This window comes from Crinia signifera, chromosome 3 (assembly GCF_055691185.1).
Source record: "Crinia signifera chromosome 3, ASM5569118v1, whole genome shotgun sequence".
NCBI classification, from domain to species: domain Eukaryota; kingdom Metazoa; phylum Chordata; class Amphibia; order Anura; family Myobatrachidae; genus Crinia; species Crinia signifera.
The window spans coordinates 299,391,066-299,535,244 of record NC_139219.1 but is presented as its reverse complement, the minus strand read 5'-3'; the positions used below and the strand labels follow the sequence as shown (position 1 = coordinate 299,535,244).

General features: G+C 45.4%; 1 long non-coding RNA gene across 1 annotated transcript; it reads right to left on the bottom strand.

The window, feature by feature from the left end:
• Positions 1–42,715: 42,715 nt before the first annotated feature.
• LOC146062771 (uncharacterized) lies at positions 42,716–108,567 on the bottom strand. The gene is made up of 3 exons (XR_014471509.1): positions 108,288–108,567; positions 105,031–105,181; positions 42,716–43,047 (listed from the first exon to the last, which is right to left on the bottom strand). It is a non-coding gene; the product is annotated as an uncharacterized LOC146062771 (long non-coding RNA).
• Between the last annotated feature and the right edge of the window lie 35,612 nt (positions 108,568–144,179).

Sequence of the window (144,179 nt, the reverse complement as noted above, 5' to 3'; positions counted from 1 at the left end):
TCGGAAATATACGCGCCAACCAGAATAAGGCCCAAAGAAAGGGATGGATTTAGAACATTGAGTGCAAGTGTCTGATGTTTTAAATCTGTGCATACATCCAAGGCCCACTCCCAATGGTTGTTGCTGATGGACGCATATTGGGATTGCATGGAAGTCATTGGCAGGCATGTCAGTGGGTGTGTTAGGAGATGTTTAAAGGCGTAGTTCCATCGGCACTAGCGACCACGTAACATTGGATATATTCTAAACAACTATGGTATAGGTTTGCTCTAATGTCAGTGGGCACGGCCAATGGGGGTTATTCTTGTTCATTCAGTCCTCCGTGCATTCACGCGGAGAACTGATGTTGTGCATATACGCATGCGCAGGAGTGTTTCTGCCCATGTGCAGACGTAGGGAGCGTGCATCCACAGCAAACTTTCGGTTCAGCGGGTGAACGCACCCTACACAGTGTGCGGGAGGCGCCGGGCATCTCCATTACCATCTGGAAACGCCCAGCGAACCCTGGGCATTTTCATGGTAATGAGGCGGTGACACGGGTGCGAGGGGCGGGCAGCTGACGTAACCCGTGGATGTCAGCTGCCCACCCATATCCATCCCAGCATGCACACATATGGAAGTGACTTGAAAGTCACATTTATATGTGTCTACCTTCCACATAAGGTGAAAGATGTGGGAGGTTACCCGCAGCATACGAGTGGATGTTTATGCTAAACATCCATTTGCAGCCTGTGCGGGCCAACCCGCGCTGCGAGGGGAAGGCGGGTGTTCGGACATTCGCAGGGTGGGGTTTGGTGGATTTGCATGGGTGCAAATTCGCAGCATTGCGATTCAACCAGAATAACACCAGTTATCCGCAGCGGATTAGAGTGACAGCCAGGGGGTGTCTAAGTAGAATGGCTGATTGGCAGCAGCATTAGCGTAAATTTGCATACAATTGAATCAGGCCCTATCTGTGTGTGTAATATGTACACTTTATAAATAAAATCTAATAACAATGTAGGTAAGTTATGGACATTCTTTCATACTACTGATCTATAATAACATGTTATCACATGCTCTCGATGAGCAGGGCCCTCTTCCATCAGGTGCTTTCCTGCAGTCCTGCCACACTGATACCTATTCCAGTGTCCTCTGCTGATGCAGCTTTGTGTATGTACCTTGTACTTGTTCTATATTGTATTCAACTGTAACTGTTTTGTTTATTGATTTATGTGCTCTGTAACTGGGCGCTGCAGATCCCTTATGGCGCCAAATAAATAAAGGATAATAATAATAATAATAATAATAATAATAATAATAATAATACATTAAACTTGCATGTAATAAAAATGTTTGTTGATCGGTTATGATTGTTTGTGAAAGATAATGTCAGTGTAAAGCGAAGATACTAATGCAAGAGATACAACGTGTACAACAACAGATCGGACCTTTGTGTAATGTTTATTTTTTTTTACAGCGAAAAACATGATTCAAAAAGACAATTCGGTCAAACAGCATTGCATGTGCTAATATCATGGCTATGACAAGTGTCTTTATCCTACCGAACAGCAACATCCGTAACTGTACCACAAAAGGCCTTAGGCTTCCTTGAAGTTACTTCATCGCAAACTGACAGCTGTGTCCCTGGCCATTATCTAGGGCCACATTCGTCAATGGCGCTGCAGATGTATTCTGCAAACCTCTGTGGCCTGACAGCTTGACTTCCTGTCTCAAAGTATATCTTCTGCAACTCTTTAGCATCCTACAGTTTATCTGTGGTCAGCTTCCATACCCATTTCCTGCCAGCTGCTACTGGTCTTTTCGTCAGCACAGAGAGAGATATGAGATGGGACACAGGCCATAATTAACCCATTGTGCCGGCAACACAAAACAGAGCATTGTCAGACCTCGGCATCACAAGGTACACTAGCAATGTGATGAGATCTCACAATTTTCTCCAGAACACTAGAGTAGGGATTTATTACATGCTAGAACTATTGATTTACAGCGGCACAATTGTTTTAAAGGGAAACACACACTGTTTTTTAAGCATGGTTTATGTTTACATACTGATTGTATAAATATTCTTGAACTTCAACGCAGGGAACCTTATAGCTCTGCCTCTTGTCCAAAAAGGTTGGAAGCTACCGTGTCAATAGACAATTTATTGATTAATAAAAGAGCACCCCTAGAAGAGAGGTTGGCACACACAATGGCCCTTATTCAGATCTGATTGCAGCACAAATTTGTTCTCAGAATGGGCAATACCATGTGCACTGCAGGTGGCGCAGATGTAACATGTATAGAGAGAGTTAGATTTGGGTGAGTTATTTTATTTCTGTGCAGGGTAAATACTGGCCGCATTATTTTTACACTGCAATTTAGATTTCAGTTTCAACACACCCCACCTAAATTTAACATCTGCCCCACCTGCAGTGCACATGGTGGTGCCCATTTTGAGAACAAATCTGAATAAGGGCCATTGTTCAGATCAGCAATGAGTTATCTCCTGGGTCCCCCGCAGACCATTTTCAGCAATGTTGAATGAATGGACCAGTGCAGGGAGCAGGGTGGTCCCGGAAATCGGCTCAACCTCCCGGCATCCCAGAAAGGTAGGCAAGCCTCCCGGAATCTGGGCAGTCTCCCATGACCACCCTCCTATGGCGGGGGGGGGGGGGGGGGGGTGTGTCAGTGGGAGCAAATGAGCACCCACCTGATGACCCACCAGCACCTGTGTTTGTGAAGCTGAGATGACTCTGTGTATTAGCTGCAAGTCCAACTGTCTTAAATACCCATCGGTCCTCTTCACAGAGAGATTATCTACCGCTCACATAGATGTTCTACTGCTCACATAGAAAGCCATGCATTCTCTGCACACAGAGAGACTCTACCACTCATATAGGCCATGGGGCCTCTTTACAGAGAGAGACTCTAGCACTCACATAGAAGGCCATGGGGCCTCTGCACACAGAGATGTTCTACTGCTCACATAGGAGGCCATGTGTCTGGGCAATTTAAGTGATGGGACCGATGTTTTCTTTCTATGCACTAGACTACAAAGCAGCGTCAGCAGTGGGTGTCTCAGTTTTTCCACAGTCATACAAATACTGTATATGTACACCAGGGAGGAGCTTTGTAGCAGCAATATCATAAAGCAACAGAAGCTTTTTAGACTAAGTGGGGTGGGTGAGTACCTCTGCCCCCCCCCCCCCTCTCTCTCAGGAGGCCCCCTAGCCAGAGCTCCCCTGACAAATCTTTACCAGGTGTCCAGATTACCTGTTACAAAATGATTGCCTTGCACCAGGTCACAAAAGTTTTGGCCCAGTACTAGGGTCTGAGCAAAGCGGGGCATAGCTGTGGGGACTCCCAACTGCTCCCCCCCCACCCCACTGCCAGCCCTAATAAATGGGGAGATGGCTCATTAGGTCACCAACATGTTGGTCCACAGTCATTAGGTCGACACCATTAGGTCGAAATGCATTTAGGTCGACATGAATATAGGTTGAAATGCAGGAAGGTCGACAGGGTCATTAGGTCGACGGGGTCATTAGATGGGGGTAGGTCAACAGTCAAAAGGGCAACATGGGGTTTTTCAATTTTTTTTTACCCAAATGTCGACACAGTCGACATGGACACTGAAACGTAGTGTTGCTTCCCCTCCCACCACTCCCTAGTGGATGGTAGGGCATGAAATACCGCCTGTGGGCACATGTCGGCAAAAAAAGGTGAAAAACCCCATGTCGACCTTTTGACTGTTGACCTAACCCATGTCGACCTAATGACCCTGTCGACCTAACCCATGTCAACCTAGACTCATGCCGACCTTCCTGCATGTCGATCTAGATGCATGCCGAGCTAATGACTGTGGACCAACATGCTGGTGACCCAATGACCGTATCCCATAAATGGGACGGTCCTACGAAAATCGGGACAGTTAGGAGGTATGCACTGCCAATGTCCATTGGTAAATGGCTGAGGATTTCTCAGTGAACGTATGACTGGCAGGCAGTATAAGCTACAGCAGATAGAGCGTCTCTGTGACACAAGTGTTGTCTTATTGCTTCAGCTTCTGTTGTAGAGTTTAGCCATACATGAATACCAGTCTCTTAACCCAACATGTTACAGACAAGCATTTCATTCTTATTATGTCATGGACAGTGACTGGTCCATTCAGATGCCCGTTACTAAAAATATACTTTATTTACCAAATAAATTCCTCAGACACCAGAGAGCACTCTAAAAATAGTAGGACTTTAGTGTTTTCACTACGTGTGCCAAAAACACAGATTCCATTTGTGTCACATTAGAGTCTTAATCAACATGTCACTTCTAATGAGAGGATACAAAATTCCATTCAACGAAATGATCAAAGAAAAAAAGCTGACAATGAGCTCTTATTTATGCATCAATAACATGTCTTCAGAGACAAAGAGCTGACTATATGAACTTGGGTCTATTGTTAAGTGGCCAATGTGGATTTGTGGTCATTGCTCTGTGTACAAACTTTGATTAGTTATTCTGAGTCCCAGGCCATTATCCATATGCAGGCCGCAAACGTAAGTCTAGTGCGTGTCTATCCACCTGTAACTACCTCTATTCTGAGATGGACACATCTCTTCAACTGTACTGCCCACAAGCCTCTGTCTACTAGAGGAGCCGCCATCATTACTATTGGAAATACAGAGATGCCACTGAAGATGATGTCCACCAGCCATACACATGACCAGTGTTGACTCTATAGGTGGGACTGCAGCACAGTTCAAATTTCTAATAGGGACAAATCTGACGAAGGCTACAGAAGAATATCTGCTGCTTTGATGTTCTAATAAGCACAGTGGCCTCCATCATTCGTAAAATTGGAAAAAGTTCTGAACCAAGACCAAGACCCCGATGGTCACTCTGTGAGGCCTGTATAGTAAAGTGGTCAAATGGAAGCCACTCCTTAGTAAAAAGCACATAGCAGCCTACCTGGAGTTGGCCAAAATGCACCTAAAGAACTCTCGGACCATGAGAAAAAAATTCTCTGGTCTAATGAGACAAAGATTGAACTCTGTTGTGGATGCAAGTCATCATGTTTGGAGGAAACCAGGCATTGCTCATTACCAGGCCAATACCATCCCACAGTGAAGCATGGTGGTGGCAGCATCATGCTGTGGGGATGTTCTTCAGTGGCCAGAACTGGAAGAATAGTCTGGATAGAGGGAAAGAAGAATACAGCAATGTACAGAGACATCCTGGATGAGAACCTGCTCCAGAACACTCTTGACCTCAGACTGGGGCGACGGTTCATCTTTCAGCAAGACAACGACCCTAAGCACACAGCCAAGATATTAAGGTAGTGGCTTTACGACAACTCTGTGAATATCCTTGAGAGCCCAGACTTGAATCTGGAGAGATCTGAAGATGGCTGTTCATCGACGCTTACCATCCAACTTGACGGAGCGTGAGAGGTGCTGCAAAGAGGAATGTGCGCAACTGCCCAAAGTTAGGTGTGCCAAGCTGGTGGAATTATATTCATAAATACTTGAGACTGTAATTGCTGTGAAAAGTGCATCAGCAAAGTATTGAGCAAAGGCTGTGAATACTTATGTACATGTGATTTCGTCATTTTTTATTTTTAATAAATTAGCAAAAACTTCCAAAAACATTTTTCACATTGTCGTTATGGGGTATTGTGTGTAGAATTTTGAGGGGTAAAAATAATTGTATTCCATTTTGGAATAAGACTGTAACATAACAAAATGTGGAAAAAATGAAGCGCTGTGAATACTTTCCAGATGCCCTACATGCCCACCCCAATCATGCTTATTTTGCAGTAGACTAGTGTGATCTATTAGAGGTTGTACTAACAGAGGTCTCCTCTTCAGGCTGTCAAATGCTGATTGACTTGAGAGGATGCATTCAGCATGCCAGCGGTCAGGATGCTGGTAGTCAAAATCCCATCCAGGGGCCACAGCACTGGCCCTTAGAATCCCCAACATCATTGGAAATGCTGACCATGATATCCTGACATCCAGCATTGCAATTATAATTATGCTGGGGCCTGTCAGGCAGGCGGAGGGAAGGGGGTGTTAGGTTGGAGGGGTAAGGTTTAGACATTAAGGGGAGCTAGGGGTTTATTTACTAAGATGGGAGTTATATTGAATATGGGATGTTGCTATGGGCAACCAATCAGATTCTACCTATTATATTCTAGATGGTGCTTAATCTATAAGAAGTATATTGTGATTGGTTGCTATGGGCAACATTCCATCTTCAACAGAACTCCCATCTTAGTAAATAAACCCCTTAGAGTTAGGGGAGAAGGTTAGGGTTAGGCTGTGGGCAAGGAAGGGAAGGGGCAGTAAAAAGGGAGACTCTAATAGGGGCAGATTAGGGTTAGGCTGCGGGTGGGTTGGGTGGGGGGTTAGGGTTAGATAATAATGTGGAGGATTAGGTTAGGCTGTGGGTGGGTGGGGGGTTAGGATTAGACATTAATGGGGAGGATTAGGTTAGGCTGCGGTGGGGTGGGGAGTTAGGGTTAGACACTAATTGGGAGGGTTAGGTTTATGCTGTGGGTGGGGGTTAGGTTTAAAGACTAATGGGGAGGGGGTTAGGCTGTGGGTGGGTAGGGGGTTAGGGTTAGACACTAATGGGGAGGATTAGGGTTAGGCTGCAGGTGGGGTGAGTGGGGAGTTAGAGTTAGACACTAATGGGGAGGATTAGGGTTAGGCTGCGGGTGGGGTGAGTGGGGAGTTAGAGTTAAACATTAATAGGGAGACTTTGGCTTAGGCTGCAGAGAGGAAGGGTTAGGAATAGGCATCTGGTTGGGAAGGATAAGGTTAGACAGGGAGAGGGTAAGTATACTTACTGAACACCTATTGGGATTCTTATCCTGACCACCAGCCATCTGATTTTCGTGGGACCGTTCCAGTTTTTCAGGATGGTCCCACGTCTCGCCTGGGGTCGGCAGTGTTCCCATACCCTCCAACTATACCTTTTTGGCAGGTACAGTCCTAGTTTTTAATGGCATGTACCTTTTTTTGGGTCTCTAATTGCCCGTTGTAAGTATAGACAAAGCGGATGTGGCCACGATCCCATTACCCTTGATCATGCCCCTTTCTGAGTTTATACCGTTTTTTGCTTCTCAAATGTTGGAAGGTATGCATACCCTCCAACATGACCCATTCCATTAGGTACAAAATGCTCTGTTCATGGACTTCCCTGCCAGTGGCAGTTATAGAGGTGGGGCTGCAGCACAGTCCAAAATTCAAAGAGGGGGGTCACATCAACTGTCAGTGAGTCCAGAGCAGTGATGTTTGCTGTGGCAGTAGGTGTGGCTCTCCTTTTTGAATATTGGACTGTAGCCCCACCTCTGCAACTGCCACTGGCAGGGAAGTCCAGGAACAGAGCATTTTGTACCTAATGGAGTGGGTCATGTTGGAGGGTATGGGGTATGTGTCCCACAGTGAGGAGGGGGGCAGTTGGGACTCCTCCCTGTCCAGCGATGAGCAGCAGGGAATAGACACTGTCACATGCGCAGAGCATCTTTTCCCAGAGACAGAGGGGCTGGGGGCATGGCCAGCATCTCATAGAGCCTTTGGACATGCCCACACAATGGCAAAAATGGAGGCATGACCTCATGGCAGCTTTACGAGTATAGGCCATGGCCCCCCTACCATTAGGCCACACCCTAAAAAAGTCAGGCTACGGTGCATACAATGTCCCTCTTCTGATACTTCGGATGTTGGGAGGTATACATTAATGATTAAATGGAACTCTGTCTAGTAACAGCATAGTATGTCCAAATTAGAAAACCAGATCTGACCAGCAGAGGAGTCACCAGCAAGTTCTCCGAGTCTAAGCTGATCTAATAGCAATGTGTGCATCCTGTGCTTGGATCTAGCAGCAATGCACCAGATTGGTTGTCCCTACATTTACTGTAATACTGTAGGTACTTTGTACCCTGAATGGACATGATGTGACATAATATACAGAAAAATGTGGCACTTTCCCATGGCTTTCACTTTAGACACAGTCTGATTATAGGACCAGACAGATGTCAGTGATAGAGGAAGTCTGGGTTTGCAGCTATTTGTGTTAGCTCACAAACAGCAAAGGGAAACAAGTCTTTGTTCTACTAATGAAGGGATTAACCTTGGTGGACACTCAGTACAACAAACGTTTCTCCATCTGCAAATATAAAGCATGACCATGATACATATAAACTGCATGTAAGACCATGTAACACTGCTGTGCAACAAGGAATACATACGACCTTAGGCAAAACTGGGGGAGTAAAAAGTACATATGTTCACCCATTGCCAAAAGTGTATTGAATAACTATTGAATTCTTAGTTCTATGTGGCATAATATGAACTGGGGATCTTAGATCAGTGTGGCATGATATGAATAGGAGATATTTAGTTATGTGTGGCATAATATGAACTGGGGATCTTAGGCCCTTATTCTGATCGGTGCGGATATTCCCGCATTCTTACGGAGCGGTCCGCACGCCACGGTGTTTTGCCGCATGCGGCCATCGTCCGTAGAAACGCCCACGTGTCCTCCGCATTCGGACGGACTCACTCTTTAAGAACAGGGCGTGTTTACGGACGACATACAAACCATGCGTGTGCGGGAGAAACACTCCGATTCTGCACGGTATTACAGAGTATTACAGAGTATGCTCGGAAATACCGCATCCGAACGGGAGCCAAGCGGTGCTACCGCCCGTAAGCGGAGTATTTACGCCAAACAACCCACTATGAAGTATCTTCTGCAATACATCACATGACCCACTTATTCAATTACCTATCCTCATAAAAAACAGCTTATTTGGAATTGGAATCAATTAGATGCCAATATATCCTTACAAGCATGCCTAACACATGCATTGCACACATTAACCCTTACAGCAATTGAAGTGCAATGGTTTCAATTAAAGCACTGACAAGCGTCCTATTAGTGAGTAATGAGTAAAGGAGTAGATTCTATTGGGTTCAGGTGTTAATGCTTGTAGTCATTAGGCGTACGTTCGCCTACCGCATGAACGAGTGGTGTCCGCAAAGCAATAGTACACTTGTGGACACCGCACATTTCTTCCCCTTTTGATCGCGTGCATTCGGAGTGGTATCCGAATGTACGCCCCCCAACATAAGTGTACTCCCCCGTGTCCGCCCATGTTTCCGCCCCGTTTTGCCCACTTTTAAACTACGCCCATGTGACATTCCGCATGACGCCCATAATACGCCCATATTTCCCGACTGATAGCGGTGAACAGTTTTGGACGGGATTTGGCCGAACTGGTACCGAGTCAAGGCGTGGCACATGCGCGTAGCGTTCTCCACGCATGCGCAGACGCCGTAAAGACGCGATCCGAAAGTATGCGGTAAAGTCCGCGTCAATCAGAATAAGGGCCTTAGTTCAGTGTGGCATGATATGAATAAGAGATATTTAGTTATGTGTGGCATAATATGAACTGGGGTACTTAGTTCTGTGTGGCATGATATGAATAGGAGATACTTAGTTCTGTGTGGCATAATATGAACTGAGGAAATAAGTTCAATGTGGCATAATATTAACTAGGAATCTTAGTTCAGTGTGGCATGATTTATTTACAATTTCTTATATAGCGCAGCAAATTCCATTGCACTTTACAACAGGAAACAGTGATAAAACAAACAGGGTAGTAACAAACCGATATAGAGTTAGGTGGGCCCTGCTCGCAAGCTTACAAACTATATGGATAATAGGAGGGATACCTAAGGGTAGGATATGAATAGGAGACATTTACAGTAGTTCAGTGTGGCATAATATAATAACTGGGAAATTTGGTTCAGTGTGGCATAATATGAACTGGGGAACTTGTCTCAGTGTGGCATAATATGAGCTGGGGAACTTAGAGCCTAATTCAGATCTGCTCGTTGAGCAGACAATTCAGGGCCATTTTTGATGGTGGTGGTATGTGCTTGTGGAAACCCCCTGTGTGAACGCTTTTTGGTGAGTATCATATGATGTCAGACTGCGCATATGTCTGGGCCGCTATGCGCACGTGCAATGCCGTCTAGCAAATAAATCCCTTTTTGATCGCTAGCCGTTCGCAAGTTGATTGACAGGAAGCTGGCGTTTGGGTGGTGGTAACCTGCCATTTTATGGGCATGTTGAAAAAAAATGCTGGCGTACCCAAGCGTTTTATGGGAGGGTGTGTGATGTCAGCTCTGGCCCCTTTCACACCAGCCTAGTCTCTGCATTTTCTGGTGTAAGGGGGAAGAGATAGTGCATGCAGCGGGTTGAGGGAGGGGGGCACCCGGCAGCTCCATGTCCCCAGATCCCTAGAGCTACAGGCAGTGGCGGGCTGGGGGGGGGGGGGGGGTGTTACTGGGCAGCTCTGTGTCCCCAGGTCTCCAGAGCGATGGGCAGTGACGGGCGGGGGGGTGTTTGCACCCGGGAGCTCCGTGTCAGCAGGTTCACGTCCAGGACAGGAAAGCTGGGAAGCCGGTTGAGTACCTTTCACACCGGCCTGTATCCCGGGCTGGCCCTGGGAACAACCCTGCTATCTAAGCAGGGTTGAAATCGAGGGACGCTGGTCCCGGGATTTTGGCCCGGGAACCTTTCATACCAGCGCCAGTCGCGGGTTGTTCCCGGACCCAGAAATATAGAGATACTGTATGATACAGCGCTTGGGTATTTACTGAATTTATTCCAATATTAAAAAGAAATGAAATACAAATTATATACAATACATTACATATGAGAATTCTCAAAGTGAAAAAATGATGATAAAAATGTATTTAAAAAAGGATAATTTCCAGCTAGCAATCAATATTGGGGCAAAAAATTGATATTTTTGGTCCAAATCAACACCAGGATTTATAGTTACCATATATTATGGATGACCTTAAATGGGAGTGGGTTTTCAGAGTCCCGGAGATTTCCCAGTGGTGGATTCCCGAATCTCTCACGGTAGATGAAATGATAAGGCAGTCCTTAAGGTACGGCTGGTACCAAATGTATTGGCTGCAGATTTCAGGGGTAGATACAACAAAACTGGTCCGGGTGTGGTGTCCTCTGGAATTCCAAGGTTTTAAGATGGAACTGGGTGTGAGATGGATGGCTCTCCAATAAAGTGCTAGAGCAGGATGCAGTGGCTCAACGCGTTTCGGCGTGTTCACATGCCTTCATCAGGAGCGGGCCCAACCTGGGAATTTAGGCTGGTGTGAAAGGTGTATAATGGTCATAAGATAGGGTGGAAAACCATCAAAGTTACCCAAGTTCTGGGGAGGACTTGGAGCTGGGGCTACCACATTACAGTATGTTACTATGTACATCGTTGCTGGCGGGTCGCCAGAACGTACGCGCTGGCGGCCCGCCAGCAGCCTCGCCAGCGAGGAGACTGAGACGCACGTGCGTCTCACGCGCACGCGCGTCTCAGTCTCCGTCGCTGGCGCGACGGAAACCCTGTCCGTCTCCGCCTCAGGGAGACGGACAGAGTTAGGGGGGGTTGGGGGGGGGGCGGGCAGGCGGCGGGGACCCGGGGAACTGATGGAAGCGCCGTCGGAAGGGGACGCGCGCGCCCTCTCGAGCGCGTGCGTCCCCTTCTCACCATCGCCATGGCGCTGGCGGGGGATGGCGGCTGGCGACGCCAGCGCCATCCCCTGCAAAGATGGGACCTGACCCATCTGTACAAAATAGTTTGCCTATGTAAATGACTTCTGTATTAAAATAAGTTTGTACCTGGATCAGAAATGTGAATTTCTGAGCAATTCTTCTATGTGAAACGTGCTGTTATGATATGTATGAAATGCTAAAAAGTAGTTCTTCTAAATAGTGCAATACTCTGTTTCATCATCTGCTAATCGCCAGTTGATTGTAAAAGACTGTAAAGACTTGTCACAATATTCACTTCCACATTTCTGAGCTCAGTGACGTCATTAACCAATATAGTTATGTAACTGAATATCTCTTCCTTTCTGTGTTTGGTTCGCTGTAGATTTAGTTCGAAAGAGAATTTTTCATATACTGTACATGTAAAACAGATTTTTTTTTCTGCTGGGTTTTTTTTTTTTGCAAGTGGACTGCATGGTACTTATGTAGTATCTGGGCTGCCGATTTTTTGATTGTATGCCTTAAGTTAAGGCATACAATCAGATGCGATGCGATGCGATATCGCATCGCATCGCATCGCATCCGATATCGGATGCGATGACCCGATTTTTCCATAGGAATCAATGTTAAAATGATTCCTATGGAAAAATGGGTCCTTTTCATACCCCTACTATCCAAGTGGGCATGGAGTTGGATATAAACCTGTGGCGAGCGTAGCGAGCCACCGAGCCCGAAGCGTGGCGAGCGAAGCGAGCCCCGCGAGGGGACGGTATTCGTCCCCTCGCGGGGCTCGCTTCGCTCGCCACGCTTCGGGCTCGGTGGCTCGCTACGCTCGCCACAGGTTTATATCCAACTCCATGCCCACTTGGATAGTAGGGGTATGAAAAGGACCCATTTTTCCCATTGAATTCCATGTTAAAATGGACTCAGTCCATTTTAACATTGATTCCTATGGAAAAATCGGGTCATCGCATCGCATCGCATCGCATCGAATCGCATGGTCGCATGCGATGCGATGCGATCTCCCGATCCGACCCGATTTAGAAATCGGCAGCCCAGATACTACATAAGTACCGACTGCATTATTAGAAACACAAAGGGGCAGATGTATTAAGCCTGGAGAAGAGATAAACTGGAGATAAAGTGGAGATAACATGGAAGAGATAACGCACCAGCCAATCAGCTGTGTTTGAAATATGACAGTTGGGATCTGATTGGCTGGTGCATTATCTCCTTTCACTTTATCTCCAGTTTATCTCTTCACCAGGCTTAATACATCTGCCCCAATATGTTTAATTCAGTAAATGTAATGCAGGCAGCGCCGTCACTAGACATTTTATGCCAGGAAGTTTTTTATGCCAAAGATATATTGCCCCAACAGGGTGTAGCTTCATTGTGAAGAGGTGTTTCCAAACAAAAGAATCAATTATTCACATTATACCACAAAGTTGTGTCCTTTATATACATTACACTGCACAGTAGTGTCTGTGTTCACATTTTACTGCAAAGTTAGTGTCCATCATTCACATTACACTGCACAGTGTTGTCTGTTTTTTACATTGCACTGCACAGTAGTGTCTAATATCCACATTACACCACACAGTAGTCCCTATTGTTCACATTACAGACACAGTAGTGTCAATTATTAATATTGTTATTCACATTATACCACATAGTGGGCCTTATTCTGGTTCACTCTCAGAGGCAAATTCCTTCTCAAATGGACAAAACCATGTGCACTGCAGGTGGGACAGATGTAAAATATGCAGAGAGAATTAGATTTGGGAGAGTTATTTTGTTTCTGTGCAGGGAAAATAATGACTGCTTTATTTTTACACTGCAATATAGATCTCACTTTGAAGTAAACCACACCCAAATCTAATTCTCTCTGCACAAATTACATTTGCCTGTTATCATCCACATTACACCACACAGTAGGATACATTATTCACATTACACCATACATTAGGGTATATTATTCACAGTACTCTGCACAGTAGTGTCTATTTTTCACATTACACCACACAGTAGTGTTTGGTTTTTCACATTACACAACACAGTAGTACCTCTTCCTACTTATATATATATTTTGCAGCACTCCGCAAAACCCCTTATACATCTTACACCACACTTGCGGCATTACAGCTCATTATTCACATTATTTTTGCAAAGCAGTATCCCAGCACAGATTGTAGTATTCTGCACCACAGCTGTTTCAAGGGGGATTACCAAACCCCTTCAATTCAACACAGAAAACCACAAAATAGAAACAGCGCTTGTGTAGAATAGTATTATTAATTTATTTTATATTTTTTGTACACATAAAAAATACACTTTCAAAATTATATATAAAAAATGCATATAATAAAATCAGACAGCAATGAGCCGATTCAGTAAACAAATAGCTGGTTAGATCCCCTTATATGGCCATAGTAGTTGTTAGTGCATGCATGCAGTTAGTCTTCAGCAATAAATTTACTTTGATTAGTAAGTTAGATGGAATATCCAGATATAATTAGTCCCACCTATGTGCACAAGGTTTTATACTTATGTAGATCTGTGGGTGTGGGCTCCGGCCTCCAGACCCCGATGGTGAGCTCCGACCGCTGGTTCAATCCAGATAATACGCGATCATATCCTAGATCCTTCCACCGGTTCTAGGTTGTTGCTGCCGAAAATTCCCCCACACTCCTCTACGCGTTTCTCCGCCTCTTAGAAGTAATCAGCGGCTTCCTCAGGAGGTAGATATAAGCCGCAGTACAGTTCCGTTTTTTATAGCGCGTTTTTACTTAGTGCGCATGCGCCCGAATCCCGGGCTCACTCTGCTTCCGCCTTGCGTCACTATGCGCTCCAGACCTCGTCTCCGTGTCTGTTTGTTTTGTGTATATTATCATGGCGGATCTTAGCCTGCATTCCAAGCCTCTTATTTGTATCCATTTGGTATAATGCTTATGCAGAGTCACTCTTTATTAACTCCATAGTGTCCAATAATTCAATATGGATTATTATAATCAATATCCCACTCGGCTCTTTCACATTTGGGGATTTGACATTAGAAAAACTTTTAAAAGGTGTAATTATTTCACCACATTTCACATTATATACATATATAGTCTTTATTATTATCCATATACATTACACTACACAGTAGTACACTTTATAAAAACACTATGCTAAGATAGTAGTAGTGCCAACATACATTTTAATGCTAACACAATATTAGTACCGCATGCGTATTATTCCCAAAGCAGTAATGCCGCTTATACATTATGTCACATTGTAGTAGTGCCCCTTACACATTATGCACACACAGTAGTAGTGCCGATTACACATTATGCCTACACAGTATTAGTGCCCTATATTATGCCAACACACCAGTAGTGTCCCTTGCACATTGTATCTACAGTAGTAATGCCCTTTACACATTATGCCACACAGTAGTAGTGCATACATATAGTGTAAGGGGTACTGGGAGGAAACCGGAGTACCCAGATAAAATCCATAAAAACAAGGAGAGAACATATAAACTATACACTGATAGGCCATAACCAGAAGAATATCTAAAACAAATAATACAAGCATGGAATACCAATAGCGTCTTAACATTACTTTTAATTACTCATACAAAGGGCTTGAGTTAGGCGGATCTTTGATTACAAGCAGCCATGTATTGCATACAGTGCAAGTGTAGGTGTAGCTGTACCCAGTTTTGCATTTGTCCTTTATATTCTAAATCAGACAGAACTAGACTGATTCTGTTTTTCTGTGAAAATGGGCATTTGGGGGGGGGGGGGGGGGCATCTGGACAGCAACAACGCAGGATCACAATAATACCCTGATTAGTGTGAATATAAAAGGGAGTGTCACGTGGTGGTGTAGTTGAAGCTCTGTGTGAGTTGTATGTACAGGGAGGGGAAGACTATTTCGTACGCATCTCTGTTAGGAACAGAGAGATCTCGCCTACCCTAACTCCGTTGTCACCCCTTGGAGTTACATAGTTACATAGTTACATAGTAGGTAAGGCTGAAAAAAGACTTGCGTCCATCTAGTTCAACCTGGTATAGATATCCATTGCTGATTTGGTTGGTTCTGGTATTTTACAGACAAATTATATTTCTTATTTGTACCCATGGATGTTTTTCTCCAGTAAATGTTTGTCCAACTTTGCCTTGAACGCATTTAATGAGCCAGCCGTTACCACCTCTCTGGGAAGAGAGTTCCAGAGTTTGACTGTTCTGACCGTAAAGAAATTCTTTCTACTAGCTGAATGAAATCTTTTTTCTTCTAATCTATACTCATGCCCTCGCGTCCTAGATTCCTTTCTAGTAGAAAATAGGGTGTGTGACAGTTCCTTATATTGGCCCTTGATATACTTGTACATGTTGAGCATGTCCCCCCTTAAACGTCTCTTTTCTAATGTAAATAGTCCCAAATTGCTTAATCTCTCCCCGTAGCTTAAATTCTCCATTCCCCTAATAAGCTTTGTTGCTCGCCTTTGGACTTTTTCTAATTCTATGATGTCCTTTTTATAGTGTGGGGCCCAGAACTGTACTCCGTACTCTAGGTGAGGTCTCACCAATGCTTTATATAGTGGCATAATTACCCTTGAGTCCCTAGTTTCCATTCCCCTCTTAATACATGCCAGAATTTTGTTGGCCTTTTTTGTAGCTACATTACAATGGGCACTACATCCTAGATTGCTGTCTATTTGGACTCCTAGATCCTTTTCAAGTATGGAATTACCCAGTTCCTCTCCACTAAGGTTGTAACTTGCACACTGGTTGTGTCTCCCAAGGTGCATAACCTTACATTTATCTACATTGAACCTCATCTTCCATTTTTTTGCCCACTCATCTAGAATTGCAAAATCATTTTGAAGCATGGTGACATCTTCTGGTGATTTGATGACTTTGCTAAGTTTTGTATCGTCCGCAAAGATGGATACATTGCTGAGTAACCCTATCCCAATATCGTTAATAAAAATGTTAAACAAAATGGGCCCCAAAACCGAACCCTGGGGCACTCCACTTAGTACCGGTATCATATCTGATACGGCACCATTCACAACCACTCTTTGTTCTCTATTACATAGCCAATTCCCTACCCATCTGCAGATATTTTCACCCAATCCTAGGTTCTCCATTTTATTAATCAATCTCTTGTGTGGGACAGTATCAAATGCTTTAGCAAAATCTAGGAAAATCACATCTACAGCATTTCCATTATCGAGGTTTTTGCTAACCTCTTCATAGAACCCTAGTAGATTAGTTTGGCATGAACGATTTTTCACGAACCCATGTTGGTTAGTACTGAGTAGAAGGTGATGATCTAAATATTCCTGGATACTATCCCTTAAAAATCCTTCAAATAGTTTACCCACAATTGATGTTAAACTAACGGGTCTGTAATTAGCGGGATCTTCCTTTTTTCCTTTTTTGAATATTGGCACTACCTCTGCTATTCTCCAATCTTTTGGTACTATACCTGACGATAGTGACTTGCTAAAGATATAATGTAGGGGGGTAGCTAGTTCATCCCTTAATTCCATTAATACCCTCGGATGAATCCCATCTGGCCCTGGTGACTTATTTGTTTTGAGTTTGCTTAGCCTCAGTATTAATTCTTTCGGCGTGAAATCCACAATGAGATCTGGCTTATTTGTCCCGTTTGTGGTAAATGTTCGTTCCACAGTCTGCTCTCCCTTAGTAAATACTGATGAGAAGAACTCATTTAACAGTTTTGCTTTTCCCTTGTCCTCAGTAACACTTTTTCCACTAGTATCAGTTAATGGGCCTATGTTTTCCTTAATTAAACGTTTACTATTTATGTATTTAAAAAATTTCTTTGGGTTGTTTTTGCTTTCAGTGGCTATGCACTCTTCATATAATATTTTAGCTGCTTTGATTACCCCTTTACAAGTTTTGTTTGATTCTTTGTATTTTGCGAATGCCTCCTCATTCAAGTTATTTTTATAGAATTTAAAGGCTCTGGTTTTATTGTTGATAGCTGACCTTACTTCTTTGTCCAACCATGGTGGCTTTTTTTTGTTGAATTTACCTTTAGTTACTTTAGGAATGTATTCAATAGTTAGTGAATCAAGCACCTTTTTTAGAGTATCCCACATTTCCTCTGCATTTTTTCCCTCCATAACCGTTTCCCACCCAATTCCTGTTAGGGCTTCCCTAAATAATTCAAAGTTCGCTTTTCTGAAGTTTAGTATTTTTGCAGTTCCTTTTTGATGTAATTTACTGAAGTTGATTTCCAGTGAAACCATATTGTGATCACTATTCCCTAATTGTTCAATTACTTTTGTGTTTGAAACTAAGTCTGTGTTATTTGTTAATACTAAGTCCAAGAGCGCCTCATCACGAGTTGGAGTTTCTACCGTTTGTGTAATAAACTGGTCTTTAAGTAAGCTTAAGAACCCATTGCTTCTTGCTGATTTACCTGTTTCGTTTTCCCAATCAATGTCGGGTAAATTAAAATCCCCCATAATTAATACCTGACCCTGATTTGATGCTTGTTTGATTTGGTTTAAAAGAAGAGACTCTTCCCTTTCATTTATATTTGGTGGTCTATAGCATACCCCTATTATAAATTTGTTTTTTGGTTTCTTATTATTGTCGGTTATCTCTGCCCACACTGTCTCCGAGTTGTCGTCTTCCAGGTCTGTGCTCATATTTTTCTCACATGATGTTAAGTTATTATTTACATATAGGCACACACCCCCGCCCCTTCTATTTTCCCTGTCTTTCCTGTAGAGTGTATATCCCTCCATGTTTAATGCCCAGTCATGCGACTCATTACACCATGTTTCTGTAATACCAATGATGTCGTAGTCATCCCTACTGATCACCGTTTCAAGCTCCCCGATTTTACTCACTAAGCTTCTTGCATTAGCCAGTAAGCATTTTAATTTATGTTTATTTTTAGATATGGCTCTAATATTGTGATTAGTTTCACCCCAGGACCCATTTGAATTCTTTACTAGCTTCCTCTTTCCCCTCTCCCCTTCAATAGACTCTCTACAGGCCTCCCCACCATGCACACTGCCTGCCCTCTCCATAGTTCCGGGAATTCTTCCTCTGTCATTCCCTCCTTCCCGTATACTAAGATCATCTGTACCTAAGAACTGTAATGGGGTAACGTGACTGTTACAACATAACATTTTATTACATGACATTCCTGATGCACCCTGAGAGTTACCCCCGATTATACCCTTGTTATGTCCCAGGACTTTATCTATGTCTCCGTCCCCCCCCCATCTCCTTCCCCCATATGATTCCTGATCCCAGTCCGGCTTCTCTCCCTGATGGTCCCATAATGTCTTGCTGCCCCCACCCCCCCGTAGCCTAGTTTAAAATCTCCTCCAACCCTCTAACCATCCTTCCCCCCAGCACCGCAGCCCCCTCCTCGTTCAGGTGCAATCCATCACGGCAAAAAAGATGGCGCCTGACCGAGAAGTCCGCCCAGTGTTCCATGAACACGAATCCCTCTTTCCTACACCAATCCTTAAGCCACACATTTACCTCCCTGATCTCCCTCTGCCTCCCTGAGCTAGCGCGTGGCACTGGTAATATTTCCGAGAAAATTACCCTAGATGTCCTCGCCTTTAATTTCTTACCTAATTCCCTATACTCTTTCTTGAGGACATCCCACCTACCATTGACTTTGTCGTTGGTGCCGATGTGCACCAAGACCGCCGGGTTGCTCCCAGCCCCTCCCAACAATCTGTCGACTCGGTCCGCGATGTGCCGTACCCGAGCACCCGGGAGGCAACAGACCGTGCGGCGATCGCGGTCCCGATAGCAGATTGCCCTGTCTGTTCTCCTAATGATGGAATCCCCTACCACCACTATCTGCCTTGGTACCTCACTAACTGTCATCCCGTTTGAGCTAGAGGGACCTCTCCTCTGGTTGCTAGAGGGAGCCGTCTCCTCCAGCTCCGTCATTTCGTCTCTATCCTCCCCCGAAACTTCGTCCAACCGGGCAAATTTGTTCGGGTGTGATAGATCCGAGATGTCGTTCCTGTCCCTCCTGTCCCTCTTGCTTCCCCTTCTAACCGTGACCCAGCTGGCTACCTGATCCTCCTCCTCTACCAGTGACCCCATCTGCAACTCCTCCACCGTTCTATTAAGGCTTTGCTCAAGATTGGAAATATCCCTCAGTCGCTGAACGGTCCGCTCTAGATCAGTGACCTGGGCTTCCAGGGCGGACGTTCGCTCACATCTCGTGCAGATGTATTCGCACTGGGACTCTTGCTCCAGGTGCGCATACATCTTGCACAACATGCACTGAGTGAGATTCTCAATCAGGGCCCCACCCATTTTATCTACCTCCCTGCGACTAACCCCCTAGTATACAGTAGAGAGTTAAATTACAATGCAATTACACACTACAAGTTAATTTTTATCAAAATATAAGAAAGTTGATACTTATCTGTTCCTGCAGCTGTGTCACTCTCCTGGTGTCCTCACACCTGTATCTGTCCGCTTCCTCTGTAATTTCTTCCAGTTGCACGTTTTCCTCAGTGGCCCACTCTCAGATCATGCAGCACACTATCTGCACTTTGTGGATCCTTTAACAGGTCAGGCACCTGGGCTTCAAGCAAGAAGAAAGAAGAAAAAAACAAACAAACAAAAAAAAAAACAGAAGGGACAGAAGTTGGCGGATGCGTGCTAAGCTAACCTTCACCAATAATAGCCGCGTTCGTGGGAGCCCGTTAGTCAGGCTCCCACCCCGATGCCACCTGGTCTTACTAGTGACAACGCAGCCGCCAAGGCCAGAGGTAAACAAGGGGAAATCTACCTAACAACCAAGGAGGCGAGAACCACCCTGCCCTATGGAGAGGGGTGCCAGTGGATAGCAGTCTAGGCTGGAACCCGCTGTGCAAACGCTGTTGGCAACGGGTAAGGCAATGTACCGTAACCAAGCTGACCGGTATCACAATACACGAGCTGTACCCAAACGCTTAACAGGTGTAACAATACACAGTATGCTGACACAATAAGAACTGCTGACGGGTGTAACAATACACAATATGCTGACACAATAAGAACTGCTGACGGGTGTAACAATACACAATATGCTGACACAATAAGAACTGCTGACGGGTGTAACAATACACAATATGCTGACACAATAAGAACTGCTGACGGGTGTAACAATACACAATATGCTGACACAATAAATAAATGAGAAGTAGGGAGACAAGGAGAGGGAATCTCCCAACTTATCTGAAAATCAAGAGATCAGCAGTCAGACACGGGCAAGGATCCTGGAGGCAGCCAGGAACAGGTACTGGAAACAGGAGCCAAGTGTAGAACAGGAGCCTGGAACCGGAAACACTCTGGACGCCAATCTAGAGCTATAGCCGGCGTCTGAGTGCCCCGGCAATCCAGTTTAAAAAGCGCGCCAAGCACTACCCTGACGCTGCGTGCGGCGTCATGCACACCCCTTCTTCCCTGCGGCCGCCAGGCGTCCCCGTCGCCTTGGCAACCGCTGCGGCAGGGGAGGAAGGGGTTGTACGCCGGCAGCCTGACGCCCGTCATCGTCTGCCGGAAGCTCCCGGCTGATGACGCGACGGCGTCAAGGTAACCCGGCAACCGCCGGGAGAACTTTAGAGGAGACTGCCGGGCGAGCGGAGGCGCTGCCCGTGCAGCTCCTAACAGTACCCCCCCCTTGAGGAGGGGTCACCGAACCCTTAGACCCAGGTTTGAACGGGAAGGTCTTAAAGAACTCTGCTTTAAACCTGGGTGCATGTAACAATCGCTCAGGCACCCAAGACCTCTCCTCTTCTCCGAACCCTTTCCAATGGACCAAAAATTTAAGTTGACCCCGAACGACCTTGGAATCCAATATCTGCTCTACTAAGAATTCTTTGTGCCCTTGAATGAGGACTGGTTTACGGTTCGGAGCAGGCCCTGATTGGGGAGCCATCGAGGCTGGTTTAAGAAGAGAACAATGAAAGACATTATTGATTCGCAGTGCTCTAGGGAGCTGCAACCTAAATGCCACCGGATTGACTTGAGCCGTGATCAGAAATGGACCGATGAACCTGGGTCCTAATTTTGGGCATCTCTGGCGAAGCTTGATGTGGCGAGTTGACAACCACACCTTTTGCCCCACTCGGAATAAACATGGTCTCCTATGCTTGTCAAAAAATTTTTTAGAACGTGCAGAAGACTGCCTCAGAGCTAAATGAACCTTTTGCCATGACTTCCTAAGGAAGGACACTGTGGAGAAGGGCGACCGAGAGGAATCCCTGGGAACAAAGAAGGAGTTGCACTTGGGATGGAACCCGAAATTACATAAGAAAGGCGAGCTCTTGGAGGCCACATGATAAGAGTTGTTATAAGCAAATTCTGCCAAAGGTACCAGCTCAGCCCAATTGCTCTGACATTTAGAGACGAAACAGCGTAAATATTGCTCCAGGGCCTGATTGACCCTTTCGGTCTGTCCGTTGGACTGTGGGTGATACCCGGAAGAAAGACTAACCTGTATTCCTAACCCGGAACAAAAACTTCTCCAGAACCTGGCCACAAACTGAGACCCCCTGTCTGAAACTATATCCAAGGGAAGGCCATGGAGTCTGAAAATATGAGAGATAAAGAGCTGTGCCAATTCTTTAGCAGTGGGAAGTTTACGCAAGGGTATAAAATGTGCCATTTTGCTAAAGCGGTCGACCGTGACCCAAATGGTGGTAAAACGAGTAGAAGAAGGAAGGTCGACAATGAAGTCCATAGAAATATGGGACCATGGCCTTTCTGGAATGGACAAAGGCAGGAGTGTACCCACTGGTGATGACCTGGAAGACTTATGTCGAGCACAGACCGGACAAGAAGAGACAAATAGAGCAACATCCTGTTTTATGGTGGGCCACCAGACCGCTCTGGACAAGTGCTCAAGGGTCTTGGTAATGCCGGGGTGTCCAGTGACCCTACTGGAATGAAAGTCTTTGAGGACCAATTTTCTGAGATGTTTCGGAATAAACAGTCTATTATGTGGAGTCCCCTGAGGAGTTGAAGGCTGGGAAGCCAAGACACGGGAGGCCAAGTCCTGAGTAAGACCCGCAAAAATGACAGAAGACGGGACAATGGGTGTATCTTTAAGTCCAGCACTCTGACAAGTCTGGAAACTACGAGATAACGCGTCAGCTTTGACATTTTTGGGGCCGGGTCTGAATGTAATGATGAATTGAAACCTGGTAAAGAACAACGCCCACCGGGCTTGTCGTGGGTTTAATCGTTTAGCTGACTCGATGTAGGTTAAGTTCTTGTGGTCGGTGATCACAGTGATGATGTGTTTGGCCCCTTCAAGCCAATGACGCCACTCCTCGAAAGCCCACTTAATGGCCAATAACTCACGATTCCCGACATCATAGTTCCTTTCGGCTGTGGAGAACTTGCGGGAGAAGAAGGCGCAAGGATGAATTTTTTGATCATGAATGTCCTTCTGAGAAAGGACAGCCCCAGCCCCTACATCCGAGGCGTCAACCTCCACAAGGAAAGGAATTCTGGGATCCGGGTGATGTAAGACAGGAGCCGAGCAGAAGGCCTTCTTTAACTTATGAAAGGATTCGATGGCCTGTGGGGACCAAACTTCTGGATTGGCTCCTTTGCGAGTCAATTCTACAATGGGGGCAACCATATCCAAAATACGACCCTTTCTTACACAAGACACTACTAAGTCTCTTATCCATGCACTCATTATATCCTGCATTTATTTATTGCAATAGTCTCCTAACTGGTCTTCCCAAGAACAGACTCTCACCACTGCAATCCATTCTAAATGCTGCTGCTAGGCTGATCTGCCTAGCAAGACACACATCGTCTGCTGATCCGCTCTGCCAGTCCCTCCATTGGTTGCCTGTATCTTACCGTATTCAATATAAAACACTTCTACTCGCATATAAAGCTATTAACCATACTGCACCAGCTTATATCGCTTTACTTATCACAAAATATCTCCCATCCCGACCACTCTGCTCTGCACAAGATCTGCGTCTCTCTTCTGTACGGATCACTAGCTCCCATTCACTATTACAGGACTTTCAGCGGGCTGCTCCCACCCTATGAAATGCCTTCCACCCACAATAAGACTCTACACTAGCCTCCAAACTTTCAAGCGTTCCCTGAAAACTCACCTCTTCAGGCAAGCCTATCATATTTAAGTTCTACACGCATAACCCTCTATGGCACTTATGTATTATATAGCTTCCCTTCTGGACTTGTAACTTGGTGGGACTGCAATGCTATTACTGGTGCCTGTCCTTGTGTTTCCCTCCTATGTCCCTATAGATTGTAAGCTTGCAGCAGGGCTCTCCTAGCTCCAAGTCTGTCTGTTGTTACCCAGTTCGTTTTTTCTCTGTCTACTATTGTAAAGCACAACGGAATCTGCTGCACTATATAAGAAACTGTAACGGAATCTGCTGCACTATATAAGAAACCGTAAATAAATAAATAAACAATTCACATAAAAAAATTAAAATCCTTAATATGATTTAGTACTCAAAATATCCTGGACCTACTGCAGCTGGGACTGGGGAGAGAGGCAATGGCCACGGACATGTAAGTGTGGGAGGAGCAAAGAAAGTGGGCTCCTAAAACCAGCAGGCCTATGTAAAAAATACCCCCTCCCGCCTTTCTTGGCACCCCTGAACATGGTAATTTTCAAAGTCTATGTATTACGGCTGCTCCCACACCACACACATAAAAAAGTTGGGACATTTGAGAGGCCCGGAATTTCCTGGTGAATTGTGAGGCTACGCTGTTTTGCACATTACATGAGTTCAGAAAATGTCTGCTTCTGCTGCAGCCGCTAACAAGATCACCAGAAAGAAAAGTCATACTGCTGCAATGAAACTATAGGAAATACAGCTATTAATTGTATGATTAAGAGGTTACATTACTGTACAAATCCTTTTGAAGATAATTGACAGATTAAGTGACATGAACAATATCTTTATCTGTTTCATCCTGCTAATCTGTTGATCTCATTACATTATTAAGCCATTCAGCAAAATGACCTAATAAATACATGTGCTGTATTGTGTTTTGATGTTCCCCAGGGCTATTCCCAAGAAACGCGTAAAGCACACGGAAATCACACACAAACACAAAATGTGTCAAATGACCTGATTTCGCAGATCTGGAAGAAGATGATGACATCTTGTCAAAGTTCTTAGGAGGAAATTACTTGTGTTTTAGCAAAGTAATCTACTTCTGTAGCTGTCAATCGCTTCCATAAATTCACATTTAAAAAATGTACCTTTGGGGCCTGGCGAAGATAAGATGTTTTTTAAACACTGAAATCTCTGGGAACATTTCATTCACAAAGTTCCAAAGAGCCACAAGATTCACTTTTATAGAAGGTATTAACCAAAACCAAGTTCTATTCATAATGCTATTGTTCGCATTTGGTCTGCCTGTATACAATGGCCCTTATTCTGGTTCACGCGCAAAGGCAAATTCCTTCTTAAATGGACAAAACCATGTGCACTGCAGGTGGGGGTAAATGTAACTTGTGCGGAGAGAATTAGATTGGGTGGGATTTTACTTCAAAGTGAGATCTATATTGCAGTGTAAAAAAAAAGCAGTCAGTATTTTCCCTGCAAAGAAAATGAAATAACTCACCCAAATCTAACTCTCTCTGCATGTTACATCTGCCCCCCCCCCCCCCCCGCAATGCAGCATGGTTTTGTCCATTTGAGAAGGAATTGCCTTTGCGAGTGAACCAGAATAAGGGCCAATGTACAGATCACACACGAACATTACATTTCATGGGTTCCACAGTGGAACAGCAGGGTGTCTAGAAGAATCATTTACAGTAATAGTAAATATAACATTATTCCATTAGAAGGTCGACAGTAACTGGGGTTAGGCACTAAGGGAAGGGTTAGTCAGTAATTGAGATTAGAAACGGGAGAATTACTACCCAAAATACCACTCCTCAGATGGCTGACCCAGAACTAGAGATGTGCACTTCGGTTCTCTAGAGATCCAAACCACACCAATTTTGTGGATCCGAGCCAAACCAAAACCCATTCTAAATCAGATTTTGAATCCATATTTCGGGTTTTGGATTTAAAAAATTAAAAAAGTTTTACATTTTTTTCCAATATCCGGAAATCAAAAACCTAAGATTCGGATTTGAGATCCTAATTCCGAACCAAAACACTTGATTGTGGTTTTGCCAAATCAAAACCAAAACACAGCAATAAAATTAGAAACAAAACCAAGCACCATGCTTGCACATCTCTAGCCAGATCTTATTACTCATGTTCCCGCCGGGAACGGAAGAATAAGCTGGAGCTGCTTGAGCCAATGCGACATGGTAAGACACTGATAGACCCCTAGGGAATGTTTGTCTTCTTTACATAATGTTGACATATCATCAATGTAGACAGTATCATTGTCTGGGCAGCGTTGACCTGCTTGTTGGGCTTCGAACACATGCTGCCTTAGTGAGCAGGTCTGAATCGGGCCTAAAGATCCAGCCAACCAGCTTCTCACCCCATGTTACAGGCTGTGTTTGAAAAATGGCGGGAGCTGGTGAGTTGGTACTTTACCTCCTTCCAATTTATCTCTCTCCAAGCCTAAGTACACAGACATCAAAGACATTATTTAATTGTAACTTAAGTAAGGCACATACTTGCTCATTGTCCCAGAATGGCCAGAAGACTCCTGGAAATCTGGTGGCACTCCTGGCTCCCCAGAAATGTGCGCAAGTATCCCACTTTTTCTGCCAGCCCCCAAAACACCCCCCCTCCCCTCCTCTTGGATATCCAAGAGGAACCCTATTATGCGATCTGCGCTGAATCATGCCATCATCATGGGATTGTGATGCCACACCCTGGGTAGACCAATTTTCCACTGGCCGTGCCCCTTTGCACCTTCCTTGAGGAGGGGGCATCAAAGTAGGTAAATATGAGTAGGACATAGATTTTGGGGTATTGTATAGATGGCCAGTGAGTTTTGCAAGCTGCAGATGAGATTAAGCAGTGACCCTTCCCCCCCAATATCTTTGACACTTGCTTAACAATTATAAATAATCACAGACATTTTTCTGTAACCCAAATTATTCAAGATGCCTAAATGTGGTAAAATGCTTTTTTATATTACTGCTGTAAATAAAACGGAAATAATTATCTGAAAGACAGTGAATAATTTGACACAAAAAAGTCGACATACAGATGTAGCCCCTGTCATCTTTGGCCGGGGCTCGCCAGAGCCTCCCCTCTGGTGAGTGCCGGCAGACAGGGGCTACACTGAACTGGGTACTTGTGAGTTATCCGGGCGCCCGATGTTGAAATTGAATGTCAGTACAATAAGAGTACGATGCGACGCGATGCGACGCGATTTCCCTTGAAATGTCCTTGTATCCAAAATCGCATCGTAATCGCGTCGCATTGGATGCTATTGTATACAATGGCACGCGATGCGACGCGACGCGATTTTAACACATTTTAATGAAAAAATGCACAAAACCCCCAAAAAGTGACAAAACTTCAATCCCATCCCCATTGTTAACGCCACTCCACTATTGACGTCAACCCGAAGCGTGGCGAGCGAAGCGAGCCCGCGAGGGGCGGCGGTACGCGTCCTCCGACCTTTTCATGCCCTACTATCCACGTCGGCGTGGAGTTGAGAATATAATAGTGTGGCGAGCGCAGCGAGCCACCGAGCCCGAAGCGTGGCGAGCGCAGCGAGCCCCGCGAGGGGACGCGGATACCTTCACAGGTAAGCGCGGCCCTTCGCGGGCTTCACAGGTATCCGCGTCCCCTCGCGGGGCTCGCTGCGCTCGCCACGCTTCGGGCTCGGTGGCTCGCTGCGCTCGCCACACTATTCTATTCTCAACTCCACGCCGACGTGGATAGTAGGGCATGAAAAGGTCGGAGGACGCGTACCGACGCCCCTCGCGGGCTCGCTGCGCTCGCCACGCTTCAGGTTGGCGTCAATAGTGGAGTGGCGTTAACAATGGGGATGGGATTTAAGTTTTGTCACTTTTTGGGGGTTTTGGGCATTTTTTCATTGAAATAAATGTAAAATCGGGTCTCAGGGACCATTTTACATTGATTCCAATGTTAAAATCGGGTATACTGCTAAAATCGGGTGCTGATCTCGTCGCGTCGCATCGCATGCCATTTGGTTAACACGCGATGCGACGCGATCCGATCCGATGGTACCCGATCTAAAATCGGGCGCCCGGATAACTCACAAGTACCCTGAACTGGGACGCGTGTGCATCTCACGCCCACACGCGTCCCAATCCTCCTTCAGCGGGGCAGCGGCATCCTGCCCGTCTCTGCTTCAGGGAGACAGGCAGAGTTATGGGGGGTCTGGGCGGTGAGTGGGACTGGCGGCGGGGTAAGTGGCAGGGACCCAGGGGTGGCGGGGCTGGCGAAAGTTTTGCCAGCTTCTGCAAAGTTTAGGCTGGCTCCATCTGTACACAAGGTTAGCATTGAAAAAAGGTCGACACAAGCAAAGGATCAATATGGTAAAGGTTGACATTAATTCTTTAAAAAAAAAATCTTTTTGTGGGCTTTTTCATACTTTACGATCCACTTGGACTCCGATTGGGAACTGTGAAGTGTGCCGAACACAGCGGTATCAGAGTGAGACACGTGGCCTGATGCATGGCGAGCAAAGGAATTCGGGGATCACGTGCTCTGGTATTGCCATTGAAACAAAAAAAGGTGAAAAACTCAAGTCAACCTTTTTACATGCCAATCTTTTCAATATTGACTTTTGCTTGCGTCAACATTTTGTCGATGTGGATCTTGTGCATGATGACCTATTGCTGTTGCTCTAATGACTGTTGACCTAGACATTGGACCTTATTCAAGTCCGTTCGCATGGCTGTCTGCATTCTCATGGGGTCGATTTTTTGCACATTTCTGCACTGGTTGCGTGTGGCCACAGCAAACAAAATGATAGGCGGCCCATTAGCATATGGGAACGCCCAGCGTTTCATGGGCTATCCTCATGCTAACGGGCAGATAGTGCGGGTGCGGGGGGGCAGGCAGCTGATATCACCTGATGTCAGCTGCCCGCCCACTTCCCTCCGAAAGTGCACGCAGATGTAAGGTTGCTCTGAGCGAACCATCGAATGATGTGGATGTTACCCATGCTGGCTGCGAATGGAAGTTTATGTAAAACATCCATTTGCAGCCAGTGTGAACGTACACACCTTGCGAATGGTGGGCCGGCCTCCATTTGCAAGGCGGGATCTGGTTGACGTGCAAGAACGCGGATTCGCATCAACCAGAATAACCCCCATTGTCTGTGAGCTATACCACAACGGATTATGGCCACTAATAGCCTCTTGTACTATTGTCCATAATTATTCTACACTTTTCTGGAGTGCAGGGTAATTTATCCTCCTTTTCTTGCACTTCCCCCGGGTGAGGTACAGTAAAGTGAATCGCCTGCAGGGGTGCACACGCTGAATAAATGACCTATAGATTGATGTGCGGACAGTCCCTTATTGCAAGATAACTTTTAGAAAGGGGAAATTGAGAGGATAAAGTTTAATGGTGAAGAAAGATCGGAACCACTGTTACGGGAAACCGGTGTTTGCATAGATTTACTGAGGATTTAGGACAGTACTATGCTGTAATTATCCTGTAAACTTTACAGACTTCAGCGCAAAAGTGCTCCCACATGTTGCCACAATTGTCTGAGAGAAGTGACTACAAAGTTTCTGAACCTTTTTGAGACATGGGCTACAGGGCAGCGAAACTAGGAGTGTGTGAGAGCTGTGCATCCATTAGCAGAGGGCCCTCCCAGCACCTACATTTGGCCTGCAGTGTGTTTTGAATAGCCTATACATTAGGAATGGCCATTGACCATTGACGATTCAAAATCTTTGATGGTTTATAGCCGATCTAGAATAGTTTTGCCATCGATAGGGGAGAATCAAATATTTTTATTCCATCGTGTCAAGCAGAAATTAATCGTTTTTTTCCCCTTTTCCCCCAAGCGGCTGGGACATAGAGCATAGCTCCACCTCTGACACCTGTGAAGCCCTGTCCCTATGTTTTCATTGGCCCACAGGCCAACCAATCAAAGAAAATGGATGACCATGAATAGTCAAAAACACAAATGATCAGTAATTGCATTGCATGGTCAGTTGCGCTATTGCCATCTATGGCAACCATCAATGGCAATGATGGCCATCCCTACTATACAGATGACTGAAGCATCCAAAGGACAATGTGGGCCAAGCTCTTCTTTCTGATACCTGCCCCCTTAGTGTGATGTCACATATTCATGGGAGGAGAGGTCAGGGCAGACATTTACCCTACTTTGACTTTGCTGGATGCCTGGGTGGTACTCCCTAAAATACAATATGGTGCTGTCCCTTTCAGCATTAAGCAAAGATCTGTTTTTCCATTCCCCCTTCTGACTATGCCATAATAACTGTAGCACTGGCCATACACACGCAGATTTATCTTCAGATCTGGCTGGTTGGAACAAAAACATGGTGTTGGATGAGAGCGAATGACAGTTGACCATTTGCTTGGAAATGCTGGAAAACTGACAAACTGTCACTCATACATAACCATGTTTTTGTTCCAACCAGCCAGATCTGAATATAAATCTTACTAGTGTATGGGCACCTATAAGCCTAGGATTGTTTCCCCAAAGATAAGTCTCATTGTTGTGCCAAACTTCAGTAGCTATCAGTGAGGATATGCCCATTGATACACTTGTTGTGTATACTTGTAAAGCCTATTTATGAACATATTAGCAATACTTGGATCCAAACAATGGATGCTATTTTAAGGTGGATTTATGAACACATAAACATTTAGAATCCCCCCCCCCTAGTCTAATGCATCTTAATGCAGTACTTCCAAATTCTGTTTGTTTATAAAATAAGGAAATGTAAGGAGTTAATGGAAGAGTTATTAAACCTCCTGTAAAGGACAAGTGGAGGTATTTGCCCATAGCAACCAATCAGATTCTAGCTATCCTTTATACAATAAATTCTATAAAATGATAGCTGTTGCTCAGGAGGTTAGCACTGGGGTGGTTTGTTGCTCAAGAGGTCAGTGCTGGGGTGATTTGTTGCTCAAGAGGTCAGTACTAGGTGGTTTGTTGCTCAGGAGGTCAGTACTGAGTGGTTTGTTGCTCAGGAGGTCAGTGCTGGGGTGATTTGTTGCTCAGGATGTCAGTACTGGGGTGCAATGTTGCTCAAGATGTCAGAGCTGGGGTGGTTTGTTGCTCTGGAGGTCAGGGCTGGGGATAATTTTTTGCTCAGGAAGTCAGTTCAGGGGTGGTTTCTTGCTCAGTGAGTCAGGAGTTGGGTTGTTTCTTTCCTTGGAGGTTCAAGCTGTGATGGGAGAGGTGGTTTGTTGCTCGGGTGGTTAGTGCTGGGGTGGATTGTTGCTCAGTAGGTCAGGAGGTTTGTTGTTCAGGATGTCAGGTTTGGGGTGGTTTGCTGCTCAGGAGGTCAGTGCTGGGATAACATGTTACTCAGGAGGTCAGGAATAAGGTGGTTTGTTTCTCAGGAGGTCAGGGCTGGGGATAATTTGATGCCCACGGGGTCAGTGCTGGGGTGATTTGTTGCTCAGGAGGTCAGTACTGGGTGGTTTGTTGCTTAAGAAGTCAGGGCTTGGTATAATTTGTTGCTCAGAAGGTCAGCACTGGGGTGGTTTGTTGCTCAGGAGGTCAGTACTGGGGAGGTTTGTTGTCCAGGGTGTCATTACTTCAGTGTTTTGTTCACCGCAGGTCAGTACTGTGGTGGATTGTTGTCCAGTGAGTTAGTGCTGGGATGGGTTGTTGCTCAGGAGGTCAGTACTGAGTGGTTTGTTGCTCAGGAGGTCAGTGCTGGGGTGATTTGTTGCTCAGGATGTCAGTACTGGGGTGCAATGTTGCTCAAGATGTCAGAGCTGGGGTGGTTTGTTGCTCTGGAGGTCAGGGCTGGGGATAATTTTTTGCTCAGGAAGTCAGTTCAGGGGTGGTTTCTTGCTCAGTGAGTCAGGAGTTGGGTTGTTTCTTTCCTTGGAGGTTCAAGCTGTGATGGGAGAGGTGGTTTGTTGCTCGGGTGGTTAGTGCTGGGGTGGATTGTTGCTCAGTAGGTCAGGAGGTTTGTTGTTCAGGATGTCAGGTTTGGGGTGGTTTGCTGCTCAGGAGGTCAGTGCTGGGATAACATGTTACTCAGGAGGTCAGGAATAAGGTGGTTTGTTTCTCAGGAGGTCAGGGCTGGGGATAATTTGATGCCCACGGGGTCAGTGCTGGGGTGATTTGTTGCTCAGGAGGTCAGTACTGGGTGGTTTGTTGCTTAAGAAGTCAGGGCTTGGTATAATTTGTTGCTCAGAAGGTCAGCACTGGGGTGGTTTGTTGCTCAGGAGGTCAGTACTGGGGAGGTTTGTTGTCCAGGGTGTCATTACTTCAGTGTTTTGTTCACCGCAGGTCAGTACTGTGGTGGATTGTTGTCCAGTGAGTTAGTGCTGGGATGGGTTGTTGCTCAGGAGGTCAGTGCTGGGGTGATTAGTTGCTCAGCAGGTCAGTACTGGGGTGCAATGTTGCTCAAGATGTCAGTGCTGGGGTGGTTTGTTGCTCTGGAGGTCAAGGCTGGGGGTAATGTGATGCCCACGGGGTCAGTAATGGGGTGATTTTTTGCTCAGGAGGTCAGTTCTGGGGTAGTTTGCTGCTCAGGATGTCAGCTCCGGGGTGGTTTTCTGCTCAAGATGTCAGGGATGGGGTGGTTTGTAGCTCAACCAGTCAGGAGTTGGGTTGTTTCTTGCTTTGGAGGTCAGTGCTAGGGTGGGAGATGTGGTTTGTTACTCAGGAGGTCAGTGCTGCATGGTTTGTTGCCCAAGAGGTCATTGATGGGGTGGTTTGATGCTCAGGAAGTCAGTAATGGGGTTGTTTGTTGTCCAGGAGGTCAGTACTTGAGTGTTTAGTTCACAGGAGGTCAGTACTGGGGTGGTGTGTTGCTCAGCAAGTCAGTAATGGGGTTGTTTGTTGTCCAGGAGGTCAGTACTTGAGTGTTTTGGTCACAGGAGGTCAGTACTGGGGTGGTTTGTTTCCCAGGGGGTTAGTGCTGGGATGGTTTGTTGTTAAGGAGGTCAGGGCTGGGGTGCTTTGTTGCTCAAGATGTCAGTGCTGGGGTGGTTTGTTGCTCTGGAGGTCAGGGCTGAGGATAATTTGTTGCTCAGGAGGTCAGTTCAGGGGTGGTTTGTTGCTCAGCAAGTCTGGAGTTGGGTTGTTTCTTGCTTTGGAGGATCAAGCTGTGATGTGAGAGGTGGTTTGTTGATCAGGAGGTTAGTGCTGGGATAGTTTGTTGCTCAAGAGGTCAGGGCTGGGGTGCTTTGTTGCTCAAGAGGTCAGTGATAGGGTGGTTTGTTGCTCAGGAGGTCAGTACTAGGGTGCTTTGTTGCTCAAGATGTCAGTGCTGGGGTGGTGTGTTCCTCTGGAGGTCAGGGATGAGGATAATTTGTTGCTCAGGAGGTCAGTTCAGGGGTGGTTTGTTGCTCAGCAAGTCTGGAGTTGGGTTGTTTCTTGCTTTGGAGGTCAGTGCTAGGGTGGGAGACGTGGTTTGTTGCTCAGGAGGTCAGTGCTGCATTGTTTGTTGCCCAATAGGTCATTGCTGGGGTGGTTTGTTGCTCAGGAGGTCAGTGCTGGGGTGATTAGTTGCTCAGCAGGTCAGTACTGGGGTGCAATGTTGCTCAAGATGTCAGTGCTGGGGTGGTTTGTTGCTCTGGAGGTCAAGGCTGGGGGTAATGTGATGCCCACGGGGTCAGTAATGGGGTGATTTTTTGCTCAGGAGGTCAGTTCTGGGGTAGTTTGCTGCTCAGGATGTCAGCTCCGGGGTGGTTTTCTGCTCAAGATGTCAGGGATGGGGTGGTTTGTTGCTCAACCAGTCAGGCGTTGGGTTGTTTCTTGCTTTGGAGGTCAGTGCTAGGGTGGGAGATGTGGTTTGTTACTCAGGAGGTCAGTGCTGCATGGTTTGTTGCCCAAGAGGTCATTGATGGGGTGGTTTGATGCTCAGGAAGTCAGTAATGGGGTTGTTTGTTGTCCAGGAGGTCAGTACTTGAGTGTTGAGTTCACAGGAGGTCAGTACTGGGGTGGTGTGTTGCTCAGCAAGTCAGTAATGGGGTTGTTTGTTGTCCAGGAGGTCAGTACTTGAGTGTTTTGGTCACAGGAGGTCAGTACTGGTGTGGTTTGTTTCCCAGGGGGTTAGTGCTGGGATGGTTTGTTGTTAAGGAGGTCAGGGCTGGTCAGTCAGTACTTGAGTGTTTTGTTCACAGGAGGTCAGTACTGGGGTGGTTTGTTTCCCAGGGGGTTAGTGCTGGGATGGTTTGTTGCTCAGGAGGTCAGTACTGGGGTGCTTTGTTGCTCAAGATGTCAGTGCTGGGGTGGTGTGTTCCTCTGGAGGTCAGGGATGAGGATAATTTGTTGCTCAGGAGGTCAGTTCAGGGGTGGTTTGTTGCTCAGCAAGTCTGGAGTTGGGTTGTTTCTTGCTTTGGAGGTCAGTGCTAGGGTGGGAGACGTGGTTTGTTGCTCAGGAGGTCAGTGCTGCATTGTTTGTTGCCCAATAGGTCATTGCTGGGGTGGTTTGTTGCTCAGGAAGTCAGTAATGGGGTTGTTTGTTGTCCCGGAGGTCAGTACTTGAGTGTTGAGTTCACAGGAGGTCAGTACTGGGGTGGTGTGTTGCTCAGCAAGTCAGTAATGGGGTTGTTTGTTGTCCAGGAGGTCAGTACTTGAGTGTTTTGGTCACAGGAGGTCAGTACTGGGGTGGTTTGTTTCCCAGGGGGTTAGTGCTGGGATGGTTTGTTGTTAAGGAGGTCAGGGCTGGGGTGCTTTGTTGCTCAAGATGTCAGTGCTGGGGTGGTTTGTTGCTCTGGAGGTCAGGGCTGAGGATAATTTGTTGCTCAGGAGGTCAGTTCAGGGGTGGTTTGTTGCTCAGCAAGTCTGGAGTTGGGTTGTTTCTTGCTTTGGAGGATCAAGCTGTGATGTGAGAGGTGGTTTGTTGATCAGGAGGTTAGTGCTGGGATAGTTTGTTGCTCAAGAGGTCAGGGCTGGGGTGCTTTGTTGCTCAAGAGGTCAGTGATAGGGTGGTCTGTTGCTCAGGAGGTCAGTACTGGGGTGCTTTGTTGCTCAAGATGTCAGTGCTGGGGTGGTGTGTTCCTCTGGAGGTCAGGGATGAGGATAATTTGTTGCTCAGGAGGTCAGTTCAGGGGTGGTTTGTTGCTCAGCAAGTCTAGAGTTGGGTTGTTTCTTGCTTTGGAGGTCAGTGCTAGGGTGGGAGACGTGGTTTGTTGCTCAGGAGGTCAGTGCTGCATTGTTTGTTGCCCAATAGGTCATTGCTGGGGTGGTTTGTTGCTCAGGAAGTCAGTAATGGGGTTGTTTGTTGTCCAGGAGGTCAGTACTTGAGTGTTTTGTTCACAGGAGGTCAGTACTGGGGTGGTTTGTTTCCCAGGGGGTTAGTGCTGGGATGGTTTGTTGCTCAGGAGGTCAGGGCTGGGGTGCTTTGTTGGTCAAGAGGTCAGTGCTGGGGTGGTTTGTTGCTCTGGAGGTCAGGGCTGAGGATAATTTGTTGCTCAGGAGGTCAGTTCAGGGGTGGTTTGTTGCTCAGCAAGTCTGGAGTTGTGTTGTTTCTTGCTTTGGAGGATCAAGCTGTGATGTGAGAGGTGGTTTGTTGATCAGGAGGTTAGTGCTGGGATGGTTTGTTGCTCAAGAGGTCAGGGCTGGGGTGCTTTGTTGCTCAAGAGGTCAGTGCTGGGGTGGTTTGTTGCTCTGGAGGTCAGGGCTGAGGATAATTTGTTGCTCAGGTCAGTTCAGGGGTGGTTTGTTGCTTAGCAAGTCCGGAGTTGGGTTGTTTCTTGCTTTGGAGGATCAAGCTGTGATGTGAGAGGTAGTTTGTTGCTCAGGAGGTTAGTGCTGGTGAGGATAGTGCTGTGATGGGAGGGATTGTTTGTTTCTCAGTAGGTCAGTGTTGGGGTGGTTTATTGTACCAGAGGTCATTGCTGGGGTGGTTTGTTGCTCAGGAGGTCAGTGCCGCATGGTTTGTTGCTCAGAATGTCAGTGCAGGTAAGTTTGTTGCTCAGGAAGTCAGTACTGGTTTGGGGTACTGGGGTGGTTTGTTGCCCAGGGGGTCAGTTCTGTTGTGGTTTGTTGCCCAACAGGCCAGGAGTTGGGTTGTTTCTTGCTTTGGAGGTTAGTGCTGTCATTGGAGGGATGGTTTGTTGCCCAGTTGGTCAGTGCTGGGGTGGTTTGTTGCTCAGGAGGACAGTGCTGGGATGGTTTTCTGCTCAGTGGATCAGTTCTGGTTAGTTTGTTGCTCAGGACATCAGTGCTGGGGTGGTTTGTTTCTTAGGAGGTCAGGGCTAGGGATAATTTGTTGCCAAGTTGGTCAGTAGTGGGTTGGTTTTTTGCTTAAGAGGTCAGTACTGGGGTGGATTTGTTTCTCAGGAGGAGAGTGCTGGGATGGTTTGCTGCTCAAAGGGTCAGTTATGGTTAGGGATTTGCGAGTTTGTGCTCTGAGCCTATTCGGGAATTCCCACCCAGTCTCGGAGTGCGAGTCTCTGGATCTCGCGAGATCCAACGGCAGGCTCCCAATAAAAGTGTGGACAGCTGGGCGCCATCTTGACTCCAGTCTAGGAAAATGAAGAGGCAGCGTCCTCTCTGCCCACCCGCCTACCTGCCTGACTGCCCACACACCTGCTTGCTGTCCCTCCTGGCCATCTTATAGTCCAGTCCAATCCAGTGATAGTACTAAAAGTCCAGTCCAGTGATAGCGCTTATAGTCCAGTCCAGTGATAGTGCTTAAAGTCCAGTGATAGTGCTTATAGTCCAGTCCAGTGATAGTTCTGTATAGTGCAGTTTAGTGATAGTGCTGTATAGTCCAGTCCAGTGATAGTGCTGTATAGTCCAGTAACAGTGCTGTATAATGCAGTCCAGTGATACTGCTGTATAGTCCAGTCCACTGATACTGCTGTATAGTCCAGTCCAGTAATAGTGCTGCATAAATCCAGTCCAGTGATAGTGCTGCCATTAAAGTCCAGTGATACTGCTACATAAGTCCAGTGATACTGGTGCATAAGTCCAGTCCAGTGGCACTGCCATTGAAGTCCATTGGTACTGCATCATAAGTCCAGTAATACTGTCGGTAAAGTCCAGTGATAGTGCTGTATAGGCCAGTCCAGTGATAGTGCTGTATAGTCCAGTACAGTGATAGTTCTGCATAAGTCCAGTCGGAGTGGTACTGCTGCATAAGTCCAATAATACTGCCATTAAAGTCCAGTGATACTGCTACATAAGTCCAGTCCAGTGAGACTGCTGCAAAAGTCCAGTCCAGGTGCACTGCCATTAAAGTTCATTGGTATTTCTGCATAAATCCAGTGTGTACTCCAAAAGATTTTTTAGATCAGCCAGGAACCTGGTCAGCGAGCAGTTGTAGGAGGTTGCTTCCACAAAATGTGGAGAAGATGATGTTCATCAAAATTAATTATGAATTTTTCAATGAAGACCAACAATTGCCTCCAGAGACTAAAGAGGGACCTGTAATGGTGGATTCCAGTGAGGACGAATTTATAATCTGTGAGGATAAGGATGTACGCACTGAAGGGGGTGAGGAATGAGCAAGACATCTTGCCTCTAAAGAGCCAGTTTTTACAAAGAGAGATGATTTGCTTCTTTTATTTTGTGGGGCCCAAACAAACCAATAATTTCAGCCACAGTCGTGTGACGACCCTGTTGCTAAAATTATTGGTTTCTTAAAGGCCTGTCCTATTTACGCAACATACGGGTGGGAGGGCCCAAGGACAATTCCATCTTGCACCTCTCTCTTTTTGGCATTATGTGCTGTTTGGAGCCTACTTTTTCATACTGCCATCCTGTTGCCGGTGCAGTGCCACTCCTAGATGGGCCAGGAGTTTGTGCCGCCCACTTGTGTCCCTTGGCATAGTCATCCAGCTACCTCGGTGCAACCTTTTGGCCTAAAAACAACATTGTAAGGTGTGAAATGTTCAGGATAGGCTGGAAATGAGTGGAAATGAATGTTAATTAGGTTAATAATAGTGTAAAAGCAAAAAAAAAAATTATAATTCTGAGATTTTAATGTTTAAAAAAATAAAAATAAAAATACAGATCCAAAACACGAAATACGGAAGGGTGGTGTTTTGGAAGAGATGCAGATCCAAAGCATGGCCGGAGATACAGCCCGAAACACGAAACACTAAAAGTGGCCAATGCACATGCCTAGCTCTGGTTGGTTTGTTACTCAAGACGTTAATGCCGGGATGGTTTGTTGCTCAGGAGGTCAGGGCTGACGTGGTTTGTTGCTCAGGAGGTCAGGGCTGGGGTGGTTTGTTGCTCAGGGGGTCAGCTCTGGATGGTTTATTGCTCAGGAGGACAATGCTGGGGAGGATTTTTTTCTCATGGGGTCAGGTCTGTATTGTTTGTTGCTCTGGGGTCAGTTCTGGATGGTTTGTTGCTCAGGAGGACAGTGCTGAGGAAGATTGTTGCTCAGAGGGTCAGGTCTGGATTGTTTATTGCCCGGGGGTCAGTTATGGATGGTTTGTTGCTCAGGAGGACAGTGCTGAGGTAGATTGTTGCTCATGGGATCAGTTCTGGATGGTTTGTTGCTCAGGAGGTCAGGGCTGGGGTGGTTTGTTGCTCAGGGGACAGTGCTGGGGCCTGGGGTGGATTGTTATTCAGGGGGTCAGGTCTGGATGTTTTGTTGCTTGGGGGTCAGTTCTGGATGGGATGTTGCTCTGGGGGTCAGTTCTGGATGGTTTGTTGCTCAGGAGGACAGTGCTGAGGTGGATTGTTACTCGGGGTCAGTTCTTCGTTGGTTTATTTGCTCGGGGGTCAGTTCTGGATGGTTTGCTGATCAGGAGGACAGTGCTGGGGTGGATTGTTGCTCAGGGGGTCAGTTTTGGATTGTTTGTTACTCAGGGGGTCAGTTCTGGATGTTTTTTTGCTCGGAGGTCAGTAGTTGGTTTGTTTCTTGCTATAGAGGTCAGTGTTGTGATGGGAGGGGGGGTTTGTTGCACTTAATGCTATCGCCATCTGAGGCTTATATTTTTTTAATATTTTGATAGGTCACATAAGAGGTCCATCTTTTTCCGTTGCCTGATCAGCATCACTGGGCTTCCAGTAAATTGTGTTAAGAATACATTTTGCATTGCTACAACAAGCAGTAAATAAAAATGAAATTCTTATGGAAAATAGAATAATAAAGATGCATTTCTCTAGCATTTGTATTTACGTCTGTATTTTGTTTTTGTTTTTCCCAGAAGTATGCAAAGCATAGCTGGGCTGTAATAGAATTCATCCTTTCATATTTGGAATAATATGTCATGTAAGGGCCTTTACAGCAGGTGTAAGGTTTCAGGTGGAGTGATCATCAGTTGTCCCCATAGGCAATTCTGCATTTCTTTTTACATTTCTTTTGTGACGAGCACAGCAGCTCCGGGGAAATCACCTGTAGACTTGGCACGTTCCCTTTTGAACTGAACACTGAAATATCCCACAGATGCAGAACTACACATATATAATGTGAATACTCATCATACTGATACACAATTACCTGAATAATGTGCTGTAAATGACATAAAGTCCTATTACTGATACGCTTAACGCTCATTCGTGAATGTGTCTGTCTCTACTTAATACATGGGATACAGGATTTGCGTTTATACTGTCAATTGTTAGGGAATCTTTCATTAATAACATATTTCATAATGCCCATAGTTCTGTATGTGTGTGTGTATATGTGTGTGTGTGCGTCAGAGACAGCACCTCCCCACATAAAAGTAATGCAGAGGATCCAGACCAGGGTTTGGAGCAGTAGCAGAACCCAGGTGTGTAATCAGTAGCACGGGGGATTTTTCTGATATAAGAAGTCAGCTTGCTCTTAATGGTGGACTAGTTGCCCAAGCGACAGGCCGGGGTGTGTGGACTATGGTAGGTACCATTGGAGCGTTTCAAGAGGCTGCTATGCTACTGACGATAATTACGATTGCTTATGGAATTAACCTGGAATGCTCTGAGCTGCTGTTGAAAATAAACATCTACGTCTTCATGGTTGAGATCCTTGTCAATATATATACATATATATATATATATATATATATATATATATATATGTATATATATATATATATATATTATACTGTATATTTACAAGTAAGCCAGCTTAATGCTAGCCTGGTACCTTCTGTGATTGTGCATGTGAAAGAAAGAGATGGCAGTTTTTCGGAGACTCACAGACACTAGACATATATATTGATTATATTTTATATATATATATATATATATATATATATATATATATATTATTTTATATAATTAAATTATTATTTATAGATTTCTGATTAGTAACTGTTTTCAAAATGACAACATTCACCATGTGTCAGCATTTCCGTTAGCACGTCACATTGTAGATTTATTCTAATTATGTCCCTATCCTTGTAGGCAGTCCTAACACTAATGGTACCCAGGGTTGGACTGGCCCTCAGGGGAAACTCCTGATGGGCCCCACTGCCTGGGGGGCTTCCTACTCATTGAGCCATGGTGTATTTTGTATAGTGCCATAGCCATTATTACTCTGGTACATTATCATGCATGCAGTAGCAGTATTTACTATAGATACATTGATATTGCACCCTCTAAGGGTTAGCCACACTTCTGTAGCAGCTAGCCACACCCACTCTGGAGATTAGCCACACCCCTAAACAAGGGTCCCTATCACTGCATTCCCCGGTGGTCCCTTCATTTCAAAGTCTACACTACCCTGACCCTTACCCTAGTCCTAAATGACCCTTACCCTATCCCTAACGATGACCCTAGAACTAATGGCAACCATAACTCTAGCCATAACCCAACCACATACCTTAGCCTGGCACTAACGGATGACTGTAATAGCTACCATAACCACAGGCATCCCTAACCCTAATGGCAACTGTAACCCTAAGCCTAATGACAATCCCAAGCGTAACAGCAACTCAAACCCTAGCCCCAATGGTGACCCCTAACCATTATGGCAACTGTAGCCATAACCCTAATAATATCCCTAACTGTAGCCCTAATAGTGACCCTAACCCTAGACTAAACAGCAACCCTAATGGCATTTCTAACCCTATCAGACCCTAATAAATAAACAAATAAATAAATGACTATCCTACAGTTCCTCTCACTACTACCAGTAACTCTAACCCTATCAGCAACCCTAATTGTAGAGCTAACATACCTCCCAACTTTTGAAGTTGGGAGGTCGCGCGCGCTCCCGAAAAGGGGGCGTGGCCTTGAGAAAAGGGGCGTGGCCTCGCGGGGTGCCGCGAAATACGGCCACGCCCCGTTTTCGCCGCTCGTCGTAATATTATCGTGGTTTATATCTCCCAACCGTCTCGGGAAGCCAGGACTGCGGTAAGCAGTACCGGGACGACGGGACATCGGCCGTAAATCCAGGGCCGGATTATAATGGAGGCGCAAGGGGTCAGTGCCCCTGGGCCCCCCTCTAGCTAGGGGCCCCCTGTGGTTGTCATGTATTTTTTAAAAATAAAATGTTTAAGTTATGTTTTGTTTTTTTTAGCTAAATGTTTTGTGCATGGGTGGGGTAGTGCTGCAGCTTCACCTATCTGCCAATGTGACAATGATTTATGGTGCTGAGCATCGGGAGCCAAGGCACACTGATTGCACAAGTGTGCAGTGCATTTCTGGGAGTTGACTAAGTCCCATGACACTTTGCACCAGAGGACAGAGGCTGAGAAGTTTGTGCTGAGCTCTGATTGGTGGAGCTCATTACATGCTTCTCAGGTCCATGGAGAACAGCAGCAGCAGCTTAGTCATAGGAGGGTTTTTAATCAGAGGCAGCACTAGGACTGTGAGGTCTCCTCCAGAGTAAGGGGCAGAGGGACAAACACAGGCTTTTCATGTGGTGTGTGTATATATATATATATATATATATATATGGGGTCTATTATTATTCCGAGTGCCGCCAACCCCCTGTCTATATATATATATATATATATATATATCCCCTGCAGGTAACCATTGACCAAGTTTATTCTGCCTTTACTCTATGTTTGGACAGTATAATATTCGCCCATGCAGTGTGCGGCCAGTAATGACAAGTGCAAGGGGGCCCCCCGCTCTAAAGTACCCCGGGCCCCCCAAAGGCTTAATCTGCCACTGCGTAAATCGTGAATGTCCCGCCGAATCCGGGACGGTTGGGAGGTATGGAGCTAATACTGGAAATGTCCATATTCTGACCGCTGAGTTCACGACTGCATAAGGCAGCACACAACTCTATACATGACACGGATGTTATACCTAACTATGGGCAATTAGTTCTATAACTATCTCTGAGACTTGTGTTTATGACATTGAAGAAAATAAATCACATTTTTTACAGATAAAGGGGTCTTTGGGGGCTATTCTGTAAGGTTCGATAAGCAGAGAAAATTCATGTTTACCAAGTGCTGAGATGCCACCCGCTCTCCCCCCCTCCCACCACCAAATCCCCTCTGTTCCATGCGAGGGGATGTGTTCGCAAAGATATCTTGAAAACGGGACAGCTGCGCGAGCGCCTGGAAAGGAGGTGTGGCCTATGAAAGGGGGTGTGGCCTCGTGGATGATGTGTCTGCAGGCCACACCTCCGTTTTCTGCGATGCTGAATAGACGCTGTGCACATGCGCACATCGTCTATTGCCTTCAGGCGAGGCAGACTCCCAACTGTGCCCCCTGCCGTGGGACACTAGTGGCACTGGGCGGGCGAGGCAACCGTTCCCCAAAAAACTGGGACGGTCCCGCGAAAAACGAGACAGTTGGGGGGTATGCTGAATTAGGCCCCTTGAATATAATTCTTTACAAGAGCAATGAAACTTGTTTCCCAAAGAATGCAAGGTAGCGCAGGTGACAATCCACACAAGACACCCAAGGAATAAGCTCTTAGTAATCTATACAGTATATCAAAATGTACCTTCAGAACCCATGCGATACATCTGCTTTACATTGTGCATTAGCATTATATGGTGCCGGGAGTGTATCATTTAGATGGGTCCCCTTCAGGCAAGCACATGTTTTTCCTTCCCATTGTTTGCTAGCGGAGAGCGGGAAGTGTGATGTATGATTTAAATACCCAGCACAACGTACCGATTATTATGCATAAAACATATGCTTTCTGCAGCAAAATACTTTTTATTTTCCATTTCAAGGGGCTTGAATACAGTGGATGAGCATCATTAGCTTGGCATTTAAGATCTCGCATTTACTGTAGAGTATCTGGGGCATTGTAAGTTCAAACCTTCACATGTTACTTATTAAAGCCAGTTGTGATGTAAAGGTTAGCCTTCTTAATTTGCTAACTTGTGTTCTCCCCCTCCCCCCCACCTAATGTCTTGATTTTCTTTCAAAATGAAATAGTCTTGAGCGCCTGGAGCCGTAAGCTCCTCAGCTGCATTGCAGATTCATCCATGCAGAGGTTAATGATCAAAGTGGGAGCACGGAATTCCTCCAAGACCTGGAAATGAAAGATAGAAGTATTATTATTAATGACAATCCCTATTTTTTGCCTTTTTTGTTAGTGGCGTTGTGGATATAAAGTACACGGACCTATGTGCAGATCCGGATTTACACAGATTTACCGGAATCTCAAAACGGGATCTTATTGGCTATCAAAAACATGTGACAGCATATAGGGCCTTATTCTGGTTCATTCTCAGAGGCAAATTCCTTCTCAAATGGACAAAACCATGTGCACTGCAGGTGGGGCAGATGTAATTTGTGCTGAGAGAATTAGATTTGGGTGGGGTTTTTCTTCAAAGTGAGATCTATATTGTAGTGTAGAAATAAAGCAGCCAGTATTTACCCTTCACAGAAACAAAATAACTCACCCAGATATAATTCTCTCTGCACATGTTACATCTGCCCCCCTGCAGTGCACATGGTTTTGTCCATTTGAGAAGGAATTTGCCTGGGCGATTTTGCCCAGCCTGTAAGGACAACGATGATGCAGAAAATCGCTGGGCTGAAAATCGCTTAGTGCATACACACTGGGGAGGATGGCTTTCCATAGCAGGACATGAGCAGCGGCAGCCGGTGATGAGGCGAGAGCGTGCATCAGCACTCACCGCTCATCGCTGGGCTATACACACTGGGCAGCTTTTGATCTGAATGCAACTCAAATGGTAAAAGTGAGCTGCTTTCAGCTCAAAATCACCCAGTGTGTATGGGAACTTTACAATGCTGGTATTTGTATGACCACATGCATTTGCACAATTTACAGAGCACAATGCATTTCTTTATACCCCCTTCACACTGCACAAATAAACCGGGGTCCAACCCGGGTTGTTGCTGGGTGGAGCCGGGTCACTCTTTGGTGTGAAAGTGCCAACAGGAAAAACCAGCAACCCAGCATTCCGACTCGGATTAAAAGAAAGGTTTTAACCAGGTCGGACCCGTGTTGCTGGGCATTGTGAATGAGTAACCCTGGTCAAGCTTCGGGGTCCCATTTACACTTTAGGGTGGAGGCAGCATCACCTCTAAGCGATGTCTCCTCCCCCGCCCCCGATTACGCGCTGCTACTCTGTCCAGCCCCTGTGTGATGTCAGCTACACGGCTTGTTGCTGAGTTAGTGAGAGGAGCTTCGCCTCGCAAATGCCAGGACGGTCCCAGCGACCAAGCATTTGCGATATAAAAGGGGTATTAGTTACACTTCTGTTTTCTGCTACTATACTGCGTGCTTGGTCCTCCTGTTTTCAGTGAGGCAGTGATGTGCTGCTGTCAGTGAGGCAGTGATGTGCTGCTGTCAGTGAGGCAGTAATGTGCTGCTGTCAGTGAGGCAGTGATGTGCTGCTGTCAGTGAGTCGGTGATGTGCTGCTGTCAGTGAGGCAGTGATGTGCTGCTGTCAGTGAGGCGGTGATGTGCTGCTGTCAGTGAGTCGGTGATGTGCTGCTGTCAGTGAGGCGGTAATGTGCTGCTGTCAGTGAACCAGTAATGTGCTGCTGTCAGTGAGGCGGTGATGTGCTGCTGTCAGTGAGGCAGGCATTCACTACTTTCAGTGAGGCAGTGATGTGCTACTGTCAGTGAGGCAGTGATGTGCTGCTGTCAGTGAACCAGTAATGTGCTGCTGTCAGTGAGGCAGTAATGTGCTGCTGTCAATGAGGCAGGGATGTGCTGGGAGCGGTGATGCTGTGAGTGATGCTGCAACAGTGTGATGAAGTGTTGATGACAGTTGGAGGTAGGTCAGGCGTGTGGTGACACTGGCACTGGGAGGTTTACAGTCACTGGGAAAGGATGCATGCTCATGTGATCTAGTGTTTACAATCATGACAGTGGGATTCCTGTCATTATAACACACAAATATATATTGTCCTGGTTTTGCACCATAAGACGCACGCCAGATATTTTTCAGTAAATGTAGCCACAGACACCGTGCCTGTTGGCGATGACAGGTTTTGTGTGCCATGCGATAGGTTTTTGTAATAATCTGGGCAGGCAGAAGACTCTCTGTGCACCTGCCCACACGTCACAGGTCATGTCGGGAACAGAAGACATGGGAAGTACTGTATGAGGGAAATGAAAGGCACACCTGTGGCTGCAGGAAGCCATCATTCTATACATAATCATGTGCTGTAGGTCAATTTACAAACTGACAAGCTGTTCTTCAACTTCTTGTCACCACTGCCTGGTGCATCTAATTATGCCCGCCCTGCAGCTGACAAATATCAGCTGCTTCACGCTAAAGGATGGATCGCTGTAAGTACTTCCCTCTGGCAAAGTTAAATATTAATTATCTCTTTTTATTTCATGATTATTCATGGGGGCTAATGTCACTATAGAGAAAGAGCGATATGTCACTGTCTTGAAGCATTAAACATGCTAATTCACAGTGACATGATGCTGATCAGGATAACCATACAGGACCCACTTTGCCGGAAGCACAGTGCTCTGCTTCTGTTCTGTCGCTGCACTGGTGATTGTATATATGAAGTGAGGGCTGCAGCAAGAACGTCAGCAGAGCATTGCGTCCTGGAGAGATGTCCCCCGGGGGATCTGGTAGCAGAGATGAAGGAACTCGGGGAGAAATTCCTCCTGATGGCGGCGGTGACCAACATACTTTTGGGTCTATTTATCAACAACCTTCCAAAAATAAATCTTATAGTTGTTGCTCTTCATAGCAATAGAAGATCTGGGGCAGACGAGCGATGGCATCGGCGATGCTCAGGACCTCAGCAACAATGACAGGGGCAGGAGAGCGATGCTCAGCACCTCAGCATCAATCAATGGGGAGGTGAGCGATGCTCAGCAACTCCGCAACAATCACTGGGGCAGGCGAGCGAAGCTCAGCATCGCAGCAACAATCACTAGGGCAGGCGAGTGATGCTCAGCAACAATGACAGGGGCAGGAGAGCGATGCTCAGCACCTCAGCAACAATCACTTGGGAGGTGAGCGATGCTCAGCACCTCAGCAACAATCACTAGGGCAGGCAAGCAATGCTCAGCAACAATGACAGGGGCAGGAGAGCGTTGCTCAGCACCTCAGCAACAATCACCGGGGCAGGCGAGCGATCCTCAGCAACAATTTCCAGGGCAGGCGATTGATGCTCAGCACCTCATCAACAATCACCAGGTCAGGCGAGCGATGCACAGCACCTCAGCAACATTTACTTGGGCAGGCGAGCGATGCTCAGCACCTCAACAGCAATCACTGGGGCAGGTGAGCAATGCTCAGCACCTCATCAACAATCACCGGGTCAGGCGAGCGATGCACAGCACCTTAGCAACATTTACTTGGGCAGGCGAACATTGCTCAGCACCTCAGCAACAATCAGCCGGTGCAATCAGCACCTAAATAATCACTGGGGAAGGTGAGCGATGCTCAGCACCTTAGCAGCAATCACGGGGGCAGGCGAGCGATGCTCAGCACCTAAATAATCACTGGGCAGGTGAGCGATGCTCAGCACCTCAGAAACAATCGCCGGGGCAGGCGAGCGATGCTCAACACCTCAGCAACATTCACTGGGGCAGGTGAGCGATGCTCAACACCTCAGCAAAAATCACCGGGGCAGGCGAGCGATACTCAGCACCTCAGCAACAATCACTGGGACAGGCGAGCGATGCTCAGCACCTCAGCAAAAATCACCGGGTAGGCGAGCGATGCTCAGCACATCAGCAACAATCATTCGGGAGGTGAGCGATGCTCAGCAACTCTGCAACAATCACTAGTGCAGGCGAGCAATGCTCAGCACCTCAGCAACAATCACTAGGGCAGGCAAGCAATGCTCAGCAACAATGACAGGGGCAGGAGAGCGTTGCTCAGCACCTCAGCAACAATCACTGGGGCAGGCGAGCGATCCTCAGCAACAATTTCCAGGGCAGACGAGTGATGCTCAGCACCTCATCAACAATCACCAGGTCAGGCGAGCGATGCACAGCACCTCAGCAACATTTACTTGGGCAGACGAGCGATGCTCAGCACCTCAACAGCAATCACTGGGGCAGGCGAGCAATGCTCAGCACCTCATCAACAATCACCGGGTCAGGCGAGCGATGCACAGCACCTTAGCAACATTTACTTGGGCAGGCGAACATTGCTCAGCACCTCAGCAACAATCAGCCGGTGCAATCAGCACCTAAATAATCACTGGGGAAGGTGAGCGATGCTCAGCACCTCAGCTACAATCATGGGGCAGGAAAGCGATGCTCAGCACCTCAGCAACAATTGCTGGGGCAGGCAAGCAATGTTCTGCACCTCAGCAACAATAAGCGGAGCAGGCAAGCGATGCTCAGGGGCGGATTTAGGGAGGAGGGCGCCCCTAGGCACAACAATAATGTTTACTAAGTAGGACAGTTTATAAGGGCAGTATCTGCATGTCCTATCCATTTACACTCTATTTAAGATGGAATATAGTACAGTACAGTGGATATTTTGCAGTTATTGGTACATTTTGGGCTGACAGTACTATCACAGGCATCCAAGTGCCGCCCCCAAACATGTGCCGCCCCTAGGCCGGTGCCTCACGTGCCTAATGGGAAATTCGGCTCTGGCGATGCTCAGTACCTAAATGATGACTGGGGCAGGTGAGCGATGCTCAGCACCTCAGCAACAATCACCGGGGCAGGTGAGCGATGCTCAGCACCTCAGCAACAATCACTGGGACAGGCGAGCGTTGCTCAGCACCTCAGCAAAAATCACCGGGCAGGCGAGCGATGCTCAGCACCTCAGCAACAATCACTGGGGCAGGCGAGCGATGGTCTGCACCTCAGCAACAATAAGCGGGGCATGCAAACGATGCTCAGCACCTCAGCAACATTCACTGGGGCAGACGAGCGATGCTCAGCACTTAAATAATCTCTGCACCCAAGCAAGAGAATATCTACCTTATGCCAGGCCTGTAAGATGTCTATCCGCGCAAGCCTGAGATGGTTTATGGGACTGGGAGGCCGACTACGGCTTCCACTTCCAAATTCAATAAAAAAAAAAAAATCAGTTTAAAAAAAAAGTAAAAAGTAGAAAGAAAAATTTCTATAAGAAAAAAAAAACTGATTCAGATCTGTTCTCAAAGCTGTGTCTGTTCACACCCTAGCGCAAATGTCCAAAATCCTTCATTAGACGATCAGATTTGAGTTGACCCCCAGTGTTAAGCACATACAGTATGTAACCCTAAATAGGGGCTGCTATTTTGTGAAATTGACTAAGTTCTGGACTGATTTGCAGATCCTGGCCCCAGTAGCTACTTATCACATAATTTCTGTGGAAAGACAATTTTTCTGTTTCAGCAGCCAAGAGAAGTCCCCCAGAGTCTCTTAAAATCCCAGGAGAGTGGGTAAGTTTGATCCGATTACATATCTTTAGACTAAAACCACAATGATACAACAAAGCATTTAATAAAAGTCACAGCGGGTATGCACGGGTGAGCAAATTAAAGTCATCTGAAGGTGGAAAGTCCTGTAAACAGTAACATCCCATCCCCCTAGCATAGGAGAGCAGTGATCCAACCATCTCTGCTGTGAGGCATAAGTGATGGCAGTGAATGGGTAATTAAATAGGACAACTCATTTTCCAGCCAGATCAATCAATGACATTGGTAGAGCATTGTGGGGACCGGCCGGCTGACATGCTGACTGCTATTGTGTGTCAGCCACCATACCGATGACTGATACCTTGTCTATGTCTCTCTCTATGGAGGAAAATGAATTCTAGAACATATGGTATATGTACTGTATGTGTGATTTTAAGGCATTTTTGTATGCACTGAATAGAACTCTACTCAACTAACAGGATACTGTTAAAAAATTCATGAAAGTGGAAACATGCTGTTTTGATTTGACTCTGGTGCAGTGAGATGAACCGCAACCGGCGCCACCACTAGGCAGCCTTAGGCATTTGTCTACGGCGTCGGCCACTGGAGGGCGGAAGTTGGAGCAGCTGGGTCCCGTGCACGCCCGGCACCCGACCCCCCCTCCGTGTAGCAGCCACCTGACACCACATCTCCCCCGGCTACTGTGTAGCACAGTAGCCGGGCCACCGCACGTCCGCAACCCCCCCTCCTCCGTGGATCGGGTGAGCGCCCCCCCCCCCCTTGCACCGGCCCTGGCTTCATGCGGCTCTGTACCTACATGATGGGTTATGACTGGCCGATGGTTGGGATCCTAACGGTCAGTATACCGACATCAGAATCCTGGTACTCCAGGATTTTGATGACTGTATACACTGTGGGCTTGCTGCACCCCGTTGGTCGGGATTTTGACTGTCGGGCAGATGAGCAGTCGGGATTTTGGCGTAGGTATACGGACAGAGCTTAGCCCACTCTTACAGAGCTAATCTCGGCATACATTTCCCCAATGAGTCCTTGGGGCTGAATGATCTCTACGTAGCATAATTACTTGACAACATGGTGGCGGTCTGAGAATGATTGGCTACGGAGCATACTGTATTCACAAAATGGTTATTGGTCTATATTGCTGTACTCTGTTTCATTGGAGACGTCCTGCATGTGCATTGGTGATTTTCAAAAGCGACATCTGGTGGATGAACGTAATATGTCACACTAGCTAGGTTGCGTAACGTTTTGCAATGTTGCACACTGCCTCGTCTGTCAGGCCATTCATAGGTAGGACAGATGAGTGTGGCTACATCTGTATACTGTACTACAGTATATTTATCAGTGCAAGCTGATTGTGGTCTATAGCACCATACTTACACACTATGCCATCCCGGCATCTGCAAGTGCATATACAGTTGCCAATGGCGGCGGGAAGGGGGCTGACGACGGGGGAAGCGACGGGTGGAGTAGGGGCTGTGCTGATTCACCATGTCCCTCGTCTGTACATGCAGGATGATGGAGGATATCATTAACGATGCGCGGAAGCTCACATCGTTAACTATATTGAGTGTACGCACTAGGGTCCTTATTCAGTTCTGATCGCAGTACAAATTTGTTCGGAAAATGGGCAAAACCATTTGCACTGCAGGTGGGGCAGATGTAACATGTGCAGAGAGTGGGGTGTGTTGAAAATGAAATCTAAATTGCAGTGTAAAAATAACGCAGCCAGTATTTACCCTGCACAGAAACAAAATAACTCACCTAAATTTAGCACTCTCTGCACATGTTACATCTGCCCCACCTACAGCATGGTTTTGTCCATCTTGAGAACAAATTTGTACTGCAATCAGATCTGAATAAGAGCCTAGAAGTTATAGTAAAAGATATCGCTCATAAAGCCCTTTCTGAGCGATATCTTACTATATCCTTTTAGTGTGTACGGGGCTTATCTGCAGAGCTCAGGATGTCTGGCGCAATATGAATTTGGCCACTACTCTACACGATTTCACAGCTTCCCCTTCAGCTTCCACATTACTGATAAATAGAAGGAGACATACTTTCACTATAGCCTTAAGTGCATTTTAAAGTAAAGTATTAGTATGTCATTAAGCTGACATAGGGGTAGTTACTGTATGTTTAAATGCAGGTGTTCCACATTCCAGGTCTGTTTGGGAACTTGCCTTGTTCTCGCAAATAAGAAAAATATTAGTTTATAAATAGCAGCCCTGGACAGATCTTCTGTGAGTATCTGACCACTGGTTGTGTCTCACCTAAAGAAATGAAGCAACTTCTGTATAGCTATATTACTGGTACACTTGCAGATTTGTGTCTGTAAGTCGTAAGCATTCAAATTCAATTCAAAAGTAGGCATTGCATGTAAAATCAACAAAACTGTAACAGTGGGTACTTATATGTTAGTTGGGAGACCCACTAAGCTATTTGCTTAGTTTTCCACCTCTATAAGTACATGTGTACACAAGTAGTATATGTCCAATATACAGGTATTCGATGTATGGGTGCTGGGAATTACTTTGCATACAGGTTACACAGAGCTGCAATATATTATGGCCCTTTTTAAGATCTGATAGCAGTACAAATTTGTTCTCAAAATGGGCAAAACCATGTGCACTGCAGATGGGGCAGATGTAACATGTGCAGAGAGAGTTAGATTTCTTGAGCAAACATGTGCTGACAGGTGGTATTTCATGCCCTACCAGCACCCTAAGGTGCTCAGCACACTAGGCAAAACTTCAACCTACTGCCGCCCCCCCCCCCCCCCCCCCCCCGCCCATACTGCAACCAATAACCATTTTCCAACCCCTTAATGTATAATTGCCTAACATTCTGGAATGGCAGGGAGCCTGCCAAAATTTAGTGGTCATCCCAGCCCCTCAGGTAGGTGGGAAAGACCTCTGCTTTCTCTGGAGGCCCCCAGCACCCTCCCCTTTGCCACCCACAACTGAGTACAGGAAGAGAGGGCAGCAAATTAGGGAAGTATGCCTCAAGAGAAAGTATGGAGGTGAGGTCGTAGAGGTTCCACAGCAACCACCTGCATTAAGTATGACAAGGATCCTCACAGACATCCTTGATTTTATGATAGGCAGACTTGGTGGCGCCCTCTAGATCCCGGCGCCCTAGGCAGCTGCCTAAAGCTGCCTAGTGGTAGAGTCGGCCCTGTCTACAGCCAATCAGGGCTGAGTGCTTCTATAGCACTCTGACAGTGCGATTCTCCACTGTGATTACAAGTCAGTGCAGGGTGAGATACTGCAGGGGATGACAGAGTCACCGCCTGAGCCTGGATTTGTTACACAAAAATCACACCATATCGCATTTTTTTTTTGCAGCAAATTTGCATCTCATAGCCAAAAAAATGCGATTTTGAAAAATGCGAAAAGGTGCGATTTTGGAATCTTTCTCAAAATCACATCCCATTAAATCTCACCCATAATATTTTTTGACAATATTTTTTATTTGAATTTATCTAACAAATGTGAGCGACACTTTTGCGCATCTCCCACAGAGATGTTGCCACTCAAATTGTTTATATATAAACTAGCCGATCTGTATATCAAGGAGAGGACGCTGCACTAACGCCAACGAGGAAAGATAACACCGTTTCTATAGGATCATTTATACAAATTTTTTTCTTAAGATGTCTTTTACCGTCAGCCGTGTAGTGAAAAAGTCAATTCATTTGAATTCCATTACCTAACCCTCAGTTCCACTTAATCCCTGTCTCTTGAGTATTCACGCTTGCTTGCCAATGTGTGACTGTCTCATGGCAAGTGTACAGGTTGCCAATAAAGTACAAGGGCTTTCAGGAAATACAAACAAGATGAAAGGGGCAAAAAAGACACAATGATATAATGCTACTGTTACAGGGGAAGCTATAACGGCTATTCCGGTCTATCCAGATAGCCCCGTGCTCTAACAGACAAAGGCTGCTCTAAAGACTGTAATCACACGAGGAGAGGTAACACCCAGGCGAACAGGTGTTTGGAGTTCTTTAAAGAACGAGGCTTGATGGACAGTGGTATTTATTTCGCAAAACTCAGGTGTTCCTACACATAGGGGTATTTGGACACCCTCCAAGCTCAAATATCTCCCTATCCCCTGAGGACAATATAAGTTGTAGCTCCTCTCTGCTTTATTTTAACACCTCTAGATTTTCATATACGCTTATATAGACTTTTCATGGGTCAGTAGTTACTACGAGTTACAATGAAATTCCCCAGCTCTATAAAAATACCAAAAGCCTGATGTTTTATGTATTAATGTAGTTTTTAAAGCTAGAAACATAACCTAGAAGTTATTTCCTTGAGCCTTCAGCTGTTCAGAGTCAGTAATTACTATCGCAGTTCATGGAAGCACCTGGTTGGAGGCACGGCCACAGTGACAGGTATAGAGTATGCTGTAATCAAAGACGACCTGTCAGACGCAGTTGTCCCATATATGTCCCCTGTGAACCCAGCACGCACAGATGAATGAGTGCATGTTCCGTAAATTACTCTCTGCAGATGTTTTGTTTTGCAGTTGCGCTGAAAGAGTCAGGTTAGGTGGAAACTGTAAAATGACAACCTAAGTAATCGCAGAGTTCCAAGGATACAATGAACACCTGGGATGCTCAATGGCAGTTATATGTCTATATTGGTTGGAGGGTGTGGGGTGCGTGCACACGGAAACTGGGTCTAAGGCCCAATACTTAAAGGTTGTTATGTCTATTCTGCTGCAACCACGCCCTTATGTCACTTATATACATCTTTGGAAGTAAGCGGAAGAGAATCCCGGATTACTGAGCATGGCGGTGGGGGGTAGTAAGGTTGATACAGTGGCCAGATGTATCAAGCTTAAAAAAGTGATAAAATAGAGAGTGATAAACAGCCAGCCAATCAGCTCCTACCTGCCATCTTACAGGCTGGGTTTGAAAAATGACAGGTAGGAGCTAATTGGCTGGCTGTTGATCACTCTACATTTTTGAAGCTTGATACCTCTTCCCCTCAGTCTTATGATTGCGGTCTTTTTAAAAATAAATATCAATAATGCAAAAGCAATAGATGCTGATGCCACATAACACTCTGGTATATATGGAGAAAACACTTGCAATATTGCTAGGTTTAGGGGGTTATTCAATGTGCCACTGCTATTTCCGATGGGGGAAATAGCGCCGGCTCCCTATTCAATGCTGTCTTTAGCGGCAGAACGGGCCGACTTTAGAAGCTGTCGGGCCCGTTCTGCCAATAACAGCCGTGGATTGTCGTGATACCGGACCACAGATCAACAATCCACGGCCGTTTTCGTGGCCACACCCCCTTTGCGACAATCGTCAGGTGGGACATGAATCCCGCCTGTCGTTCAGCTGTCGGGCTGACCGCAAACAGGCCAGGATCATGGCTGTCGGCAGGGATCCTAGATTACCCCCCCCCCCCCCCCCTTAATGTGCAGCACAGAATTACATTGCTTTGTATGTTTTACTGGTCTGTCATATTTAGCGCTATTTACATTATTATTAACCTTTATAACATGCATGTTAATTGCTTGCATGTATATTTTCTCTGTCAAACACAGTGGACCTATTTCCACTACGGGTAAGAAAAGCAGATCAGAATACAATTTATGGATTCATAGCTTCTAATAATTAGAAAAGGCATTGCCGACAAGTGTCAGAAATGAGTTTCCTTATAATGCAGGAGACTATTAGGTCCAGCAGTGTTCCGTGCCATCTTCACCATGCCCCCATCAGTCACCTCATTAAAGTCTGGCAGTACAAGCCAGGTCACTAATGTTTCTCTCTGCGCCATTGTCACTTTACGCTTTCAGACATATACAGTCTGTGAATTGTCTGCTGCCTTATTTTGTAATCCCCAGATTAGACACAGAAGACCATCTAGAAACAACTCTGTAAATCTTATAACCCATATTACAGGCTCGGAGACTTTCACAGTCCTGCGGCTACGGAATGAAGCCCAGAATTACCAATATAACATTGAAATATTTCTATAATAATTGGCGAGCGCAATATTAAAACATAAGAAAGGGAAAAGTTTCTGTATCTATGATGATAATCCTTATTGAACTGTGAGTGTGATCACTGCTGAATCCTCCTGGTCAGTATGTTCTCCTGAATATTATGTTAAATATTTGTAAATTCCCTTCTTACCGTGTGGTTAGACGCCGCCCGCTGGGAGGGGGGCAAGGGAATGCCCGCCCCCCTTGTATGCTCACATAGCCATTTGCATGTGAGCATGCCACTAAAAAAATTATTTGATGGTCGCTGACCATCGGATATTTTTTTTTAGGCATTCACATGCGTATAATTGCCCATACGCAGAGCCGCACCATCGGTCCCAGGCATGAATATACTGGGGCCCGAGTGATGTGGAATCAGGCCCACAATGCATAGAGAAGTCATGTGAATTTAGTATAAATGACACCCTTGGGGTAAAATTATGCCTAGTATCAAAAATTCAAGGATGTCTATGATGATCCTTGTTGTACTGTACTTAATGCAGGTGGCGGCTGTGGAACTTCAAAGACCTCACCTCCATACTTTCTCTTGAGGCATACTGTCCTACATTGCTGCCCCCTCCTCCTTGTACTCTGTTGTGGTTTGCAAAGGGAGGCCTCCAGGGAAAGCAGGGGAATTGCCCACCTTCCGGGGTGCTTGGTAGGACCACCCGATTTTAGTGAGCCTCCTTGCCATTCCGTAATGTTAGGCAAGTATGCCTTAATGTGTTGGAAAGAACTTATTGGTAGCAGAATGGGGCGGGGGGGGGGGGGGGGTGTCACATAGGGTGCTAAGAAGTTTTACACCGGCCCTGACAGCATCCCCTTCATCCGCCACATCAACATCATATTAATGTGCAGTTTCTCGCACTTTACTACCATATTAATAAGATGACAGGTTTATAAATTGTAATTACAGTAGAGAGCCTTCCCATGTACCACTGCAACTAAGCCAGCATTTTATATAGTCTTGTCCCTACTCTACTGTATAAGCTTAATATTGCGTGCTGGTGAATTAATAGTACATCCCCCATCCTGACCTGACCTGCCCTAGAGGCCGATATCTCTCTATTGCTGTGCTAGACCTTTCCTGTCCAGCTCAGCAGTTCAATATATGGAACCACAAATCATAGAAATGATTTTTCCGTAAAGAGCGGCAACTGTGCCCCGAGCATACACATCATGTCCCCTTCACACAGACCGATGTTCAATAGGTTAAGGTCGGCAGATTTATCTCCTTCTGACACTGAATCAATACAGCAGCGGCTTTGCAGGAAAGGCTCACGGGAGCAGGTAAATAAAAGGACAATTACTGAGTCCACAAACAGTGACATGATCTTGCAGTCACAGCCTGGACTCTGTAAATATACGCTCTCATAGAGTACTCTCATCGCTATATACAGTATCCGTGATCATGTCAGCGCCAGATTACGGTGGACGTCATACAGAAATGTAAGGACACCTATTGAAATGATTCTGTAGAGGTGCGCGGACATCGGTAATGCAAGGGAACGTAAAGACTAGAGATCTTTTAACCTTTTGAGTGAATTTGCCAAAATAGGTGGGAAAATTGGCAAGCAGACATTTTTATTCATCGTAATGACCTGTAATGTTTACCTTATATAGGAAGTATGGGGCGAGATGTGCTATTTGGAACTGGGACAACGGGTCGACAGCAAAAAGGTAGACAACCATTAGGTCGACACCATTAGGTCGACAAGCAAAAAGGTCAACAAGCAAAAAGGTCGATATATCAAAAAGGTTGACATGTAAAAAAGGTCAACATGCAAAAAGGTCGACACAAACATTAACAAACCCCATGTCGACAGTCAAAAGTTCGACATGGGGTTTTTCACTGTTTTTTTTTTTTTTACCCCTAAATGTCGACACAGTCGACATGGGCACAGTTTGAGGTGCACTTTGTCCCCTCGCATCGCTCGCAATGCTTCGGGCACACTATTTTATTCTCCCACCATGCCCTAGTGGATGGTAGGGCATGAAATACCACCTGTCAGTAAATTCTTGCTCAAACAACAGTGAAAAAACCCATGTTGGCCTTTTGACTGTCGACCTAGACACTGTCGACCTAATGCTTGTGTCGACCTTTTTGAATGTCTACCTTTTTGCATGTCTACCTTTTTACATGTCAACCTTTTTGGATGTCGACCTTTTTGCTTGTCAACCTTCTTGTTTGTCGACCTAATGGTGTCAACCTAATGGTTGTCTACAGTGGCGGAACTTGTGAGTGGTTGGCCCAGGGGCAAAATTCAATTTGGGCCCCCTCCTTCATTCCAACCCTAGTTCACAACATGCAACGCACCAGTGGGTGGCAGCAGTGGGCCCCTTAATCCTCAGGGGCCCCGGTGCAATGCACCTGCTGCACCAATGGTAGTTCCGCCTCTGGTTGTCTACCTTTTTACTGTAGACCCGTTGTCCGGATCCCGTGCGATTTTTAGTCATGTTTTTAAAATAGCATGCGAAAAAAACGCACATTTAAAAAAAACCTCGCACATGTAATAGGGTGCAATTTTTTAGAATAAGCCGGAATTCGCATTCGCATCCCCCGTGTTTTGGAACCAGCACAAGGCTCCAACAGCCCGCGGTGTCATGCCACAGTCGGGGGACACTTTTTACATAAGGTGCCCCGGCCGTACCATGCGCACCATGGCTGGTCAGCCCTGGACGAGGTACCTATTGGAGTGGGGGTCCATCCTCTTTACCTACATTGAGGGCTTAGAACATAGACCCATTAGCAGTGTTCACTAAAAGAAGTTAACAAGTTAATGAATTAGATGACAATAAAAGTTTCAGACAATGAAAACTTAAAAACCATTAATAACAGAACACCTTGTATATTATCTGACAAGCGTTAAACAGGAATAGACACAGCCTTCTTCTTGAAAATTGTGATGAACTTGTCTCTCCTGTTATTTTGGTTCATTCCCATGTGACAAGGCTTCGTACATCTGCAGTTCACCTTTGTGTTACTTGTGAACTTGATATTAGAAAGCAGTACTGTATAACAATACATGTCATATTTCTCACAATCACAAAAAGGTGTCGCATTGCAGCACAAGGTCTACCCAGTACAAGGGGCCTGGTGAAAAAAGTAATGACCTTGTGGTTAGAACTTACCACTACATGTGGGAGACTAAACATGATATCCAACTATGACTCCCTGTAACCTTGGGCCAGTCATTTGATCTTCCTAAGCATCCTTATGTAACACGTCTGAATAATGTGTGTAAATAGGTGTAAAACTGCCTGACACGCCTGAGATGGGGTAATGATTCTGTCTGCTCCTCACCACCTGGCAAGGGATCCATTGGAAAATTGGCCACCATATCCCCAGAGCTGGATTCATTCCTTGGGGGAGCTCTTCAGGGAGGTAGCCGGGCAAAAATGACGCAAATCATGTCATTTAGTACAAAGTCAGCTAATGAGTAATTTAAAATTGTCAATATGACATTTATGACATGAAGTGGCAAGGAAAGGCTAAGGCCTTAACCTATGTTCATGGCTGGTGATTCAGCTTCTCATGGAAGCCTTCCTCTATCTCGAAAAATTAAAAAAACTGGTTAAAGCACAGATACAGTATCACAAATCCCCAAGTCCAAGTGTGTTTGCAGTTGTGATGTCTAGGCCTGACTTTTCCAACACTGTACAGGAAGAGGAGGCTCCTTCCACCTTTTGCACACCTGATGCAAGAGCTGGGAGGACCACCACCAGTCCAGTTGCGGACATTGAGATTGAGGATGTTACTGTAGAAGTAAACCTGGATGAGGAGGACATTGGTGTATCTGGCGTTGAGGAGGAAGTTGATGATGAGGCTTCTGATGGTGATGTGGTTTGTTGGAATCAGATGGATACAAATGTTGAGCTTGGGATGAAAAAGCCCATTGTCATGCCTGGGCAAAATACCAAACCACCTCTTCGGTTTTTGATAATTTCAATCCAAAACAACTGTCACACCACATGTACTGTAGTCTTTGTAAGTAGGGGTAAGGATGCTAACCACCTAGGAGCATCCTCCCTTATATGTCACCTGCAGTGATTTCATTATAAGTCATTGTCAAGTTCAGAAACTTTGGCTAAGAGCATAGGCAGTCCAGTGACACCTACATTGCTTTTTCCTGTTGTATCCATGCACCTACACTCTACACCAGAAACTTCCTCGCCGTCAATCTCCTTCTCAGGATCGGAAGTAGTCCTGCAGTCCATGTCTCTGGCATGACTGACAGTTCTCCTATCCGGGATTCCTCTGGAGGATCTTTGAGTGCTACGCCTACTGCTGTCGACCATCATCCCAGACAATGAACAGCAATTGCCTCCAAAAAGTACAGAGGGACCTGTGATGATGGATTAGAGCGGAGTTTAATTAATACTTTGTGAGAATAAGGATGTACTCACTGAAGGGGGTGAGGAATCTGAGGATGAGGAGGACATCTTGCCTCTGTAGAGCCAGTTTGTGCAAGGAGAGATAGATTTATTGCTTCTTTTTTTTTTGTGGGGGCCCAAAGAAACCAATCATTTTAGCCACAGTGTGCATGTCCTGTTTATACAACATTATGTGCCTTATTTGGGCCTGTCTGTCACGGCAGTGCCACTCCTAGATGTGTCATGGGTTTGTGTCGCACACTTGTGTTGCTTAGCTTAGTCACCCCAGTGGGAAACACAGGATTTGAAAAGGGGGGTTTCAGAATAAACATCCATGAGCCAATGACCTGCATGTGGGTGGGTAACGGCACTGAAAGATATTGGTAAATTTTATTTGAGGAGTGGCACTGCTGATATAGTTAACTATATAGGTGATGCCGCTTGTCAACTAGTGTGTCGTGCCCCCCGTGGCAAATCCCCTCCTTGGACAGACAAAACCATCATACTCCTCCCATTAACAGAGATCAAAGAGACCACCATGTACCCAGATATATCAGGAAATTTTTCTGATATTCAGGGAGCCAGGGGACCGCGGCAGGCAGGCAGATGGAAGCCTCCCTGCCTGTGCCCGAACGTGTGTGTGTGTGTGGGGGTGGGGGGAGGAGGGCTCCCAGGGACACAGGCAGCACAAGCCCCCCCCCCCCCCCGGGAGAGCTGGCAGGGAGCAGCTGCACTGGTCCCGCTCGTGCATATGTAATGAGCGGGACCAGTGTTAAGTGAATACTTAACGAGCGGCTCCCCGCCCCCTGCTGACGAATGTGTAAAATAAATAAATAAATAAAATTAAATTAAAAATTCAATATATATTCATGTGCTAAAATAGCATGCCCCTTCACAGAATAAAATTTCAGATTTTTTGACATAAAAAAACAAAAAAACTTTATTTTAAAAGATCACTTTCCAGTTCACCTTAAAAAGATGTTGAATGCAAAACAGTGAATCATGGCGAAAATCATGCTGAAATCAGTTCTCCATCCCAGCATTGAATACACTCTCGGAGAATCCCAGTGAAAACTCCATTGAAATACACCAGCGAATTGGAGCGAGCATGAAACGGAGAACTGGCCGGCATTCACTGTTCGCTTTCAGCGAACAGTGAACATTGAATAGGGTGAATCACATTTTCAGTGAAAAAGATTCACCGCAAGGAGTAAAAACAGCCCGATTTGCAAAAAAAATCCCAGGTGAATTGGGAGCATTGAATACTACCCAGAGTGCTGGGGGGAGTGATGTGCCCATCGGACACGTCCCTACTGGCCCAAGTTCGGAGGTATGGGGCAGCCATTTTGTAATCTGAGACTAAGGGCCTTATTCTAGTTCACTCTTAGAGGCAAATTCCTTCTCAGATGTACAAAACCATGTGCACTGCAGGGGGGGGGGGCAGATGTAACAGGTGCAGATAGAATTAGATTTGGGTGAGTTATTTTGTTTCTGTGCAGGGAAAATACTGACTGCTTTATTTTTACACTGCAATATAGATCTCACTTTGAAGAAAAACCCCACCCAAATCTGACTCTCTCTTCACATGTTATATCTGCACCACCTGCAGTGCACATGGTTTTGTTAATTTGAGAAGGAATTTGCCTCTAAGAGTAAACTAGAATAAGGCCCTAAATTCAATGTAATAGCATTCTATTAAGTCACCATGAATAGGAATCAATGAGCATTACTGGTTGACAGGGAGAGTTATCAAATCTTACAGCGAATTAAGGTAAATAGAAATATAAAATACCACCCAATCAGCTTCTAGGTTTAATTTTTCAACTTTATCTCCCTTGACTTTATCTATTTCCAAAGATTGGTACATCTTTCTTTTCGTCATGTCACTGGTTCTTAGATAATTGATGCATTCTCATGAAGACTACAAAATGGCCGATGTAAGCAATAGTTGAGATTAATACGTGACACAAGTTCTGTGGCTGGTGGACGTCAAGTCACCATTTTAGCTGTTTCTAATCAGCCCCAGAACCTGTGTAATTCATGTGTCCTTTAATATTTAAGGGCTGACCTGGCAACCCTAGGAGCAATTTATTTTGCAAAGCATGTTAAACATTCTCGCCATAGTATGTACTAATTGCTGTAGTGTGGTGTCTGTGGTTACTATAGATAAAAATACATTGACATGTATAGAAAGCCATAGATGGTGCGGTTTGCCTTTACACCATGTCTGAGGTGTTATATTTTATTTTGCTACGTATTACTTTTAACAGCCTCAGCATGCGAAAAAATAGTGTTCTTTGAGGTTTCCTCTTCAGATGGCTGCATGGTGTTTCCTTTCTGAGAAATAATGTTAAAGAAAAAATAAATACATATTAAATTGCTGTATCAAAGATTTATCGGAAATTATGAATATTTTCTGTTCTTTGAGGGGAGGGCAGATATCAACCAATCGGGCTTCCCTAATGTAAGGCCCAGTTCAGTGCCTTGCCTGGTACTAACTCTCATGTCATGGTCCATTATTTGTATCCAATGGGGCTGCATTCGCAGAAAAAAATCCCATTGCTTGTGAATTTATTAGGCTGGAAGATAACAATATATTTTTTTTTTTGCCCATAGCAACCAATCAGATTCTATTATCGTCTAGAACTTGCTAAATACAGTAAATAAGTTAGAATCTGATTGGTTGCTAAGGGCAACATCAGATCTTCCATAGAACTCACATTTTAGTAAATTTACCCTTGAACATCTGACAGGGCTTAGGGATGCATGAGGAAACATGGGAGCAAAGCATTACGTATCCTGTATGTTTCGACTTGACACTAAGGGGGAAATTTACTAAAGGAAATTTGTAAAAAATAGGTGTATTTGTATCCAGAAATACACTTATTTTTGACATTTACTATCCCGAAAATATGGCAATTCGTAGTCGTATTGCTGTGATATCAATACGAATACGAATTGCCATATTTTCGGGATAATAAATGTAAAAAATAAGTGTATTTCTGGATACAAATACACCTATTTTTTACAAATTTCCTTTAGTAAATTTCCCCCTTAGTGTCCAGAGAGCTTAGCAAGGGCGTGTCAGTAGACATGTGGGACTAAGCATCATAACAGGATTGCAGTGCACCCTGAGGCAGCCACAGCCCTGGTCCACGACCAATGATATAACAAAGGGGGCAGGGCCACTGGCGGCAGTAAGTGCAGCACGGACAGCAGGGTGCTTGCCAGGAGCCCCTAAAAGAACACTTACGCAGGAGATGCAGCAGACCATTAAGATGCAGCAGATTTATTAAGCCTGGTGAAGTTATAAAGTAGTTGATACTTTATCACAAGCCAATCACTTCCTAACTGTCAAGGGTTTGAAAATGACAGTTGGGAGCTGACTGACTGATGCATTATCACGGTCCACTTTTATCACTTCACCAGGCTAAATAAATCTGCCCCCATGTCTGCAAGGTGCCATTCTTGGCACCATGCTAGCTAGATGCAGGGACTGTGCAGCAGTGATGGTGCTGTGTGCAGTGGCGCAGTTTGCATACAATTACAGCCTTGGTGGGATACATAGATACATAGACTGCATATTTTTCCATACACGCACTGCAGAGCACCTTCATCTGATTTCAGTCCAGTTTTGCATCAGGCGTAGCATAGAGCTTGATGAGGATTTTAATGTATTTCTATTTTTGTGTAACATACACAATATGTTGGGAGGTACATGTGCTCATGTTAAAATTTGCTTCCATGACTAACAGACATTAGATGGTGACTGTGTAATTGCATAACCTATACCCTAGCGCGTCACCTTACATAAACTAGCATCTCATATGCTGTAAAGTGAGTTGCCGGTTTACAGCACAGCTGACAAGGGTTCCCACAGCAGGAATTTGGTGACCTATTGACCAGAGGAGATTCACTGATCACCGGAATCAAGGGCGCAGGTGAGTATTTTAGAAATTTTTTTTTAAACATTTTTTTTTTACTTGTGGTCTATTTATTTATGTTTGCATAAAAGCCCTTTAAGTGATTCTAAAATTTAGATTTAGTAGAAATAATATTGACAAATATGCCTGATCACCGTAATATGCGTCACTAAATTACCCACAAAGCAACCTAGGTAAGGCCATAGAAACAGTGGCCCAGAGACATGCTTTGGGAATATAACTGCTTTGGTGATAATCTGCATAAGCTAATTGTCTCCTCCCAGTGTAACACCACTAATTAATTGCCAGATATTTAGCTTACAGACAAGTGAACCTTGTACTTGACACCCAATAAAATTAAAGGCTTGTTTGGATTGTAATGAAATGGCTTTTGGCCAGCTTCCAGTGTATACCAGCAAAGGAAACCAGGACTGGATTTTAAATAGCATTCAGTTGTGGAGACCCAGGAAGTAATGATACAATGCCAGAAGCACAATGCAGGATACCTTCCACCGATGTACAGGATAGTCTGATTTTATTGGGATTTTAATGAAACATAAAAGCCAAAAAGTTTTTAATAGTTGCTTGCTTCGATATATTTATCTCACTGTGCCTAGAGCAAGGAATTTCTGTAATCCCTGTTGGATGATCACGGAACATATCCTTTGTTCCATGCAGAACAAGTCCAACACTGGAGGTATCCGACTTATAGGGGGAAATGTATTTCCAGACAATGCAAAAGACGGGTCATCATAATGTGGTCAGGACACAAGAACCTCATGGGCCAACATCAGCATAGGGGTGCGTAGGAAAATTAGGGATGTATGTTGCCAAACATTGCGGCAGTGTCCAGAACTGTCCCCCCCTCCCCCATAATACAGTGTTCCCTCTTTAAAGTCCACCCCTCTCCTACCACAAAGTATATTCTCTAAATCAGGGATGGGAAACCTTTGGCACTCCAGAGGTTGTTAAACTACACATCCCAGAATGCCATGCAACAGTTTCCACATGGCCAAATAGCAAAACTGTACCAGGGCATGCTGGGATATCAGTGGTGTAGCTATAGCTCCGCAGCCCCCGCGGTAGCGGGAGGCGCAGAGAACATGTGGGCGCCGGGGGTCTGCGGAGCTATAGTTACCGCACTTACCCGCTGCTGCCCTGCGGTCAGGGTCCCGTCTCTCCGGACGCGGGCTCCTGCAGCTATAATGAAAACGGACACTTAGAAAATGGCTGCCCCCATACTGCAGACAGTTTTCTGTCTGCAATATGGGGCAGCCATTTTCTAAGAGTCTGTATTCATTATAGCAGCAGGAGCTGGCGCCGGGAGAGACGGGACCCTGACCGCAGATGTGGCCGGTCAGGTAAGCCGAGAGGAGGAGTGCCCCTGTCCCCCCAGTAGGGAAGGTCACACTATATCAGTGTACTAGAGATGGGTCGTTCGCGAACGAAGCAGGTCTTTTGAACGGATCCCATAAAAGACTGAGGGAGCCGCCGATCCCAAAAAGGTGATCCGTCGTTCTTTTACTTTCAGTTTCGTTTTCCATTACAATGCATTTGCCTGAGCTCAGCACTGCCACCTGTGGCAGTTGAGATGTACTAGCTCTGGAGACTGAGCTCTGGCTACTGCAAGTAAAAGAAAGAATAAAAAGGCTGCTGCTGCTAGGGATGGCCATCGGTGCAGACGCCATCGATGGTTGCCATCGATGGCGATTCTGCACCCAGCCATCGATCAGTGTTTTACTCGGTCATATACGTTCTTATTTGTTCAGCTCACTGTTTAAAAAAAAAAAGTAAAAAAAAATGGCACTAAATGATTGTAAAAAAAAAAAATTATGCTTCACTATTCTCAAATTACCCCTTCTTTCCAAGTGAATCGTAGATCTGCCTAAAAGATACGGATCTTTTCACTGACTGATCTGCTGGGTCCCAGCTCTCGTTAGTGACCCATTTTGCCCATCTCTACAGTGTACCGGTAAGAGAGCGCACCTCTATGAAGCAGGAGCAATTTCCACTGTTCTTTCCCGCCACTTTTAGGTTGACAAACCCCAGCAAAGGAAAAGAAAAAAAGTTTGGGAACTGATGACTGAGGGAGGGAAGGTGCAGAATCTGATGAAAAAGGAAGTTCATAACTTAAATGCCCTAGGCTCCGCCTTAGCTACTCCCCTAAGCCTCATTCCTCAAAAAATCCCTAGCTTGTTAACCCACATACACTCCTGTGTGAGGCTTCAGCGATCTCTCACTTCCTGCGAGTTTATATTTGCATGACTGCTCAGGCCTGATGAATAATTAGAAGCAAATTACAAAAAGGAGCAAAAAAGAGGACCAATTTGCCCCTTGACAAAACAAATGCATTAATTATTTTTGCATTGCACCATCATTTGTTCCAAGAGCAAATTGCTCCTACAGTTATTTAGAATCCGTCCCACTGTAGGTCTTGTGTTGTTATTATTAGTTGCTATAAAGCAAATCTCTTTTTATGATTTTTAGAAAACCAGATGCATGTCTCCATGTCTCACCGCACCTTGTTCTGTTCTGTTCTGATGTCACATCGGTGGTTTCACAAAACGTACAACATCAAAGTATCGTTAAACACGTTTCAGATATAAGCGTCAGCATTGCAACCTCAAAATACAATTTCCACCCAAAAATAGCAAAACCCCCCAAAAAAGCACTACATGGTATTTTTAGAGTATTTCCATATTAGCTGCAGGAAGTCGGTGGTGAGTTCTCATCAAAGGTGGCTAACTGCGTCATCCTACACGAACCCTCACCTGTTGTTCTATCTGTATTTCCTTTAGCTTGTAAGCTCTTTTGAGCATGATCTTTACTCCGTTGTTTCTCTGTGTAATACCCCTTTTACACCAACGAAAAACCCAGGTCGGACCCAGGTCGGACCCAGGTCAGTGTTGGTGTAAATGGGACCAACCCAGGTCCATTGACACTGGTCTCCTACCCAGGTCCTGACCAGGGTTGAACACTGGTCGGACCTGGGTCGTGAGCGGTGTAAATGGTCCCAACCCAGGTCGGGACATATGGGTAGTGCTGAAAGGATACCCGAAGCATGGGACGCCTTTCCGTAAGTCAGTATCATGCGTTCCACAGTGCATTGCAGCAGCAGAAGACAGCAACCCGTGCGGACAGTGCACACAGGCTGCTACCTGGCACTCCACAGGTGGACCTGCCACAACCCTATCTGGCACTAGGATGCAGCGCTGTCAGGCAGTAGTGGGAGCAAGAGCTTAAAGGAGGAGGGTGCGTGATGTGCCTCCCACTCCAGTGACTCAATTTTTTAAGGGATATATACTCTACCTACAGAAATCATTTATGTTTGTTTTGGGGGGGCTGGGGGGAGGGGTATGGATTGTATGGTCGACCTAAAGATTGTCGACAGTCATAAGGTCGACATACTGCAAGGTCGACAGGTGTCTAGGTTGACATGGGATAAGATCGACAGGTCATCAGGTCGACACAAGCATTAGGTCGACATGCTCTAGGTCGACAGTCAAAAGGTCAACATGGGGTTTTTCGCTGTTTTTTTTTTTTACCCGAATGTCGACATGGACACAGTTTTAAGTGTCCATGCACTCGGCACACTATTTTATTCTCCCACAATGCCCCAGTGCAGTGATGGCTAACCTTGATACTCCAGCTGTTGTTGAACTACACATCCCAGCATGCCCTGCATCAGTTTTAGCATGGCCAAATAGTAAAACTTTAGCAGGGCATGCTGGGATGTGTAGTTCAATAACAGCTGGAGTGTCAAGGTTAGCCATCACTGCCCTAGTGGATATTAGGGCATGAAATACCGCCTGTCGGTATATGTCGGCTCATTAAACAGTGAAAAATCCTATGCCGACCTAATGCTTGTGTCGACCTAATGACCTGTTGACCTTGTCCCATGTGGACCTTGCAGTATGTCGACCTAGTGGTGTCGACCTAATGACTGTCGACCATCTTTAGGTCGACCAACTGACTGCTGCTGCAGGGGCAGAGGACTGGGGAGCACATGGGTGATGCTGCACTTTTATACCGCTATGTGCGCTTCATCACTGAATATAACTTTTTGACAAAATATTTTGCTAAATAAACCAACCAACATTTTTCAATGCTAACTTTTCATGTTTTTAAATTTTTATTTAAATCATTGAGGGAAGGTTGGATGGCAGTTTATCAGTCCTAAAATTGACATTTTTAATGTCATCCATAGGGAAAAGCAGGGCTGACCCAGGTTCAGTGTAAATGGTGCAGACCCAGGTCCGACCCAGGTTGAAGTGCTGTGTAAATGGGGTATGAAGCAGGGTTCGACCCTGGAAACTTCCATGTTCAAAGACCAGGGTCCGACCAGGGATTTTGGTGTAAAAGGGGTATAAGTTACCTCTATGTCACTGTTAGAATGCTCTCAAGATAGGAAGTGTACCAAACCTTGGAGAGAGGTTAAGCACTAACCAATCAGCTCCTTTCATTTTATAGGCTGCTTAGAAAAAAGGCAGCTGATTGGTTCATGCTTTATCTTGATTTATGTTATTTATCTCCAAAGTTTGATAGATCTTCCATGCAGTATTTCTTCATTTAGACAGAAATGCAGAAGAGGTTAGTTCTTTATAAAATACTACTACTACTACTACTACTACTACTACTACTACTACTACTACTACTACTACTACTACTACTACTACTACCATTCCACACCACCACCACTACAATTACTACTACCACCACCACTATTCCACACTACTACTACTAGTACTACTACCAACACTATTCCACACCACTACTACCACCAACACTATTCCACACTACTACTACTACTACTACTACTACTACTACTACCACCACTTTTATTTTATTTATTAACAGTTTCTTATATAGCGCAGCATATTCCGTTGCGCTTTACAAAAGGAGACAGTGATACAACAAACAGGGTATTTACAGACAGTCAAAAGGTAAGAGGGCCCTGCTCCCAAGCTTATGATCTATAGTCCACACTACTACTACTCACACCACTACTACTACTACTACTACTACCACCACCACTTTTCCACACCACCACCACTACTACTACTACTACTACCACCACCACCACTACTACTACTACTACTTCCACTACTACCACCACCCCCACCACTACTACTACTACTACTACTACTACCACCACCACTATTCCACCACCACCACTACTACTACCACTATTCCACACCACCACTACTATTACTACTACTACTATTATTACTACTACCACCACTACTACTACTACTGCTACTACTACTATTATTTCTACTACTACCACTACTACTTCACTACTACTACTACTACTACTTTTACTAATAATAATAATTATACCACCACCACCGCCATTACTACTTCTACTACTACTATTCCACCACCACCTCTACTACTACTACTACTACTACCACCACCACCCCCACCCCCACCAATACCACTACTACTAATATTATTCAACCACCACTACTACTACTACTACTACTACTACCACCACCACCACCACCACCACCACTACTACTACCACCACCACTATCCCATACCACCACTACTACTACTACCACTACCACTAGTACTACTACTACTACTACTACTACTACTATCACCACCACCACCACCACCACTATTCCACACCAGTACCACTACTTCCAGTACTACCAATTTTCCATCACCACCACCACCACTACTACTACTACTACTACCACTATTTCCCCACCACCACCACCACCACCACTACTACTATTACTATTATTCACCCACCATCACTAATACTACTGCTGCTACTACTACTACTAGAATTTGTGGCCCCCATAGCAAACTCTTCAATGTCCTCGGCAGCCGCTTCCTAAGCAGCGAACGACCACTGCTTATCGAGTGGTACTAAATCAGGCCCTATTTGTGTCCATGCACTATAAGGGGAGAATAAAAAAGGTAATTTTTTTAATCAATGAAAATCTATCAAAATCAATCTTGTACTTTCAGTGCAAAAACATACATTTATTAATATTTAAAAAATAATAAAAAAACACCTGTTATAATATTTGTTTTAGCCCCTTAAACCCAACATCCAATAAGATTGATTTTCATTAATTTTAAATTGATTCAAATCAACCATATTATAAAATTCCCCCGAGATGTGAAAAACGTTCTAAAGACAAACAGAAAAGACTAGAAGTTCCAGCATGCCCTTGCAATTTGCAGCCACTGGTGCGATTCTGACAATTCAGTCCATAAATTGAAAAAGCGCCAATTTAAAAGCTGCAACTAAACAAGTTTTGCCTTTTAAATGATTTCCGCTTTAAATCTACAGGTTAAATTGCTTGATTCATGCAACTTGTAGTCTACTACCTACAGTATAGGCCTAAAAGTTAGTAATATTGGATTTCTCAGGATGTTGATGATTGGCTATCATTGGGAACTTTGGTGATTGTATTTTTGTACAAAGACTCGTCGCTTCTATATTTACCATTTCTTCAACTGAGTCTTTAATTGTCACAAATACTGGGGTCTGGTGCTACATAATTATTTTTTTGGCAGATTAAGAGCTATTTGTCTATATTTGCCTCATACCCAGCGCATCTGTTCTTTAGAATATTGGCAGATAGCAAGGAGGAACATGCAAAAAGTGTAACTAGCACAAAGTTGAAGCTGGGAACAGGGATTTAAATAGAGTGAAAGTGGCAGGGCTGCGATGCAGATGGATTACAATTGCTGTTTGAGCTGTGGGGATAAATTAACACCTTAAAATAATTTTTTGTATCATCATGAATAAAAGTGGTCATATCTCCCTCACACAGGGGAGGATGACATATATGACCAATAATAATGATAATACCCACTTATTAATTCACTAAGAACTTGTGACATCACTGAAAGGCATACCTTACAACTGTCCCGCTTTCCACGGGAACGTCCCTTTTTTGGGACGTTCCCGCGTCCTACCCAGGACCTGAAATGTCCCGTGGTGGGAGCAGTTGGGAGTCCCCCTTGTCGTCCATAAATTTGTGCCCCACAGTGTCGAAAACGGGGGTGTTTCCTCACCGGAGCGTCGCAATTATAGGCCACGTCCCTTTTCCGCTAGGCCACACCCCAAAAAATAGACTTTAGGCTATTTTTTTTTACCTGCAGTAAACTTGCGAGCAGGGCGCTCCTACCTCCATGTCGGTTTGTATCTACCCAGTTCGTTTAATCACTGTTGTTTCCAATTGGAAGCGCAACAGAATATGCTGCACTATATAAGAAACTGTAAATAATAATAATAATAATAATAATAATATGTACCGTAACAGTCCAGGGGTGCAATATAATTCCATGTCTGCCGCCATATGTGCCATATCATTTCAGGGGAGCTGCCCTTTTTTTTATTTATTACATTTTACTGCAAGAGCTGTTAAGTGTGCCATATCAGTCCAGGGGTCAGCCAGATGTGCTGTATAATTCCTGGGGTGAGCCAAGGGTGTCATATAATTTCTGGGGTGCTGCTAAATCAACCATATAGTTCCTGGGGAGGTGCCCTTTTTTATTGACAGAATTAAGAAAGTTGCTGTACAATTCCATGTGTGCCATATCAGTCCAGGGCTGCCGCCATCTGTGCCGTATCATTCCATGTGTGCCACCATGTGTGTCGTAAGAGTCCAGGGGTGCCGCCACCTGTGCCCTATAATTCCATGTGTGCCGCCATGTGTGCCGTATCAGGTCAGGGGTGCCGCCATCTGTGCGGTATAATTCCATGTATGCTGTATCAGGTCAGGGGTGCCACCTTCTGTGCTATATAATTCCTGGGGTGAGCCAAGTCTGCAATAAAATTCATGGGGTGCTGCCAAGTGTGCTGTATCAGTCCACGGGTGATGCTAAGTGTGCCTTATCAGCCAAGGGGCGATGCTAAGTGTGCCTTATCAGTCCAGGGATGTTGCTATGTGTGCCGTATCAGTCCATGGGTGCTACTAAGTGTGCCATATCAGTCCAGTGTTTGTGCCACCCACTGTTAGCAAAGTAACCTGAGCGCAGCTGACACTCCGGTTTTGGGTTTTTGCTGTTGCAGTGGTGACAAGCAGTCTGTTCACAGCAGGGAATCTGGCACTGGTTTTGTGCTCACAGTCTGTGATGTCTGAGTTGGGCGTGGCAGCACCTGCTATATAAACCTTCCTCTCAGGCTAGGCAGGTGCTGCAGAATCCTAGTCAGATTGCCAGTCAGCCTTGTCCTGTGCCTAGTTAGTTTCTAGCAATTGTATTGTATGTAGATTACAGTAATATAGGTCTTGGAGTTTGCGTCTTTGCACCTTGATCCAGACCTAGCCGTAATCAGGAGTTGTGACTGTAACTGCTGGGTCCATGTACCACCTTGTGGATCCAGCTAGGTTGCTGTTACACTCCCTCATTTCCTGTGTTACCTCTCTCACTGTGCAGCACTCACTGGTGTCAGCTTGGTGGCAGCTAGCTGAACCTGTGTGCTGCAGGTGAGCTCAGGTCCTGATATCTTAGCTTTTCCCTCAGTGCAGAGCCCACGGGTGTCAGCTTGGTGGCAGCTAGCTGAACCCGGGTACTGCAAGTGAGGGGTACGGGTTTAGGATATTTTCCTATGGTCTTCTTCATCTCTGACCTAGGAATCTATAGGCCTCCCTCTGTAGTGCCCTGTTGGGACTGGGGTTGCCTATAGCAACAAGTACATTCACGTGTCGAAGCATTACACCAAGCTCCACTATAGGTATCTCTCCTGTTAACGGAGAGATACTTATCCTCTGATACTGGGAGACGCTCTATCTGTTAAGCTCTCATCCTCCCAGCCCCCACCTGTGCCTGTGAGTTCCCCCAGTATCCTCTCTGTGTGTATGCTCCCAGTCTGTTTTAGTGTTAGTACTTGTTCACTACTGATGTTTGCACTGTTCCTATGTCTCTGTTAGTCTGCCTAGCACTGCCCCTGTGTCTCCATCCGTGGTCCTCTCCACGGTATCTAGTTTGTGCACTCCCAGGTGCATTCATACTGCCAAGTGGCATAACACCCACTTGCTTAGCTTAGTCATCCAGCTACCTCTGCGCAACCTTTTGGCCTAAAAACAATATTGTGAGGTGTAATCTGTTCAGAATAGACTGAAAATAAGTGGAAATTAATTTCCACTATTATTGAGGTTAATAATAGTTTTTATGTTTTTTTCCCCCCGAAAAAATACACATCCAAAACCAAAACCCAAAAGGGTGGTTTTGCGTAAAACACTCCCCATCCATACACACAACATGAAAAAAATGGCTGATGCACAACCCTAATTGAGATCATAGGGAGCCAGTGAATTAAATTTATGTATCCAACATGCCTCTAATTGGAGGATGTGTTTCTCTTTATGCCCTACCCGGTCATTTTCGAAACACCGGCAGCTATTTATTGGCTGGTACTTTATCCCTCTCCACAGTGGTGCAAGTTCATACCAGGTGCCAGGAGGCAAAAGAGAAAGTGATGCTCCCCTCTCCAGTGGCTCTGCCCTAACCCAATCCCCTAAACGAACCCTAACCCATAATTGCCTAATCTCCTGGCAACAGCAAGTATTCTCCCCAAAATTGGATGACACTTCCAGCAACCTGGAAAACCTGCCACCTTCCCTCCTCTGCTGCCCACTCACCCCCACAGCTGCCAAAAAAGGTATTCCAAACAGTAAGATGTTACCCTATTTTTAGGGTCCACCAGAGAACAGCAGGTGCAAATACGCCCTGTGTGGTTTGTTCTTCTGGCTGTTTAGAAGAAAGATATTTTTCTTTTTGTCAGCTTTCTTGTCCTGCTCATCTGTTCCCTCATACAAAGTCATAAACAGTACAAAAGTACATGCTACAAGTGTAAGGGACCATGAAGGTCAGTGCAGCACAAGATGTGCTTATCACAACAGATCTGACAGTCACCCATATCAACAGTGTTGTTTATGTTAAACAGCAGAATTACCAGTTGTGATTTTTTTCCATGATACTCGGAGCTGAGTGCCCTGTACACCTGAGACACTCACACAGTGTATGCAGTGTAGCAGGGCAGGTATGACACCGTTGGAATGTATCCAAATGTGATATTTGCATTACACATATGACGAGTAGATTTATGTATCATGACACTTGTGAGCTGGACATGAAGGAGAGCACACACACCCTTAGTGAATAGAGGAATTGGAGATTAAACCCATTCCACAAATAACTGAATACATTGTTACAGAACAATTTTCTCTAAGAGAGCACTATTCTTGCTACAAAAATTGTCCACTTATATCTATGAGGTCCTAAAAATCCTCCCATATTCTATAAAGGCCTGCCTTATTAGGAGACCAATAAATATAGAAAACGCCATACTAAGGACTGTTCCCATTGGGAGGAGAGACCGTTCCACCGCCTGCAGCTATCGACTTCGACAGCTGCAGGCGGCGATGCCCTATGCCTACAGCAGGGACAGCGCTGTTCCTGCTGCTGGCTCTGAGCTGCGCTGGAGATCTCGCGAGATCTTCTGGGGAAGGAGACGGCGCATCAGTATTAACTGATGCGCTGTCTCCAGGAGGGGACATTGCCAGAGGGGGGCGTTAATGCTCTCCCGCTTCGGCCGGCAAGATGTTGATATATCTTGTCGGTGTCCCCTCCTGCTTCGCCTCGCTAATGAGGTGAAGCAGGAACTGTTATCTACCCCAGAGTGAGCCTGCTGCAGGGTGCAGAGAACCGACCATAAAGAACCGTCCCATCCATTTTCCCGATGCGATCCTATGCGATGAGATGCACGCTCCCGCGGCATCTCATCGCACAGTACAAAAAGTATGTGCTGCACATACTTTTTGTACTGTCTTTTGATCGCATCGCATTGCATGCACGTGGCGTGCACAACGCATGCAATGCGATGCGATGCGATTAAGCACAAAAAGAACTGGATAATCGTACATGTATGGGCACCTTAAGATCAGGGCCACAGTCTAAAAACAGGGTGCCACACAAAGAGATTCAAAATAAAGATTTAGCAGTGCATATTTACATTACCGCAGGGCGAGCCGCGCAGACGTCCCGTGACATCACCATATGAGGCATGCCCTCTCTCTCAACTAGAGATGGGTCGTTCGCGAACGAAGCGGGTCTTTTGAACGGATCCCATAAAAGACTGAGGGAGCCGCCGATCCCAAAAAGAGCTCAGCACTGCCACCTGTGGCAGTTGAGATGTACTAACTCAGGAGACTGAGTTCAGTGCTGCTACTGCAAGTAAAAGAAAGAATAAAAAGGCTGCTGCTGCTAGGGATGGCCATCGGTGCAGACGCCATCAATGGCGATTCTGCACCCAGCCATCGATCAGTGTTTTACTCGGTCATATATGTTCTTATTTGTTCAGCTCACTGTTTTAAAAAAAAAAAGTTAAAAAAAGGCAATAAATGATTGTAAAACAAATTATGCTTCGTTATTATCAAATTACCCCTTCTTTCAAAGCGAACCGTTGATCTGCCTAAAAGATACAGATCTGTTCACTGACTGATCTGCTGGATCCCAGCTCTCGTTAGTGACCCGTTCTGCCCATCTCTACTCTCAACCATCAGGGGAGTGCCTCCAGAAAAAGCCCACACACCACTATGCTGGCTCCGGTCACTGGGAGGACACTCGGATTTGCCCCCACCCTTCCTCTCCAACATTGCTGCTACGCTGGACGTTTGCCCAGTGGGAGGAGCCTTTGAGTACCGGCCGCCCTAATCTCCTTCTGTGCAGCAGCTTTCCTCACTCTGGGTAGCCGCAAGGAGCCTCACTGTAAACAGTGCTGCCCAGCCCACTCACCAATTAAGGGCATGACTAGAGTGTGCACATACAGTACCACCAGCGCTCCTGGCAATGGAGCCCTGGCCACCACTCACTAATTAAGGGCATGGCTTCAACACCCCAGGCGATGCTAGCAGTGGAAGGAACCATTTGCTAATGGCCATGCTGTCTCCTCCTGTGCAGCAATCTTTAATCTGTGAAATATGCTAATTGTATAAAAAGATAACTATGGTAAAGAAAAAAACAGATACATTTAGTCAAATAAAAAAAAATTATAGATCACTTTGTTTAATTAGCAAAAGTGGACGAACATTTAAAAAGAGAGTGTACAAATTGACGAAAATTCAGTACCTCATGAATATAGGTCAGAGGTCAGGAATATAAATCAATCATCATGAATATATGCCAGGCCTCATGAATATTAAACAAGCATTTACCGAGTAATGACGGGCCCCTAGCAAATCAAAGCTGAACCCTTCCTATAGGTAATGAGGGACACTTAACATCTTTATCCTTTTTTAACAAATATTCTCACACATTTCTACATTAATGTTAAGGGCCTGAGTCAAATTTGGGTAGAATATCAATAAAGGCATACCGTATATACACCATGGCAAAACCAAGTTGTACCGCAAGTAAGCTAAATATAAACATGCAGAGAGATTTATTGCTGGAGCGTGTTGTACATTAATTCTAAATGTCACTGTAAAAAAAAAAACCTTTACAGTATTTGTCCCCTACAGTACATGCAAAAGCAGCAAATATTTTCCCTGCATGCAAAAAATAAACACATTTACATTGCTTGAATTGATTATTCATGGAGCAAATTGCTCCTTTTTAATTTACCCTGAGTCAAGTGCCGGTAATAAAAAGAAAGGCCAACTCTTGATCATTCATTCATTTTAAAAAATGCATCTATCTAATACCTATGTCCTGTAGATGGGACATCCGACTTTGGGGGTATACCATTAAAAATAGTAATTTACCACGGTTTATAGGTTTGCCGGCAGGTATTTTATTATCCCAAATGCAACAATTGTGCCCTGATGCCTGTTGTCCCCCAATGTACTGCGCCAACTAGTCGTGTCTCCGGCCCCACTGCCCACATTCCCTAGCCATCCCAGCTGTGCTGCTGCTACCAGTGATCTGTCTCCCCAGACCCCACCCTTCTATCCAAGTTGCCCATCTTGCCCCACCGCTGCTGTACCCAATGCTGTTGTGCCGCTGTTCCCAGCCAACAACCCCAGCAGCAGATGGCTGTGGCTATAGCTGTGACCAGAGTCCCTCATCAGGCCCAATACCCAACATTTACACTTATCCGGGATTATGCTTCAGGCGCCTCAGGCACCTGGAGCATAATCCATGACAAGCAGCCAGCGGATCTGCGATAACACATGAGCTCGGGAAGTAAACCCAGATCCTATGTGTTATCGCCTGAAAAGGGCTCTAATTGGATAGCCGGATAATGCGTCATGGGTTATATATTGTGCTATTGGCCTGTTTTTTTTTCGGGTGTAAAATTGGATATCCCTACTTATGAGAAGTCGTACTTCTGCATTGTATACAAGTTGATTTGCTAATTTTTTAATATATTAATATATTAAATTAGTTTCTAACCTATCTACTTCTGTAAGAGATATTTTAGCTATGTTGTTACTCACATCCAAGAATATTACCCAGGGGCGTAACAATAGCCCCGCAGACCCCGCAGTGGCGAGGAGGCGCTGAGTAGAGTGTGGGCGCCGGGGGTCTGCAGGGCTATTGTTTTACTGCTGCCTGCTTGCTGCCACCACCGCCGCCACCTCTGTAGCCGGGACACGCAGATCTATTTGTCTGCAGTCTCGTGCTTCTCCTCCAGGCTGGCTCGGCTCCTGTCCTGCTGCTATTAAAATATCCCTCTCAAAATGTCCGCCCCCTTATAGCAGAATTTTTTTGGATGCTAGAGGACCCTCCCTGCTGTAAGGGGGCGGACATTTTGGGAGGGAGATTTTAATAGCAGCAGGACAGGAGCCGAGGCAGCCTGGAGGAGAAGCGCGGGGACCGCAGAGATCTGCGTAATTTATGTTACACCACTGGTATTACCTCATTCTAAAGTTTTCCCTCATCTGTTCCCTCACATTTATCTTAAGTAAAACCATTCTTCAGTGACCTTGTTTAAATTGCGTAAAAACAGAAATAATAATTGAATGTCAATTGTGCTGATGTCTTATGGTGCGTACACACGGTGGGATTTGCACTAGTTATTTTGACTTATAGTCCAAATCGATAGCAAATTAGTGCCAATCGCACCATGCGCGCACACATCGATCCCGATTCGGTATCCCAGACTGGAACGAGGGCCAAATATGTGAGAATGCGGGCCATACAGCTCAATGCAGCATGCCCCCCCCCCCACCTCATTCCTCCCTCCCTGCCAGCTGATGCCAGCTCCCGCTGGGTCCCGCCAGCCACCAATATTGAATTGATATTGTCTAAGTCCAGTATGTCTGGTGTACCTACTTATCCAATTACATGCACTAATTTTTCACCAAATAAAAACAGTCTGATTTTTAAATCAATGGTTCTTATCAGGCTATACAATTATAGCCTGATTTATTGGCTGCAAAATGGTCCTTTTTTTTTGAGAGAAAACACATGGAATTCGGTAAGTATCTAGACCCATGTATTATCATGGAATAATAACAGATTATACTTTGTGTGCCAGAGGCGCATGAAGCAAAATGCACAATAAATTCCAGCATTGGGGTGTCACAGCAGGTGGTGTTTGAGGATCCGTCTCAGGCTGCAGACCTTGGGCAGGCTGCACTGGCGGTGCTTGGAGTTTTGCGGGTAGGATATAGGACCTGCGCATATAGGGACTGACAGTGAGATTTGTTGAAACTCCTTAACAAGGGCGCGGAGTCTAACTGCCCGGCGGTTTTCTCCAGTGACCCCCGCAAGGGAGTATGGACTATGCTGCATCTGGGCAGCAGGTCGCGACCCCTCTTCAGAAGTACTCACTATAAGTCAGAGATAGACCGAGACTGGGAGTAGGTCGAGACACTGGAACTGGCGAGACAACGCTGAAACTGAAATAGCCGGCTAGACATAGACTGGCGTCAGTGACAGAACTCAAATGGCTGACTTGGCTTCTCAAGAACAAACTCAGGCAGTGGGGTAACTCAAATGGTTGACTTGGCTTCTCAATAACAAACTCAGGCAGTGGGGTAACTCAAAAGGCTGACTTGGCTTCTCAATAACAAACTCAGGCAGCGGGGTAACTCAAATGGCCGACTTGGCTTCTCAATAACAAACTCAGGCAGCGGTATAACTCAAATGGCCGACTTGGATTCTCAATAACAAACTCAGGCAGTGGGGTAACTCAAATGACCAACTTTGCGAAGAAAACTCCAGAAGGGTAATAACGAACTTAAATGGCCTAGCTGGCTTCAGGCGGATCAGGAACAGGGAGGCAGGATAACTTAACGGACCAAACTGGGTATACAGATGAACAGAGATGCTAGTATGGAATAACTGGAATCACTAGAGACTTGCACAGATAAATCAGGAACACAGGAACAGCTTCCAGAACACAGGCTGATCTCCTGAGCAAGTGCTAGTAACTTAGAAGTTGCACCAGCACAGGAGCCTGCAGTTTGCTGGGATTTATCAGCCCAGCCAGGCTGCACTAGGGTAGTTGTGATTGACAAAGGGCTTAATATCCGCCCCTCTGCCAAGTCACATGACTATTTCAAGATGGCAGTGCCCAGTCACCGGGACGGGCGCCGTGTCACTGCCGCTGTAGGCAGGGAGCCAGCTGCCACCTGCCGCCTCCCATCCCCTGCTGGCCTGAACCCCCGCAGGCCGCCAGGAGCGATGGTGGCGGAGCGCTGAGTAGCCGCAGCCGCCACCAGCCGCTAGCTGGCCTGTGACACGGGGTCTAATTGGATAATCCATTACCATGGATGATTGGATACACCCTTGTTATTATTGTTTATATATTTGGCACCACAAGGGTTCTGCAGCAAAGTACATAAATTATTTTTTAGTGCAAATCAAATACCAGTTGTTATAAGGCCTAAAAATTATAAAATTGCATACATTGTTAATTTCATTATAGTTGCACTACTAGACATTCCTGTTATGTAACTCACAAAGACTATGCTTTGGCGACAAGAAGTAGTTACCAAAACTTTACAGAACGATTAAAGGATTGTTGACAGCTTGTTATCTCTCATGATTTATTTAGACATTACAACCTTTGAATGTGTAGATAATTATCTAAACCAAAGATAATGGGCCAGTGTCATAAACAAAACACCCTGACCTCCTCATTCTCTTGTCCGCATTACTGAGAATCCAGTGATGTTTTGGTTGGGTCCTTGCGATAAGACATTCCAAGGTCAATTCTAAACAATGTTTTGAGATAGATTTTAACTGCAAATACAATGAAGAAAATGTCTTTGAAGTATAAGGTGAATGGGAGGTGAATGTCACAATTTTTCGTCTAGTACTTCATGACTTGCTTTCAAAAACCTTGACCAGAAGGGCCTACAGCCATGGCTGTCTCTGGATGACTGTAATGTCCAACAGCTTCATTCAGTACGGCATACATTTATATTCTCAGGCACAATTACTTTATTTCTAGAGTTCTTGTAGGAAATGCTGTAGGAAGACACAATAACGGAGACACCTGCTGCAATGTAAGACAATGCTTGACATTCAGCTAAATTTGTCTGTACACCAGGACTTCCACTGGATTGATCTACGCACCAAATGGTATATTTACTCTGCCTTTAAGAGCGATAAAGTGAACGGAGATAAAGTAGAAGCCAATTAGTTCTTCACTGTCTTAACTGACGACCTTGACCCATGTTGACCTAAACCCATTTAGATCTTGTTGCCTGTCAACCTAGTGGTGTCAATCGAATGCTTGTCGACCTAGTTGTTGTAGACCTAATGATCGTATCCCAATTAAACAAGCCATGCGCTATGATATGACATAGCATTTATTTTTAATAATCTATACATATTTACTAAGTAGGGATGTGTGTGTAGCCTGCACATGCAGTTATCGTTGTGTACATTACATTACATTAGACTGGAAAGATTCTGTAGTTACTGATGTTTTTGGGCCAACGATAACGTAACATTCATCCAAGTTCCTTCCTCCTCATGGGCCTAATGGGAAATTCACCACTGCATATGCATTTCTATACCTGAGCATTGCTTTGGTCCTTTCGTGTTTTGCTTTCTTGCCCTCACCTTTGAGTGTAATGACTAGCGACCGTTTGGATGAGAGAAAACCAATATAAACTCCCAGGAAGTGAGAGATTGCTGAATCTTTACAAGTCTCACCATGGAGTTTTTTGGGAATGAGGCTTAGTGGAGTAGCTAAGGCGGAGTTTAGGGCATTTTGTGGCTAGGATCAGTTATAAACTTCCTCTTTCCATTGGATTCCCTGCCCTCCCTCAGTCATCAGTTCCCCAACCTTTTTCTTTGCCGGTTGGGGTTTGTCAACTTACGTGACAGTATAGTGGCAATTGTGCTGCTTCATGGAGGTGAGCTCTCTTCCCGATACACTGATCTTGTCTGACCATCCCTACTTTGGTGTCAGGGGCACTAGTTGTCTGTTCAGCCCTATTATGGTGTATTGGGGGGAGGGTTGGGCCCTCAGAAGTCTATTGGCATGGCCAATGGGACAACTTAGAGTCATGTCTTGGACATGAGATCACCATCGAGATGTAATGTTGCTGATCATCTGACTATTCTTTCTTATGCCACAATACTTTAAAGTGTAGAAAATAAATACAGGTTGAGTATCCCTTATCCAAATATCCCTTATCCATAGTTTCCAGAATGTATTTTTTTTTTTGCTAAAAGCACTACTGGGGTCATCTGTAACAGCACTACTGGGGACATCATATGTAACTGGCACTACTGGGGTCATCTGTAACAGCACTACTGAGGATATTAGTGTTCATTCTAGCACCCGCTATCTTTAAAAACCCATGCAGTTCCTGATCCCTGCCTGGGGTGTCGCTGTCTGCTGTGGTGTTTCTAGCACAGGTCTGGTTTGCATATCAGTGCTGATATACAAACCATATTGTGCTAAAAGCACTCCAGGAGACAGCGACACCCCAGGCAGGGAAGAGGAACTGCATGGGTTTTCAAAGATAGCGGGTGCTAGAATGAACACTAGATATGATATGCATCTGGCATTAAATATGATTTCTTGGCATTCAAATTCAATGCCTGAGATAGCACACAAACTTTGTTTCATGTTTCGAAACCTTGTTTCATGCACAAATAAAATATATATTTATCTACTAAATATATATCTACTAGATTGTAAGCTCCTCTGAGCAGGGCCCTCTTCCCTCCTGTTGTCAAAGCCTACTTCTCTTCACATTTCACTCACAGCTCTCCTATACTCCAACACTCAGTGACCATCTTTGTCTGCATACTCATCTCCATCATTGGCATCTAGCCTCTAGTTGTATGTTGATTGAGTCCTCACTACTTATATTTAAGCTGTAATGTGTATTGATCTGTGGCTCTCTTTATTTGTACTGTATTTTTGTTATTTATTCAATGTTATGCCAAGCTTTGTCTCCCTGTATTGTTCCTTTGTACGGCGCTGCGAAACACTTGTGGAGCCTTATAAATAAAATTATAATATTAATAATAATAATAATATATGTGTGTATTATTTCTAGTTAAGTTAGAGGTTAATTATTATTAGCAAATAAAGTTAATTTGTGAGGATGCAAGTGGTCTCACATCTACTGATAGGAAGTTTATCTGTTTACACCTCATTGAGATGGAAAAGACATGGAATAATGTATTGTTATATAGTATATGGAAATTTGATAAATCTGGACAAATCTTACTTACAGGACAGCATGAGCAGCATTTTATTGAAAATTATAGTTGCACTAACATCCATGATTGCTTTGAAATTAAATAATATAAGTAGTTGGAGAACTCAGAATGGATGGTGGAACAGGGTAGCTACATTAACCGTCATTGTTTCTCAGTAAGTCAAGATGGTTTTTATATTGTAAATACTGTTTGAGTTACAGGTCAAGGAGGACAAAATAGACCCTCTTTATATAACAAAAGTATTTTTGTTACAACAAGCATAGTCCATCACTTTACTTCTAGGGACTGTTTATGAACTATGAAGCCTCCCCCCCACCCCAAAAAAAAAACCCAAAACAAACTCCCATCACTCTAATGCTGGCATCTAACTTCCAAAACTGTCGATCTAGTTGCGGTCAGCTATCTTTAGGTGCCTAACTAGACTGGTTCAACTAAACGTGGTCAAATTTAACATGGCCGATCTAGTCATCGTAGATCTGTCTACACGACACCGTGTGGGAGTGGTCAGTGCTGTGTAGGTGTGGTCAGTTTTGTTCAGGTGTGGTCAGTGCCGTGTGGGTGTGTACGCCCCCTGCACAGACCCATGGCCTCACAAAACACATAAAAATAGAAACATTACAGAATTTAGCAAAAATACAGGGTGAAAATTAATAGGATGAGAGAATCAGAATGTGAGATTTGGTAAGAAATCTCAGTTTTTTTTAAAGCGGCAATCATTTACACGGCAAAACCAAACTGGTTTTGCCGTGCAAATGATTTCCGCTTCGAAAAAAAAAAACCTGGAGATTTCTTTTCAAATTTCTCACTTTTTGAATCTCTCATCCTATTACATTTCACCGACAATGTTAATGCTTATGATTTCTGACCGGCCCTGTGGTCAGCTCGGTCACTTGTTATCATCATACGGTCACGATGATGGGCCTATTTTTAATGTAGAGGTCTGGGGCTGGAGCTCCATCCACCCCATTGTTAATCTGGCCCTGTGTTACAGGCTATGGGGTAGAACCTCCATGTTAGGAAATGACCCGTATGTTTGAAAAATGACAGGAGCGGGTTGGTTGATATTTTATTTCTCTCCACTTTATTTCACTCCAAGCATTGAAAACTTTGCCCCATGATCCTTGTGTTATATGACATCATTGCATTTGTTTAAATATTTAGCGTGACCTATGTCCTACATATTCAAATACTCATATTGTAAAATAGTAAATAGACGCCACATCTCATGGTTTATTCTTAGAAGTCCAACAACAGAGCTTCATTTGTTATTGCCAAAACATCTTATTACTCAATATCCTCGACACAACTGACTGGCTAGTTCTCATGTTTGCCTTCATTGCAAGTACAAGCTAGATTTTGTCTAGAACTCTGATAAGTAGATGTATTGTACGGTCACGGAATTATCTTTTATACAGTATTGGCATTTTGCATTACTTAAGAAGTTTCAGGATGCTAGGCAATAGTATTTCTAGTGTGCCAATGGGGTACATAGGATATCCCTGCGGTAGTCAAAAGACCGACCCCGGCATGCCAATGCGGAGAATCCTGACAGGGGCTTCGTAGGTAACCTAACACTATCCCCCTACCCCCTAACCTTCCCTGATAGGGCCTATCCCTAACCCATGTACCACACCGCCTAAACATACCCTCCCAGCCCCCCAGCCTAACCCTAACCCCCCTTTTAAGTGTCTAAACCTAACACCCCCCCCCTCACCCACAACCTTAACCTAATCTTCCCTGCCTCGCAGCCTAATGTGGGGTACACATCAGGATGACCCGCTCAGGATGCACAATGTGAGCGGATCGTCAGTGTTTCTTCCGACTCGCTCTCGATGGCGCGCGGGGGGGCACGACCTGCTCACAATGTGCACCGTGAGCGGTACCGATCTGACGGCGACCGGCACCCGGGAATATGGTCGTTTCCAGATCCTACCTGCTGCAGCTAGGATCTGAATAACGACCGACCCACGGGACCGCGCATTGGATCGGTATCAGTCCACACCAGTACAGAAAAGGGCCCAATCACCACACAATCTACATCCAATCGGTCGGAAATGGATCTAGATTGATGGGATTGGACCCTTGTCATCCTGGTGTGTACCCAGCATAACCCTAAGTCCCCCTGACCATAACCAGCCTTGGAATAGGTTTGGGATGCCGGCTGTCCGGATGCTGGTGTCGGCATCCTGATGTCTTTCAGTTCTGGCATTGGTGTTCTGAAGGAAGTTGGGATGCAAGTGTCGTATCAGGGCCACATTTACAATCTATATTCCCTACCACATGTACACACACACAGACATTCTAGGGTTAATTTGTTGGAAGCCAATTGGCCTACCAGTATATTTTTTGGATTATGGGAGGAAACTGGAGTACCCGGAGGAAACTCACGCAAGCACGGGGAGAATATACAAACTCTGCACAGTTAGGGCTGTGAGGCAGTGATGCTAACCATTACATCCTCCATACTGCCCCATACATCCATACAATACAATGACTAATGATTGCAAGTAGACTTTTATTGGTAAACGTTAGCAACTGGTTTTTTGGGTGTTTTTGAGAATTCAGCAGGTGATTTCAGGCACTAACATTGGTCATGTTGTTCTACTAACTACTCAAATGTGGAAATGTTAAATGTATCTCCAAGTTAATATTGGCCTGATTCAGACGTGGTTGGAATAGCTATTGCTGCTGGTTACATAGAAGCAGCAGGGATAGCACTAATATGGTAATGCGGCAGGAAGCGTCACACCTCCTGGCGCATTACTGATCTGAGCTGCATCCTAGAAATGGGGTGTGTCCTCGCTAAAAAGGGCATGGCCTTCCTGCTCTAGCTCCTATTGTCCTATTGTCTGTGTGTCCTGCATAGTGCTGTCTTCCCCATCTGGACAAGCGGTGCAATCTCACGGTGGCAAACGCAATTACAGGGCACTTCCCCTCTGGAAACAGCACTGACTGCCAGCATCTTGTCCGCCAGGATATCCTATATTTTCCAGATTAAAACATACAGTACATTTTCTATAAGGAAGAGGAGCAACGCACAATGCTCAGCTGTGACTGTGTCAGGTTATATTACCATCATTATTTCCCCACGTAATGTGCATTTTCTGTATTTCACACGGCATGTACAGCAGATCGCTGCTATCTGATTTGGCAGAAGAATGTCTCAGTGTCTATACGAGCTCATGTAGCAACTATTGTACTGCCCTCTGCAATCCATCTGGGATTCATGTTTGTCTTACTGGTAAAACATCTGATTGCTTCATTCATACCTGTGCATGTATTTGTATCCAGGTATTATTACACCAGTTGCTATCACATCATGAGACTAGCAAGCTCCCAAAGCAATAGAAGAGGAGAGATTGCTTTCAGCTGGGTACGATAGGCAACAATACCTGGCATGAGATATGGCTCTTCCTATTACTCTCTATTACAGCCTTTATGACTCTGCATATTATACTAAATATAGATCTTTATATTATATTTATATCATAGTTGCCTACCCTCTTGCGTTCTGCAGGAGACTCCCTGAAATAATAGCAATCTCCCTCTCTCCCTCATTAGTCTAGCAATCTCCGTCATGTCACCTAGCCCACATTACACTGTACATCATAGTTACCTCCCCTCCTGCATTCTGCAGGAGACTCCCTGAAATAATAGCAATCTCCCTCTCTCCCTCATTAATCATATCACCTAGCCCACATTACACTGTTATATTTTGAGGGATATATACATTTACACTGAATCATCAGCATCATTTCCCTGCACCTTACCAAGTATAGTAGCTCTTACTAACTGCTTGGGGGCTCATCTACATTTGTATATAAGTCATTTTACAAGATTCCTCTCAGATGTAGCAGGACACACCCACGCTTCTAGGTGCCCTGTTCACAATCTCTTTTCGCAATCTCTCCATATATAGAGATAGACACGCCCTTTGGGTGGAGCATGACATGCCCCCTCAATATGGCACTTTGCTCAATTCTATTACCAACTATAATCTCCCTGAAACTAGTTTTCAAAAGTAGGCAAGTATGGTTTGTATTCCAGATTTAAGATTGGAGATTATAGTTGACACCAGAGCTACAGCAGCTTCATTTGTTATATGTGGAACAGACATACTATAGCCTTTTTATATACTTGGTACCGTAAATAGCTCTCAATGTTATGCTAGGTACACACCAGAACGATGCAGATCATGAGCAGATCGTAAGACGATCGTCTCACGATCTGTTGAAGAACATGATCTGCATACAATCTGCATCATTCTGGTGTGTACCCAGCATAACATTGAGATCCGATCCGTACCCAGTTGAAGGGGTCGTTTTCAAATCTTTCCTGCAGCAGTTAGTATCTGAAAAATGACCAGCGGGGACACGCATCTGATCGGAATTGGATCAGAAATGGCCCAAAACATGCCCAAATTACATGCAATCGGTCGCCATTGTATCGAAATCGGGTGAATTGAGGCCAAATCATTCTGGTGTGTACCCTGCATTAGACTTGGTACCAAATAATGAGTCTGAATAATAAATCTTGCTGACAAAAGCTTGCAGAAGTTAATCTTGCGTGAATTCGCACTGCGCAAGTAATTGTGGGTAATACAGAGAATAACGCATTTCGCTCACATCCATACGACAGGAGAATACCTGGGTTGAAACGGAGTGGTCTCATGTATTACAGAGCTTTCCGTGGGCTATACAAAGTAATGATGGGTACACACTTGGCGACTCCCAGCACTGCCGACATATTAACAATATTGATGGTGTTGCAGGAATCATGATATAGTGCATACACACTGACAATATCGATCAGTGACGTCACCTGCCCCCTGCTCCGTATGTGCAGTTTAGATGGTTGACTAGAGTCAAGATTGAGCTGCTCGTACAGATGATAGGTGAGGGGGTCGTTAAAGAAGTGTGTGAGCACGCATCATTAACGACTTTGAGCGTAGCACACACACACACTGGAGAATTTGCACTACATATATATCATTAACGATATCTATATCGTCCATATCGTTACTGATATATTGTGTATACCCAACTTGAGAATAAACCTGCATGGTGGTGTATAGTTTGCACTTCATATACTGTAGGTTATGTGCAATGGTGCATGGAGGATAATGTACAGCAGGGGTGCCCAAACCTGTCCTCTAGATCTGCCAACAGTTCCTGTGTTTCAGGCAACCTGTGGATCTACAGTAGGAATGAATGCAGCAGGTTGTTTGAAAATGTGACAGTTAGTAATGGCTACAGCTGTGCACCAGCTAGGTGGTCTGGGGAATGTGACAGTTAGTAATGACTACAGCTGTGCACCAGCTAGGGGATCTGGTGAATGTTACAGTTAGTAATGACTACAGCTGTGCACCAGCAAGGGGATCTGGGGAATGTGACTGTTAGTAATGAATACAGCTGTGCACCATCTAGGTCAGGGGTGTCAAACTCAAATTCATTGGGGGCCGCATCAGCAGTTTGGTCACCCTCAAAGGGCCGGTTGTATCTGTAGGACTATGTGTCCACTCTTTATTATCATAAATTATTGTCACTGCATTCAATTATTACTGTTTTTTGTAATAATGTAAGTAATAACTAACTCTGAAAGCAGAAACATAGTCAGAATAATGACAAGTAGATATTCAAATGTACAATTTTTTTAAAAATGATTTTGGGAGGAGTTACCTGGATACTACTTGAGAAAGTTCTCAGGAAAGATATTCCTTCCTGATAGGGGAGATTGGGGACCTGAAAATGACTTATTGGGCTAATATGAGCTGCTTGGATTTTGAGAAAGATGGAAATGGTCACATAGCTATCCTAACACGTCTTAAGTGGCTCAGTCGACCTGAACACTGTTTGGCCTTGAAGTCAAGTTAGGAGGAGAGCAAGACCTGGTGTGTAAACGTCACCCTCAGTGACAGATCCCCATGTACAGCGGCCAGCCTGAGCTTGACACTACTAACCTATTCCAGTCAGCGGCCTCGCACACACGGTTACCACATGGAATCCAGCAGTAGTAGCGACCAATCACATACTTCCATTGCTCCCATCCGCTACTACCAGTGCGGATCGCCAGCTGCGTGACGTCCCAGTCCCAGCATTTCCCAGCACCAACCCCGCAGCTCCGGCTACGTGAGCTGATTGAAGGGAGAGTGACATCACACAAGTTCCACAACTCCATCTGAAAGCATGCCCTGATTGGCTGCTACTCCATGCAGTAGTAGTGCAAGACGTCAGACGTGCGGCATGATGTAGGAGTCACAGAGCTTCTGGTAGCTCTCATGCATCTCATTGGACACACTGCCCCTGCGTGCTATCTCCTCAGCAGACTGCAGGCCAGGATCTCAAAAAAAGAAGCGAGAATAAAAGGTGAAGGCCGGCGGCGGCTGCGCGGGCCACATGACGAGGTCTGGCGGGCCAGATTTGGCCCGCGGGCCTTGTGTTTGACACCCGTGATCTAGGTGATTTGGGAAATGTGACTGTTAGTAATGACTACAACTGTGCACCAGCTAGGTGATCAGGAAAACGGGGACCGTTGGTAGATCTCGAGGACCAGTTCGGCCAGCCCTGATGTACAGTGTACAGCTGTCTAGGGTGCAACGCCCTTCAGTTAGCTTTGCCCATACAGTATAATAACCGATAAACACTTCATGTGTCCATTACCTGTTCTGACACTATCATCTGCACTCCACAATCGATGTCTTGTCTTACCTATTTATGTGCATTATCATTATTATCTTTTATTTATAGGTACAAAAAGGGTCAACAGCATATACTTTATACCTTCGATAATAGCAATCTCTTGGTTGGACACTTCTAGTTTGTAATAATTCTGTCTTATTGAAACATGGGGCCCGTAAATTAGTATTACAGAAAGCTCACCACTGTTTATACTTGTGACACAGAGTGTTGGGTCAGTAAATAAATGTGGTTATTTGGACAGAACACCTGTAATAATGACATTCACCAGTATAGACTAAATTACTATCAAATCCTTCAAGTCACAAGTGTGATTCAATAGCCGGACTGGCTAAATCTGTCCTCGAGATCTACCAACAATTTAGGTTTCCCAGACTACCTAGCTGGTGCACAGGCACAGCCAGAGGCGGATTTTCCACAAGGCCCATAAAGATATCCTGGCCATCTAAAACATTCCGAGATGAGCATTGCGCGATGACTGCGTGATGTTATGACATCACACGGACCTCCCCACACTCTGAGACTCTCTTTGATGATCTGTGATAGGATAAAAAAATGTTTGGACACACAACATCTCTTGCCTAGGGAGATATGTGGTCTAATCTGCCTCTGGGTGCAGTCGTCACTAACTGTCACATTTTGAAACGTGTGATACATTCATTCCTAACCGACACATTCTTCAGACTCGCAGGTGGCCTGGAAACATAAACTGTTGGTGGATCTCGAGGACCGGTTTGGCCACCCCTGGTCTATAGCTATCGTGTCATGATCAACATTGTTGGGGTGCCAAAAGATAGTACATTTATTAACGGTCTGCCATATAGCACAAGGGAAACTCATTTTCGTCCATTTGTAATATATGAGGATGTTTCATGTACAATAAAATTCTGACGCCTAATTTTGTCCATGTGACTTAGTATAGCAGTGGCTCTCAAACTCGGTCCTCAGGACCCCACACAGTTCACAACGACAGATGCACTCATTACTGACTGACACATTTTAAAGGATCTACAGGTGGAGCTAATTATATCACTTGATTCTGTGAGGAGACCTGCAAAACAGGCACTGTGTGGGGTCCTGAGGACCGACTTTTAGAACCCGTGAAGTATAGTATACTGTATGTATCGCTTTTATTTAAAAAATGAGACGTTAAGTCAAATGAATTTTTGTAATGAATTTACTTCATTTAAGGATCTATTGCAGAGAGAATTTCATCACCAGAATCAAGTTGAAATATTTCCCGTTAGCTGTGCTTTCTTTCCCAGCTGACCATGGGCAGGTTGTGTTATAAAGGATTACATGCAATGTCTTTCAGTTACTTTAGCAACCCAGTAAGGCAATGCTTAGTCATGTTGTTGTTAAAGAAATGTCACTTTTATTTGTTCGTTAATTGCAAATCAGTGTTCCACTTCAATGGGTTTCACAAAGAAATCACAGTTGTGGTGTGAATAAAATGAAAGTGATATTTACTGTATTCATACATAGGGGCAGTTGTATTAAGCCTGGAATAGTGATAAAGCTGTGCTAAAGTTGAAGGTGATGATGCACCGGGCAATCAAATCCTAACTGTAATTTTCCAGACACAGATGATTGGATGGTGTGTTATCAGCTTCCACTTGATCACCACTTTAAAACTTTACCAGGCTTAATACATCTGCCCCATAGACATACACTGTATCAACTTAAAAAGACATGAAACTGGTATGTAAGGTGAATTAATGAAGATCCATTGTGCACATAATTTTGCTCCTTTGCGCCGCTTATAAGATATACAGTAAAGGAGTATTAGAATATTTCAAACGTTTTTCTGATAGTGTTGGGTACCAGAAATCATCAAAGTGGTTCTGAAATTCGGCCAGCCTCATCAATATGATGATTGTGAATCAAATTTAGACTATTTCATATTTAAAAATGCCAGCTGTGTGCTTTAATAGTGGTCATGTAAATGCTCTTTGTTGAAAATACAAATATTTTCTATATGTATTCAGCTATTAAGATGTTTCTGTATCATATATTGGTGTTTAAAAAGCTCTTTATTTTATAGAGGTTGAAGGAATGTACTCTGTGTTCTATTTATCAAGCTATTCTATGCAATGCATACACTATCTGTATTGTATAGAGGCCACTGGAATGTTCTCTGTATTGTATATTGGTTTGTTAAGACATTCTCCATGGAGAAGGATGTCTAGTTGGGCAAGATGAAGGGAGGATACAGCCATCTTTGTGCTGCTGGGGCGGACTGTAATGTAATTTATAGTAAATAGTGGTGGAAACTGGGATGATGTTGGAGAGTTGTCCTCTTTTCTGAAAAATGTGAGACTCTCCTCCAACTTTGGGAGTGTCTTGGAAGTTATGAGCTAGGGGGCATTCAATTAAGTCTGAACCCCTGAAAGTCTACCAATTGAAAAAAAAAATCCTAATAAATGGAAGATGTTTTTAGACATGTTTTGCATTGGCGAAACATGACTTAAAAATAGTTGAAAACGGCTGCAATTTAGACAAAAACACATGTTAGCAATTCACCAATCCACGTGTTTTCCGACAGTCGCAAAATTGGCACTTTAATTGAATAAGTCAGATGTTCCCATACTTTATTGAATTATGGAGCCCTAGAGCATCGGGATGTTTTTTTTATGGCACCCCTTGGCCAAACGTTTCTTATGGAGAAGATTAGAGAACAATAATAAATTAAGTCAAATGTGTGTATGTCAACCTGATGTTCAATTATGTGGCAAGGGACAAGATTTGTTTATGTTTGTCCACATATTCTTTGATTGGAAAAACTTGATTTCCTGTCACATAAATAATTTGAATTGGTCCTGGACCACCAACACAAGACACCCCTGCAAGTATACCAAGGCACCCCAGTAAGGGGAGCCACTGGAAAAGAGCAAATGTAAATTCAACCTAAAAACATTAAAAAGTGTTTTTGATTGTCTAAAAATCCGGCACGTAATTGAATACCCCCATACTCTACAAGTATGTACTGGAATCCAAGTTACTTTTTCTCACTTTTAGACATAGGACTTATACTTTTATCAATTGTAATTAGTGAAGTGCTTTGAAAAAGATAATTATGATTGATTATTCACTTGTATAGGTACGCTTTCCGCAAATGTAACATGCACGTCTTCACAGAATAAGGGGGGTATTCAATATGTATCCTGACAGGTGAAATATCTTCACTAACCTATTCAATGCTGCTGTTAACGACAGAATTGAAGGATGTCAGATCTGACTTTTTGAAAGTCAGATCTGCTTTGTCGGAATTGGACGCGGCTTGTCGAATTCGTGGACGTTTTTTGACAATCCATGGACGGAACAGTAAATTCTGACTTTTCGAGTTACTGAAGGATCAGACGAAAACAGCCGACTGTCGGGACGTTCCAACAGTCGGAATCCCATATTGAATACCCTCCTAAATGCGGTACACATCTGAATCTTTTTTCTGGAACTTTCCGCGACTCACCTGCTGCATCTAGAATCACGCTAAAATCAGCCAGATATAATCATTGTTTAAAAGTATTTCAAAGTATAAACTGCTTGGCACTGCAGCTGAGAACGTCCTTGGTTAATAATCTGCATGGACCTGGCTGTGAATTTATTTATGTTCCATATGCTCCTTGCAAATAACTGACTATTCCTGCAGGGCTAAATGAGCAGGGCGTCCTGAGGAACTTGTTCAGGCAAGTACATATTAGCAGGGACTTGCCTGAACGGGTTATGTTGCCTGAGCAGGTGTCTTGGATTAGTCACCAAACAACGTGTATACACAGGGACTGTCCCTAGTAAACCGTATGTTCTGTTAGAATTTTGAAACAGGCAAAAGGATGTGTGTAACCCGTTACTAATGCAGCAATCAGCAATGACTTCTGTTAACATAGAATCTTGTGGTTGTCTTGGTTGTCTGTTTGTGACATCTGGAATTTTTACTATTGAATGTGAAACTTCTGTGAATCACCATAAATTCTCTTAGTTATTGACGAAACTCCTGGGAGGGCAGATTATTTTTTTTCTTTAACCTCAGAAAGGACTTTTTTGGAACAGTGAGTATGTTTTTTTGCAAAAATAGGCTTACCTGGGCAGATTTGGAAATGTGTCAGTGAGTAACGACTGAACCTGTGCAGCAGCTAGGTTGTCTGGAAAATGGGAACTGTTGGTACAGATGGGTCTTTTCCCATCTTTGCAGGGGATGGCGCTGGCGTCGCCAGCCGCCATCCCCCGCCAGCGCCATGGCGATCGTGAGAAGGGGACGCGCGCGCACGAGAGGCGCGCGCGTCCCCTTCCGACGGCGCTTCCATACGTTTCCCCGGGTCCCCGCCGGCTTGCCGGCGGTAACCCGGGGTCCCCGTTGACTGCCCGCACCCCCCACTAACCCCCCCTAACCCTGTCCGTCTCCCTGAGGCGGAGACGGACAGGGTTTCCGTCGCGCTAGCGACGGAGACTGAGACGCGCGTGCGCGTGAGACGCACGCGCGTCTCAGTTTTCTCGCTGGCGAGGCTGCTGGCGGGTCGCCAGCGCGTACGTTCTGGCGACCCGCCAGCAAGGATGTAAAGCATGACATACTGTATCTCTCGGGGACTGGAGTTGGCTACCACTGTTCTAGAAGGTGCTGAATAAATAAGAAGATTCTGATGGGTTGCCCCTAGCAACATACCATGTGAAATAGAACTCCCATCTTAGCAAATTTCCCCCAAAATGTATAGTGAAATCAGTACATATTTTTTTATGATTACTTGGCCACCAGAGGGCACTTTTTATTTTTAAGGTGCATACATATTAGATGATAAAATATAACTATATGCAGGATAACAATGATTGCTAATGATCTTTTCGTGCATATCATCTAATGTGTACACACTACTATACCGTTATCGATGCACACTGCCATGGGTTGGTAGCAAAGTCCTTTGTTGTCTGTACACAGGGCCGGCGCCACCACTAGGCAGCCTTAGGCATTTGCCTGGGGTGCCGGCCACTGGAGGGCGGCATGGGAGCAGCTCCGCCCACCTACCCCTCCCACTTCGAGACTGGTGAGCCGTGCCCCACATCAAAACCCCCCTACCACCCCCCGGACTCGGCAGCCGCCACATCCCCCCCCAGACACGGCAGCAGTGGCCGCATCCCCCCCAGACTCGGTGGCATTGCCTCCTCCCCTCCTCACCCCCGCCCCCGACTTGGCGGCATTTTCCCCTCCCCTCCTCCTCCCCCTGGACTCGGCAGCAGCGGCCGTATTCCCACCAGACTCTGCAGCAGTGGCCCCATCCCTCTCCCCCCCTGGACTTGGCAGCGGCGGCCGGTTCAAGTTACCCCCACCACTCGGCAACGGCCGTAACCACGGCCGCTTCACCCCCTGGACTCAGCAGCAGACACCGCATCGCCCCCCCCCCCCCCCAGGTACTGATAATGTGTTCCCAACTTTAGTCTATAGCTTAATCAACATTTACTTCTGATGAGTAAGCAGTCTGATATCTTAAGGTGCATACACACGGAACATTGTTGGAAATGATCCGACATTGTTACCGATGGTTTCAAATCATTTATCGTGCGTACACATGAAATGATTTGAAACACTTCAGAAAAGATCGTTCTAAGATCTTCCTGCATGCAAAGACCGATCTTAACAACTGGTGAGTACGCACATCGTGAACGATACACAACGATTTGAACGATTGCTTGTTCTGATTGATCGGGAATGCTAACATCTTGCTTCAAATCTTTCCATGTGTATACTCATATCTCACACTCATATGAAATACTATCTCCGAGATGTGATGTTATCTTACTGTACACCCAGGGTTCAGTGAAAATAAATTCCTGGTGTAAACAATATACCCCATATATAATATTTCAATATAAAGTATTTCATATATATTTCAATATAATGTACCTTCGTCAGCATAATTCTTTATGTGGCACCAGTGCAATACATTTTTGATGAATTGTTATCATATTTATAGTAAAACATCCATGTTCTACATCAGGGGTGGGGAACCGTAGCAGAAATGCGGCCCCCGTAGCAGGTCTGAGTCGCACGCCCACCCGCCCGGCAGCTTTGACGAGAGTCAAGTACAGGGGTATTCTTGCGAGAGGTCGGTAGTTCTCGTGAGATTCCTCTTAACAGCAGCCGGAGACTGTCAGTCCTGTTCAGTGGCAGCCGCTGGAGCGTGGGACGGCTGCAGCAGGACAATTTGTAAGATACGGACAAATCAATATAATGGTTCGTTAGCCAACGCATGTTGCCTTATGAAGCCAATACACTATAAAACTATAAAGAGGTTTTGTTGCAGTGTTGGCACTGGAACTTCCTCTATGAGGGGCAGGCAAGACCCAATTGTCTCACTCCCCATTCACTTCAATTGGTGCAGCAAGTGCGGAGTATAGGGTTGCCACCTTACCTGGATATCCGGGATTCTCCCGGATTTGGTGGCAACCCACCAGGAGGCTTTTCCAGTTTCCCGGATTCCAGGATTCACCCAGAATCCAGGTGACTGGTAAAGCCTCCACAGCCTACCACTGTAGCTCTGCCACCGTAGGTCTTCAGGAGTAGTGCTGAGGGGAGCGCCGTGGACACGCTGTACTGAGTGCCATCTGCCAAAGTGCCACCGCGACAGGCTCGGGATGGTAGCTGCCAGCAGAGTGAGTGCCGGGGGTGAGCCCCTCAGGAGACATTGTGGAGGGCAGGAGAACGCTGGCAGGAACGTGAAGACCGGCAGAAGCCAGCTGCTGCTGCATCTAAACGCTGTTAGTCCTGCAGATGAGAGAGGCTCAGGCTCATCGGCTCTCCCCTGCTGCCCGCTGGCCTGGTGCACTGCTCATTTGCCAAGTCTCTGAGCTCGCCCCAAAGAGGTATGTATGACTTGTGGCCCCCAAAGTGTAGAACGTTTTATTTATATTTTATTTTTTTATTATTATTTTCTTCACCAAACATACAGTAATACCAGATACAATAGGCACTTGAATACATGTCTGTATTCGAGACCACGCCCACTTTTCTGGTGATGACACACCCATTTTTACAAGGCCCCGCCCACCTTTTGGGGAGCGAGGTTGGGGGAGGGGATCTTCAGGAATCGGTGATGCGTGAGGTGGCAACCCTAGCAGTGCACAAGGGCCCCTAAAGGGGGCCCAAGGATGTGCAACATCCTTCTCTCTGGGCTACCTCTCACCCGCCTCGCACCTCTCCAATCCATTCTTAACGCTGCTGCTAGGCTCATCTTCCTCTCCCGCCGCTCTACCTCCGCCTCCCCCCTCTGTTTATCTCTTCACTGGCTCCCCATTCCTTTCCGAGTTCTCTTTATACTCCTCACCACCACCTACAAGGCTCTCTCCTCCTCCACAGCTCCCTACCTCTCTTCACTGATCTCTATCCACACTCCCTCCCGTCCTCTTCGCTCCATCGCTGACCGCCGAATGACCTCTCACCTAATCACCTCCTCCCACTCCCGTGTCCAAGACTTCTCTCGCGCTGCCCCCCTGCACTGGAACAACCTCCCACCACCCATCAGGCTATCTGATTCCCTTACCTCCTTCAAGCGCTCCCTCAAAACCCACTTTTTTCGACTAGCCTATCCCTCCTCCTAACCTCTTTTGATCCTCCTATCCTGCCTCCGTTCCCCTCCGTTCCTACTTATCCTATTGTATTTCGTTCGTCCACCCACCTATTTTTAGTATGTTAACTCTTATGAGCAGGGCCCTCCTTCCTCACCTACTCACCCTACCTCATTACCTCACCTGTGCTCCTGTCCTGTTCTTCCCTTCCTCTACTTCATCTTCAGTTTCCTTGACAATTTTGACACCTACTTCTGAACTGATGCTGATTTTAGTTCTACCAGCTATACCCCTATTTATACTGTATCTTTCAACACACCCTGTACGTTACCTTGTAATTTTTAAGTTTTTTTTGCTATGTACGGCGCTGCGGACACTTTGCGGCGCCTTATAAATAAACGTACTACTACTACTACTACTACTAAAGACTAACGGACCCACTGCTGCCCGTCACCTTCTTCCTGTCACCCATTGTTTTATCCTATCACACTTTGCCTCCTCATGCCTGTCACCCAATGTCGTGTTGCATATTGGGAACTTGGGTTGGGGTGGAGGAGGGAGGCTTAAATTATATTTTTGAAGCTGGACTCACCACAAGTTCTGCCACTGGTATGGTGGATGTGGAAAAGGGGTGGGAGAAAAGTTGTGACTGATTGTGTACAAGAGGGGGGGGGGGGGAGATAAAATATACAGGTATAGCCCTTAGCCTAGACTATAACTAGTATCCTGTATTTATACCTGGAGAATTGTTCAGTAGTCACAACAGTAATGACTTTTCTAGTAATACTGGTACTGTATTCAACAATTTACAAATATAAAGATACTTTTATTGCTCCGGCTGACACATTTAAAAAATTTCACCGGAGACCAAGAAACGGTTTATTTTATTTTCTGTCTCAGAAATGTGACAATTGAGCAGATTTTTTTAGACCTGCTGTTCTGAAAGTACCTTGTAGTGTGTACATTGTGACATGTAAGTTGAGGGACAGATGTGACAAGCAGGCATGAGTAACCGCAAGAGGACAGCAGGACAGATGTCAAGAAACTTCTTTTTTCCCCCTCCTTTGTAAAAGATTGCCAAACAACCTGCGTAGAGCACATATGCTCCAGTCTGCACAGCCAAATATATCACAGCCAAGTCAACATAATGCTGCTGAATGTGTACGTCTCCCTGTGAATTAGCACAAGTGCATTTATAGAACTTTAGAAACTATTTTGTTGGTAAAAGTCAACTTTCCTTGTTCTTATCTCGTCTGTGGTGACAATATATTTCCCTATATTATGTGGCGTAACTTGACATTTTTCTCCCCCAAGCCAAAAAAGTCTCAAGCGCCCCCCCCCCCCCCCAACATGAATTCTATATTTTGTTTCCTATTTGCTAATTGCCAGGGGTTACTTGCTCGTTGCCAAGGGTTACATGCTTGTTTCCAGGGGTTAAAATGCGGTCGCATGCTCATTGCCAGGGGTTACATGCTTATGGCAATGGAGGGAGGCAGTACATGGGTGGCTCCAGTAGTTTCAACCGCAATCTCCCGATGATTAAGGCTATACACAGCGCCTACAGGTTGAGTATCCTTTATCCAAAATGCTCGGGACCAGGAGAATTTTGGATAACGGATTATTCCGTATTTCGGAATATTTTAATATTTCAATGATGTATCTTGAAGTATCTTGCATTTATGCTGTATAAACACATAATATACACACAAATATATTTTATTAACACATAAAATACACACAAATATATTTTAATTGTTCAAAAAACAAGGTTTCAAAACGTGAAACAAAATGTGTGTACTATCTCAGCACTGAATTTGAATGCCAAGCAATCATTGTCTTGCACATATATAGTGCCAGTTACATATCATGTCCCCAGTGATGCTGTTACAAATGTCCCCAGTGAGTTTTTAGCAAAAAAAAAAATTTTTTTCACTTTCTGGAATGTCCGTATTTCGGAATAATTCGGATAACGGATATTCGGATACGGGATACTCGACCTGTATTGGTAAAGCTTTAGCCAAATGGAGCACTACCTTGTGGCATGAGTCTCATGACGCACGCAGCTGGGCCCGGCGCCCACACAGACCCTGCTGCTGCTTGCTCCCCCAAGTGGCAGCAGGGGCTGCCTTACAGTAGTTACACCACTGATGAGGGAGCAGATCTCTGTTTCTTTAGTCCGTGAACCATCTCACAGGAGTCCTGTGTTTTGTGTATGTGTAACAATTACTGTAAATGTTGTCAACCTGTGGCTCTTCAGCTGTGGTATGACTACAAGACCCCGCATTGAGACTAACAAGGCATGCTGGGTTGTGTAGTACTTTCCACAACTCTTGGACCACTTGTTAAGTGTGTGCTACATGGCAAAAAAAACAACACAATTATTTAATTTATTTTACATTGTGCAGGAGGAATGGATGATAGAAATATAGAATTATTAGAGTGTAACCACACTGGGCCTCATTGAGAGTTGGACGCATCTTGGCAGGACAATCCCAATATGAGGGGACTGTCTCACCAATCACCAGCCTGATTGTGGTACAGGTAGGTGGAAGATAGGATATTTCCCTGCCACATGCAGCAATGACTGGTGTCTCTGCAGCATGCTAATGACAGGATGACACATACTGGGGAGTATAGAACAGGCACACCCGTTATAACCAGCTCTCCAGTACTTGCAAACAATATTTATACAGGTTGAGTATCCCGTAATCCGTGGATTTTTTGGAATAGTTCAATTTTTTTTCTTTTTTTCCCACCAGACACTATTTTTATACTTACCTAGTCCCCCGGCATCCACGGCAGGCCTTCAGCTTCATCTCAGGCGTCTCCAGCAGTCCCAGGAGTGCATTGCGCGAGTTCCCAGGCGCGCCGGTAACGTCAACGGCGTGCCTGGGAACTCGCGCAATGCACTCCTGGGACCGCTGGAGATGCCGGAGATGAAGCTGAAGGCCTGCCGTGGACGCCGGAGGACTTCATGGATGCCAAGGGACCATCGGGGACCGACCAGGGGACAGGTAAGTATGTAAAAAAATATATATTCCAAAAACCGTAAAAATCCCTTATTCGGAATGCTTGTGGTCCCGAGCATTTCGGATAAGCTATACTCAACCTGTATAATAAATGTAACTGCTGATATCAGGCGTAACAGGGTGCCGGTGCGCTCTAAGCTGACCCTTCCACTTGAGTGGATTGTCCAGAAAGGGTGTGCGCCAGCAACAGGAAGTGCAGCTCTGCCAAGAGTTTCCTCAGGATGCTCTGAGTGACAATTCAGGGGGTATGCCCGAGGTGTCCAAAGCACCCTGCTGGCCAGAAGCAAGGGTCGTGTGGCATCAGTGGTAATGCCCCATGCCCTATGCCTAGGTGATATACAATACTGTGAAAAAATGGTGCAAAATAAGAATGCTTACAAAAATAGAAGTGCTAATAGTTTATTTTTTATCAATTAACAGAATTAAAAGTGAATAAACAGAATAGAACTCTATATCAAATCCAATTTGGTGTAACCACCCTTTGCCTTCAAAATGGCATTGATTCTTCTAGTTACAATTGCACAAAGTCAAAAGGAATGTTGGATTATTGTCAGGTGTATGATTAACCAAACCGGTGAAAATGATCCTCATTTTTTCATATGTAGGTTAAAACACAGTTATTAACTGAAACAGAAACAGCTGTGCAGGAAGTTTAAAACTGGGTGAGGAACAGCCAAGCTCTGCAACAAAGGTGAGGGTGTGGAAGACCGTTTCATGTCACAGAATCAATTTTTCTAGGTCTACTTGGAACATGTCGAAACTGCCATAAAGTCACTAACCCTAAAGCTATTCCCTAATGCGATCCCTACCTTAACGCTAAGGGCGGTATTCAATGAGGCTGATTCGCCATGTTTTTATGGCGATTTTGTGCTGTAAGGCGAATTTTTGACTAAAACGGTGAATCACCCTATTCAATGACCAGATGGCGCCATGATTCACCGAGTAGCAATCGCTATCTTTTTATGGTGAAGTGGAATGTGAACTTTTAAAATAAAGTGTTTTATTTTTTACATTTGGTGTCAAAAAATCAGTAATTTTATTCTGAGGAGGGGCATGCTATTTTTATTCATGTGCTATAAGCACATGAATATATATTTAATAAAAAAAAATATATATATATATATATATATTTTTTACACGACCAGCCAGCAGGGGGCCGGAGCCGAGCCGCTCATTAGATATTCATATATTCACTTCACCCGATCATTATATATGCATGATCGGGTGTAGTGAATATACCCGGTCCCCTGCTGGCACCCCCGGGGGGCAGCCTGTGCTGCCTGGCTCCCGGGGAGCCCACCTCCCCCCTACAAACGTTCTGGGGCAGGCAGGGAGACTTCCATCTCCCTGCCTGCTGCTGTCCTCAGGCTCCCTGCGGCATTCGCCGCAGGAGTTAAAATTCGCCAGTCAGGGGCAGCGAGCCCCTGACTCGTTGAATACGCTCCGGAACGCAGTGAGCAGTGGCGAATGTGCAGTGAATACTAAACAGGATTCGCTGCACATCACCAAAATGCTCATTGAATACTGCCCTAACCCTAAAGCTAATTTTGAATGATGATAATCCTAACTGTAAGATTTGCAATGTTGATATTAAACCTGTATAGATACGTCATTTGTCGATATTTTAGTCATGTTGACATGCTAAAATTCGACAATATGGTGTCAACACAAGAACTGCAAGGGAATAGTGAATTTTCCTTTAAGCAGCTGAATCTGCAGACAGTTTTGTGTAAAATATCTACCACGGTTCCAGGCAGCAAAATGTGCTTTGAAGGAATACTGTAGCTGCATAATTATCGGCCTTACCATAGATTTTTCAGTATAGAAATCCTTCTCTTTCTCTGCCCTCAAAGTGAACATTTTCTCAGGAAAAGCCTGCGCGCTGACCTTGTTTTTCTGTGCCCTCAGGTGATCAGCTGTACTGGTTTCTATGGCTGTACTGTAAGACGGAAAGTTATGCAACAAGAGACCTGGCTCGCTTTCCATGGGTAATAAATACTGGATACAGATTTTATGACAGAACTGCAGATGATTTTTATATGGGCGTTGCACAACATTACATTACATCATGTATTACACTGGTAATTTCATCTGAATGGAAATGATCATAATTATTTTTTCAATATTTGTATGACCCGTTTTGGAGAAGCAGAGAATAGCAGGTTTGGTTGCAATAGGTTATGTGAAACCAAACCATAACAAGATATAAATAGTTCAAAGTAGGTGTATCCTTTTATTTATTTTATTATATACATGGAAGTGGCACTAGTATTGATTTCACAAACACAAGACATACGATAAATCAATTATTTGTAATATTTTCAGACTATCCTGAAAAGATTTATCCTTTTCTATATAATTAACCCACATTACCACATAAGTAGCTACGTATAAACAGCCTCTACCATCAGTGGCGCAACTAGAACTTTTGCACCACCGAAAAAAAAGTTTCTGCCCCCCCATACATTAATTATAATTGTTTTACCCACATGCTCGTTGCCAGAGATTACATGCTCATTGCCAGGCGTTTCATGCTCATTGCTAGGGGTTACAGGCTCATTGCCAGGGGTTTCTTGCTCACTGCCAGGGGTTTCTTACTCACATGCATGCAAGCGTTCCCAGAATTCTGCACTTCTGAGTAATGATATACGCGCTACACTTCCCTGAAAGATGCTAGAGGTCCAGTAGGACCTCTAGCATCTGTCTCCTCCAAGTTGGCGTCCATTTTTTGGGGGCCATTTTTAGCTGATTCCCTGACCGCCAGACCGAATGAAATCTGCAGAGAGCATGCCCTGACACAGCACCGGTTCCACGCCACCGCTTGGACTGCAGTGACATTGCTATGCCACCGTCCACCATTAAACTTTCACAATAAATGACATGATCCAAATGGTCCAAGTGATATATACTCAGTGTAAATATTATTGTATTTTAGTGTACCCACACAACCTCTAAGGCCAAAGCAACCTTAAAATCCAATGTTCATATGATAGGTTGTAGAAGTGTAGATTTTTTCAGGTGGAACCAATTGGGATGCCCAGATCTGTAGCCTGAAGAACAAGGGTCTCCCAGTTCAGTCTAGAAAAGCATGGTTCCTTCAGCACTGTCAGGATATTGGTTTTCTAGACTGGGTGACTGTGTCTATGACACATGTATACATGATGTTACAGAACTCTTACTCTTAAGGCAGGTGAGCTACTGTATACATATAAGGACTGTTGGACATTGAGTACATGAAATACATTTATTTTAATACAAATGTGTGTTCAAACCAATCCCCGTTACTCACCAGTAGGGTAAGCTGTATATAATGACGAATATCTAGTGATAACATATTTAAAAATAATGAATATATTTGTAACAAAGAGCACTTTCTGCAATACACAACTGTAATCCATACAGTACTTGCCTACACTTTAATACTCCGCCACAGGAATAGTCCATAAAGGAGTAACAGTTGGGGACTCCGGGGAACAGAGCCTGGCATCCACCTCATTAGAGGAGTGGGTGGAGCTAGACGTGTGGTCATTTGTATAATTTTAGCTCCACCCACTCTATTTTGACCTGTGATTCCTGTATTTATCTGCATGACTGTGGGAGAAGAACCCATTCTCTAGGGGTTGTGGGGGACTGCCGGAAAAATTGTGTCTCTCGCAACTTCCAGGTTCTAGACCCAATAATGAAAAATGTCATTAACACCAATATTTTTTGGCAATGTTGAATTAAGGATCGTGGCAAGGTATAAAAAAGCACTCACAGGGACAGGAGCTCTGAAGGTGCCTGGGGAGATATAGAAATAGACACCATTACTACCTGCAGTGACTGATGAGTTAAACTGCTAGGTCCCTCGCACACACAGAAAGGGAGTCTTGTGTATAGTTAGTGTCCGGATGGAGAGAAATCATTCGATTTATGGTGATTTCTCCTTCTGCCACATGCGAAGGAATGTGTTTGCGTACATCCCCTTGCAGGGGATTTGGCATGGGGGGGGGGGGGGGGGGGGATGTTCAGGCGTTTGAAAAAGAATTATTGAGTATTTGAGTCAAACAAATGACATGATCAAAGTTGGCATGGATTTACTGCTGGGAGTTCATATCAAACACTCGGTCCCTAAAGAAATAGATATAGGTTGATCAATGGATGTATCTTATTTCAATTTTAGCAGGACTTGATTTGATATCTCACAATAAATTGATTCAGAAGTTTTAAGTTTGGGGATTTGACTCAAAGATAGTGATGGACAGAGGTTTGGCTAAATTGAAGGAACGTTGTAGTCAGCGGTGTAAGCTTAGATGGACTGGAAACCTGTGGGGAACCGTAGAGATCAACTGCAGGTCCTGTTTTCTTTAACTAATGGCATGTCTCTTTGCAGATGATACAAAGATTAGTAACAGAGTTTTAATCCCATAAGGGTTAAAACAAATGGGTTTTGATCTGGAAAAATATACAGGATTTACTTCAGAGTGAAATCCTAATTGAAAAAACATCAAAAAATGTCAAGTAATGTATGTGAGCAACACAAATCCAAAAGCAGAACACAAAATGAATGGTTAAGTAAGGAAATTTAGGACCAGTACTACAACAATAGCAGTCCATCACAGTCCTTGATAGGAGGCTCGTAAACACGGGACGCCCTGTCCCAGATGGAGAATAATATGCCATTTTTTTTGTCTTAAAATACAAGCTTAATATGGTTTGACAACTTATGTGGCTGGAAGAATAATGAAGGCACAGGTGGAGCGCCTCTCATTCATTGCTGGGAATCACCAGAATGCCCCTGTTGGCGATCGCTGGTGGAAGGCGTTCCAACTGACTGGGACGTGCGTGTGTCTCACACATACGCACGCCCCAGTATTTCGGCGGTGACAGAATCCCTGCCCGTCTCCTCTTCAGGAGGAGACGTGGGCGTGGAGGCGGTGTCTCTTGCGTACACGACCCCTTCCGGAAGAGGCTGGCGGCTGGCGATTTGATTGCCAGCCCCCGGGTGAATGAGAAGGCGCTACATCTGTAGCAGTATATACAATATAGAGACTAATGAGCAATATTGCTACTAATGCAATAATACTCATCCCTATCCTGACTGTGAATGGGTCATTTGCCCCACTGTATTGGGTAAGGATTTATGATGGAGTGTTTAAGGACACATAATTTATAAAGAGATCCAGTCATATCCATGACCCTAGGTATACATTCCGGTAGTATCGGAGCTAAGGGCAACTGGAAAGAACCATAAAGTTCATAACAAATCTTATCAGGAAAGTTTACATACAGGATATTTGGAGCATTAATAATGATCAGGAAATAAGTATTTTTAACAATAAGAGGGCTTTGATTCTTAGGGGTAAATTTAGTAAGAATTTATTGAAGATGGGAAGTTGCCCATAGCAACCAATCAGATTCTATCTATTATCGTCTAGAAGGTGCTAATTAAATAAGTATAGTCTGATTGGTTGCTATTGGCAACATCCCATCTTCAATAAAACTCCCATCTTAGATCAAGACTTGGGAAAATGTTAAGATTTTTAAAAAGGGGACAGAGGGACGACCTCCTCCGTAACTAACATACTGCACCTCCTATCAATATTCTCATGTTCCGCCCCAGTCTTGGAACAATTCTCAAAGGCCTTGGTAAGAGGACTCTGTACTTGTGTAATATGTGGGCGCCCGATGTGTTTGATTGTATGCCTTAACTTAAGGCATACAATCAGATGCGATGGACGCGATTTTTCGGAAAAATCGCATCAATCGCATCGCATGCAACCAAATCGCATGCGATGCGATGCGATCGACGCAATTTTTACATAGGATTCAATGTTAAATGGTCCTGTTCATACCCCCACTATCCAAGTGGGCATGGAGTTGATTTTATATAACGTGTCGAGCGCAGCGAGCCACCGAGCCCGAAGCGTGGCGAGCGGACGCGGATTACTTCAAATGTATTCCGCTGCACTCGCCACGCTTCGGGCTCGGTGGCTCGCTGCGCTCGCCACGCTATATAAAATCAACTCCATGCCCACTTGGATAGTGGGGGGTATGAACAGGACCATTTAACATTGAAACCTATGAAAAAATTGCGTCAATCGCATTGCATCGCATGCGATTTGGTTGCATGCGATGCGATCGACGCAAAAATCGGGCGCCCAGATATTACACAAGTACCGGACTCTCTGCTATAGCCCGTGGAGAGACACTTCCCTTGTGTCTGCTTTAACCAACTGAAAGGTTAGACATATCAGTGACACCTGAAACCTCTGCTGTGCGCTAACGCATAAGAGAACCCCCTATAACATGTTCCAACCAAGGAAATGTGGTTAAATTACTTTGCTTTCCTGTAATATCTAAAAATCATGGCAAAAGTGTTCAGTAGTGTATACCCAAATTACCTTGATAACAAGTTTACATACCCTGGAGATTTTGGCCTCATAACATGCACACAAGTTGACACAAATGGGTTTGAATGGCTACTAAAGATAACCATCCTTACCTGTGATTTGTTTGCTTGTGATCAGTGTGTGTGTGTATAAAAGGTCAGTGAGTTTCTGGTCTCCTGAAAGACCCTTGCATCTTTCATCCAGTTCTGCACTGACATGTCTGTATTCTGAGTCATGGGGAAAGCAAAAGAATTGTCAAAGGATCTGTGGAAAAAGGAAATTGAACTGTATAAAACAGGAAAGGGATATAAAAAGATATCAAAGCAATTGAGAATGCCAATCAACAGTGTTCAAACTCTAACTAAGAAGTGGAAAATGAGGGATTCTGTGGAAACAAAATCACGGTCAGGTAGACCAACAAAAATTTCAGCCACAACTGCAAGGCAAATTGTTTGGGATGCAAAGGAAATTCCACAAATAACTTCAACTGAAATTCAGGACTCTCTGAAAAAAAGAGGTGTGGTTGTTTCAAGATGCCCAATAAGGAGGCATTTGAAGAAAAATGGGCTGCATGGTCGAGTCGCCAGAAGAAAGCCATTACTACGCAAATGCCATAAAACATCCCGCTTACAATACTCCAAACAGCACAGAGACAAGCCTCAAAACTTCTGGAACAAAGTTATTTGGAGTGATGAGACCAACATTGAACTTTTTGACCACACCCTTAAACAATACATTTGGAGAGGAGTCAAGATGGCCTATGATGAAAGATACACCATTCCTACTGTGAAACACCGAGGTGGATGTGTGAGCTACAAAGGCACTGGAAACTTGGTCAAAATTAATGGCAAGATGAATGCAGCATGCTATCAGAAAATACTGGAGGAAAATTTGCACTCATCAGCCCGGAAGCTGCTTATGGGACATACTTGAAAGTTCCAACATGACAATGATCCAAAACACAAGGCCAAATCGACCTGTCATTGGCTACAGCAGACTAAAGTGAAGGTTCTGAAGTGGCCATCTCAGTCTCCTGACCTCAATATGATTCAGCCACTCTGGAGAGATCTCAAATGTGCAGTTCATGCAAGACAGCCCAAGAATTCACAGGAACTGGAGGCTTTTTGCCAAGAAGAATGGGCAGCTTTACCATCTGAGAAAATAAAGAGCCTCATCCATAACTACCACAAAAGACTTCAAGCTGTCATTGATCTTAGGGGCCCCATACATCAGCAATTAATTGTGACAATTTTCAGATATGGAGATGATTGCCACAATTAATTTTAGATGTGTGGGCTCCCCCTTTTGGCAATCCCAATCAAAATCGCCAATCGATTGCTTAATCGGGTTTTTAAACATGTTTAATAATCTAGTATTATCTGCAGATCTTTTTTATATGTGTGGGCATTCCCAATTCGTCTTCTTCATCTATTTACATTATGAACAGCAATCGATTGGGCAATTTCCAGATATGAAGATGCAATCTTTAGATGGAAAAATCTGCCGATCACTGAAATAAATCTGTAATGTGTGGGCAAAGTCAGATAGATTGTAAAATCCATTTATCTGGCCAAAATATCCCTATATCTGAAAATCCATAAATTGTGATTGCTGATGTATGGGGCCCATTACACGGTATTAAGAGAAGTGGGGTATGTAAACTTTTGATCAGGGTCATTTGGGTAGTTTCTGTTGTCATTATGGTTTAAAAAGTGTAAACACAGTTGTGTGACAATAAAGGGCTTCACCCAACCACTAACCATGAGTGAGAGAAAAGTTTGTGAGTTATCATTCATATTCTGTGACAACTGGGCAGAAAATCACAAATTCTGCTAGGGTATGTAAACTTATGAGCACAACTGTATAAATGTGTGTGCAAGGGGGGGTTCCGTCTCATTCTCATTACTACAGTACATGTTAATGTGGCTATAATACCAGGGAGTTCTCAAGCATACTTTAAATAAGTCAGATTTCTTCCTTGAAGACCTTTACTCGTACACCTGCACATTATAGCAGTAATAAACATCTTATCAGCTCATTAAATTGATGGTAAACATATAAGTGAATTTGAAAAGGTGATAAAATACTTCATATAAAAACCACTTGTCAACAATCTGGTTTCGTTCACACGAGTAAAGCCTTTAATCTAAAGAGGCATCATATCTGCTTTTAAGGTCATAGTTTGTGTTATCTTCAGCATTAAAGACCAATGTGATACAGGGAAATGCAGCTGGAAGTTAGCAGCCATCGCCCTGTGGACCTTGTTCTCCTTGATACACTCACATGCGAATTCCACGGGAGCGCAATATTTTTCTTGTGCGCATGCGCATTTCCGCACATGTGCTGAGTGTTCGCCGGGCGCTCGCACACAACAGTGCGGGCGTGGGGCGGCAGGCTGGGGGACGCGTCCATGGGAAAGCCCAGGCTTTCATAGGAGTTCCCATGAAACGCAAAAGTCCATTCGCAGCCTTGCAGGCCAATTCGCGGGGGACGGGCGGCAATGCGAACAGTGGGAGGGCTTAAAAAGACACGCAGCGCTGCTTGTAAACCAGAAATACCTCTTGTGTACGTGGTGGTCTTCTGATTATACTAACAAGTCCCGGAGAGCTTACATTGCCCTGTTGCATTACAAGGTCATGTTGCAGACTGGCACAACGCCGGGGGAGGGGGGGGAGGAGGAAGCGCGGCCGAGCAGCCGGAGCTGGGATTGCCGGCTCTAAGCAGCGGCAATCCCGAGAATTTGCTGGGTTTGCCAGTCTGGGCACTGAAGCGTAGCCGGAAAATTCTCAGGAATGCCAGGGATGGGGTTAAGAGGCAATCATTAATGTCCCCTAATGCCCACATTACCTGGAGCACATATGTAACACCCCAATAAGGGTTAATGTTTATACATAAACTAAAATGTTATATAGTTGTGATACAGTAAATGTAGCAGATATCAAAAATAATATTAGTAGTTAATTAATTATTTAGGAAAAGTATTAATGTGTTAATACCCCTTATTAATAGAATATTGTGGACTGAACACTGTTTACCCCTTTCCTGAACTGACAATGGACTTGTCCTCCTAGCCCATGAGGGTGGACTATACCATATACCCTGCTTTAAAGGGGAGAACTGGGAGGAATATTCCAGAAAGGAAAATATACTCTGACAGTTGGCAGAGCCCCTGCTCATCAGGAATCCCCAGAGCAGGGACTATAGAAGTGCTCAGGGGAAAGAGCGTTAGGTGTGTTGTGGATAGGGGTTGAGGAAAGCTGAAGTGCAGCAGAAAAGACACTGTGTAGCAGTGGTGGAGAGAAAGTTAAGGCAGCAGAGCTGCGCAGCTGGAAAGTGTGTGATGCGTTGCTGTAATTAGGATAATACTTACCAAAAGGGCTCCGGTGATTTCCCGAGGTCCCCTTGAGCAGCGGTGACAGAGGCGGTGACTGATCCAAGCTGTGATCGATAAAGAAGAGGGTGTGGTGAGTGATTGTCCAGCCCCAAGGCAGCACAGTACAGCCTCCTGCATATCCCACAGATCAGCCCAGAGATAGTCCAGCCGGAGACAGCCTACAGGATGGCCCACAGATAGCTGTAACGCCCCTGCAATAACCTCATAGCCAGCCTAACACCTCTCCCGGCTAAAGAAAGCATTGTGTGTAACATTCACCTCATCCAGGCAGCAATAAGCAGTACCTACACTGGCATTTGGGGAGAGACTCTAGTAGTTAATACTGCATACAATACCCAAGTCGTCCTTAGTTACAAGTTAGCAGGAAGGGAGTAGTGGCTGCTGAATCAGCCCCAAAGCTGCATATTACAGAAGTGGACTGACACTTAGAGAGACACTTGTGGCAATTATACTGCTAAGGGAAAATTGCTTATATCATTCTACTCTTCTAGCTTTTGTCATCTATTATCAGATTATTTGACGTTCAAGTTAAAAGTCAGCAGCATTATTACGCAAGACTTACCTTATGTATTCTCTTTACTTTGAATTACAAATACACAGAGAGTTGACCTTGCAGCGTGGGACCTATAAAAGAAAGAATATTTGTTATAAATAAGCGCTTAAAGAACAGGTGACTGCAGTCATAATAGGGTTAACCCAAGACTATTGTAGACATAAACAATTATTGCGCAATGATAACCTAGTACTGGTAAAACGCTATAACCTGTTTTGATATTGTAACGGTTTGTTATACATTGCAGGTGAATGGATAGTTGCTTATTTGTTTGTTGCAGAATAGTACAACTTATGCTCTAAGTAATATTGTTATATATCAATATCTCACCAATGTTACGTGGGAAGAATCTCTGATGTTTGTATTTATACATTGATATTTTGTGCATAATAGTATACTTGATTTCCTCCTACCTCCAAGTCTGTCTGTTACCCAGTTTGTTTTATTACTGTCTACTATTGTAAAGCGCAACGGAATCTGCTGCGCTATATAAGAAACTGCAAATAAATAAATAATAAATAAATTTCCATCAGCTCCTTTAAGAAAAACAGAGTTCCAGCTTAATAAAATTACTCTATTATTTTTTGAGTTATTGTGGTGAGCTGTTGATAATTGCTGTTGCAAGATAACCTGTAAGGATAAAGATACTTATCTGTGAGAGTATCACACATAGGTTTTCATTTCATGTTTAGATTGTAATATACATCTATTGAACCTACAGAACTCTAGCCATTGGGGGAAACTTACAAAGATGGGATTTCTATTTCAGATGGGATGTTGCTATGGGCATCTAATCAGATACTGGGCCAGATGCACTAAGCTTTAAAAGTGATAAAATGGAGAGTGATAAACAACCAGCCAATAGGCTCCTGCCTGACATTTTTCAAACACAGTCTGTGACATGGCAGGTAGGAGCTGATTGGCTGGCTGTTTATCACTCTCCATTTGATCACATTTGAAGCTTAGAGCACTATCTACAGATGGGGCAGGTCCCATCTTGGCAGGGGATGGCGATGGCGATGCCAGCCGTTATCCCCCGCCAGCGCCATCTACATAGCGAGAAGGGGACGCACGCGCACGACCCGCTTCCAGCGCTTCCCCCGGGTCACCATCAGGTTGTCCCGCTTCCCGCACCCCCCCTAACCCTGTCCGTCTTCCTGAGGCGGAGACCGATAGGGTTCCCGTCACCCCACCGACGGAGATTGAGACACGCGTGCGCATGAGACGCACGCGCGTCTCAGTCAGATGGTGAGGCAGGCCGCTGGCGGATCGCCAGAGCTGACGTTCTGGCGATTCGCCAGCAAGGAAGAGGCCTGCCCCATCTGTATTGTCTTCTAGAAGGTGATAAAAAATGAGAAGTAAATTCTGATTGGTTGCCTATAGCAACATCCCATGTGAGAACTCCCATCTTATACCCCTTTCACACCAGCCTAAATTTCAGGGTTGTGTCCGGGAACAACCCGGGACTATCGCTGGTGTGAAAGGTTCCAGGGACAAATTCTCGGGTTAATTTGCCAGTAATTCAACCCTGCTAGGTAGCAGGGTTGCTCCCGGGTCCTTCCCGGATTATTCCCTGCTTCCCGTGTTGCTTCTGCTGATATTTTCTGATGCTGATTGGCTATCAGGGCAACTTCCTGTTGTGGTGGACACTCACAGACCCGCCCAGAGGCAGCATACAGCGTGCAGGGAGACACTGTGCATGTTCTGTGGCACCACAGACCCCAGAAGTGCGTTTTAACCCCTGAAAGCCAAGAATGTCTGCATTGGCAATCACACAGCATACAGGAAGACACTGTGCAAGCTCTGTGGCACAACAGACCCCAGCAGTGCTATTTCACCTCTGAAATCCTGCAAAGGCCTGCTCTCCTTCTATCCCTTTACCCCTCTCCCTAATTACCTCATATTTGTGGGCCTAAAAAAGTCCATTTGTAATGACATTCTGATAGAAATGCAGGGTAAACTCGAGTTCAGTGTGAAAGGTGCCGACCCGGGTTATCCCTGCTTCAAAAGCATGTGTGAATGGGTCCAAACCCGGGAATGTCCCGGCTTGTCCTTTAATTCCCGGGTTTGTCTCTGCATTTGTGGAATGAATGGGGTATTAGTAAATTTCCCCCTTTGCAGACCTTTTAATCCTGGAGGGGCCCTTTTTTTTTTTTTTAAATGAGCGAATTTTTCAACATAATTTATGGATTTTTTAAAGTAAGTTTTATTAACTCTTTGAGTGCCTACATCTCTGTGAGAGATGTGCAAAATATCTGCTCAAAATGCCAGCGTCGTATAAATTCTAGAGATGTGTGGCGGCCACTTTTTCGGGTTTTGGTTTTGGTTTTGGATCTGGATCTCCCTTCGTGTTTTGGAACTGGATTGGTTTTGGCAAAACCACACTTGTGGGTTTTGGTTTTGGTTTTGGATCTGGATTTTTATGAAAAAATGCTAAAAATGGCTAAAATAACAGAATTTGGGCCTGTTTTTGCCCCTAAAGTATTATTAACCTCAATAACATTAGTTTCCACTCATTTCTAGTCAATTTTGATCACTTCACAGCTTACAAAATTGTATTCATTTACTGTAGTTGGGCCAAAAGGGTATACCGAGGTAGCTGGATGACTGAGCTAAGCGACAGCAGTGGGCATCACATACATGTGGACCTTACACTTCCAACCTGGCACATCTTGGAAGCAGAGCGGCACTCCAGGGGCAGACAGGGGGGCACTTTAATAAACTACCCCAAAAAAAGAGAAATGCTCCAAAGAGCAAAAAATACAAAGAGGTATCGGCCTTGTCATGACTGGTGGTAGCAGCTTCAGCACTTCTATCAGGTTGCTGATCTCCCACTATTTCCTCCTCCATCATCCTCCAAAAATGTGTTTTTCTTTTATTACTTTTATTTATTTTCCTTACTTTACACTGGACACAGCCTGTCACACTGGACACTGCCCCTGGACACTGGACACTGCCCCTGGACACAGCCCCTGGACAATGGACACTGCCCCTGGACACTGGACACAGCTCCTGTACACAGCTCCTGTACACTGGACACAACCCCTGTACACTAGACACAGCCCCTGTACGCAGCCCCTGTCACACTGGACACAGGCCCTGTCACACTGGACACAACCCCTGTACACAGCCCCTGTTCACTGGACACTGCCCCTGGACACAGCCCCTGTACACTGGAGACAACCCCTGTACACTGGACACAACCCCTGTACACTGGACACAGCCCATGTACACAATCCCTGTACACTGGACACAGCCCCTGTACACTGGACACAAACCCTGTACACTGGACACAGACCCTGTCACACTGTACACAGGCCCTATCACACTGAACACAGCCCCTGTACAGCCCCTTGTGCACTTGCCACTGCAGCCCCTGTACACTGGACTTGTGTACAGCAGCCCCTGCAGACCCTAATCGAGTGAGCAGCAGCAAAATAATATATTATTATTATAGCAAAGCACACAGCACAGAGCACAACCACCCTCTTCCCTCTCCTATGCTAGAGCAAAGATGGCGGGGCGCGCGTGCGTCTTATATAGAATCCAGATCCCACGAGAATCCGACAGCGCGATGATGACGTTTTGCCTCGTTTTCGGTCCGGAATTTAGGCGGGAACTCCCGAGCCGGCTCGGATGCAGACTCGGATCGCGATATTCGTATCTGTCGGATCCCGGAGATCCGGACTCATCTCTAATAAATTCAAATAAAAAATGTGTAAAAAAAAGAAAAAAGATTATATTTCCTATATAAGGTAAACATTAAAGGTCATTATGAATAAAAATGTTTGCTTGCCCAATTTTCAAACCTATTTTGACAAATTCACTCAAAGGGTTAAGATAAGGTTATACCAGATTTTCACTTCTTGTTTTTATGTTCTTTATTTTATTTAACATCACCTTGACAACCAGGCGTCTAATTGGATTGTGGGAGTAAACCGGAGTACCAAAATCGTCCCTTTCCGAGCGAATGTGAATCAGGCCCATTGTGCATAGTTTCCATCTTTAAGATACCTGTACTTTATTTTTTCTTTACCAGTGCGCCCCAAGCTATCATTTCAATTATGTCAACCCAGGTTCATTCTTTTGTCTTTGAATTGCTATTCTTTATCTGGGCATAGGTAGGTTAAAAAGGCATGCATACATAAATACATAGTACACATGCCTAATTGGTATCTCTAATTTTCCACTGAATTCATGCAGCAGTCTGTCACTGGGAGATAATTCTATAGCTTGCCAATCTCCAGCCAAATACTTTTCAGCCCTGTATTCATTTGACCATTTGCAGCTGAGTGCAAAAAAGAAACCTAGTGTACTTTCCATTCACATGAATCCATGTACTTTCCATTACACCTGTTCCTTTGTTCATTTTCTCCTGCGCTCTTCCTCCCCACCTATCTGCCAGCTCAATCTGCAGCAGCTCAGTCCTTCTACAGCCTTCCAAAATATCCTCTCACGTTCTATTTCATCTTCTCATTCGATTGTTGTTTTCCATTGCTGTAATACCAATGTCATAATGCATGAACCGTGATTTGCAAAAACACAACAATAGCAGCTCTATTGCAAAACAAAGACAATTAGAGTAATGGCAGCAACAATTGCGGTATATGAAATACATGTTTCTGTGACGGCATTATCTCATCTGAGGTGTTTTGTTTCAGTGTCAGTTCTTCTAACACACAGGAAAGAGTCCGGGCACCAGGCTAGTCTGAGAAGAAATCAGGCTTTAAAATTGCGTTAATTAAAAAAGGTAATTACTGTATGGCTAAAAAAAAAAAAAGAAATTGCTGGATTTTGAGGAAATATCCAAAGTGTATATATATTTATTTATTATTTATTAACCGTTTCTTATATAGCGCACACATATTCCACAGCACTTTACAGAGAATATTTGAACATTCACATCAGTCCCTGCCCCAGTGGAGCTTACAATCTATATTCCCTACCACATGTACATGCACACACAGACATTCTAGGGTTAATTTTTGTTGGAAGCCAATTAACCTATCTGTATATTTTTGGATTGTGGGAGGAAACCGGAGTACCCGGAGGAAACCCACGCAAGCATGGGGAGAATATACAAACTCCACACAGTTAGAGCCATGGTGGGGATTGAACCCATGACCTCAGCGCTGTGACCCCGATCTAGGTTTGAAATCTATAAAACTGATGCCCTGCTATAGAAGAAATCGCAATTTGCGCGATATGCTGGTAAAAACGTATGACCCTATCGATGTTAATAGCACTAGAAAAGTTCGAGGTTGTGTTCCATGTAATTGCATGACTTGCAAGTTTAATGCTACCTGGTGCCAGTTTTTATCATCCGCAAGCTGGTTGTTCCATCCCTATCAGACACACACTGTCATGTAATTCCCAATTTGTAATCTACCAAATTATCTGCCCGTGTGGGCTGAGCTATATCGGGAAGACAGAAAGATCGTTCAAAGAGAGGATGGCGGCCCATAGATCCTCAATTAAGAAAGCGATCAGCAGGGGCAATAGTGACCAGCCTGTGGCGCGTCACTTTGCCACTCATGCCCACCCCCTGACCACATTAAAATACTGTATGATTGATCACGTGAAAGAAAATATCCGAGGTGGGAATAGGGGTCTGCGGCTGCTTCAGTGGGAGGCAAGATGGATTATCCGCCTTAACACATTATCACCTAAAGCAGTGGTTCCCAAACTGTGTGCCGTGGCTCCCTGGGGTGCCTTGGAACACTTGCAGGGGTGCCCTGGGCTGGTGGTCCAGGACCAATTCAAATTAATTATGGTTAATTATTTATGTGAAAAACCAGTGTTGATGGCTGCCAATAATAAAATATGTACACACAGAAGCAAATCCTGTCTTTAACACATAACTAACCCTGGGAATCGCATATAAACCCAATCTAATACATTTTTGTGCGGTCTATGGGTGCCGTGAAAAAATGTTGATACCCTTAGGGTGCCGTGATTCAAAAAAGATTGGGAACCACTGACCTAAAGGCTTGAATGAGTCAATCGGTATGAATATACTGTTATAAAAGAGTTAGGCTATTTTGCTTAATGATGGGTCAATGGAACTAGGCTATTGTGCTTAGGGATGTGTTAACAATGGCCGTGTATTTATATGATAACTCCGCTTTGTGACAGTTCTTTGTACAGTGTATCACTTTATGATTATCATCCATATGAATACTCATTTTGAGTAAGGTATATATTCGCTACTATTAGCATGTGTCACTGTATTGTTATTATGTTATTTTAATATTGTTAGGCACAAGGTGCCGGGAACCCCAAAGTGGAGGTGTCGAGACGGCTCAGACGTGCTAGGAGGCCCGGTAACTGTGAAGCTAAATGGGTCCTAGCTGGTAATCATCACCGGTCGACATGGGCCACAGAGGAATCAACAGGGTAATGGAGAGCAATAGCCCTAGAGGCCCATGGGGTAGTAGCGAGGGCAGGTGACTGATCCGGAGGTGGAGATGGTCAGCACTGGTAGGGAGGAAACTGTCTCGGCCCCTAACTCCGTTGTCACCCAGTACGTCCCACGGTAGGTGCGGAGGCCCTAAATCTTCTCGCACGGCAGCCACGTTTGAAGCACGGGTTAAGCCTGTACAACTCCGGTGCCCTCCAAAGCGTTTTAGGTGGTGGCCACAACCTACCGTTGGAGGAACGAGGTGGACAAGGGGAGAGCTAACTTAATGACCCCGGTGGCCGAGACAGGTGGCAGGGAAATGGACACAGGAATGGACGGGAGCCCTGGTAACCCCTGCACACTGAACCTAGCACTGATAAGAATACACAAAATAATAAACCACGATACAGCAGGAAGAAATGGGAATAAGGAGTGCGTAACGATACCACTCCAGGGCCCAAGGCAGAAGACCGGAATGTCTCCAAGGAGACTGCAGGAAGCCGGAAGCCAGGAGAAATCTGCTGGGAACTTCTGAGTAGCAGGATCCACCGACCACAGGCAGGGAAGAAAACCGGGTATAGGAGCTGGAGAAACCACGGGTATAATGCAGGGAAGGAACTGCAGTGTGGGCTGAAGAAAACAAGAAGGACACCCCAGGGTGCCTAAGCAATCTTATAACCAGCGGCTTGCTGGACTGTGTAATCTCCATTTATAGGAGAAGTGTGCGTGCAGCAGACTGTGCGCGCGCGAGGTGATGACGCGGCGGGGAAGGACGCCGGGCAGCAGGACGTGGTTGCCAGGCAACGCCCCGATGCTCGGACGCCGGGCGTGACGTCACCGACGCTCGGGACGTTGCCGACGCTCGGGGCGTTGCTGAGCAACGTCCTGATCGTCAGAGGACCGCCCGCCGTGCACCCCGGAGGACGGGGAGGCGACTGCACGGCGGCGGCGTCTGACAGTACCCCCCCCTCGAGGAGAGGTCAACCGACCTCTGAAACCGGGCTTGTCCGGAAACGACTGAAAAAACCTCCTTTTGAGTGAAGGAGCATGGAGATCTTGATCAGCGACCCACGACCTCTCTTCCGGTCCAAAACCTTTCCAATGTACTAAAAAGAAGACCCTCCCTCTGGAAGTCTTGGAATCCAGGATGGAATCAACCACATACTCCTTTTGGCCCTGACGTAAGATGGGCACTGGCCTGCGGACAACCGGCTGAAGAGCAGGTTTGAGAAGAGAGCAATGGAAAGTGTTGTAGATCCTGAGAGAGCGGGGCAGCCCTAATCTAAAAGCGACCGGGTTAACCTTTTTGATAATCCTGTAGGGACCGATGAAACGTGGGCCCAATTTGTGTGAGAATTGCCGGAGCTTGATATTCTTGGTAGAAAGCCAGACCCAGTCCCCAACTTTGAACTGGCACGGTCTCCTGTGGCGGTCAGAGAAGTGTTTGGCTGACCTGGCAGCAGAGAGGAGCGCTCCCCGAACCATGCGCCAAACCTTTCTCTTCGAAGCCACCCACCTAGAATTACCCACTTTGGCATCCGTGGGAAAGAAAGAATTAGCTCTAGGGTGGAAACCGTAATTGCAGAAAAACGGGGACATCCTGGTAGCGGCATGCCAAGCATTATTATAAGAAAACTCCGCGAAAGGCAGATTCTCCACCCAGTCCCTTTGGGTCTTGGAAACGTAACACCGTAGGAATTGTTCCAAGGATTGGTTAACCCGTTCCGTCTGACCATTCGACTGTGGGTGAAAGGCCGTCGAAGGACTAAGTCTAACCTGCAGGGCTACACAGACTGCTTTCCAAAAACTGGCAACGAACTGGGCACCTCTATCCGAAACGATGTCAGAGGGCAGGCCATGGGCACGAAAGATATGGGTGATGAATAAAGAGGCTAACGTTTTAGCCGAGGGTAAGCCTTTGAGGGGTACGAAATGTGCCATTTTACTAAATCTGTCGACCACAACCCAAATGGTATTAAAACCCAATGATGGTGGAAAGTCCGTAACAAAATCCATGGAGATGTGTGTCCAAGGTTGATCAGGCACAGGTAACGGCACCAGCTGCCCTATGGGGGAAAGACGGGAAGATTTGTTCTGAGCACATGTGTTACATCTGGACACAAACTGCTCTACTTCTGTCCTCATGTTGGGCCACCAGACCGCACGTGACATTAAAGAAAGTGTCTTGGAAACCCCCGGATGGCCGGCGGATTTACATGAATGGAATTCCGAAAAGACCTTTTCCCGGAGCTTCTGGGGAATAAATAATTTACCCTCGGGAGTGGTGGCAGGGACCGAACTTTGGGCCAGCAGCACCGAATCCAGTAGCCCTTGCGTGAGTCCGGCCAGAATGCATGAAGGGGGAATAATGGGATCGGGACGAGAAACTGGATCTTGTATGGCCGCAAAACTCCTGGACAAGGCGTCTGCTAAAACGTTTTTTGCGCCAGGTCGATAAGTAATTAAGAAATTAAACCTGGCAAAAAACAGAGCCCACCTCGCCTGCCGCGAGTTCAATCTCTTGGCTGAGCGTAAATATGCCAAATTTTTATGATCGGTAAAGATCGTGACCTGATATTTGGCCCCTTCCAACCAATGCCTCCATTCTTCTAAGGCACATTTAATGGCCAGCAACTCCCTATTGCCGACATCGTAGTTGCCTTCGGCCTCTGAGAATTTCCTGGAGTAGAAAGCACAAGGATGTAGCAAGCCATCCAGTTTGTCCATTTGAGAAAGAACCGCACCTACGCCAATCTCTGATGCGTCTACCTCGAGAATAAAAGGGAATTCGGGATCGGGGTGTCGAAGAATGGGAGCAGAAGAAAATGCCCGTTTGAGCTCTTTAAAAGCCTCAATGGCAGACTCCGGCCAGGATGTAGGATCGGCTCCCTTCCTGGTGAGGGCCACAATGGGGGAGACAATATCTGAGAAGTGGGAAATAAACCTCCTGTAGTAGTTCGCGAAGCCCAAAAATCTTTGAACCGCCTTCAAATTCGAAGGTTGCACCCACTCCCGAATGGCCTTAAGCTTGACAGGATCCATGGCGAAACCCTTGGGAGAGATAATGTAACCAAGGAACGAAATGGAATCTACCTCGAACTCGCATTTCTCGAGCTTGGCAAAAAGATTATTCTCCCTAAGCTTCTGAAGCACAGCCCTGACATGCTGGCGATGAAGATCCAAAGAAGAAGAATAAATTAAAATATCGTCAAGATACACCACAACAAAGATACCCAAAAACTCCCTGAGAACATCATTGATGAGGTCCTGGAACACAGCGGGTGCGTTGGCAAGGCCGAACGGCATGACTAAGTACTCGTAATGGCCCGAGTGAGTGTTAAACGCCGTCTTCCACTCATCTCCGGCCTTGATGCGGATGAGATTATACGCTCCGCGTAAATCAATCTTAGAAAAAACCACAGCTGCACGCAACTGATCAAAAAGAACAGAGATCAACGGCAAGGGATAAGAATTTTTTACCGTGATGTCGTTTAATTGACGAAAATCAATGCAGGGCCGTAAGGTCCCGTCTTTTTTTTTAACAAAAAAAAAACCTGCTCCCACTGGAGATTTAGAGGCTCTGATGAAGCCTTTTTTTAAGCTCTCCTCCACGTACTCCTGCATTGCCTTCTCTTCAGGCAAAGACAAAGAGTATAATCTACCCTTGGGTAATTTAGAGTCAGGTAACAAATTAATGGCGCAGTCATACGGACGATGCGGAGGAAGAGAGTCCGCCTCTTTTTTAGAAAAAACATCAGCGAATTCAGCATACTGGGCAGGCAACCCGGCAGGAATGGTAGTGGTGAGAAGAGCTGGAAGACTGATACACTGCTCAAAACACTCCTTGCCCCACCGTATCAATTCCCCAGAACGCCAATCAAAGACCGGGTTATGACTCTTAAGCCAGGGAAGGCCAAGCACAATGGGTGTAATGGGACACTGAAAAACAAAAAACTTTATGCTCTCCGAATGGGAAAGTCCAACTCGAAAATCTAATAACTCCACAAAATGAGTGATGGCTCCACCAAGCAGGGTATTACCGTCTAATCCGCAAACGGTGAGCTGGGACGTCAACAGTTGCAGCGGTAAACCCAAATCATAGACAATTTTACTATCCAAAAAATTGGCTGCGGCGCCAGAATCCACTAACGCCTTACCCTCCCAGGAACTGAAACTAACTGGGATAAACAACGAATCCGATGGGGAAAACAATGAAAGGCCCGAGAAGATACTCCCCATTACTTCTGGGCTCTGCCGTTTCCCTGTAACAGGGAACATTTGTTCAGGATATGATCCTTAGATCCACAGTACATACATAACCCCAGGGAACGTCGTCGGGCCTTCTCCTTGGGAGTGAGCCTAGAAAATAACCTGGTAGCCCCAAGCTGCATGGGTTCACCCAGGTCTGGGGAAGCCTCCTCTGGGAGCTCACAACTGGGTAATGCTTGAGCCTCTTTTTCGCACCGCCTCTCCCTAATCCTCCGATCGATTCGTATGGCTAAAAGGATTAATTTATCCAAAGAAGGAGGAGAGGGATATTGTACCAAGCCATCCTTGACGTTATCCGCCAGGCCTAGGCGAAACTGACTCCGTAGGGCTGGATCATTCCACCCAGAGTCGGCGGCATAACGTCTGAACTTGGCGCTGTACTCCTCGGCAGAAAGATGACCCTGTTTCAGGGCTCTAAGATAAGCCTCAGCGGAGGCTGATCTGTCAGGATCGTCATAAAGGACTCCTAATGCCTGAAAGAAGGCATCTACCGAGCGGAGAGCAGGATCGTCTGGAGCCAGACTAAAGGCCCAAGACTGGGGGTCCCCCTGGAGGAGGGAAATCACAAGACCCACTCTCTGTTGCTCAGAACCTGAGGAGTGTGGTTTTAACTGGAAAAACAATCTACAACTCTCTCTAAAATTTATGAAATGGGGCCTATGACCTGAAAACCTATCAGGGAAATTAACTTTGGGTTCCTGGTGAGAACCCGCTGGTGGCTGAGCTGAGAGTTTGGTGTCCACCTTAATAGACAAATCCTGTAGCTGTTTGGTCAGGAGCGAAACCTGATTGGCCAGAGCTTGGGCCGCGTTGGGATCCATGACGACCAAGCAATAAAAAATGAAAAAATCGCGGTAAGGGAATATGGACCATTCACTGCGGAGGTGGATGGCCCACAACACTGTTGGCTGGTTATACTGTTAGGCACAAGGTGCCGGGAACCCCAAAGTGGAGGTGTCGAGACGGCTCAGACGTGCTAGGAGGCCCGGTAACTGTGAAGCTAAATGGGTCCTAGCTGGTAATCATCACCGGTCGACATGGGCCACAGAGGAATCAACAGGGTAATGGAGAGCAATAGCCCTAGAGGCCCATGGGGTAGTAGCGAGGGCAGGTGACTGATCCGGAGGTGGAGATGGTCAGCACTGGTAGGGAGGAAACTGTCTCGGCCCCTAACTCCGTTGTCACCCAGTACGTCCCACGGTAGGTGCGGAGGCCCTAAATCTTCTCGCACGGCAGCCACGTTTGAAGCACGGGTTAAGCCTGTACAACTCCGGTGCCCTCCAAAGCGTTTTAGGTGGTGGCCACAACCTACCGTTGGAGGAACGAGGTGGACAAGGGGAGAGCTAACTTAATGACCCCGGTGGCCGAGACAGGTGGCAGGGAAATGGACACAGGAATGGACGGGAGCCCTGGTAACCCCTGCACACTGAACCTAGCACTGATAAGAATACACAAAATAATAAACCACGATACAGCAGGAAGAAATGGGAATAAGGAGTGCGTAACGATACCACTCCAGGGCCCAAGGCAGAAGACCGGAATGTCTCCAAGGAGACTGCAGGAAGCCGGAAGCCAGGAGAAATCTGCTGGGAACTTCTGAGTAGCAGGATCCACCGACCACAGGCAGGGAAGAAAACCGGGTATAGGAGCTGGAGAAACCACGGGTATAATGCAGGGAAGGAACTGCAGTGTGGGCTGAAGAAAACAAGAAGGACACCCCAGGGTGCCTAAGCAATCTTATAACCAGCGGCTTGCTGGACTGTGTAATCTCCATTTATAGGAGAAGTGTGCGTGCAGCAGACTGTGCGCGCGCGAGGTGATGACGCGGCGGGGAAGGACGCCGGGCAGCAGGACGTGGTTGCCAGGCAACGCCCCGATGCTCGGACGCCGGGCGTGACGTCACCGACGCTCGGGACGTTGCCGACGCTCGGGGCGTTGCTGAGCAACGTCCTGATCGTCAGAGGACCGCCCGCCGTGCACCCCGGAGGACGGGGAGGCGACTGCACGGCGGCGGCGTCTGACAGTACCCCCCCCTCGAGGAGAGGTCAACCGACCTCTGAAACCGGGCTTGTCCGGAAACGACTGAAAAAACCTCCTTTTGAGTGAAGGAGCATGGAGATCTTGATCAGCGACCCACGACCTCTCTTCCGGTCCAAAACCTTTCCAATGTACTAAAAAGAAGACCCTCCCTCTGGAAGTCTTGGAATCCAGGATGGAATCAACCACATACTCCTTTTGGCCCTGACGTAAGATGGGCACTGGCCTGCGGACAACCGGCTGAAGAGCAGGTTTGAGAAGAGAGCAATGGAAAGTGTTGTAGATCCTGAGAGAGCGGGGCAGCCCTAATCTAAAAGCGACCGGGTTAACCTTTTTGATAATCCTGTAGGGACCGATGAAACGTGGGCCCAATTTGTGTGAGAATTGCCGGAGCTTGATATTCTTGGTAGAAAGCCAGACCCAGTCCCCAACTTTGAACTGGCACGGTCTCCTGTGGCGGTCAGAGAAGTGTTTGGCTGACCTGGCAGCAGAGAGGAGCGCTCCCCGAACCATGCGCCAAACCTTTCTCTTCGAAGCCACCCACCTAGAATTACCCACTTTGGCATCCGTGGGAAAGAAAGAATTAGCTCTAGGGTGGAAACCGTAATTGCAGAAAAACGGGGACATCCTGGTAGCGGCATGCCAAGCATTATTATAAGAAAACTCCGCGAAAGGCAGATTCTCCACCCAGTCCCTTTGGGTCTTGGAAACGTAACACCGTAGGAATTGTTCCAAGGATTGGTTAACCCGTTCCGTCTGACCATTCGACTGTGGGTGAAAGGCCGTCGAAGGACTAAGTCTAACCTGCAGGGCTACACAGACTGCTTTCCAAAAACTGGCAACGAACTGGGCACCTCTATCCGAAACGATGTCAGAGGGCAGGCCATGGGCACGAAAGATATGGGTGATGAATAAAGAGGCTAACGTTTTAGCCGAGGGTAAGCCTTTGAGGGGTACGAAATGTGCCATTTTACTAAATCTGTCGACCACAACCCAAATGGTATTAAAACCCAATGATGGTGGAAAGTCCGTAACAAAATCCATGGAGATGTGTGTCCAAGGTTGATCAGGCACAGGTAACGGCACCAGCTGCCCTATGGGGGAAAGACGGGAAGATTTGTTCTGAGCACATGTGTTACATCTGGACACAAACTGCTCTACTTCTGTCCTCATGTTGGGCCACCAGACCGCACGTGACATTAAAGAAAGTGTCTTGGAAACCCCCGGATGGCCGGCGGATTTACATGAATGGAATTCCGAAAAGACCTTTTCCCGGAGCTTCTGGGGAATAAATAATTTACCCTCGGGAGTGGTGGCAGGGACCGAACTTTGGGCCAGCAGCACCGAATCCAGTAGCCCTTGCGTGAGTCCGGCCAGAATGCATGAAGGGGGAATAATGGGATCGGGACGAGAAACTGGATCTTGTATGGCCGCAAAACTCCTGGACAAGGCGTCTGCTAAAACGTTTTTTGCGCCAGGTCGATAAGTAATTAAGAAATTAAACCTGGCAAAAAACAGAGCCCACCTCGCCTGCCGCGAGTTCAATCTCTTGGCTGAGCGTAAATATGCCAAATTTTTATGATCGGTAAAGATCGTGACCTGATATTTGGCCCCTTCCAACCAATGCCTCCATTCTTCTAAGGCACATTTAATGGCCAGCAACTCCCTATTGCCGACATCGTAGTTGCCTTCGGCCTCTGAGAATTTCCTGGAGTAGAAAGCACAAGGATGTAGCAAGCCATCCAGTTTGTCCATTTGAGAAAGAACCGCACCTACGCCAATCTCTGATGCGTCTACCTCGAGAATAAAAGGGAATTCGGGATCGGGGTGTCGAAGAATGGGAGCAGAAGAAAATGCCCGTTTGAGCTCTTTAAAAGCCTCAATGGCAGACTCCGGCCAGGATGTAGGATCGGCTCCCTTCCTGGTGAGGGCCACAATGGGGGAGACAATATCTGAGAAGTGGGAAATAAACCTCCTGTAGTAGTTCGCGAAGCCCAAAAATCTTTGAACCGCCTTCAAATTCGAAGGTTGCACCCACTCCCGAATGGCCTTAAGCTTGACAGGATCCATGGCGAAACCCTTGGGAGAGATAATGTAACCAAGGAACGAAATGGAATCTACCTCGAACTCGCATTTCTCGAGCTTGGCAAAAAGATTATTCTCCCTAAGCTTCTGAAGCACAGCCCTGACATGCTGGCGATGAAGATCCAAAGAAGAAGAATAAATTAAAATATCGTCAAGATACACCACAACAAAGATACCCAAAAACTCCCTGAGAACATCATTGATGAGGTCCTGGAACACAGCGGGTGCGTTGGCAAGGCCGAACGGCATGACTAAGTACTCGTAATGGCCCGAGTGAGTGTTAAACGCCGTCTTCCACTCATCTCCGGCCTTGATGCGGATGAGATTATACGCTCCGCGTAAATCAATCTTAGAAAAAACCACAGCTGCACGCAACTGATCAAAAAGAACAGAGATCAACGGCAAGGGATAAGAATTTTTTACCGTGATGTCGTTTAATTGACGAAAATCAATGCAGGGCCGTAAGGTCCCGTCTTTTTTTTTAACAAAAAAAAAACCTGCTCCCACTGGAGATTTAGAGGCTCTGATGAAGCCTTTTTTTAAGCTCTCCTCCACGTACTCCTGCATTGCCTTCTCTTCAGGCAAAGACAAAGAGTATAATCTACCCTTGGGTAATTTAGAGTCAGGTAACAAATTAATGGCGCAGTCATACGGACGATGCGGAGGAAGAGAGTCCGCCTCTTTTTTAGAAAAAACATCAGCGAATTCAGCATACTGGGCAGGCAACCCGGCAGGAATGGTAGTGGTGAGAAGAGCTGGAAGACTGATACACTGCTCAAAACACTCCTTGCCCCACCGTATCAATTCCCCAGAACGCCAATCAAAGACCGGGTTATGACTCTTAAGCCAGGGAAGGCCAAGCACAATGGGTGTAATGGGACACTGAAAAACAAAAAACTTTATGCTCTCCGAATGGGAAAGTCCAACTCGAAAATCTAATAACTCCACAAAATGAGTGATGGCTCCACCAAGCAGGGTATTACCGTCTAATCCGCAAACGGTGAGCTGGGACGTCAACAGTTGCAGCGGTAAACCCAAATCATAGACAATTTTACTATCCAAAAAATTGGCTGCGGCGCCAGAATCCACTAACGCCTTACCCTCCCAGGAACTGAAACTAACTGGGATAAACAACGAATCCGATGGGGAAAACAATGAAAGGCCCGAGAAGATACTCCCCATTACTTCTGGGCTCTGCCGTTTCCCTGTAACAGGGAACATTTGTTCAGGATATGATCCTTAGATCCACAGTACATACATAACCCCAGGGAACGTCGTCGGGCCTTCTCCTTGGGAGTGAGCCTAGAAAATAACCTGGTAGCCCCAAGCTGCATGGGTTCACCCAGGTCTGGGGAAGCCTCCTCTGGGAGCTCACAACTGGGTAATGCTTGAGCCTCTTTTTCGCACCGCCTCTCCCTAATCCTCCGATCGATTCGTATGGCTAAAAGGATTAATTTATCCAAAGAAGGAGGAGAGGGATATTGTACCAAGCCATCCTTGACGTTATCCGCCAGGCCTAGGCGAAACTGACTCCGTAGGGCTGGATCATTCCACCCAGAGTCGGCGGCATAACGTCTGAACTTGGCGCTGTACTCCTCGGCAGAAAGATGACCCTGTTTCAGGGCTCTAAGATAAGCCTCAGCGGAGGCTGATCTGTCAGGATCGTCATAAAGGACTCCTAATGCCTGAAAGAAGGCATCTACCGAGCGGAGAGCAGGATCGTCTGGAGCCAGACTAAAGGCCCAAGACTGGGGGTCCCCCTGGAGGAGGGAAATCACAAGACCCACTCTCTGTTGCTCAGAACCTGAGGAGTGTGGTTTTAACTGGAAAAACAATCTACAACTCTCTCTAAAATTTATGAAATGGGGCCTATGACCTGAAAACCTATCAGGGAAATTAACTTTGGGTTCCTGGTGAGAACCCGCTGGTGGCTGAGCTGAGAGTTTGGTGTCCACCTTAATAGACAAATCCTGTAGCTGTTTGGTCAGGAGCGAAACCTGATTGGCCAGAGCTTGGGCCGCGTTGGGATCCATGACGACCAAGCAATAAAAAATGAAAAAATCGCGGTAAGGGAATATGGACCATTCACTGCGGAGGTGGATGGCCCACAACACTGTTGGCTGGTTATACTGTTAGGCACAAGGTGCCGGGAACCCCAAAGTGGAGGTGTCGAGACGGCTCAGACGTGCTAGGAGGCCCGGTAACTGTGAAGCTAAATGGGTCCTAGCTGGTAATCATCACCGGTCGACATGGGCCACAGAGGAATCAACAGGGTAATGGAGAGCAATAGCCCTAGAGGCCCATGGGGTAGTAGCGAGGGCAGGTGACTGATCCGGAGGTGGAGATGGTCAGCACTGGTAGGGAGGAAACTGTCTCGGCCCCTAACTCCGTTGTCACCCAGTACGTCCCACGGTAGGTGCGGAGGCCCTAAATCTTCTCGCACGGCAGCCACGTTTGAAGCACGGGTTAAGCCTGTACAACTCCGGTGCCCTCCAAAGCGTTTTAGGTGGTGGCCACAACCTACCGTTGGAGGAACGAGGTGGACAAGGGGAGAGCTAACTTAATGACCCCGGTGGCCGAGACAGGTGGCAGGGAAATGGACACAGGAATGGACGGGAGCCCTGGTAACCCCTGCACACTGAACCTAGCACTGATAAGAATACACAAAATAATAAACCACGATACAGCAGGAAGAAATGGGAATAAGGAGTGCGTAACGATACCACTCCAGGGCCCAAGGCAGAAGACCGGAATGTCTCCAAGGAGACTGCAGGAAGCCGGAAGCCAGGAGAAATCTGCTGGGAACTTCTGAGTAGCAGGATCCACCGACCACAGGCAGGGAAGAAAACCGGGTATAGGAGCTGGAGAAACCACGGGTATAATGCAGGGAAGGAACTGCAGTGTGGGCTGAAGAAAACAAGAAGGACACCCCAGGGTGCCTAAGCAATCTTATAACCAGCGGCTTGCTGGACTGTGTAATCTCCATTTATAGGAGAAGTGTGCGTGCAGCAGACTGTGCGCGCGCGAGGTGATGACGCGGCGGGGAAGGACGCCGGGCAGCAGGACGTGGTTGCCAGGCAACGCCCCGATGCTCGGACGCCGGGCGTGACGTCACCGACGCTCGGGACGTTGCCGACGCTCGGGGCGTTGCTGAGCAACGTCCTGATCGTCAGAGGACCGCCCGCCGTGCACCCCGGAGGACGGGGAGGCGACTGCACGGCGGCGGCGTCTGACAAATATATGTATCTATGTATTATGCACATTCACTATATTCTCGCTTGGGGCTCCGTCCTCATGCGAGATCATCTTGTATGGGACACCTGTGAATTGATTGCACTGTGAGCATTTGGGGCGTGCATGGTGCTAGACACTTTGTATTTATATGGCTTTGTTTGCAGTGTGTATTTTAAGCCTGATGAAGATGCACTGGCATCGAAACGTTGCTGTGGTTTTTTCATTAAAACAACTTTCAGTAATTTCATGGTCGGAGTGCTGCTCTTTGTTGGAACTTGTATGCTGTAGGGAGCGGGCACCTGCCGGAGCAAATATATATATTGGAGTGCCGGACCTTCAAGTAAATATATACTTGTAGCGGTATAAAGTGTCACGCCAGGGATTATATCAAAAGTGCAATTTATTTATTTATACCGCTACAAGTACATTGATGCACCTGGGAACAGGTACATGGGAGCAGGCACCCAGGCAGAAATAAGGACCCCACATGTGAGCAGCAGTGAGTGCCGGCCCCCGTGCAATCTGTTATATAATAGTCCAGAACTGTCAATCTGTGAGTGTGTGTATAATGCTGGGTGGAGTCTGGGCGGAGTCATACACACACTCACATAGTGAACCTGGACCAGGCCACCAGAGAACGGGCCATAAGAGCAGGGAGCCACACAAAGGCACTTTTCACAGGCCACATATACATTCCCCCCCCCCCCCCGATGAGCTGCTCGGGCACCGTCTGACATCACAACATGGACGTGTGGTGTCTCAAACATAAAAGGCGTAACTCCGCACAGCCTCCTCTACTGCTGCGCCCAAACTCCCCGCCCACTGCAAAAACCACACGCCCACAGACCACACCCACACGCCAGCCATGCTGATTGGGCGACGCCTGACGCCTGATCACACTGCAGGCCAGTCCAGTGGCGGCTTGACCAGTACAATTTAAAGCATTTGGGGCCGCACCAACTGCCTCAGACTGTATTGGGCTGCTGTCATATACTGCCTGGTCAGGCACGGCTGCAGCATAAGCCTGGTCCACTCCTTCTTCCCCTGGAAGCCTGTGTAAGGCACCTTCTGAAGGCCATGCACCTAAACTACTGCTCATTGCACAGTAGGGCTAGTCCAACACCGTGATGTAAGGTGCATAGATAGTATACATGCCGGGTGGAGGAAGACTGCGGAGTCCTATAGGAGGAGGCTAAGCCAGGCCAGTGACAATAACAACTTAAACCCAATAAGCCAATAAAAAAAGGTTTTGAGAACAACTTTGAGATGACTCATCTCTTCCACCAGATACATACACTGCATTCACCCTTTGATATAATCTACACACCATCAGAACTTGGTCACTATGTGGAAATAGTATGGTATGGTCTAAGTAACTGTTCTTTGATATTTTTTATCTGTATAAAAATAACTAACATTTGAATGACCAAGACTGTAAACCTGCGAATCGCAACCTACAAGTAGTGCTAATTGAAGTGTCATCCTCCCCAAGCAGAGAGAGAACTCATTTAAACATGCACTACTGCTGTGTATGTTGATTACTGTTTCTCCAGTACTGCTGTGTGTTGTCAGATAGACATAGATACAAGATGTAGATACCACATTAACCCCACTGTGCCCAAGTGTGTTCTAAACATTGCCATTCTTATTAATAAATTAAGTTTCATTGTGCCATTTCCTCATAGTTGCCTACTTTTGAAAACTAGTTTCAAGGAGATTATAGTTGGTAGTAGAATTTTGCAATTGAGGGGGTGTGTCATGTTCCTCCCAAAGGGCGTGTCTAGTTCCATATGTGGAGAGATTGTGAAAAGCGATTTTGAACGTGGCACCTAGAATCATGGGTGTGTACTGCTACATCTGAGAGGAATCTTTTAAAATGACTTATATACAAATGTAGATGATCCCCAAAGCCGTTAATATGAGTTACTATACTTGGTAAAGTGCTGGGAAATGATGCAGATGATTAAATGTAAATGTATCTGTCTCTCATTCCCTTTTCCCCCAAAAATGTAACAGTGTAATGTGGGCTAGGTGAAATTAGGGAGATTGCTAGACTAATGAGGGAGAGAGGGAGATTGCTGCTATTTCAGGGAGTCTCCTGTAGAATGCAGGAGGGGAGGTAACTATGATGTAACAGTGTAATGTGGGCTAGGTGACATAAGGGAGATTGCTAGACTAATGAGGGAGAGAGGGAGATTGCTGCTATGTCAGGGAGTCTCCTGTAGAATGCAGGAGGGGAGGTAACTATGATGTAACAGTGTAATGTGGGCTAGGTGACATAAGGGAGATTGCTAGACTAATGAGGGAGAGAGGGAGATTGCTGCTATGTCAGGGAGTCTCCTGCAGAATGCAGGAGGGGAGGTAACTATGATGTAACAGTGTAATGTGGGCTAGGTGACATGAGGGAGATTGCTAGACTAATGTCCTACTTGCAGCAGCAGCTTCAGTATCTGAGGTGAAGGTGCCTGATCATTTAGAGATTTAGATAGATATTTAAACTGTTTGAAACCTAATTAGATGCAAATCACCAAATGTATGAACACGCTGGGTACACACTGGCCAATATATTGGCCGTTCAATTGAAGAGGACAGTATATACCAGCTACAGTATATGTCTGTGAAAGTTATTGTTCAAAAACATGTCGCATTAGCCGTGCAACCCAGCCGATGGCCAATATGTCAAAATATACTGTATATTGGTGCATCATTCGACGTGTAGAGACAACTTGTTGACCGCACGTACACTTGCACCGGAGTATCCAGAGGAAACCCATGCAAGTACGGGGAGAATATACAAACTCCACACAGTTAGGGCCATGGTGGGAAGCGAACCCATGACCTCAGTGCTGTGAGGCAGTAATGCTAACCATTACACCATCCGTGCTGTCCAATTGATCTGCAGATATATCAGTGTGTACCCAGTTTAAGGGGCTGTTTTAGCACAATCCTAATTTGAAGATGCAGATTTTATGTGATAAAATCTCCTCAATTCACAATCCGATTATTAAATACATTTATTTTTTAACAGATTCTTATATAGCGCACACATATTCCAAAGCGCTGTACAGAGGATATTTGAACACTCACATCAGTCCCTGCCCCAGTGGAGCTTACAATCTATATTCCCTATCACATGTACACACACACAGACATTCTAGGGTTAATTTGGTGGGAGCCAATTAGCCTACCAGTATATTTTTGGATTGTGGGAGGAAACCGGAGTACCCTGAGGAAACCCACGCAAGTACGGAGAGAATATACAAACTCCGCACAGTTAGGGCCATGGTGGGAATAGAACCCATGACCTTAGTTCTATGAGGCAGTAATGCATACCATTGCACCATCCATACATACCTCACAGGGATGTATCGATTATCATATGCAGGACATTCATTACCCTCGACGTCGGAATCCCGACAGCTACCTCGTGGGGGTCCACGACCCCCATAGATGGAGAATAAAATAGGTGGCGAGTGCAGCGAGCCACTGTGCCCGCAAGGGGGTTCGTTGCGCTCCCCCCGCTGTGCAGTCAGGCCAATGACTGTCGGAATCCCAACTGTCGGTGTGTTATACCACACCCGCTAATTGGCCCTAGGCAAAATATATTCTACAGGCAACATAGTCTCATAGGCTCCTACTGTACCGTTTTTTTTAACGCTCTGTACCGGCTAAAATCCACTGTACCGATTGTACCGTTTTTTGATGCAAAGGGCAACTCCCCTTCATTATATATCAGCTGTGACAGACGACAACTCGGGGAGTCCTCTGTCACACTTCACCCACCAAGAAAATACGTCCCTGGCATGTCCTGCAAACGTTCCCAGGGGTGCATTGCGGGTCCAGACCAGCGGGCATCGCGTCATGATGTCACGCAGCCGTACCGCGGACATAAATGCGCTCCCTGTCTACACATGCTTTTGTGGATGATGGCCATGGCATGGGACTGGAGGAGGAGCTATAAAGAGGTGAAGGAAAGAGCGGCATATGTACCTCGCATTTATCCGCTACCTGGACCGGGGGTCGTGCGTCCATTACACTCCCCACACCTGGGTCTATCATCACTCGCCTGAGCGCGGTCTTCACTCAGTGTAGGAGCCGCTGCTGGATCTGGGCAATGGTGGTCACACCCCCTATACCCATGGTCATGCCCCCTATATCTGTGGCCATGCCCCCTGTACTGGTTTATATTTGGAAAATGTTGGAGGGTATGTAGTCAATATAGACTTGGCTGCACAGACTATTCAGCCATGCGCCGACCATGGAATGATTTCTCCTGCCTTCACAAAGAGAAGTCAATGAAAACTGACCTTTATTTGCGAGGGCTGGGGCGAAGATGGTGCAGGCGGCTGACTTCCTGTGATGTCAGCCACCCCCGGCAGACATCAGCACGTCCGCATACCCATGGGAACATCCAGCGTTTTCATGGGGATGCTAATAAAACGCTGGACGTTGCCTTCTGTGACCCCCCCATCTCCACTGCCATCTGCAGGGCTGCCGAGAGGGGGAGGGGGGGGGGTACTAATTACCTGGGCTCAGGCTTGCTTGAGCATCTCACTGACAGCGCAGCACATGCTGTAGGTGTGTGCTGCTGCTGCTGAGGGGAGGGGGGCAATAACACCCCTCCCCCCTCGACTTTAGAGTGTTTTTTTCGCCCCCTCTAAATATTTGGGGATGTGGCTTAAATGCGGGAGTTGGCCACGCCTCCAGTGATTAGGGCCCACCCCTAAAATTTTATCCGGGCCTGGTATTCTTCTCGGCTGCCCTGGCCATCTGCCCCCAGCCCGACCCAATGCTTGCCAACAAACCGGCGACTATGCAAGTCTCCAAAGCCATTTGAAAAGGGGAGCTGCAAATGTGCATAATAGACCATGGGCAGAGCCCCAAACATCGGAACGGGGCCAAATTAGCCCCGTTCTGATCAGATCAGAATGAGGGCCTATGTTTGCTAATGGACAAATGGAACCAAGTGCACTGCAGGAGGGGCAGATGTAACACGTGCAGAGAGAGTTAGGTTTAGGGGAGTTATTTTGTTTCTGTGCAGGGTAAATACTGACTGCTTTATTTCACACTGCAATATAGATCTCACTTTGAAGTGAACCTGAATCAGGCCCTTTATCTCCACAAGCTTTATCACTCGCAGAGGTTTGATATACAGTATGTGCCCATGAAATAATAACATAAATGGAAAACCTCCAAATAGAGAAAGTAAAATATATTTCTATTCCTGTATCTCTGCCTAGTAATTAGTGACATCATATGACTGCCAAGTTCTATCCTTAGGTCATTCAGTGCCACAGTGATGTCACTAGTTTCAAGTGAACTAAAATATTTTGTGTTCTCGCACATGACAGCTGTCCCCCCCCCCCCGCACATTTGTATGTAATGGGTGCACTTTAATATATATGTATGTAATACCTCTTGTGGATCCAATCTAATCTACGCACAGTTAATACTTCCAAAGAACGGATGGGGTACGGGTAAGGTTAATGCTGTTTTTATCTAAACAGATTTTTCCTTTCCCATTTTTTAGATGATAAGATTTTATTTTGTATCATAACCCAGCACTCTGGAGCTATGATTCTTTCATCTGCAGATAATGAGAAAAAACACGACGCTCACAACAGCTGTGCAATGCTAGCCGAAATGTCCAAACAAACAATGAATTGTAAAACTCTGCTAGAAAGTTAAGAACAAACCCCTCTGAGTCTCTTTCACCGAAACATCTGCATCACTGCAAACGAAGATCTTCTGAGCAGGAGGCATAAAAAAAAAAAAAACAGAAAAAAAAAAAACAGTGAAAGAATACAATGAATGCAAATTGCAATGGTTCCTATGCAGGAGCTACGGACCTATATATTAAATATTGATGCACAGTAAATAGGTGTGCCAAAAATCACTATATTTAAAAGGCACCTTTTTTTGAAGTGAAGTACCGCCAGTAACCACTAGGGGCCAACAACAGACCAAATGACTCCTTAACAGAAAGTGAAACCAAAATGATATGTTTCAAACCTTTTGGATATGGACAGAGAGAGCTGTGATGACAGAGATTGGAGCTAGGAGCAGATAGGGACGCTCACAACAGCTGTGCAATGCTAGCCGAAATGTCCAAACAAACAATGAATTGTAAAACTCTGCTAGAAAGTTAAGAACAAACCCCTCTGAGTCTCTTTCACCGAAACATCTGCATCACTGCAAACGAAGATCTTCTGAGCAGGAGGCATAAAAAAAAAAAAGAAAATAAAAAAACACAGAAAGAATACAATGAATGCAAATTGCAATGGCTCCTATGCAGGAGCTACTGACCTATATGCTAAATATTGATGCACAGTAAATAGGTGTGCCAAAAATCACTATATTTAAAAGGCATCCTTTTTTTAAGTGAAGTACCGCCAGTAACCACTAGGGGCCAACAACTGACCAAATGACTCCTTAACAGAAAGTTAAACCAAAATGATATGTTTCAAACTTTTTGGATATGGACAGAGAGAGCTGTGATGACAGAGATTGGAGCTAGGAGCAGACAGGGACGGAGCCGTTATTTTGATGGGCTTTGAGTAGAAGTCAATGAATTCGTACGAGACCATGGACGGAGAGTCACGGGGTTACATTTACATAGATGAGAGTTCTATTGAAGATGGGATGTTGCTCATAGCAACCGATCAAATTCTATTATCTTCTAGAAGGTGTTAAATAAATAAGAAGTAGAACCTCATTGGTTGCTATGGACAACAACTCATCTTCAATAGAACTCCCATCTTAGTAAATTTACCCCACATGCCTCCAATTTTTGCATATTAAGGCCTTAAAATATCTTTGCTTTATTAATTGCGCTATTATTATTGCTAATAATTAACATAAAGTGAATAATAGGTCAAGGATATAGGTGGCAGTATTGAGTAATAAAGGTTTTAACCCCTTCCCGACATTTGACGTACATGTACGTCATGGCCGGGATGTACTTCCCGACACATGACGTACATGTACGTCATGACTTCAAAGTGCCACCGCGTCTACAGACGCGGTGACAGAGGGACGATGTCTGCTGTCCCTGACAGCAGACATCCTCCCTCATTGCCCAGGGGGGGCAGCGATGCCCCCCGTCATGGGCGATCGCTGCGATTGGCTGTTCAAACGTGAACAGCCAAAAACAGCGTTTTAATGTGTGATGTGTAAAATTTAGACTCTGCTGCCCCCTAGTGTCCAAAAAAATTAAAGGAGCTTGAAATAATGATTTAAAAATAAAGTTTAGATATGGTCTATGTTAGTTATTAACTATTTTGAGTGGTATGATTATTTGTCTCACAAGCAGAAAATTTTACATTTTGCAAATAGCAAAATGTTCCCTTTTTTTACGACATTTTGGTATTTTTCACAAAAAAAAAAAAAACTGTATCGACCAAAATTTACCACTAATTTAAAGTACAATGTGTCACGGGAAAACAATCTCAAAATCACTGGGATAAGTAAAAGCAAAAAAAAGTTATCCCCACTTAAGTGATACATGTCAGATTTGAAAAAAAGGCCTCTGTCAGGAAGGCAAAAACATGCTGCGTCGGGAAGGGGTTAAGCTTCCAGTGGGGCTCAGAGCTTCCATCCTCAGCTCCACACTGCACACTCATGCTGCATACTGCCAATGCCAGCATGCCAAGTACAGAGCACTGTGCTGCCTCTGAGATTCCCCAGCGTCATTTGTTACCCTGATGCTAGCATGTGACCCCAGAGCCCAATCAGAGCAGCCGGGCAGCAGTCTCAAACCTGCCTCCTACCCTGCAGCCAGACAGTGAATGGTTATCTGCAAGCTGATTGGTGGATGACTGGAGCTATCCACCAATTACAGTGCTGACAGCCACTCACTGTATGGAAGCATGTGTAAAAACAGTGCAGGACCACAGGACGAGTCATTTAGTTTTTTTCCTTACATGTATTCCCATGAATGGGTGGATAGGGGCTCCAGTACGATGCTTTGTTAAAACAGCCCTTGGTCTTGCACCATTCCTATGCTGGGTGCAAAAGATCTGAAGCATGTGGGGGTGATTCATCGCTAAGCTCGCTAAGCAGTGGTTGCTCGCTGCTTAGCAAGCGGCTTATGGGGTCTGTGGATGGATTAGTCCTTACTCCACCAGGCTGTGCTCAGTCTCTGATTTTACTAACACTCCCTTCCCTCTCTCTGATCACAATCTCATTACCCTCTCACTCTCTTCCATTACCCCAAGCTCACTGACACTGAAATCATGCAAGCCTACTTTAACCCGCAGAAATACTAATGCAATTAATTTTCCACAACTTACCACCTCCCTGCAACAACAGCTCTCACTAATTTCTACATTTACCTCTCCTGACTCTGCTGTTTCCCACCTCTACCAAACTCTTGAAACAGCCCTTGATGACGTGGCTCCAGCTACCCATTACACCCCACGTAGGCTTAGATGCCAACCGTGGCACACCAAAACAACAAGACAACTATGAAATCAGTCACGTAAAGTAGAACGCCAATGGCGCAAATCTCGTAGTACGACTGATTTCCTCGCATATAAAACTAGCTACTACTCCTACAGCAATGCTTTGGACACTGCCAAACAAACATACTACCAATCTCTCATCTCTTCTCATGCCACCAACCCTAAGCGACTTTTTAACACCTTTAAGTCTCTTCTGTACCCTCCCCCTCCTCCCCCACCGGCTACCATCAGTGCACAAGAACTTGCCTCCTACTTTAAGGACAAGATTGATAACATCCGAGATGAAATGGTATGCTCTTCCACAACCTCTAACCCTCTTTCTTTCCCACCTGAACCCTCTGGCACTTTCTCTTCATTTGAGCCCACAAATGAAAAGGAAGTATCCGCACTCTTCTTATCCTCTTACTCTACTACCTCTTCTCTCGATCCTATACCTGCACAAGTCATTAAAAATATATCTCCTGTGATTATTCCAACCTTAACTAAAATCTGCAATCTCTCTCTTACTACTGGTACTTTTCCTTCTCTGCTCAAACATGCAGTGATAACTCCTATTCTAAAAAAACAGAATTCTGACCCTAACTCTCTCTCTAACTATCGTCCTATATCTCAGCTCCCATGCCTCTCCAAGCTACTGGAGAGACTTGGCTACTCTCGCCTCACAAACTTTCTTAACTCTAATACCCTATTAGACCCACTTCAGTCAGGTTTTCGCCCTCAACACTCCACTGAGACAGCACTGACTAAAGTGGTGAATGATCTTGTAACGGCTAAGTCTAAAGGCCATCAGGGCCGGAGCTACCATTAGGCAGCTTTAGGCATTCGCCTAGGGCGATGGCCACTAGAGGGCGCCCTGCTCCTTCAAGCTCCTATGGTCAGGAATGCTCCTATCGCTCCCCCATCTCCGCCGAATAATAAACTCGGCCACCACCTGCCTACCCAGCAGAAGAATAAAGGGCTGGCTGTCAGTCAGCTCTTGGCCCTCTCCTGTTTGCCGAGTCAGATGCGCTGCCATTTGATTGGATGGCATCAGCGTGGTTATCTCTGCTGCTGCTGCTGAGCTCCTGCATTGTCACATGTGTGTAGGAGCTCTGCAGCAGTGACCACGCGGACGCTATCCATCCAGGGGAGAGGCGGGGTCCAGACCGGGAACTTTACTACACGCTGTCACCTGCCGCTGGACACAGGAGAACGGAGTTGACTTTATAGTGAGTACTCGCCTTGGCCAGGGGGAAGGATGCTGGGGCAGGGTGGGACGCGGGTATGTGCAGCCTGTGCAGGTCACTGTGTCCTCTTGAATGAGGACTGGAGGGAGGTGTGCGTGTGTTGGGGAGGGATTAATGGAGCGCCTGGGCCCGGTAGCTGTGAATAGGGGGGGGGGGGGGATTTAAGCTGATTGAGGAAGGTCTGACTCTGAGAAGTGCTGAAGGCAGGAGGGGGCAGATGATCAGTGCTGAGGGGCATGGAGGGGCACAGTAGGGAGGGTGACAGAAGCAATGTCTGGGGGGCAGATGATCACTGCACACCCCCCCCCCCCTGCTCCCCCTGAACCCCCCCCCCCCCCAGCATCTGCAATCACAAACAGCATATTTCCCCCCACACACCCGCATTGTCATTGGCAAGGTGTGGGTTCGAAGACATAATTTACCTGAGGCTGTCATAAGATGTAGCACTGTAAATGGACGATGCCTCATAGAGTGGGCATGGCCTGGGCTCTATTTACATTGTAAATTTTGTGCTGGTGATAAACCATCTCCCGCTGCCATAACTACCTTGGGTGCAGGGGGTGCTTTTACTTTAGGGCTCAGGCCATCTAAGGGCCCATCTGCCCTGCACCCATCTCAGCTCACAATTCTACCGGCAGCGATCACAACGCTGCCTAGTGGGAGGGACAACGGTTACATGTTATTTTTGTATTTATGTTCTTTAGTCTAAAATATAATCTAGTTATATTTAAAGAAGTGAATGTGAGTGACTGGGCGGAGGGTATTTGGGGATGCAGGGGCGGTATTATGTAGCTTTGCCTAGGGTGTCTAGAAACCTTGCACCGGCCCTGAAGGCCATTACTCACTACTTATTCTTCTTGATCTTTCTGCTGCCTTTGACACCGTCGATCACTCTCTTCTCTTACAAACACTACACTCCCTAGCAAAGAAGGGGGTGTGGATGGAGAATCACAGGCGCTTGGTCTGGTGTTCAAAAAAAAATTGTATTCCAAATAAAGCAAGTGCTGTTTATTTAATAACATATATATGGACAATCCCGGATGGGCAACAAAGTTAAAAAATCCAGAAAGAAATGGGAAAAATAGAAGAATAAAAATAGAAAAATAAATATGACACCTAAAAAAAGAAACTGTCTCTTTAAAAGTTCATTTAAAAGATCCTGATACAAAAGTTCCGTTCTGACTCAAAAACGATTAGTGATATTGCAAGAAGTAATAATATAACACGGGGTGGGAAAGAGAGTGAGCAGTTCGTACCTCCACTCCCGTGTTCTTCTGTTCCTGACCGTGATGAATAATTTTCTGTAGGTAGGGTAGATGTCTCCTTAGCCGCCGCAGTCGTGGATCCGGCTTGCAGTGGTAGTGGGAGATATGCGCTTCCCCGACTTGTAATTAGGAGCCTGCCTGTTAGATACTGAGGTGAGCAGGTGTTCCGTTGGTAAGCGCTCGCAGGTTTCAGTTGTTCAGGATGCGTGTAACAGCTCCGGCATCATTAGGGGGTTTTCTTTGAATGTAGGACTTCTGTTAGAAGTTCTGTAGGAGTTTTAAAAGTTGAAAGATAAAAGATAGGGTGACCACATCCACCCGCTGCCGAGGATTGTACTAGCAGGAGGGAGAAAATAGGCTGCTGGGAAGGGCGCATTTGATTCTTTATACAAACCCCATTGCACTACTACACTCCCTAGGTCTTAATGATACAGCCCTTTCCTGGTTCACATCTTACCTATCTGATCGCTCTTTCAGTGTTCGCTTCTCTAACTCTACTTCCTCTTCATTACCTCTGTTAGTCGGAGTTCCGCAAGGTTCAGTCTTAGGTCCTCTGCTCTTCTCAATCTATACCTCCTCTCTTGGCAAACTAATCAGCTCTTTCGGATTTCAGTATCACTTGTATGCTGATGATACTCAAATCTATCTATCAACCCCAGAGTTGTCACCAGTGGTTTTGGGTCGAGTTTCTGATTGTCTCTCTGCCATCTCATCTTGGATGTCTTGTCGCCAACTCAAACTCAATATTTCCAAAACGGAATTACTTATATTCCCGCCAACTAAGAACAGTTACCATCCTGACATCTCCATCGCTGTTGACAACTCGATAATCTACCCTACCCCACAAGCTCGTTGCTTAGGGGTCATCCTCGACTCTGAACTGTCCTTTCTTCCCCACATTCAATCTGTCTCCAAATCATGTTACATGCATCTAAAAAACATATCCAAAATACGACCCTATCTCACACAAGACACTACCAAATCTCTTATCCATGCACTCATTATATCCCGCATTGATTATTGCAATAGTCTCCTAACTGGTCTTCCCAAGAACAGTCTCTCACCACTGCAATCAATTTTAAATGCTGCTGCTAGGCTGATCTTCCTTGCAAGACGCTCATCGTCTGCTGATCCGCTCTGCCAGTCCCTCCATTGGTTGCCTGTATATTACCGTATTCAATATAAAACACTTCTTCTTGCTTATAAAGCTATTAACCATACTGCACCAGCATATATCTCTGCACTTATCACAAAATATCTCCCATCTCGACCACTACGCTCTACACAAGATCTGCGTCTCTCTTCTGCACGGATCACTAGCTCCCATTCATTATTACAGGACTTTTATCGGGCTGCTCCCATCCTATGGAATGCCCTTCCACACACATTAAGACTCTCCACCAGTCTCCAAACTTTCAAGCGTTCCCTGAAAACTCACCTCTTCAGGCAAGCCTATCATATTTAAGTTCTACATGCATAACCCTCCGAGGCACTTATGTATTATATAGCATCCCTTCTGGACTTGTAACTGCTATGCTATTACTGGTGCCTGTCCTTATGTTTCCCCCCTATATCCCTATAGATTGTAAGCTTGCAGCAGGGCCCTCCTACCTCCGAGTCTGTCTGTTGTTACCCAGTTTGTCTTATCACTGTCTACTATTGTAAAGCGCAACGGAATCTGCTGCGCTATATAAGAAACTGTAAATAAATAAATAAATAAATACTCAATATTGATTTCCGTGCATGTGCTTAAGTCTGATTTGGAAATCGCACAGTCACCAATTTCATTTTTTGGTGCATGTTGAAACCTTCATTATACCAATCAAGTCAAGTACCAGTACTTTGTTGCCGATTGAGGATTGCTCAAAACGATCAGAGTTTGGCCTCTGCACTGATGGTTGCATTTCTGTGTATGTGCAAACCCCTGCACCAAATGGCTTCGGTGAGTTACACACTCGCCGGGCTGTTCGTTGCGGGGGAGGGAAGGCTGTGAGTGGACAGGGGGCAGAAAAGGGACCTTGGGAACGGCCAGATTTTTATGTGCGTCACCATGAAAATGCTGGGCGTCCCCCTGGGAAAGTGGGCAAGCCGATGCCTGCCGGGGGGCGGGCAGCTGACGTCACGTGACATCAGCACCCGCCCCCTCTTCGGCGGACACAGATGGAAATAAAATCGGTTACCACCATCGAATGTTTACTCTCCCCTTTGGCTGCATGTGAGGGAGTGTGTTTGGGTACATCTCCTCCCATGGTAGCGAGGGGATTTGTCAGCGGGGGGGGGGGGCTAACATTTCGCTTTGCAGTGTCTCACGGCTCACTAAGCAGCCACCGACCGCTGCTTAGCGAGTCTTGCTGAATCAGGCCCTTTATCTTTAGCTACTTTATCTCTTTCCAAGGTTTGCTACATCTCCTTCTCTTCTTAGCAATTCAGTAACAGCACTGCCCTGAGGAAATACAGTACTTTATTTCACTTAAGCATATTTAATGTCATTTATGTTTCTAATTCAATGGACTGGTAGGCGATGCTGTGACTCTGCTTTCAGCAATTGTGTAGCATCTACATATTTCTTCAGCCAATTAGAGAGATTGATAGGTTGTGATCGGCGTTTCCCTCTGTCACACACGGAGCAGGCCAGTATCAGGGTAAACATGAGATTGATTAATTGCTAATTTCAGGATTCCGATGGTATTAATCTATCACCTCTTGATGAATGCCCGCAGTTGTTTAGCACGTTGTCGCTGGGTTCTATTTCCGCAGCCAGCGAATTACTGGTGAGTTAATGACTTTCACAGTCTGATTTTTTTCTTCATACTGCGATTGCATTTTATAATATACTAATTAGAAAATTGCTGAAACAGCCATCTTCCCGTAAAGTGTAGGCAGATACCTGCGGAATAGGATCAGTACAATGTACTCTGTCCCTGCGTATTACTCCCACCTGTCTCCCTAGTCTGTTAAGTCTCTGAATGCATTTTCCCAAATTTCTTTTTTATTAGAGACTGAGGGGTAAATATATTAAGACAGGAGTTGTATTGAAGATGGGATGTTGCCAATAGCAACTAATTCGATTCTATATATAATCTTAAAGAAGGTTCTAAACAAATAAGAAGTACAATCTGGTTGCTACGGGCAACATCCCATCTTTAAAAGAACTCCCATCGTGGTTAATTTACTCCAATTCCTATTTCTGGACTGCTTTTAGTTAAAGTATGAAGTAGAGAGGAACAGCCTGAAAAAAGGAAAAATTTGGGAATCGTACCACCGCATGCTCCTGAAGTGCTTTCCATACTAGAGAACCATTGCCAGGAGCAGTTAAATAGGGGAGGAGGCAGGGCTTAAAGTGGTCCTGGAGAGGTGGTAGAACTCATTTCACCTGCCATCGCCTGGGTCACATAATAGTGCCCCCAATTCACATTATGCCACACAGCACAATCATATGTAGTGCCTCTGATTCATATTATACCACATAGTAGTCATGTTATGACAACCCCTTATTCAAGTTAAGCTACACAGTAGTACTGCTTATACATGTATGCCAGCACATGTCCGTGGAGATTGGGGGGTTGGGTACTAATTACCCGGGCCCGGACTTGCTGGAGGAATGCGAACGGGGCCCTGGTCCGACTACCTCCCGGGAAGCAGCAGCAGCATGAGCCCTAACTCTGTCAGAGTGTTGCAGCGTATGAGACTGGTTTATATGCTTTAAACTTTTTTCCCGTGAAGGGGATATGGCCACACCTTGTGCAATTAGGACACGCCCCAAAATGTTACCGTGACCCGGCAGACCTGGCCCCACATGTATAAGGAATACTTATTGGGCCTAATTCATGTCAACTATTTTTAAGTGTTGACCTACTCACCGTCGACCATTTCTGGTTGACCTAGTGATTTTCAATCTAGACATTGTGGACCCGTTGACCGGATACCAGGCAGTGAACCAGAAAAAATGCTGTCTGTTAATTATATATAAAAAACATGCAGAGGTTTGGCACTCCCATCATTGTTTTAAACTGCAGCCGGTGCCGTCAAAAAAGATACTACACACTATACTAAAGGTGCGGCACTCAAAGACCTTTTAAATATTTGCAAAAACTGCCACACTGAGTCAAGGCTAACGTATCAACGTTTCAAATGTTTTGTATTTGTCTTCAGGATACAAATGCAAGACATTTGAAGTGTTTATACAGTACGTTAGCTTTTTGGTCATTTTGCATATATTTAAAAGGTCTTTGAGTGCCGCACCTTTAGTATAGTGTGTGTATGTGTATATATATAATGGAAATGCTGTAGATGTGATTTTCCTAGATTTCGCTAAAGCATTTGATACTGTCCCACACAAGAGATTGATTAATAAAATGGAGAACCTAGGATTGGGTGAAAATATCTGCAGATGGGTAGGGAATTGGCTATGTAATAGAGAACAAAGAGTGGTTGTGAATGGTGCCGTATCAGATATGATACCGGTACTAAGTGGAGTGCCCTAGGGTTCGGTTTTGGGGCCCATTTTGTTTAACATTTTTAATAACGATATTGGGATAGGGTTACTCAGCAATGTATCCATCTTTGCGGACGATACAAAACTTAGCAAAGTCTTTAAATCATCAGAAGATGTCACCATGCTTCAAAATGATCTTGCAATTCTAGATGAGTGGGCAAAAAAATGGAAGATGAGGTTCAATGTAGATAAATGTAAGGTTATGCACACATCCAGTGTGCAAGTTACAACCTTAGCGGAGAGGAACTGGGTAATTCCATACTTGAAAAGGATCTAGGAGTCCAAATAGACAGCAAACTGGGATGTAGTGCCCATTGTAATGTAGCTACAAAAAAGGCCAACAAAATTCTGGCATGTATTAAGAGGGGAATGGAAACTAGGGACTCAAGGTTAATTATGCCACTGTATAAAGCATTGGTGAGACCTCACCTCGAGTACGGAGTGCAATTCTGGGCCCCACACTATAAAGGACATTATAGAATTAGAAAAAGTCCAAAAGCGAGCAACAAAGCTTATTAGGGGAATGGAGAATTTAAGCTACGGAGAGAGATTAAGCAATTTGGGACTATTTACATTAGAAAACAGACGTTTAAGGGGGGACATGCTCAACATGTACAAATATATCAAGGGCCAATATAAGGAACTGTCACACACCCTCTTTTCTACTAGAAAGGAATCTAGGACACGAGGGCATGAGTATAGATTAGAAGAAAAATGATTTCATTCAGCTAGTAGAAAGAATTTCTTTACGGTCAGAACAGTCAAACTCTGGAACTCTCTTCCCAGAGAGGTGGTAACGGCTGGCTCATTAAATGCGTTCAAGGCAAAGTTGGACAAACATTTACTGGAGAAAAACATCCATGGGTACAAATAAGAAATATAATTTGTCTGTAAAATACCAGAGCCTACCAAATCAGCAATGGATATCTATACCAGGTTGAACTAGATGGACGCAAGTCTTTTTTCAGCCTTAGAAAGAAAGCCCACCTAGGTTGGTATGGAGCGCTTACCAGGGGTGGTTTTGTCAGAACAGCAGCTGCTTGAGGGAGTAGTCAGCTCCCAATATGGAAAAACAGATAAATAAAAAATAAAGCAGCGCTGAAATTTACAATGTACCAAAATTTATTTTGTACAATAAAAATAACAATTATAAAAACACATATAAAATTGAACCAATTAATATGGATATAACTTGAATGGACCCAATGTTATAGTCACCGATATTGTGTAGTAATGAAACCTGCTCTGATCCAATGTAATGCGGAGGAGTCTTTGTATGCCACTTGATGGTATCCTGAAGTCGTGATATTGGACTACAACCGATGGCCGAAGATGAAATTAGCCGGATCGGGAGTCCCACTGCTGTGAGTGGTCAGGTGTCCAAACAAGGAATCTTGGCTTGAGACTTCCAAAGTGATGGATAAGCGATCAGAAGTAGTTAGGCAGGTAGGACAGTCCTTGATGTAAAGGCAAACGCAGGACGGTTTTTGGGGGGGTTTTGGTCGCACAAGACCTCTGGTCATAGAGAGGTGAACCCCCTTATACAAATATTTATTTCAATAATAGGCTGCTGGGGGTGTGCTACCTTAGGACATGGAATTTGATACGCAAAAAGAGAGAGAAGATGTCCTGTTTTTGGTGCACCAAAATAAGAGATAAAATTTAACTTTTATTATTTTAATCATTAAGAACTGCGAGATAAAAAATGACAACATGTAACATAAACAAGGGTGGGGTTCACACAATTTTTAAAACCAAGGTGGCAGGCAGATGTTGCAGGGTTGTTATGTAGTGCTTTTACTAGATAGTGTGCGTCTGGTCTGTCTGGACCTTAGATCTGAC